Genomic DNA, 144,179 nt, shown 5'->3' with positions numbered 1-144,179 from the left:
CGATCAAGCCTGAAGAAACCAATCAGCTAGTTAAACTCCAGGCATGTGTGGATGACATAAAATCCTGGATGACCTGCAATTTCCTGATGTTAAACTCCGATAAAACGGAAGTTATTGTACTTGGGCCTAAACTCCTCCGAAGCTTGCTGTCTAAAGATATAGCGACTATTGATGGGATTGCCATCGCCTCAAATACTACTGTAAGAAACCTTGGAGTTATCTTTGATCAGGACCTGTCCTTTGACTCGCAAAATCAACAAACCACGAGGACAGCCTACTTTCACCTGATGCAGAAAAACTCGTCCATGCATTTGTTACCTCAAGGCTGGACTATTGTAATTCTTTATTATCAGGCTGCTCTAATAAATCTCTTAAATCTCTCCAGCTGGTCCAGAATGCTGCAGCTCGTGTTCTGACTAAAACCAGAAGAAGGGATTACATTTCTCCTGTATTAGCTTCTCTGCACTGGCTGCCAGTAAAATCCAGAATAGAATTTAAAATCCTTCTCCTCACTTACAAGGCTCTTAATGGACAGGCACCATCATATCTTAAAGAGCTCATTAAACCCTACTGTCCTCCTAGAGCACTACGCTCTCAGAATAAAGGGTTACTTGTAGTTCCTAAAGTCTCCAAAATTAGAACAGGGGCCAGAGCTTTCAGCCATCAAGCTCCTCTTCTGTGGAACCGTCTTCCGGTTCTGGTTCGTGAGGCAGACGCTGTTCCCACATTTAAGAGTAGGCTTAAAACCTTTCTCTTTGACACCGCTTATAGCTAGGGCTGGCTCAGGTTTGCCCTGAGCCAGCTCTTGGTTAAGCTGCTATAGGCCTAGACTGCTGGGGGATTATAGTGGCACACTGAGCCTCTCTCTCTCTCTCTCTCTCTCTCTCTCGCGCTCTCTCTGTGTATGTTCCCCCGGAGTCCCTGTGCTCTCTTGCCTAGCAGGTCTCCCTGGACCATGGTGGAACCTGATCCGGACTGCACCGATGTTGTGGTCTTGTTTGCCTCTTACCGCCAGTATTTTAAATTAAAGTAATTGACTAAAATCGGCATCTCTACTGTCACTAACTTGACTACTCCCGGGAGTCTGGCTATGCTTTCTGGTCCAGCAGAGTCCACTGAGGTCCTGACCGATGCAGACTGCTAACTGGCCTGATGCTGGAAACACCACATTGTAGCTCCACCTGCCCGCTGTGTGACTGCTCAACTACTCCTGCTTTCTGGTCTACGGCGACGTGGTTGGGATGGATCCATCTCGGCGTGGCTGTGCCTGCTGCCATGGACTACTACTGTTGATACTATTGCTTCTGTTAATACCACCACTACTGTTAATGCTACTATTACCATACTACCAACACCAAATGCAGTTGGAACCCAAGGGCCTGGGCTGCACGAGATTTCTGCCTAAAAGCCTATTAAGGCAGTTTTTTCTCGCCACTGTCGCTGTAACGCTTGCCCCTGTGTGATGTTGGGAATTTGAAATTGTGTTGACTCTTGAAATTTTGAGCGTATTCTAGTCCTGCTCAATGTGTTAAGTGTCCTGAGATGACTTCTGTTGTGATTTGACACTATAAATAAAATTGAATTGAATTGAATCTCTAGTTTCAAGTTGTCCTCAGCAGGGACATAAATTAGGGCGGGCTACCTTGTGATTGTTGTGTCACTTCCAAGGCCTCATTACCAATGCAGTTAGCTACTTGGATTACTTTAATATTTAGCTGTAAAGTTGACCTTGTATTTTGAAGCAAAATTTGCAGAAGCCAGGTGGATCCAGATCCAGTAGGGTTACTGTTCAGGGTGCCGCTCTGCTGCTTGTTTTCTTCAGATCCACCCACCAGTCCAAATAAGGTCACTTCCTTCACTGGTGGCAAAATTCCAAGATGGCGATGTCCAAAATTCTGAACTTGAGGCTTCAAAACTGTAGTCTACAAACCAATGGTTTGTAGACTACAAATGGTTTTTCCCATTCACTCAGCTCCACACACCCACCAGTCTTGTCAACCAGTGATATGGATTTGAATCAACCTTCCAAAAAAGTACCTTATTGTTCTCTTGATGTGGAGCCGTAGACTGTAGTATGACGTCTGCAGGCACATTTGGAGCAAAAAAAGTGTGACCTGGGGCCCTAGTTTCGTAGACCAGGCGTAGTCGGGGGGGAAGCGCACCTGCGCCACGCCAACGGGGTGTCCGCCTGGACATTGCAAGTTTTGTGCACCGCGCAGGCTAGCGCAAGCACTCCTCCCGTCACTCCTACCCCTGCAAGTGGGAAAGAGGGAGGAGAGAAGGTGTGAGTGGGAGACGAGGAGTGCGTATAGTCATAATAATAACAATGCCGATATTATATCACTATAGAAATTGTAGGCACATTTTAGGCATGTCTATCACAAAACAGGGTCAGGGCACACAGCAGTAGACATAATGGTGGCGAGAACCCGGTGCCTGCACGAGCCGGCAAGGCCATTCATCATCATCATCACCATCTTTTTCATCTGCGCTCCACAGCTGCACCGGATTCCCCGTCCAACACCAGAATGGCGGGACACTGGGACCTCGTGCCGCTCAGACCAGCTGCAGCCCCAACTCCGGTTCCAGTTGCGCGTTTCTCCATGGACACGGACAACAGGCTGCCGAGGCGCGAGACCAGGCACGAGCTGCTGTATTTTTTTTTTACGATTTTTTCAGGCATAGACGCATTTTATTAGCAGTGGATAGATATGAAAAACAGGAGAGAGAGAGGGAGATGTTTTGGTCTGAGAGGTCCAAGTTTCAGCTGTGTTAATTCAGTCAGGCTGAGTTTCCGTTACGCGTGCCATCCGCCTTTGATCTGACGTCAGATGTGACGTCATCCGTTAGCCTGCCTAGGCATTTTCCGCCCTTTTTTGCCCCTGCCATAGGCCCATGGGTACGGTCATGGGATAACACAGGTACACAGGCTTTGTGTATTTTATATGATATAATCATCTATTCTGGCTCCTGGCATCAACACTTAAACAATTTCCAAGCAGTCATGAACAAGGTCAGGCAAGAAGGACTCGTGGTGGTCACTCTTAAAGGCCCCAGCCCTCTGGTGAATGTCTCTCCCCTTTTCCCATTGTGGGTCCCCACAGTGTATTTTATTTTCATTCAGTTTGCAAATGGTTGTGTTTTTAAAATAAATCTGAGAAAAGCATTTTGCTGTTAAACCTATGAAGTAAAGTTAGAATTTTGTGGGAATTTAAATACAAAGATAAATCCTTGTTTCTTAAAACACAAAAAGGCTGATTTAATTTATTTTTGGACACCGGTCTGAATGGCTCTAATGAGTGGCAGACACATCTTGGAGGACGATGTCTCCTGCCTGCTAAGTTTTGCTTGTAGCTGAATCCACGGCAAGTGTGTTTGTCTCAGACTGAAGAATGTTTAAAGCCTTCACCACAGGCTCATCACAGTGCAGTACTCAGTCGGGGAGGCAATTTCATGGACTCAACCTGTAGAACATAAATCTTTTAACAGATTTCCTGCAGGAATAGGTGCGGCATGTGTAGTCAAGTATAGAAATGTGTTTTGACAATTTTATAAGTATGGAAAACAAAGATGTGCAAGGCATCTTCGGGCACTGTTGATCATTCGTGTCATTAGTTATTCATACTTTAGAACTCATCCTAAATAAATTGATGATTGTAATAAGATGTGGGGTTGGATAATTAATGCTATGTCTGTTTTTGATCACGTCAGGCTAATTTGAGCGAAGCTGCTTACTAAACTATGAAGACGTATTTTTAACAACCCACGTATTATTTAACTTACCTCTATCCTTTTGCAGGTTTGATGTCAAGTTTTTCTAAGCTGCTAGTTAGGTCTAATAACACAGCTGATAATAAAGCTGTAGCCTTTCTTGAACTTGAAGCTGAAGAGGTTCACTTAATTTCCTTCGAGTTTGACTTCAGCAGAATTTAACGTTTCACCTTCAGCTGGGTCTCCTCCACTGTTTATTTCTTTCCTTTCGTTTTTTTTTCGTTTTTTTTTACACAGATGTGATTTAAAATGTGGTGAAGTACAATACTTCAAACAAAACCTACTTATGTAAAAGTTAAATTACAGATTTTAAAAAATGACTCAATTAAAATAATGCATGATTGAATTAAGTGTATTACTTGTATAAATCAAGTGAAGCGAAGAACATGCTACTATTATTCCCACAGTAAAAAGACTATTTGCCATTTTTCTTTAGCAAGAAAGGTACATGTTGCTCTATTCTCCACACGTGTTCACTATTCATACTCCTGAAACTCAGGAAATTAAATGGAATGAAACTTTAACGATCGGTCTGCAGAAATTAATTGGAATAATCTTGTAGAAACAAAATAATTCATTTGAGAGATGAACCACTAAAATAGCTTTACAGGCAAATGCAGAATGATGTCTTATGTAGCTGTCTTTCAAATTGAACAGCGTTCATATTTTAATTATCTCTCGTTGGAAGTCTCACCAGCCTATAAAGGAGCCAGGAATGTTATCTAAGCAAAACACACTTTGTACAATGATGTAACTGAGAACAAGAGGTAGTCGTTCTCAGTGTAAAAAAAATGACATCCCTAGATATTTTAAATATTGCATTCTTCATATATTCCTCCACGTTTCAAGTAAGAGAGCATACATATGTGGGCGTTTTTAATGAAAGATCAGGAGGAAGAAAAAGAGGACGAGGGCCACAAAGAAGCTGTCAAACTCATAACTTTGCATCCCCAGTACATAGAGGCAGTTAATTAAGCACCTTAGCAGCTGCAGCTCGTGGCTTTTAATTAATCTGTCCTCATTACAGTGTCAGTTTATTTACATCTTTTCTCTTTCGATCTGTTTCTCTTGGTTTTTTCAGCGGTGTGTAGCCTTACTCCCTCGCTGTTCTCAGACAGCATTTTTTCCGCTACAATGTCCATGCTTTCATTCCTCATCCCACCGATTTAAACTGATTTCTCTCCCGTCACCTTGTCACCTTGAGTCTCATCTGACAGCTTTATGTGAGTTAGCCCACAAGTTACACTGTCACAGTTAATAAACTGAGTTATGGTTGGCCACCGGCAGCCTACATTTGTTTCCATGGAGATGTAAAATGGATCTGACATTTGATTGTCTGGAAGATACATAACACACATAAATGGAAGGAAGTAAACATTGTGTAGGGTTTGTTTCAATACAACTAAAACAAATTATGGTGTTAGTTTAACACCAAGAGTCTCTGTGAGGCTAAATCAGCTGTATTAACATATGTAGCATCAAGAATCAACTCTTAAACTAATGTTTTTTTCAATTGGAAGAAGTGGTTGTGCTCGGAACACTTTTTTCTTTTTTAGTTGGTACGACATTACACTCCAAAATGAAAGTTAGGTTGAGGAAACGGAACATTACAAAGCGGTCTCGTAATTGAAAGTAGTGTTCCCCCTCAAATTTAGATGTACAGGATTTCCTCTGTACCATTCAAATATATAAAATAAATTACACTATCAAACTTGACTTAAAGTTTTTGCAAAATATTCCTGATTAGCAAAAGCTGCACGACTCCATACAGAGCTCACTTTAACTCTTCAACATACATCATTTTAATCAGCATTCTTTTATTTATTTTTACCACAGAAGTGTGAGGAAGGTTTCTCTAAATCTGAAAATCCGATCAAAGTTTTGGTGGGTAACGGTTCCCACAATTCCACGTGGAACTAAAAATACAGGTAAAACACCTGTTAAAAGTCCATACAGAAAACTGTGCAGACCCTTCTACAGACTTTTCTTAAAGTGTACCAGAACATGACAACAAAATGTTGCCAGAATTAAAAGGATCACTTCAGTGTTCAGAATTTAGTCTGACCTCTTCATTTCCCTCCTCCTCTACCAGCACACTCCTCCAGCAAGAAGAATGTCCACTCTGCAGTTATGTGAGCCGATATGATTTTTATAGGTCCAATAACGCTGTGGCTTAATAAGTGTAATCTGTCCGCTAGCCCAAAGGTTAAAGTCCAGCAATATATCAGTGTCCCGCCGCCATATTACTGATCTGTAATTGCCTCGCTGGTGGCTTAATTGTTGAGGTGTACGTGGAGATCATTTGGAAATAATCCATCACTTACTACTGTAATAATGAGTTTCCAATGGTCAGCGGGCCTGCCTCGTTCCCCACACACCAGACCGCTGCGCTCTCTCGCGAGGCGCAGCAGAGAGGAGTCGTAAGACGTGTGAAGGGGATTTTAGGTTGTGGCTCACTGCACCTCTCTTAATCAAACCAATTTGAGCCCCTATGCTGCAATTTGTAAGTGCAAACCTGCATTGCATAGAAATCAGGACACACGGCCGTTGTTAATCCATGAAGCTGTACTTCATATCATTGCGAGACGAGGCTGAACTCTCTCTATTCTCGCTCCATTTTCTTGTCTCTTTGCTGTGAAGTGCCAAATAAAGCCTAAGTACTTCTGTCTGGAAAAGGGACAGCCACTTTAAGCATCCTGCCTTCAGGATGCAGCTTCGGATCATTTCTCAGACGCCGGCCCCAACCACCACTTTCTCTCTGGGCGCACACACACACCACTCCAGTTTGCAATTTTCATGTTTTAAATGTCAACCTGCAGTTGATTATACAGTCTGCTGTGACATTAAAGAAGCATCTCAAACTTAATTTAATGCACTAGGAGTGCAAAGGTTACAAGGTGCTGTTTTTCAAAGGCACTCATTACCATAACAGTCTGTGTCATCGAACAAGCCTGCCGTTGCCACGTGGCTCCAAGTATGACTCGGCATGTAATTTGGGCAGCTTGAGTTTGAAATTCTGTCATGTCGATTGATGAGTGGGAAAGCAAAACACTCTTTTCTTCTGCTAGAACTTCATAACGTGACAGTTAATGACGGATGGGACGTCGAGGGGAAAAACAGCATGAAAATCTTTGAGGCAGTTCATAGTATCTGCTGCCGTCACTGTGAAATATAGCTGTGAGACTGCATCTCTGAAACCTCTGCATCTGTGCGTTTACAATATGAAGTGAGAAAGTTGTCTGTCAGCTGACTGAAGCAATTTACATTTGCTGCTTTCCCCCTCCAGCTGAGAGGCAGACTGGTGAAATGTACGCTGTGATGACACATGTGGTTGGTTTTGTCTACAGGGATATATGATACCCCCCGTGTTTTCTTATGTAAAGACATGGTATTTTCTTTCACTGTCCAAGCAGCAAATATACATGTTTATTGTATTGTATTTGAACAAGCAATGCACAGCATCTGCTAAATCATGAACAAATCATTGTCAAGACAAATACAGTATGCCATTTATATTTATATTACCATTCTATATACTGTATATACGTCTGTGTGTGTGTGTGTGTGTGTGTGTGTGTGTGTGTGTGTGTGTGTGTGTGTGTGTGTGTGTGTGTTTGTCGTGGAACTAAACACTAATCTCTACTATGTTTTATGAAAACTAGGTGGTTTTACACATAGCCTACTGGCAGGGATGGGTGGACTTCTTCTCCGGCAACCTCTTGCTCAGCCAGTGTTGTGTCGTGGCCTCGTCCTTGGCAGTGCTCCGGATGGGAATGTTATTCAATTTCACCTCTCTGACTGCCCTTATCATGACATCTGGTGGAGTCAGGCCCTTCTTCGTCTTCCTTATAACGTTTCTGCCCATGTTTCTTTATAAAAAAAAAAGAGAGAGAGAAAGGAATAGTAATCTCATGCATGATTTTGCCAACAGAGAATGTGATGACCAACCTCAACTGGAATTTATTGCTAGCATCACGGCTAACAACCATCTAACAACTAGTTCGCTAGCTAACAACAATCGAAATAGCGTTCCGTTCACACTCGCACAGTCATCAACAGTATTTTCAGTCAAAACAGCGGGGGAGGGGCGATCCGAGTTGAGCAGGATGCAATCTGAGCTGAGCTGAGCGATCATGAGTGGACGGCGATAATGCTTTCAAAGACATATATTCTTACATTTTTCATGTACAGTCTATAAGTCTTTGTGTCACTTTATGTGTTACACTGCAAAAACAGCCCTTCTAGAAAGAAGTAAAATATTCTCATATTCAATCAAATTATCTTGTATCAAGCAAAAAAATCTGCCAATGGGGTAAGCTTTTTTTGCTTGACAAGCAATTCTTAAAATAAGCCCAAAATTCTTAGCTCCGAAAGACTAAAATGAGACTTTAAACTAGACAGAAAATCTTAAACTAATCAAAATTCTTCTAAAACAAGCAATGAAAAAAACACTAATTCAAGATTAAATTACTCAAAATTAGAATTTAAGTCTCTTTACTAATTTAAGAAATTACACCTTAATCTGGGATTGATAATGAGCATAAAAGTAGTTAAAATAAGACGTAATTTCTTAAAACAGCATAACAAATATAAAAGTGATGTCTTAAATCAAGATACTTGACTTGAAACTTTCTCAGTTAATTTTTTTTTTTTGGCTGGAGTGCCATGCAAGCCTTTTTTATTTTTATTATGAGAGAGACAGCGGGGAAGGGGAGATAGAGGGGGAAGACATGCGCGAAGGAGATTGCCGGGCCGGGAGTCGAACCACTGATCTCCTCCGTACATGGGGCGGCTGCCTTATCCACTGCGCCACCGGCTGAGCCTCCGTACATGGGGCGGCTGCGTTATCCACTGCGCCACCGACCGCCCCAGTTAATTTTTTTTATTAACTTTGCATTGCTCAATTCAACATCCAAAAAAAAAAGGGCACTTCTGCATTCCAGATCCATCATAATCAAACAGATTGAAAAGCCAGTTTTGATTTGAACCTCACTATCAAAATAATAATACATCAGTTATTGTAGCAGCATAGCAACTAAACATCATGTTGCAGCTGGTTTGCAGCATAATATCCCATATGGTTTTCAATCTCACCAAGCAACTGTCCTGTAATGAAAATGAAAATATTAATAATAAAAACCTTTGTCCTTGTTTCATGGCATTCTTGAATTGAGATGTTGTGCAAATGGTCTTACTCTTAAAATAAGGCAAATAATCTTGGTGCCCCGCTGGGTTTGATCGTAAAACATTTTTATACTCTTTTTCTGGTTCATTCTAGCTCAAAATTAGCTGGAATATCTTATCAAGAAAAAGTAAGGCATACTTTCTTAAAATGAGATATTTTTTCTAATGCAAAACTTGCTTGACAATATTAATATTCTTTTTGGACAAAAAATAAGACTCATTTTCTTGATACAAGGCTTTTTTTTACTTTCTTGAAATTCCATTTTTGCAGTGTAGTAAGTGGGAATAAAAATAATACAGTACAGGTCATTAACCCCCAGCCCACCTGCCCCAAACCATCCTCAAATAAAACCTGTATTGTTGAATGTTCTTCTTCTACAATATATCTTTATTTGGCCACTGTGTAATTTTTACACCACAGTTACGCTCTGGTCAAGCCACTCATCTCTCTCTACAATTTAACTGTCTCATTTCTCCACCAAAAAACTGCAGCTTTCACAGGAGTGATTTATATCTCCTCCTGTGTATTTTTCCTTCTTCTTCCTCCGACTTTTCTGGCAGGCTGAAATTGCTTTATTATTCCCCCAGAGTCTGTCAAATCCCCCAGCAGCTACAAACTCATCACCTATCACTGGCTCTTTGTCTGAGAGGAAATAAAGTGTCTGGATTTCCTGGGTGACAGATTTGTGTAATCGTCCTTCATCCAGGCTGGGGGAACAACTCAGTGGACACTAGGAGGAGGACGGAGGAGAAAAGGAAGGAGAGAAGAGCAATGTGAGATCGCTCTGCCTTTTAAAGTGAAAATTGAGTTTCTTTAAAGTGGCGCTCCTCATGTAGTGAAGGTCCAAGACCTTTTCTTATGAAACCTGTCACACACCGGGTCAGGTAGTGGCAAAATAAAGGGAGTCCACACATGAAATAAACAAAACTAATTTATTAGTAACTCATTTTTACTGGTTAAAGTAAACATAAATAATTATACTTAAACAAAAGAAATTATACTTAAGACCACAAGGCGGGTGGAAGACTGAGCCCAAAGCTCAGCCTAGAAGCAGCAAAGAGAATCTGAACACATGGCTACCCAGCCCTTAAATCTCTGGATCCCTATACCCCCACAGGTGTGGCCAATTGGCCTGACGCCCTGTCCCAATCTCCACCCACAACCAATAGGCAGAGAGAGGGGCAGGGCGTCACACCCCCCTCCTACAGAAAAGGGGCCCCACCACATTATCCCCCCCACTCCTCCCCATCTACCCCCGTCCTCCACTCAGCAACCTGGTTCCTAGGAGCACATTAAGAGTAGTGAGAAGGTAGACCTGGAAAAGAACAGAATAGACAAATCAGTGAGAACACCACCCAACTTTAAGGCAACCGAGAAAGGGCATCCGCTATCACATTTTCTGATCCCTTTATATGACGAATATCCAGATGGTACGGCTGTAAAAACAATGCCCACCGCATCAGCCGCTGATTTGGATTTTGAAGTGACCGCAGGAAAGTCAGTGGGTTGTGATCGGTATAAACAACCAACGGAGTTAGACCAGATCCCAAATAAACATCAAAATGCTGCAATGCCCATATTAATGCTAGTGCGTCCTTCTCGATCACCGAGTAATTGAGCTGGTACTTATTAAACTTCCTAGAGAAGAAGGCCACAGGTTTTTCAACCCCATGGTCTCCTGCCTGCATAAGTACAGCTCCTGCCCCCACGTTAGATGCATCCACCTGCAGGGAAAAAACCTCATTCAGCCGGGGGGCATCCAACACAGGTGCTGCACACAAAAGTGCCTTGACCTTTTCAAATGCCAAATTCTGACAAAAGCTTCGGTAGTATCCCACCATCCCTAAAAAGCGCATTAGCCCTTTCTTGGTGGTTGGAGGGGGATATCTTACTATTGTATCCACCTTATCCTGTAACATACGCACCTGGCCCTGACCGAACTCCTTACCCAAATAGGTGACTGTGGCCTTCGCAAATTCGCATTTTGCCAAATTAACAGTCAACCCTACCCAGACCAACTTGTCCAACAATGCGCTGAATATGTTCAGACCATGTATCACTGTATATTACCACGTCATCAAGGTACACTGCGCAGCCATCCAGCCCCGCCACAACCTGGTTCATGAGGCGCTGAAATGTTGCAGGCGCATTACGCAGGCCAAATGGCATAACAGTGTACTTGTACAGACCAGAAGGTGTAATAAATGCACAAATTTCCTTTGCCCGCTTAGACAGGGGAACCTGCCAATAACCTTTCAAAAGGTCAAACTTAGTCATATAAACGGCAGACCCCACCTGATCTATACAGTCTTCCATGCAGGGAAGAGGAAACACACACTGCATGAAAAGTGGGATTTTCGTCAGTTAGCGGCCCTGTAAATTGACGTGGAAGTTCAGGTTTACGACTGCAAACGGCAATTTGCAGGAAACACCGAAAACTGACGTAAATTGCCGGGAATTGACGTGGGCCTTGCTTGGCAGTTGTCCCCCCATGACCCCCCTCCCCGTAATCCTAGGTGAAGCTTTAACATGTAAATGAAAATGCTGTGAGCTATACAAATGCAAATCAGGGTAGCAGGGGGAGTTTTCCCCCAGGTGACATTTTTCTGAAAGGTGTTAACTTCATTTCATCTTCATTCAAAGATATAACTTAATTTCATCTTCATTCAAAGATACACAAAACAATTTGCTTCAACAATTACTTTTAATCAGGCTTTGCCACAAAGGTAAAATGTACATTCATGCAAACAACATCACAGTCTCCTAGAGCTCAACCACTGTGCATAGTGGCATGACTACAGTGACCCTTTCTGTGCTTAAATGCACAGTGGATGTGTTAACCACACATCTCCCAGCAATGCGCTCAACAGGCAGAAATGATGCTGGGTATGACGTGTCTGTTCCCTGCAAGCTCCAAACTGCTATTGGCTTTCCATAAAAATGTCTGTCCGGATGGGAATGAAGCCAGGAAACTTGCGCAGTAACATGTTTAAATGCAGTACCTTTTGACACAACATTAACAACTATAAACTGCTTTATAATGGCTGGTCGTAGTTCTGCTAGAGGGTCAAGGATGGGTTCATAGATCATAGATCTCGGCTGTGTTCGAAATGCCATACTAACGTCCTACTCGTACTTAATTGTGACGTAAATTTGAGTACGTAGTGCGTTCACATACAATAGTATGTGAATTTGTGCACGCGAGAAATGCCCGGATGTATACTGCATTGGCAAAGATTTCTGAGTACAGCGGACCTTGCTAAATCTACTCAAATTCCCAAAATGCATTGCGGCTCGTCTGACTTCACAAGTTTTGGATAATGGCGGACGACTGCGGTGATTCTGGCGAGGAGCCCGACACAAACCGCGTACACATGTAAGTATACTGTAACATGACTTTTACGTTTCCAGCTGACTTTTAAATCGTATTGATAATGAACGTTACTTTATTGTTGTTGGCATTGTACGTTAACGTTACGAATCGAAGGTCCTTCCAGCCGGCTAGCCTACTGACGCTAATTTACCATTTAGGGGTTAGCGAGCGCAAGCGAAGCGGAAAATGTGCCGTTTTTACCGACGTTAACTAATAATATAGTGCTTATGTTAAACCGTGGTTATATATTTACTAACGGTGATTAATAACGCCGTGCACCGTTGTTCGTTAAAGGGACTGATGCAGACACCGGGCGCCTCATTCAGTGGGGGGAACGAGGCGGAGACGTTCACGTTCACCGGCAGCAGGAATGCTGCTCTGAGAGGCTTCACTTAAGAAAATGTGGTTTAAATGTTATAATTCTTATATCCAGGACTGCTGGAGACTCTCAGGATGTCCCAGGACTGCTGGAGACTCTCAGGATGATTGCGGTAAGAATATGTTCGGTGACTGCTAGCTAAGCTAAAATTAGCAAAGCAAGCCCAAGCTAAAAGTAGCTTAAAAGCTAATAGTCCAAGCTAAAAGTAGCATAGTAGCCTTGTAAAAGAACAAGAGAGAGGAACCAGTGTAACGTTAAGTTGCTTTGTTAAGTGTACGTTGTTGGTCTTTTACAGGAAGCAGTACGCCGTCTTCACAACTCGGAGACGAATTGTAGGCGCTACGAACCGGAGCAAGGGTACGATTTAAAGAATATGCTTTCATTCTGCTGTATAAGGAAATAGATGCGTTAACAGTAGATACCGATCTTAACTGTTCATTTTGTTTTCACAGACGAACCTCGCCTCATAACGAAGCTGTGACCTCTTACTTGCTCGGAGCTTTGTCCGCAAGTCTATGACGCTGATAGTGACGCCATTGTGTGTAAGTAACTTTTACTGTTTTCTTCTTCCTTGTTTTAATTTTACAGTGACTTAAGTTTTCTTATTCATACCACTCATTTAATTGTTTTCCAGCTGCCTGTAAGACATACTATGAAACGGTACGCAGGAGCTTCAGACACACACAGCCTGATCTCGCATCGCAGGCGGAAGCTGTGAAGAGGTCAGCTCGGAGTCGTTCCAGGAGAAAGAGGGTAAGACTTATTAGATTTATTAGATCCGTTTTTGGTCAATGTGACCAAACCTACCTAAACCTATTTTTCAGGTGCATTAATAGATGTGTTGTGTCCATACGCAGCGCATCGCGCAGTACTGATTGTCTTTATTGATTGTTTTACAGCTGCTGGAAGCGAGACGGAGTGTGCTTGCTGGCGATGAGGCGGACCGTTGGAAGTGCGCCACCACAGACATCCCTCCTCACCCCTCCTACCCCTCCGCCCCCTTCCTTCCTTACTGCCGATGACTTTGCAACTTACTTTACCAAGAAAGTAAATGACATCAGCTCCTCATTCACGCCTATTCCCTCCCAGAAGACATCTCCCCCAACTCTCAACTCGGATGGTCTTACCAGCTTTAGCCCCATCACCTCTGAAGACGTTCACGCACTTGTTACATCTAACCGTGCCACCACCTGCTCCCTTGACCCGATTCCCTCCTCTCTTCTCCAGGACATCTCACACGACATCTTGCCATTCCTCACCACCCTGATCAACTCCTCCCTCACCTCAGGTGTCATTCCAGCGGATTTTAAGACCGCTATCGTGAAGCCTCTCCTGAAAAAACCCACCCTTGACGCTACTGACATCCAAAGCTACAGACCCGTATCTCTTCTTTCATTCCTCTCTAAAACCTTGGAACGTGCTGCCTACAACCAACTGTCATCCTATCTCTTGCGGAAGAACCTCCTAGACCCTAACCAATCAGGATTCAGGACTGCCCACTCCACTGAGACGGCCCTCCTCACTGTGACCGAGTCCCTGCGAGACGCCAAAACATCATCCAACTCCTCCGTTCTCATTCTCCTTGACCTATCTGCTGCATTCGACACAGTCAACCACCAAATTCTCCTCTCCACTCTGGCTGAACTTGGCATAACCGACTCTGCTCTCACCTGGTTTACATCATACCTGACAAACCGCACCTTTCAGGTCACATGGAATGGCTCTATGTCCAAACCCTGCTCTCCCTACACGGGTGTCCCTCAAGGCTCAGTATTAGGACCGCTTCTGTTCTCACTATACACCAGATCACTAGGTTCTGTTATCACATCGCATGGATTCTCCTACCATTGCTACGCTGATGACACCCAGCTGTTCCTCTCTTTTCCCCCGTCCTCTGACGCTCACATTGCAACTCGCATCTCGGACTGTCTGGCTGACATCTCTGTCTGGACAACTGCACATCACCTCAAGCTTAACCTGAATAAAACCGAACTCCTCTTCATCCCAGGGAAAGACTGCCCTCGCATGGACCTGTCGGTCACTGTTGAGGGCATCACAGTATTTCCTTCCTCAACTGCGAGGAACCTGGGTGTAATCCTCGATGACCAACTATCCTGCACCCCCAACATCACTGCTGTGGCCCGATCCTGCAGATTTGCCCTCTACAATATCCGCAGGATTCGGACCTTCCTCACAAAGGATGCAACGCAGCTCTTGGTCCAAGCACTGGTCATCTCCCGCCTTGACTACTGCAACTCTCTCCTGGCCGGACTCCCGGCCTATGCGATTAAACCATTGCAGCGTATCCAGAACGCTGCAGCACGCCTTATCTTCAATCTACCCAAATTCTCCCACGTGACCCCCCTCCTCCGTGACCTCCACTGGCTCCCTGTTGCAGCACGCATCCAATTCAAGACGATGACACTGGCCTTCAGGGCCATCAATGGAACGGCACCTGCCTACCTTCAAACACTGGTCAAACCTCATGCCCCGAAGCGAGCACTCCGCTCCTCTACTTCAGCTGGCCGGCTGGTACCACCATCGCTGAAATCAAACAAATGTCGCTCAGCAAAGTCCAGACTCTTCTCTGTTCTGGCGCCTCAGTGGTGGAACGAACTCCCGACCAATGTCAGGACAGCAGAGTCATTTGCCATCTTCCGAAAAAGGCTCAAGACTCACCTGTTCAGACTTCACCTCGACTCTACATAGCATGACCCACTAACACCCTCCCTCGGCCCCCCCCCCCGCAAAAAAAAAAAAAAAAACTCGGATCGTAGCACTGTTACTCTTGAAGTACTACTTTACTCAGATGAGGACCTAACACTTGTTCTATTTTTAGCTCTTACTGCATCGGCAATGATACGTCGTGGTTTCTTTGTTTCCTTCTTTTGACAAATGTACTTATTGTAAGTCGCTTTGGACAAAAGTGTCTGCTAAATGACCTAAATGTAAATGTCATAGCCAGGAGCTCACCGAGCTCTGTGCGACTCTACAGTCGCGATTAGAGAAGAATCCCAAGTACAGGGCCATGCACAGCAGGCGGCTGTAAAATTGACCAAATTTGGACAGAATGTCGCCAGTTCATTTGTGTGTTGTGTTGTCAATAAAGCTCTTTCTTTGAATACTTCCTCCTGGCAATTTTTCCTTTCCTCAATAAATTCATTCATATTTATATTTATAAATATATAAATAAATAAAAATAAATGTGTATATATATATGTATAAATATACATATATATATATATACATATATATATATATATACACATATATATGGATCCTAAGGACAAGCTACATGCTAGCAAATTAGCGCTGCGCGGAGTGCGCGCAAGAGCCATTGAGTGCACGCACAGAGGAGAGGGAGGTATGTATCACCTCGTCTAAGATCAGAGCAGAACATAATTCAGTATGGAAATGCGGTGGTGTTTTCCTTTAAACTATCATCATTTTCCTGCTCTGCAACCAACTCAGATCGTGACATAGACTTAAACTGATCAGGCAAAGTCACACAAACTTCAGCAGGTTCCAACTCTGACTTCTTGGTAGCAAGACTGTGCGTCACACGCAGTGGTCATGGCACGCGTCACAGCACAGACCGGATACACAACGGCAACATCTGATACACTGTCTGGTTGACCTTGACCAGGCACACTTTTAGTGAGTATATTGGGAGAAGGACCATCAGCCCACACCTGCACCCCAGCAAGACCGTTCCCCAGAATTATGTCCACCCCATCCACCGGCAACTCAGTGCGCACACCCATCTCAACATCTCCCTTCACCAAACCTGAGTCAAGACACAGCCTATGCACAGGTGCAGGGAACACCACCATCCCCATTCCTCTGACCAGCACAAAGTCTCCTGTGTCAGTCTCCGACGAGAAGGGTAAAACAGACTTGCACACAAATGAGTCCAATGAGCCGGTATCCCGCAGTATCTTTACTGGCACCTGTTCAACACTACCCGGCAAAGAGACCAAACCCTCAGAAATGAATGGTCCAAAATCCTCCATGCTCTTCTGCTGCCTGGCTTCAACCTGCTCCTCAACCACTACCGCTGGGCTGAGTGAACTGGCCAAAGCCGCTGGTCTTACTTGCGTACCGGAGAATTTATTTTTTGATTCGAGGACTGGACACTCACTCTTCCAATGCCCACTGCCTTTGCAGTAATTACACGTTCTACCTTCTGCCTGCCTTTCTCGCATGCCATGCTCACTCTTAGCATAAGAGTCTGATGCACCTTTTTGATGACCATAACTCTCTCTGCGCACATTATCTGAACTTAACGTATTGAAATTGCTTTTATGAATCAACACGTACTCATCGGCCACCACGGCCGCCTGACCAGGAGTACCTACTTTATTCTCTGTGAGGTAAGTAGCCACATTTTTAGGTACAGAGTTTTTAAACTGTTCTAATATTACCAGGTCGCACAGTTTCTCAAACGTGTCCACCTCAGACGCTGCACACCAACGACCAAAATGGGCAGTCAGATCTCGCACAAACTCCACATGAGACTGTTTATCTCCTCTTTTCCAACCACGGAACCGCTGCCGGTACGCCTCAGGCACCAACTCATATGCTTTAAGCACCGCAGACTTAACTCGCTTGTACACTTTACAATCAGCAGCACTCAAAGTTGAGTACGCCTCCTGGGCTCTACCGGTCAGGACGCATTGTAAAATTAATGCCTGATCACCCTCCGGCCATTTCCTAGACTCCGCTATTCGCTCAAATAATGAAAAGAATGAATCAGGGTCTTTTTCATTGAATTTCGGAAGCAAGCGCAAGTTATTGAATATATCAAAAGATGCCACTGGTGCACCAGACTGAAACACAGGGTTGTCACTATCCGCTGAACCTGGCAATATACCCTGTTGAATTAAGTTCAGCTTTTTATTCTGTAGCTCTAACCTAACCAACTCAGTTTTTTGCTTCATCTCTTCCAAAGCCAAGTCTTTTTGCTGTATTATATTCTGAAGTTGTACTTGTAGCTGAAATTCATGAGTTTGCTTTGACAACAAAAGTTCCTTTTGCTGTTCAAAACTCAAAACAGTACCTGCAGACGCCGAAGACTGAGTCCCCCCAACGGGTTGAATAATTCTCTGTTCCAGCAAACCTGCCATCAAACTTCCCTTAACAGACTCCTTTAACTTTTTATCCAATATCTCAATCTCATATTTCTCAGCAATTAGCAGTAACTGGTCTTTAGTACACTGATCCAGTAGTGCTACTGACGGTGAGTCAACAAATTTATCTACTGTAGATGCCATACCTGGACTACCTACACTCACTGACAAAATAGAATAGGAGAAAGAAAAAAACAAAAACAATATCAGCTGGAACCACTAACAAAGTCTGTGACAGCCAAACCAAAATGGTACCTCCCCAGCCCTGACTAACTAAGACATTAGCGACCCCATAACTACCTTAGCTCCATCCCTAGTCTTCGTGCCGCTACTGATGGGGGGTATTTATGCACTTTAGCCCACTGGGAAGAAAAAGGCAACTGTTACCAGCGACCCTCTCTTACACCGTGGATGTGCTCCCCATACAACCGCTCTACCCACTTTTGCAGCCACACTAAAATTCCCCAAGACCAGTCCCCCTATTGGAAACCAGTCTTCTTAGCCTCACAGGGGATTCATGGTTCCATACCACATTACAAGACTGTCCCCAATAACCAAACTCAAAGTTCCAACCTTTATTTTATTGATTACAACCAAAACATTAACCTTTAAGCAAAAAAACAAAACATAAGGACACAATGCTCTACTACTTCCAAACTCCACCGATCAAATCCCTCCTAAAAACTGAAATCCAAAAGACAACAGTCACATGTGGAACTCCCAACACTGGCAGCTACTGAATTGGCTTCAACAGGTGCTACCAATAAGCCAATCAATCCTTTGAAACCAAACAACTTACTAATGCAAAACTACAATTCCTAACAGGAACACAAAGCAAATGCCAGCACACAAACCATATTCAGACCAACCAGGCTGAATTTGACCAAATGACCCTTACCAAACTAAACAGACTTACACTTGTCTACAAAATTAACTTTAACAATCGGACGAGCCCCCATTTTGTCATTTTTGTCAGGTAGTGGCAAAATAAAGGGAGTCCACACATGAAATAAACAAAACTAATTTATTAGTAACTCATTTTTACTGGTTAAAGTAAACATAAATAATTATACTTAAACAAAAGAAATTATACTTAAGACCACAAGGCGGGTGGAAGACTGAGCCCAAAGCTCAGCCTAGAAGCAGCAAAGAGAATCTGAACACATGGCTACCCAGCCCTTAAATCTCTGGATCCCTATACCCCCACAGGTGTGGCCAATTGGCCTGACGCCCTGTCCCAATCTCCACCCACAACCAATAGGCAGAGAGAGGGGCAGGGCGTCACAAACCTGAGAAGGAAAAAGTCACTCTGAAAGTCCTTTGCCACAATCCAGTATGTTATTGTGGATTGAGAGACAAAAAAAGACTGCAGGATTCATACGGATGGTTCCGTCAGCAATTGTGGGTAATCTGGTTGCTTTAGATTCAGGCATTTTATACGACTCCTACCTCTTCCTGTGTGGAGAGCAGACAAGTACAGACACATATGTGTGACATTTATTTAAAGGAAGTACTAGGTGATGTTTTCATTTGTCTGTCAATTTGACATCTTTAAAGTGTAACTGAAACACCTTCTTTAGAGTCTCTATCTTCCATATGGTGATATATTTCCAGTGAAACAGGGCAGACAGGCGGGACATCACGTCACAAGGAATTTTATTTGATGGTTGAAAAGATTAGCTCACCACATTCTCTACCTCTGTGCCGCTAAAAGTTGCAAATTGATTGATGGATGGATGTTAAGTATCACCTCGACTAGCATGACCCCCTCCCCCCCCCAAAAAAAAAAAAAAAAAAAAACACCCTTACCTATAGCACTCTGATCGTAGCACTGTTGCTCTTGAACTACTAGTTTACTCAGATGAGGACCTAACACTTGTTCTACTTTTAGCTCTTACTTTATCGGCAATGATTCGTTGTGGTTTCCTTGTTTCCTTCTTTTGACAAATGTACTTATTGTAAGTCGCTTTGGACAAAAGCGTCTGCTAAATGACCTAAATGTAAATGTAAATGTAAATGTCATGATATTATTGTATCAAATATTGTTTTCTAGGAAGAAAAAAAATAGATAGGATTTTGATTATTTGTGTTTTTTCTGCATACATTGTTAATCAGTGCACGATAGACCTTTTTATTGTAAACAGCTTTGACACAGTGTGTCCTGAGGAGGTTAGAAGAGATGCTGCAACATCATTATAGCAGAACTGGAGAGAATTTATTCATTGAAAAATGAGCAAATAATGACACTGAAGACTTTTCTTGATGAAAACGATGTTTAGTCCGGAGCGGCTTCGGCAAGAGTTTGATTGGGCGATGGTTCATCCAATCCAATGTTTCTGTATAACAAACCATCTAGTGCGTTAAGTTGAGGAACGATAAAGATGGAAATCTGTTATCTTTAAAATAATAGGGAATTGGGATAGTTATTGAATGTTAGCGAGTGTCCGGTGGACAGAAAGAGAGAATGAGTGAGTGTGTATGATGGTGAGTAGTTTAGGGCCAATTTTTACAAATGATTTACCTTTGCGTCCTGTCCAGGGTGAACCCTGCCTTCGCCCAATGACAGCTGGGATCGGCTCCAGCCCCCCGCGACCCTGAATACAGGATAAGTGACAGACGATGGATGGATGGATAGATGGATGGATTTACCTTTGATTTTGGATCATGCCACCATCGCAACATATGCAGATGATTCTACAGTTTACACATCTGCACAGACTCCTGTAGAACTTAATCAAATCTTGAATAATGTATTAAAGTTAATAGTAGAATGGATCAGAGTCAATAGATTGGTTCGACAAAATGTATGGTTATTGGCTGAAAACATTTTTAATCTTTTAAAAAGATGCCAAATGTATGTCAAACAAGTTGCAGAAGTGAAGTTATTGGGAATCACTGTTGACAGCAAAATGTCCTGGAACAGCCATATTGATCAAATGTTGTTAAAAATGGGCAGGAGCATGGCTGCTATAAAGCACTGTAGGAAGTCAATGCCAAACTGGCATAAACAATTAGCCCAGGCATTGGTGCTTCATACAGTAAAATTCAGTTCATTGGTCCAACACAAGTGGGGGTGCGTAAGTAGGGTCTAAGAACAAATTTCTTATTAAGAATGGTGAAAGAGGCCCAATGCCTGAAGTAAAAAGCATTTCCACAGAGAAAATACAGTTTGTTTAATTGTGTAACATGAAATCCCTTCATGTTTTTAGCTCTAACTATTGCCATCACGGAAGCATTAATTACAGAACTCATGAAAATGAATAGATGTATCTAAAGCAGAGCTCACCTTTGACCCCAGTGATGAATGCAATTGTTGGTTATTCTTATTCTGAGTCTGAGGTTAAAGCCTGCAGTCTTTCATCAAGGCTTGCAGAAAACCGTGACGCTTTGAATGGCTGTAATCAACATGTCATCTATCTTATTCACATCATGAGGGAAAAGAAAAGAATTTTGTCTGACTGTTGAAAGACGAAGAGCATGAAAATGTCAGCCCTGGCCAACTTTTTCTCAGCGTGTTGACTGATCCTCAGTGACGCTGTGGCTGTAGGAAATAAATCATGTGATCCAAAAAGACATTACAGAGAAACTTAAGGCCCGGTGCATGCTTTCTCACAGTTGGGAAAATCTGCAGCCTTTAGCCAACAACAAAACATCAAAATGTCAAGAACCCATTTAAAATCACATCCCAAGGCATTTAAGTGTATGACGCATCCAGTGGAAAGAAATCCTTGTAAGCAAATTGAGGGATTGGCATCGATTTGCTCCCAAAGCTCAGAGATATTATCCATGCTTAAAAACACCAGCGTCTCTCACCTCCTCACTCATGTCTTTAACCATCGACAGCCTCTTTGCTGAACTCTCTATTCTCCCCTGGAGATTATACCGGCCTCATGTGTTGCAGCACTGCAGACAAATATGTGTTCCTGCAGGCCTGTCAGGATCTCTACACAATCACTACTGTTAATGGTGATCTGCCCAAGAACAAACACTTATGATCAATAACATATCGAGATCCATCATGTAGCAGAGAAAACTCCTGATTTCACAAAATAAACTCTAAAGATAAAGTAAAGTTAAACTTGTCTTGCTGCTTTCCTATTTCTTTTCTTGTTCATATTTTCATGCATGTTGTTTTGTCATGTAGTGTCCGTCTCAACTTTTAATAGCCAGCGAAGGTGAAGACCTATATTGTTTTAATTTCCATCAAGTGGCAAGTTAAAATACACACACGGCCTGTTGAACTTGCAAAAGCAAAGTAACTGCAATTATTTCAAAATCGTTAATGAGGTTAAAAAGATCATACATTTCATCATAAATACAAGGATGGACTAAAACCATTTAATTGGGTAATATAGTTCAAATCTATCACAAGGGTTGAAAAGTCATTTGTTATCTTGTTGACTTATTCTTCACTGTTTAATCTAAGATGTCAAAGTGGTTATCTGTGATCTACAAGATGGTCTGAATTGAAGATACTGGGCCCTAGTTTCGTAGACCAGGCGCAGTCAGCTTTCAGCGCACCTGCGCCGCGCCGACGGGGTGTGTCCGCCTGGACTTTGCAAGTTTCGTGCACCGCACAGGCTCACGCAGGCACACCTCCCGTCTCGCCCACCGGCGCAAGTGGGAAAGAGGGAGGAGAAGAAGGCGTGAGTGGCAGACGAGGAGGAGACGAGGCGTGGACTGGGATTAATACAGCCGATTCAGATCTTCACCAATCAAATGAGCTCCTCTCCTCTCCTTTAATGCGTTAGGGGAGGTTCAGTGCAAGATCCGTCACTTGACAGAAGCAGCTCCCACCACGCGCATCACGCGCTGTGCGCGCGTATCATAATAATAACAATGCCCATATTATAAAAAACAGGAGAGAGAGAGGGAGATGTTTTGGTCCGAGAGGCTGAGTTTCCGTTATGCGTGCCATCCGCCTTTGATCTGACGTCAGATGTGACGGGACAATCTATATAGATATAAATTCACGTGTTGATTCAATTAGTTGCATTAAATAGTGTTTGTTGTGATTATTTATTGCATTTAAATGTGCCTGGAACTGTGGAAACCTGCCTGTGAGGTCTCGGTGACGTGTGCGCACTGCGCGCAGTCAGCCAAACTTCCACTCTGCCAGCTGTGATTCGCCTTGAATGAATGGACTTTATTTACGCCTTGCGCCGAAAGTAGACCAGGTTGGAGCTGGCGAGCTTTCAGCGCAGTCTCGGCGAGGCTTGTTGCCACGAAACTTCCGCTACGCCAAGCTGAATCTGTGACGCCTCCCCCTGCTGCGCCGCCACACCCATCTTGGCGCAGGCGAAACCAAACTGCCAAACTGACGGTGCGCAAGGCTGCGCGGGTCGAAACTTGCATTGCGACGGCTCCGCCACCCTGCGCCGCCCTGCGCTGCGCCACGAAACTAGGGCCCACTGAGTTGGATCGTTACTGTCTCCACCAACAAACCAGGGTGAGTCTCATTGAGGTCAAACACTAAGCACATACAAAGGCAATCCAAAGATATGAATGGATGCAAATTCATACCAGGCGGTGTCAGACCTCTAATACAGGCCCGGGCCTTTATTTACTCAAGCGCATTGCGGCCTATAGCCTTTATTGGAAGGAAACCAGAATTAGAGACAGGCCTCTATTTCTATTTGAGCAAAACGGACTACCAGTAAAATGAATAAAAATTAGATTTTGTGTCTATTTGAACCTATAAAATACATTGAAAAAGTCTCCTCTTTGGCTCCGCAGCTGCCATATTACGGTAAACAACGTTAACCGCTTGCCAGTATTGCACGCTTGGTGGGCTGCCACTAGGAGGATGATTGACAGGCGCTCTCCTTCATACAATCATGCACACACTTCATGGTTGCATCTGATTGGACGATCGCTTTCACAGCTGTCCTGTCTGCTCCCGGATTTCAAACCGACCAACATGGCGGCTCGTTTGGAAACTTTCTCTTATTTTACGACAATAGTTCACCGAAATGTGTTTCTGAAAACATTTTATGCGAGGAATAAGCTATGCAGTTGCTGAATCTTTATCTTTATTTTAGATCGATTCAGTTTAAAGATTTTCGAGAGCTTGCAGGAGGCGGCGCCCCATAGACAATGAATGGGAAGTGTGGAAATAACGCTGCCTGTGTACCTTCAGCCAAAATCTCACACTGAACTAAGGTAAAAACTTGAGAGCCCTGCCATAGCTATGGCTTGGATACGTTAGCAAACATTGCGCCCCTGTGGTACTTGCATGTTACTACCACAAGCATAATGTTGAGGCCCCGGCCTCCATTAGAGACCGGCCTTTATTTACCTCCGCCGACAGCGAGACCGGCCAATGTTAGAGACCTGACCGGTAATAGGATACAGGCCAATATTAGAGGATTTACGGTAGTTCAGCTCGATCAAGAAATGACGTTGCTGCAGCTGTAACAAGAGAAAACAATTCTGCAATTTCAACATGACACATTCAAGCTGATACCATACTAATACATCTCAAATGAGCAAGGCCGTGTTTAGAAGAGTCCGTCCTGTGAAACTGTGCTGCTCTCGTCTTCCCCTTGGAGCTTCACGAGTGTCTGTTCCACCGACTCGCTTTAATCACACGGATGTGAGGCGCCAGTGAGCAGCAAGCGTGTTAATCCTCTCTGATTGTGAGCCCTCCGCCTCTCTCCACAACGACTCCGCCTCGCATCACACCAGCTCAATTAGCCGTGAAATATTCTCCCACACATGCCCTCTGATGACGCATTATTTGGAGAATGACTCTCTGGTTGTGCTGTTCAGCTGAGCATCAAGACAGGGGGGAGGCCACCTTTTTATTTTCGCCTTGCTTATTGTTTTCGTCTTTAATTAGGTTTGCCTCTCCTGCTGCAGAGCAGATTGGTGTGCCACCGGTCACGGTTGCCATGACAACATCTGGGCGAACCGCGGGTGGTGGAAAAGTTAGCTTTATATGGTATATATTGACCCCATTGGCCTATTTATACTGCCTAAGAGACTTCAATGGTTTGGGCTTCTCAACGACGTAAACACAGGGCCAAAGAAAGTTTCTGTAAAATGCAGCGGGATGTGATTTGAGTGGCATTTGAAGACATTTGAATTGATCCAGCTTTTTGTTATTCAGCGCCAGCATCACGATGCAATTGCAAAAACTCCAGCCTCATCTTTAATTCATGATTTACCACTTCACAAAAACAAATTCAGCTTCTCCAAAATAATCCAGTTCCACAAAAGACATGCGCGTGTGTTCATATATCGAATCTGCTTCCCTGTTGGAATGATGTTTCTAAAAGGGAAAAAGGGAGTGAAGTTGCGAACTGCTGTCAGGTGATAAAGCTTTGGCATCAAAGGGACCAAATAACGCCGGCGGCAATCAGGCAAGGAGCCCCTCTGGAGACTGTAGGTGGTTGTCTGCGCTGACACGAGGACTTCACAGCCGATTCGTTTCCCGGTTGTTCAGCCACTCGCCGGTCCTGCACAACGGGACCGCCGGGCGGGGCGGCTTTATCGCTGGAGCACACAACGACACCGACACAGACACCTCGCAGTGTTGAAACAACAGCTACACGCCGGCCGCCTCGTCCCGGGGACCAACAAAGGGCCATATCGTCATTTTGGGAATAGACAAAAACACACACACACACACAGTGCCTCAGACTCTCACTGCTGAACACAGTCTGCTCCTCACTGTGGTCTGTCTGGGCCTCAGCAAATACACAGACTGGGGATTATTTCATACTTAATGGAAATCAAATGTGTGAAAGGATGGTTAAAGGTTTTTTTTGTCTGTCTTCACAACACACACACACACGTATATATTAAAACAAACACAGAGAAACCACATTGTTTGGCAAACTTTAGTGAGGTGAAGGGTAAAACTTGAGGTGTTCCTGTCTCATTTCCAGCTAAACTTGCTGGAACACTCAGACTGTAAAGGAATGTATAGCGCTGGAGTCACTGTGGGAGATTTTTGGATCTTTTGGAGAGGAGAAAATCACTGTAAAATAAGTTTGAGTGAAAGACTGGGAAGGTTCATCCAAGTGGCAACCGCCACAGCTGAGTGTGGAAGCCAAATGTGGAAGTAACTGAAGGCTACACTGACGGGGGTTGACATTAAGCTTTTTCAGCCACTTGCCCTTTGGGTTAGTTGGTCCGAAAGACAAACGTACTTGTTCAAAATGGAAACTGTAGGCTGACTAAAAACCTTAATACAATCTACAGAGACTTGGACAATTATTATAATGTATGAATGTACAAAATATACAATCAATATTCTCTCAGCCAGTAGACTGCATGGATAAAAACAGTCGTTTGACTTCACTTATCATTGTAAAAAAAACACATTCAAATTTGACAGAAACAAAACCAATCCATAGACTGGATATGAGAAGTATCATCATCATGTTGTCACCCGTTTGTTTGTGGACTACTGTCCCTCTACTACCCCGCGGTGTGAGCGGTATAGGCCTACCTTTAGAATAAAAATGCTCACACGCTCTGCTGCAGGCCGAGTGTTGACTAGAAATATGTGCAGACGTGACTTGTCAGTAAAGTTTCAGTCATGTTCTCTGTGTTTTTCTCTATTGTGATGACTTGAGACGGCGCTCCTTTAACACCATCAAGCAATGCGTGTCATATTTCGACGTGATGACAAATGTACAAGAGGCAATCGGGCTGGAGAGTGCAAGCCGGCAGGGGGACAGACACCCTGTGGGGGGAATCGTGCCGAGGCACGGTACGGATCAAACGGTCCTGGTGTGAGCGCACCCTTCGGACTTATCTGTTGTATACCAGCTATGGGTTAACTGCTTGAAAGTACTATACTATACTGTTGCACTCTCTTCCAACGAATGTACTTATTGTAAGTTGCTTTGGATGAAAGCGTCTGCTGAATGCCCTAAATGTAAATGTTTCATTTACGACACCGAATGTGTCGATTAGCTGAACGAAACAAAAAGACGAGTCCTCACAGAGTTCAGGCTCCTCCCACTGCAGATTCGCACAAGACATAACTAATGTTATACAGTGTTTATCGGTGTGTATGTGTGACCACACTCCAGCAGAGAGAATAGCCTACAGAGTTAAAGCATATGATCAGTGTATGTTAGTCTGTTGAGTGACGAGTTAAAGTTGCAGCCCAGTTCAGGAATGATCAACAGCTCAGATGTTATGATGAAGGATTACACAATCAGAAACACTGTTTTTGATCTCCAGGGGAAATAGGTTTACAGCTACAAACCCCATTTTCAGAAAAGTTCAGAATTTTCCAAAACGCAATAAAAACAAAAGTCTTTGATGTGTTGATTCATTTGAACTACTATTAAGCAGGAAAAAAGTACAAAGTAAAGATTTTCAATAGATTTACTGACCAACTTAATTGTATTTTCTGGAAATGGGGTTTGTATATGACAGACATTTACTATGATTTATTTATTTTATTTTTATTGACAATATGCCAGAATTTGAGTGCCTTATAAGAATCATTGCCACAGACCAGTTCTTGAATGTTAATCATTTTATAATGTGTTATAAGAATTATTGACTAAGTCTGCTCTTTGGTGCGCGACAAGTAAAACAGCTGTTATAGGCAATAAAACCAAAACAAGAAGCTGAAAGACGCAGTAGAGAGCAATGTTGGGTGATAATTATCTGTGGGCTTTCCTATTCCCATTACTATTGATCCATTGTAAAAATAAATAAGTAAGTCCAGAGGATTATTATAATATAAAAAAGGACTAAATTGAATTGAATGAAATTGTGTTTTCAGTTGACAGTGTCTCTGCTGGAGTGGCTGCTGCTTCCCCATCTCATCTCACCTCAGCTCAACCCAGCATCTGTTCTGTTGCCCAAATTTGAATTTAGGGTGGGTGAAACAAATAGCAAGATGTGGCAGAAGGGAGCGCTGGAGATCAATCAAGAGCTGAGCAATTCAAAGCCAAAATTGGAAAGCAATCTCCGTTGGTCGAGCCAGATTTGGAGGAAGTAAAAAGCAGGCAACCCTGAAGGTCATATCTCTGTCGATACTGTTGAAATGACATCTGTTGCCAGAGATCTGGAACATATTACCCGTTATGCTTCAGGATATCAACTTGTTTCAGCCAGAGATTGGTTTCTGCTGTGCTTCCTGGCTATCAGGTCCATCTGATCCAAACTTTCAGCAAACTTCAGTTTGTCATGGAAGCCATCAAAGACCTCATCATTAAAACCAGGTTCTCGTTCCTGTGGAGCGATGTGAAAATATCACATTTATCTGTGCAGCGGGTAAAAATAATGCTGTTCTATGTGCAGTAATGAAATCCGATCGTTTGGCTTAAATCAGGAGCTCTAACTCTGGTCTAAGCTGCAGACGGAAAGGAGGCTGAGCATGCGGCTCTTTGTTTGCTTTGATGATCACATTTCTCCCAGATATAAATATGAATCTATCTCTGAAAGTTGAATTGAAAGTGAGCAGGAGCGTTTGAACTGTACAACCGGTCTCACTCTGCCACGCTAATAAGCTACTATTCAGCTTTGATGTGGAAGTGTGTCACCTCCTGAGGAGAGGAGCAGAGGGAGGGACAATCCCTCTCACCCCCCATTTTTTTTATCTCTTCCAGAGACAGATATTATCAGTGTATCTGTGAGATGCCATCAGAAGTGAAATATAGACAGGCGCACGCTGTTCTGTACATCAAATTATTAATCACCACGACGAGGAATCCTCATCAGTGCCCACATGAAAGTGGCAGCTCTGACTGTGGCTGAAGGAGCAAAGATATCCATAATTAATTGATTGCAGATATGCCACATGGGACAAGTAGCTTTCATGAAAAATTGCCAAGCCCATAGTGACGAACAATAAGAAGGAGGAGGAAAAGTCTTCATGGAAATTCATTTTTCATTCCCTCACAGTGTTCCTCTCATCTGACATCTCCGTCTGTCTGTGTGTCTGTCCGTCACCCTCTCCACCCCCCACCCCCACCTCCTCCCCCACCCCCCTCATTAACACACCTTTCAACTGCGACATATAGATGACATTTAAATATAAGTCACAGGCATTAATATTATAAACATGAGGGTTTTATGATGGCTCGGTAATGAGGTGTTATAAATCGCAGGGCCATGGTTCACAGCAGCAGCAGACACATAAACCGCAGAGAGCACTTTAACGAGGACGCAACGCGCTGTCGCTCCACTCTGCCGTCCCACAGAGACAACATCCAGATCCAGGACGATACTACAGTACGGAGTTATGGACCCACGTCACAGAACACACGTATGGATTCATATTCTGCATGACACCATGAAGGATGGGTAGATGGATGGATGGATGGATGGATGGATGGATGGATGGATGGATGGATGGATGGATGGATGGATGGATGATGAATCAATGGATGGATGGATGGATGGATGGATGGATGGGTGATGGATGGATGGATGGAGGGATGTATGGATGGATGAATGATGAATCAATGGATGGATGGATGGATGGATGGATGGATGGATGGATAAATGATGAATCAATGGATGGATGGATGGATGGATGGATGGATGAATGATGAATCAATGGATGGATGGATGGATTGATGGATGGATGGATGGATGAATGATGAATCAATGGATGGATGGATGGATGGATGGATGAATGATGAATCAATGGATGGATGGATGGGTGGATGGGTGATGGATGGATGGATGGATGGATGGATTGATGCATAGATGGATGAATTGATGGATGGGTGATGGATGGATGGGTCAGTGTTTCCGACACATTGACGCACCACCATAGTCTCAATAATCGGCCAAAATTATTTTATCAAGGCAAATGGACTTAACTAGCGGCTCTAATAATATGCCTAAACAGGAGGGCAGCAGCGCTTATTATAAGGGGAAATCCTCGTGGCTGGTTTGGCTCATCAACGTTCTGTTTTCGTTCTGAAAACAGAACGTGGCAAGGCGTCCCCCGCACCAACCCCCCCCCCCCCCCCCCCCCCTCAGCTGGCGAGTTTGACGGTGAGTGCGCGTGCCCCGTTCACATACGTCGCTACTCGCCCGTCGCCCCTCACTTTCTCGCTGAATTCTACTCCCTGGCAAAAAAAATTCACTGCCACCGGCTGGTAATGGCCAGGCTAGTTCAAGCGGCAACTCTGTGGAACTCTCTTTTGACGTCAACTGTCAATAATCTCTAGTCGACATTCTGATTGGTACTCGTTTGGTACTCGCTTCACTCGCATCGCAGAAAGTTATTTTATTTTAACATTTTTTTATTATTTTAACACTTGTCAACACTTGTTGACCTGATAGCCTAATACAAGCATTTATAAAAATTTTGCGAAACTTTTTCATACTCTTGCGTGAAACTTGCGTCACGGCATCAGCTGGGTAAACACGGAAGTGGCGTCTACGCTGCGGTAGCATAGCAGCCGAGGATAGAAGCTATCAGGCAAGTGTTCTTTTAAATAAACTCCTGATGTACTTACAAACTTTCAAATGCCTCGTTTTGTGAGTACAGACCCTATGTGTACTACTGCAGAAGTTTGGTAACATTCCATGCATTATTAGTGGGGTAATATATGAGATATACACTATGTACTATAGCGCTAGTACTAAGCCATTTGGCTGATAGCCCTATCTTGACCAATGCTGACCATCGCTAAAAATGCTTCTGAGGGGGTATTTGGCTGGATGTCATGGTGGAAATTACCTAGGGTGCATTTTACTCCGAACCATCACTTTAAACTCATCAACCCCATTTAGTATGTCAACATTTGTATATTTGTCATATTTTGGTTCTCAAAATTCACCAAATTGATGCATTAAAATGAAATTTATTAAAAAATTATCCTGGGGGGGCATGCCCCGGACCCCCCTTAGAGGATTGCGAGCCCCACCATAGTCTCCAAAAATCCTGTGGGAAACATTGGATGGATTATTCAATGGATGGATAAATCGATGGATGGATGAATCGATGGATGGGTGGATGGTTGGATGGATGCATGTTTGGGTGGGTGGCTGGATGGGTGATGGATGGACGGACGGACAGATGAATTGATGGATGTGTGGATGGATGGGTGGATGGATGGATGGATGGATGGATGGATGGACGGACGGACGGACGGACAGACAGATACACAGATAGAATTGATAGAAAGTTCCTGAACGGATAAGTGGTGTCACCGAGAATCGATGAGAAGAAAAACAACAGCAGTACAGTGCAGTTTGAATGATGCTTGTGCAGGAAAAGCCATTAAGCAACCAATCGATAGTGGAGGACAAGCAGCCTGAGTATTAAACTGATCATGACATCAAGCTAAAAGCAGACAAGGCCCCTGAAGACTTCCTTTTGGCAGCACTTTATTTCATCTGCAGCAGAGCCTTTTCATTAAGCATTGGACATAATAGATGATCCATTGATTCTCTCTCTCTCTCCTCCTCCTCCTCCTCCTCCTCCTCTGTCACTTTCCGCTGTCAAAAACCAGCTCGTTCCTAAACTCCATCTCAGAGTGACCGACAGCAAGCAATCACAAACATTCATCTTGATTAGAGTCCACTCGAAGCCACGGAACAATATCAGTTTTGTCTATTGGTGATGCCTCGCTCGGTCGGAGCTGGGCTCCGCTGCAGCTGTGGATTTCAGGTGGAGATTCAGTAACCAATGTGAGGCCACTGAGAGGTGAAGGAGAAGACGTGATGAAGTTTTGCCCTGAAGTTGTTTGAAGGTGATGACACCGCCCCACCTGACTTTCTACATTTCAGTTGAATCTCATGGCCCACCTGAGCTCTTTTTTTCTCAGTGTTAGCACTGCAGGGCAGAGCTGCAGTGTACGTTTACAGATCTGCATCTCAGTGTGTTACCTCAGTACAGCACACTTTACAGTTTACGGCAGTTGCTGAGTGAAGCCAGTCTTTCAAAAATAGACTTTACTTGTATATGCCAGGGGTTCTCACACGTTTTGGGGCCAGGGACCCCTTACAGGGAAGAACCCCCTCATCATCGTAACACAGATTAAGCACATTTCAACTGCTGCTGGAAGTATGAGTTCTTGGGCCCTAGTTTCGTAGACTAGGCACAGTCAGCGCGCAGCGCACCTGCGACACGCCGACGGGGTGTGTCCGCCTGGACTTTGCAAGTTTCGTGCACCGCGCAGGCTCGCGCAGGCACACCTCCCGTCTCGCCCACCCGCGTAAGTGGGAAAGAGGGAGGAGAAGAAGGCGTGAGTGGGAGACGAGGAGGAGACGAGGCGTGGACTGGGATTAATACAGCCGATTCAGATCTTCACCAATCAAATGAGCTCCTCTCCTCACCTTTAATGCGCCAGGCAAGGTTCAGTGCAAGTTTCGTCACTTGACAACCCAATGACAGAAGCAGCGCCGCGCTCCCACCACGCGCATCACGCGTATAGTCATAATAATTATAATGCTGATATTATATCACTATAGAAATTGTAGGCACATTTTGGGCATGTCTATCACAATACAGGGTCAGGGCGCACAGCAGTAGACATAATAGCAAGCCGGCCGGGCCATTCATCATCATCAACACCGTCTTCATCATCTGCGCTCCACAGCTGCACCAGATTCCCTATCCAACACCAGAATGGCGGGACACCGGGACCTCGTGTGCCGCTCAGACCAGCTGCAGCCCCAACTCCGGTTCCAGCTCGAGGCAAAGTTGCACTTCTCTCCACGGACAACAGGCTGCTGAGGTGCGAGACCTCAGACCAGGCACGAGCTGCTGTATTTTTTTTTTTAAGATTTTTTCAGGCATAGACGCATTTTATTAGCAGTGGATAGATATGAAAAACAGGAGAGAGAGAGGGAGATGTTTTGGTCCGAGAGGTCCAAGTTTCAGCTGTATTAATTCAGTCAGGCTGAGTTTCCGTTATGCGTGCCATCCGCCTTTGATCTGACGTCAGATGTGACAGGACAATCTAAATAGATATGCCTGTGAGGTCTTGGTGACGTGTGCGCACTGCGTGCCGGTGAGCCAAACTGCCACTCCGCCAGCTGTAATTCGCCTTGCGCAAAGAGTAGACCAGGTTGGAGCTGACGGGCTTTCGGCTGAGTCTCTGCGAGGCTTTTTGCCACGAAACGTCCGCTGCACCAAGCTGAATCTGTGACGCCTCCCCCTGCTGCGCTGCCACACCCATCTTGGCGCAGGCGATCCACCAAACTGCCAAACTGACCATGCACAAGGCTACGCCGGTCAAAACTTGCATTACGCCGGCTCCGCCACCCTGCGCCGCGCCACGAAACTAGGGCCCCTTGTGAGCTTGTGTGTGGCTTCCATGTGTATCAATCCATTGAGCAACCAAATGGGAAGCCTTCTGGGCTTTCTCTGAAGTTGTGTCCAGGTTCACCATCCGTGGTTTCTGACAGTGTATTCTAGGGCTGCACAAAAAATCGTTAAAAAATCGCAATCTCGATTCACACATACACGTGATCTCATTTCTACACACGGCGATTCTGAAGCATTTTATATCTCGAGCTGCATCACAAATGCTCCTATTTCCTTCCGGATTTTTTGAAGCGCCCCCAAACGCAGCACTGCCGCTGCCTCCTCCCTCAACCTATGGTAAAGCGTCTTTACAACACGTGATTCAGTGGAGGAAGCCGCCTGCAGTTGAGTGTTTGGAAAGAAGGTACGTGTCCACAGGCAGCGGTGTTTCTCCGCGTCCCATTCATTGCGCCGGGCTCGACTCGCTGCCTCGGGAACGCTCGCGAAAATCTTCTAAACTGAATGTTGTCGATCTAAAATAAAGACAGATTCGGCAACTGCATAGCTTATTTCTCGCTTAAAATGTTTTCAGAAACACCTTTCGGTGAACTATTTTCGTAAAATAAGAGAAAGTTTCCAAACGAGCCGCCATGTTGGTCTGCGTGAACTCCGGAGCAGATAGGACAGCTGTGAAAGCGATCGTCCAATCAGGTGCAGCCATGAAGTGTGCGCGTGATTGTATGAAGGAGAGCGCCTGTCAATCATCCTAGATCGACAACATTCAGTTTAGAAGATTTTGGCGACCGTTCGCGAGCGTTCCAGAGGCGGCGAGTCGAGCCCGGCTCCTCTGATTAGCATAAAGTAGATTCGACTTCAACTTTATGCAAATGAAGAGCGGCCAACTGATAAACACTGTACAACATGAGGGATTTCGTAAGATGATAAACACTCACAACAAACGGTACTAGATGCCCTCCCGGAACTACTTTTCAAACATTGCGCTCCCGAACATGTACAATAAGCAGCGGGCAGTGGTCGAGGCAGAATTGTGGGAAATTGATCATTTTCCCGCTACATCTGATTTATGGTCCAGTCGGACCATCGAGCCGTATTTGAGCCTGACGGTTCATTTTATAGCGCCTGATTCACTATCACCCGCATGTCAATTTTTTTTTTTTACTTTTGTAAAAATTACTTATCTTCCAATGATAGAACTACTACTATGCCTCTGCCAAAGCAACAAACGTTTTTTTGTTTTGTAAAAGTTCATCAGTGCAATAAACATTTTGTGGAAAAAAATCGTGCAAGAGAATCGTGATCTCAATTCTAAGCAAAAAAATCGTGATTCACATTTTTTCCAGAATCGTGCAGCCCTAGTGTATTCCTTGCTCTTTTGACTGAAAAATGATTTAGTTTTGCTCTTAAATTCCAGGTGCTTTGTAATATCAATATATATATGTGATATCGCTTTAGCTTGGCTGGCTTCATAGCTTTGTTCGCTAGCACCTGAAGACATGCATTTTGGTCTCCCATCGCGTTTTCAATTAAACCAAACTCCATATAATTGTCATCATACTTTCTCAATTTGGCTAGCTCGACTTCACTTGACAATGTGGACTGACTCAAATATTTCTCCATGGTCGCCAGCTAGCTAGCTGGCTAATAGGCCAGGGGTCCTTAGTAGTTATTAAAAGTGAAGCCAACGCTGAAGTGCCTTAGTCTTGCATTCTCTCTACTGGCCATAAGGGGGCTCCTCTAGTTGTAACAAGATTTCATGGAAGTCTCTGAGAAAATGGTTCTACTTCTCTCTTGATGTATTATCTCAGTAAACACTGTAAACATGAGTTTATGGTCTCCATCTCTAGTTTCAAGTCTTCTTCAATCCAGCATGATGTCAATTAGTACATTTTGATCCATTGAGAGACAAACAGACCTTTTGGTCTATTTTACTCTAAATGGACCATCATTTAGCAGGGTATGCTTGGGGCGGAGCTACCCTATGATTGGTGATCCAGATCCAGTAAGGTTGCTGTTTGGGTTTCCGCTCTGCTGCTTGTGTACATCAAATCCACCGCTCCTCCACAAATATGTTCTTATATGAAGTTTGGAGGGTTTCTTTTTACTCTATAGAATACAGTTTTATGATCCAGCATTTCATGATACTGCATCTTGATCCCTTTATACATTGAATATTGAACTTTAAATCAGGTGTGAATCACAGGTGCTGAACTACTTCTTGGCAAGATCAATGCCTCCATTAAACCTATCCATATATCCATTAAACTACAGAATGTCAGTCTTACACTTTGGTTTTGTACAGATTCTAGGAACAGGAACACATTTTCTCTACTAACGTTATTTTGAACTATCATTCCCACATTTGTGAATGAAAAACATCAGACTTTTGGGTTAGGGGAAATCACTGTGACAGGAAATTATTATTTTAATGCTGAGCAAAAAAAAAACATCACTTGGTTTTACACTCGGTACTACAAATTAAATTGTATTAAAATTAAAGGTGCTATTGACAACATTGATAACATACAGCCACTAGATGTCGCCCCCCTTCCATTGCATTCACTCACAACACAGTTGCTCGAAGTGCATGCGCCCTCAATGGGTTGCCAGTTTGTTGCAACTGTTGGGAATCTAACGGTTAATACACTGTGATAGGATATTGAAAAAAGACAAATAAATCTGATTGACGTTAGCTGTGACCCTGTTCACAAAAAGTTACAGCAACTCTGTTGTGTAACTGAGTGGAAGGAGGAATACACTGTCTAGCTAGTCGAGCTCATCAACATCTGGTGCCCCTAAAAATGGGCTAGATACACCTATGATCTTTCCAGATACTGGTTGGGAGATTTCTTACCTTTAGAGTGAACCAGGCTGTCTCTCCTTGTTTCCAGTTGCAAAGCTAACGGGCAGGTAGGTGTAGCTTCCATCTTTTCTCCTCCTTTTAACAAATTACTTCAAGTTTGATACTGACATGTTACTAATTGATTTAATTACTTCTATAATTGCCCCCCCCCCCCCCCCCCCCCAACAACTAAGAAAAGGGTAAATCCCACCTCAGATACAAAACACCAGACTGAGGAAGTATCTGGTGTTAAGCCAATAACAAGACAGCACGTTAATCCTGAATCCATGTGTGTGAATTGAGAACCACTGTGTATTAATATATCATGTAGATCAGAGGTTCCCAAAGTGGGGGTTGGGAGACACTGAGGGGGGGTCACGAGATGATTTTCATTACTTTGACTGAGATGTTCTTCTGGTAACATGGAAATGAAAGTATTGTGTCACAATTAAGTTTGCACATGACAGCAGCAATGTTCACTCATAAGTTCCGTCAAGATTAGTTTGACTGAGATGTTCTGCTTTTATCTGATAGTAAATTGTTCATGTAAAATCATATCATGGTTGTCAGACTGTTCTGTTCTTTTGTGTTGTCGTTATGCCGGTGTTTGGATACGCCTATTATTCTCATGTTTCAGTCACCTCCGGGGAGGTTGGGGGTCTCCATTCTCTGGCACCGTTCAGTCTGGTCTCATTTCCAGGTCATCATATACCAATGCTGTGTCACGTCTCTCTGCACTTGATACTGACACATACTCTTCATCGTCTGTAATTAACTTCAATACAAACCCATATAGATGCTCAGCAAAGATAAAAGTCAGGTGACCTACTATAAAGACCAACGCTGTCCACAGCAGTCATGAGAATCTTCATGACAATGTCCATGATGGTTTCCAAGATGATGTCCATGACAAACACAGGACTTTCACCCAGGAAACCACCGTTCAAGTTGCAAACGAGAACCGTTTTTTGTAATTATGATCTGTATGTCTGCATGTTTAATAAAACATAATCTACAAATTATGATCTATAAATGATGACAATCAATTTATACACTGAATTCTGTAACAGACAACACCACACTGTGTAATGACCCTGGGTCATTAACATACACCCAAATGTCAGGTATTAGATATTTAATTTTTATTTGACATACTAGTTACTAGTTTGTGTCTTCTCTGATAACATGGTGCATCATACTGTGTTCTTGATTGGAATACTTCATTGCTTCATGATGACCTTGCTGTTAATTATCATTTTTATGACAGGAAGAGCAACATAATGACCAAACATTTTCCTCCAGATTGCACCATTAATTTATGAATTAATGGTGCAATCTGGAGCAAAAGGTTTGGTGTTTAATTCACAACAGACACAACATATTTCTTTAAAAAAATCATCATATTCTAAGCAGTTACACAATCCACATCCATAAGTCATAGTGGTCGTGGCTATCCATGCAGTTAGAAATGCCATCTGTGGATGAGGTCTCGAAGACACGACAAGCACAAGAGTGAATATTGAACCATCAATACTCAACTTCATTCATTCTTTTTCATAAAGAAATGAAGGAATCCAGTTATTCCATCAGGTTGTAATGATGGATTAACACAGTGGGCCCTAGTTTCGTAGACCAGGCACCAGTCAGCTTTCAGCGCACCTGCGCCACGCCGACGGGGTGTGTCCGCCTGGACTTTGCAAGTTTCGTGCACCGCGCAGGCTCGCGCAGGCACACCTCCCGTCTCGCCCACCGGCGCAAGTGGGAAAGAGGGAGGAGAAGAAGGCGTGAGTGGGAGACGAGGAGGAGACGAGGCGTGGACTGGGATTAATACAACCGATTCAGATCTTCACCAATCAAATGAGCTCCTCTCCTCTCCTTTAATGCGTTAGGGGAGGTTCAGTGCAAGTTCCGTCACTTGACAACCTGATGACAGAAGCAGCGCCGCCGCTCCCACCACGCGCATCACGCGCTGTGCGCGCGTATCATAATAATAACAATGGCGATATTATAAAAAAACAGGAGAGAGAGAGGGAGATGTTTTGGTCCAAGAGGCTGAGTTTCCGTTATGCGTGCCATCCGCCTTTGATCTGACGTCAGATGTGACGGGACAATCTATATAGATATAAATTCACGTGTTGATTCAATTAGTTGCATTAAATAGTGTTTGTTGTGATTATTTATTGCATTTAAATGTGCCTGGAACTGTGGAAACCTGCCTGTGAGGTCTCGGTGACGTGTGCGCACTGCGCGCCGTCAGCCAAACTTCCACTCCGCCAGCTGTGATTCGCATTGAATGAATGGACTTTATTTACGCCTTGCGCCTTGCGCCGAGAGTAGACCAGGTTGGAGCTGGCGAGCTTTCAGCGCAGTCTCGGCGAGGCTTTTTGACACGAAACTTCCGCTACGCCAAGCTGAATCTGTGACGCCTCCCCCTGCTGCGCCGCCACACCCATCTTGGCGCAGGCGATCCACCAAACTGCCAAACTGACGGTGCGCAAGGCTGCGCGGGTCGAAACTTGCATTGCGCCGGCTCCGCCACCCTGCGCTGCGCCACGAAACTAGGGCCCAGTATGTCTACTTGTTTCTCATAAGACAAATTAAACCATAAAACAATGTTACTAAACAAACACAATTAGTGTCCTTATACCGTGAAATCACACAACTAAGTGAGGATGGAAATATCATAAACTATGAGGTTTTTGGGTTCATTCACGTCAATATTTACAGAAACATTTGCATGTAATAGCTGGTAGCTAATTGATCTTAAACAGTCGTAAATTAGAGGATATGTAATCCAATACTGCAACATGTATCAGTTCACAGTTGGCTGACATCAAGAGGTGGGAGGCAACAAAGTACAAATACTTTGTTACTGTACAGAAGTAGAATTTTCCATTTTCTGTACTTTACTTGAGTTTGCTTTATGTTTCTTACAATCTTTGACATTACCTCCATACATTTTAAGACAAATAGCTGTACTTCTACTTCTTACATTTTCAAAACAGGTTCATTATTTTATTTTTTTATGCATTTGAGGGGAATTATAAATTATTCTTTTTCATATTAATTTGTTGTGAGATTCAGCCTTGAAAAAAAAAACATGCCAGTAGAAATATTTTCAAAGTGAAATTTTTTACTTTGTACATTTCAGAGCCAGTAATTTTTCACTTTTACTTGAGTAAAGAAGTTTAATCAGTACTACTTTTACCAGATTCTATTTGAAGTATCTGTACTTCTACTTGAGTAAAGGATGTACTTTTGACACCCCTGGTGGCATCCATGAACGCTGTTAACTAACATGGTATAATATGGATGTCCTCACTAATGTTGCAAAAGTAATAGCATGAAAATACTATCACTTGATGTACTAATACTGTACTTGCATAATAATGAAGTAAAGATACTGCGTCCCATTTCGCTTGATCAGAAACACATGATTAAGAAAATGTCAGTATGCAAAAAGGAATCCAGAAACGAATCATTGGAAATGTTTACACTGTTTCTTTGCTCAGGTAAGTTTATCGTTATTCATCATACAGTTTTAACTCTGATTATTTACCACCTCTCTAATCTGCCTGCTGTTTTGTGTGCTTGAATCAGTCCTCCAAGTTCCCTTCTATGACTGCCTGATGATATTCTCCAAAGTGTAATCTTAACAAATAATTCAACAGGAGTCTCAGCTCTGCAGTCACAGCGATGCACATGACAACACTCCGGGGAAGATTATTTGGGCTGCTTCTGTCAACACCTGCAGTGTATATTTTATGATCCTGTAACTCTTTACTGATTGCCTCGATCAGACAGGTCGTAGGTGGTGTGTGTGTGTGTGTGTGTGTGTGTGTGTGTGTGTGTGTGTGTGTGTGTGTGTGTGTGTGTGTGTGCGTGCGTCCCTAACAGGCCAGCAGCCATTTCACCATGCATTACATGTGATGGATCAGCCTCACATTGCCACACACCTTAGAGCTACAGGTGTAAAAACATCACGTGTATGAAGAACGGAGCGTAGTGTGATCGTGTCGGCTTGATGTGATATGACGGGGGGAATAATAATGAAACGCAGCTGCTGTCTCACCACTGACCTGGTTTGATGCAGCACAACGGAGATGGAGATGTTACCCGCTGAAACGTGCTTCGTCTAATCCTATTTGTCAACAGCGTCGACGCACTAAGAGTTCAGGGTCACGGCGCCGAACAACGCGTTCAAACACACGGCGTTGTCAGCCATCGCCAGTCAGGATGGCGGCAGACGAGTAGGCGCAGACACGCGGGTCAGCGTGGATCCTGCTTTTGGACTCATCAGTTGCCGCAATGAAAAGAACGCTTTACTTCACTTTCTCGTGAGTTTATCACAACAGAGGCTTCAACATGAAAGAGCTGCACACTGGTGGCACGGCCAACGCAAATAATAAACATTACGCTTCCCTTATTGTTTGTGTTTGATGCAGCCTCCTTCTGTCAGCCTGGCTCCTGCCTCTTCTTCTGTGGTGGCTTTGATGCACGTTTAACGAGGTTACACCCAGACGTTCGCTGGCGTGTTTTTATCGATGCTTATGGGGCACGTTGGTAAAGCCTGCATGGATTTGGGTCCCGGCTCCTGGGGCGCCTGTTACACCCCGAAACAGAGTTTTAAACCCATCCCCACTGTTATCTTGGAGATGTGTGCAAATAAACACTCCACAGAATCTCTCTGCGATTGCCACAACAAATAGGTGCTAATCTGAGATAGAAGCCCATGTTTTTTTTTTCCCCCTTCACAGAGATAAATAAAAGCTTTGGCTCTCACTTTTTTTTTTGTTTGCGCCTGCTTCCACTGTCCAAGTTGATTACACTGAAGGAAAGAAAGACTCTTTTTGGGCAGACCCCCCCCCCCCCCCCCCCCGCCTTTAATGTGTTTTCCCTGGCCGAGACTGTGGCGCAGCTAACACACATGATAAGAGATGAGAGAGGAGAGAGGCTTTCCATGACCTTCCAAGCATTCAGCTCATTTGACTTTGATGTGTAAAGTAGAGCAGTGGATAGAGGAGCGGCTGTGCTTTAATTTTGGTCTAAATTACAAACTCAAATGAGTAGAGAGCTGAGTGAACAATGGCAAGGTGCAGGAAGCCTCGCACTGTTCCCGTGACACAACAGTGCCACCTACTGGTGTTTGTGTGTGTGTCTGTGTGTTGAGTAAAGACAAATTTCCATTTTTTCACAGTATTGACGGATGCTTGTGTGTAAGTCTTTGGACGCGTATGTAAATACTTTGAATAATAAAAAATGTGTGTCTGATATGGTTGTTCCACGAAAGTAAAATCAATACATTAGAGAAATAACTTCTACTCCTCCCTCGTTGGAAAGTGCAGAATCTGTGAATGTAGAAATAGTTTCCATTCAAGGTAAGCAAGCTTCTCCAGAGGGGGGATGTGAAAACAGCCTCGTCGTGTCCCACTGCTCATCCATTCTTCTTCACAGTGAAGAAAACATCAGGTTTGAGCAGAGAGCGACCTCCATCCTGATGATTCTCAGGAAATCTATTTTTGACACAATCTCCATTTAGAGTCCAACAGGAAGTGGGGGATGCTTTAGGGGCGGGCTTACCTGCTGATTGGCAGGTCACTACCATGCTACCAACACAGTTAGCTACTAAGAGGACTTTAACACTTAGCTGTTAAGTTGACCTTGAATTATGAAGCTAACTTTGTTAGCAGCTTCACACCAGAATCCACATGCTCTGCTGCTTGTGTTCATCAGATCCACCCGTCGGTCCTCCACAGTCCAAATATGGTCACTTCCTTCACTGGTTGCAAAAAGTCCAAGAAGGTGATGGGTAAAATGATGAACTCAAGGCTTTAAAACCGTAGTCCACAAACCAACGGGTGACATTACCATGGATACGTCCACTCCTTATACAGTCTATGGTCTGACCTCATTGCTGTAAGGAACAGAACAGACGCAATTGAAGTAACATTATCTTGAGTTCATGACTTAATTATTAATTCAGAAAACAAGCTTTGTTATCTGCAGATTTTTTTTTTACTAATTTTGAGATTAATTTTTTATTTGTTTGTTGCTGGAAAACAAATGCAATGAATAATTCCTGAAAATGATTGCACATTTGAGATTAAGACATCTCTGATACAGACACAAAATTGAGTGTTTTTACAGTATCAATGACAGTTTTCATAGTAAATCTCATTTCTGATTACTTGAGGTGCTAAAAAAACAAATTGACACCTGACAATGGTGCGTTCCCGAGTGACTCCATACATACTTAAGTGACTTCCAGTCAGAAAATAAATGAACATAGCTATGTTCCAGCAACAGGAGTTATTCATTTTATTTTATTCCATCCACCAAAATTCAAAGAATAAAGACATTCCTCTTACAATTTTGTGGTATTTTCTTTTAATTTCAGGATAATTTCTTTTAATTTTTCTTTCGTATATTCCCATTTTATCAACACGTTATATAATTGTTGTGAATATAATCAGTTTAATCTTAATTATATGTATTTTGCACTGTAAGCTCTATCTGGGCTGAATGCATTTATTTAGTATGCATAAATATCATGGTATGGTATGTCATAAAAAATGCCATAGCTAGACAACTGTCGACATACAAATATAATAATTTATCATGCCATAAAATGCCATAATAAAAAATATATTTGTTTATAGTGTGTCAAAAAAAAAAGAAAAAGGTATTGTGGAATGACATTTTATCAAAAAGGTTATCCTATAGTACGCTATATACAGTAAATGAGAAGAATGTATATAAATATAGTAATCTTATCTTGTGTGACACTCATATGCTGCCTCCCTAAATGGGCACTCAACATCAAAAGCCTGAGAACCCGTGTTGTAGTAGTTGTAGTTGTTGTAGTAGTAGTTGTTGTTGTTGTAGTAGTAGTTGTTGTAGTTTTAGTAGTAGTTATAGTAGTTGTAAGCACATGTGTGTGGGGATGTGTCGCAAATTATTATGCATGAGGAGTGTTTTATAGTGTAAAAACAGGATTATATAGTGTATAAACAGTATTTTACAGTGGATAAACCGTATTTTACAGTGTAAATATGTGTTTTATAGAGCAAAAACAGTATTTTACGGTGTAAAAACAGTATTTTACAGTGTAAAAAAATGTGTTTTATAGTGTAAAAACAGTATGTTGTGCAGTACTTCACTGCAGCAGCTACTAAGCACTTCTTAAATCTCCCTGAAGAGGACCTCAGCATAACAAGTCTGTCACTTAATGAGCTCCTCAGCTCACTAAAGACATCGTATATGGTGGTCCTCTTGCTGGGACCCGGTTCTACTGGGTCAGGGGTCAAACCCATCACGGGTCTTGCCTTCTTTATGGATGTATTCATCTTGTTTCTGTCTGACCTGTGGACTCTGTGTAGCACATACAGTAAAGCATGAAACTGGAGTGCATCTCGGTCCACAGAGCCCTTGCTGCTAAACGCCCAAAGACAACTCTTTCCAAACATTTCATCAGCGGAGAAGTGACAGCTATGGGCATAACAGCTTTTCTTGCTTTTTTCTGAGAGAAAGAGGGAAAATAAACTGCAGCACATCATTGAGTTGTTCTGCACACACTAAGGGGGTCGTGGCGAGACCTCATTCCAGACCAGGAGCCTTGTTTGCTCTGATCCTCCCCAGCTGGGAGCAGACCTCATCAGAGATGACTGTAAACAGGGGGGCTGGGGTCACTATCAGACCTCCTTAGGGAGATTATTGAGCGGGCTGATTCATGTTCAGTAGAGAAGTCACGTTCATCAAACCTGGCAACGAAGCAGAACCGAGCAGAGGTCGGGCCCCAGCCCACACACTGGTGTCACTGCTGAAGTTTCCCCTCAACGTTATCCTTCCTCCTCGTTTAACTCCTCATCCCCATGTTAAAGGCTACTTTGTTATTAATAGCAGCCTTGAGGTCTCTCGTTACCCAGCGGTTGTGATTTGGGAAACGTGATGGTTTTCAAGAGATAATCAAGTCAACACAGAAGTTAAGATACATCAGTCACACAATCAGCAATACTGTCCACATTAATATCCTCATCATGAAAGACTGCAGCTGCTCATCACATGCCTCATCTGACAGATTTGGTGGAGGAGGATGAGAGCGTGCAGCGGTCCACATCAGGGACTTCACTAAGATCTTTTTACTACTGTATACTACACAACAACCAGTGAAGAAGTCAATCTTCATTTACATTTACATTAAGGGCATTTAGCAGACCCTTTTGTCCAAAGTGACTTACAATAAGTACATTTGTCAAAAGAAAGAAACCACGATATATCATTGCCGATAAAGTAAGAGGTAAAAATAGAAACAAGTGTTAAGGTCCTCGCCTGAGTCATAGTAGCTGTTCAGCAAACATACCTTAAGAACAACAGTGCTATGATCAGAGTGCTATAGGCACATGGGGGGGTGTTAGTGGGTCATGCTGTGTAGAGTCGAGGTGAAGTCTGAACAGGTGAGTCTTGAGCCCTTTTCAGAAGATGGCAAATGACTCTGCTGTCCTGACATTGGTCGGGAGTTCGTTCCACCACTGAGGACCAGAACAGAGAAGAGTCTGGACTTTGCTGAGCGACATTTGTTTGATTTCAGCGATGGTGGTACCAGCCAGCCAGCTGAAGTAGAGGAGTGAAGTGCTCGCTTCGGGGCGTGAGGTTTGACCAGTGTTTGAAGGTAGATGGGTGGCGTTCCATTGGTGGCCTTGAAGGCCAATGCCATCGTCTTGTGTGTGATTCTGCTCAGTAATGTTTCTGTCATAAAGTATACAGTAGAATAAACCGACTGGTTTTAAATGTCACAGTGGAATATAAACTTTAATAACTATTTTTGTATGTATTTACTCTGTATTTATTCCAGCAAAATGAGGATATGAGTGTCTGTAAAAAAAAAAAAAAAAGAAGAAAAAAGATAAATAGGCTTTACAGAAATGCTTCTTTCTAAAGTATATTCTTTCTACAGACTATGATGCTATAATCCTAAAACTTTATGCTGTTATGAGATTATTCTAAAGATAAAGCCAAATTATTTGGGAAGAATTTAGGGTAGCTCAGCCCCTCTAAAACAGGCCTTAAGTCGTCATCGGTCCACATTAATGGTGGTGGGAGCGTGGGCCAGGCGTAAACAACCTTCCATAATATACCCGGAGCTCATGGTGGGACACGTGCATACAAACTACCAGGGCAATATGTTGGGGGATTCACGGCCAGTTCTTTTTATGCCTTGTTTGAAATACTAAACTTATTTTCATACACTATATAAAGTATAAATACAGTATTCTGACCTGGTGGTGTAGTGGTTAGCACCGTCACCTCACAGCAAAGTGGCCCAGCTCCCAAACATATAGTTTAGTATGTCACACACACACACACACACACACACACACACACACACACACACAGGTAATTTTTTTTTTCTTATGTTGAGACATTAACAGCTTTCTGATTTAATTACCCAGAATCCTTCTGTTCTGACTGGATGTGTTTGTGTTAGTGGAGCAAACAGATTGAATGCTAGAGGTTTGATGCGTTTGGTTGGTTGTTGTTGCTATTTTTTTATTTTTTTTGTGTGTGAACATCTCTGATGGGTGTATTCCAGAAAGCAGGTCTGAGTTTGTTAAACCTGGAATTCAGTCCAGATGTCACATTATTTCAACATGATGACTATTATATGTCATCATGTTTCAATAATGTGTCAGATTTATGAATTGCTTTTGAAAGTTTGAAAGCATGAAGAAGACACCAGATAGACAAAAAAATGCAGGAAAAAATAATGTTAAAATAAATAAATAAAACAGATAATAAAAAAATAAAAAAATGTTAAGTTAAATATAATAATAAAAGGGATATTTTCGTGCAGATGAGAAACGTGTCTCCCGTCCTGCAGCTTGTCTAATTTCAGCTCGTCTGACAGGAATCCTCCTTCGGTCTGCAGCGGTCTGAAGTCTCAACGTCTTCTTGAAACTGAAAGACAGAGACAAAGACAAGATTAGGTTACCAGTGTACCAGTAGATAGTCAATTGAAAAACAATACTTTAAATCTATTTGTGATCCATTGTATTCTCAGTCATTGTATCATATTATATTTGATTCTATATAACAGAGTATTGAATCTTGACTTTGCTGTGTTGACCATGCAGAACAAATGTTAACAGACAAAGACTTCAAATGTTAACAGACAAAGACTTCAGTAAATAAAGGTTTAACCTTTCTTTATGTTTAAACATAAACCATAAATGTGAGTCTGAGGTTTTGACACTAGATGGAGCCATTTGTTAAGAAATTCATCTAATTTTCAGTGAAATGTTTTTCACTATTTGATTTTTCTCCTTTGATCGTCTCTTATTTGAGAATATATGAGTTTTGTTTCATGATGCTTTTCAAGTTGCTGAGGAGTTTACTGATTAGCTCATAATCACCAGCTTTTATTAATTTGATAGTTATTTTCCCTTTTGTTTCGATATATATATATATATACTTTCTCTATGCGCTCCTCAACTTTACGTTTCATCTTGTTGTTGAATTATGAGAGCAAGAATAATCTGTTTATTATTATTATTGTTATTATTATTATTATTATTATTATTATTATTATTATTATTATTGATTAATCAGAAATGTATCAGAAATGTTGTTTTTCCATTTTTTTCCCAAGTAGAACAGAGAGCAAACATAAAATATATATGAGGTACAAATCAAAATGTACACAAAGGTGATATCCTGTAACTGTCTTTGTTGGTAACGTTGATTGTGTTTGAGGTGAGACCATGATGGTAAACTGGACAGCTCCCGGATCCCTGCTGGTTCAGGATCAGCACCACGGACAGCTCAGAGCTGGAAAAGGACAAGCAGCAGCCATGAGGTGGTCAGCATCCTGCTGAAGACTGACACCATACTAAGGAAGTAGTGACGAGACGAGATGACTGAGGACAGAGGAGACATACGCATGGAGGCTTTACTGAACAGGGCTACCGGTACAGGTTCTGAGGGCTACTGCACAAAACCTAGATAGCGGATTAGATCCCAGTCATCCTGGCTGATGTCAGGCATATTTTATGGCATCAGTTACTATGGAGATTTATCCTGTGGAGCTAGCCTGCCTCCAGACCAGGCTAAGATCTAGGATATATCAATCTTATCCCCTGTGTGTTAAATAACAGTTACCCCACTGCTCATGTTCCCACCCGGAGTCATTATTTAAACACTGTGCCCATCATTGTACATTCATTCAGCCTATATTCATACCATCCATCCATCATCAACCACTTATCCTGTTCACTGGGTGGGGTTACTTCAAAGGTAAATATTGTAGTATATTTTACTGTAGCCTACTACAGTTAGGCCTACTTACAGATTCAGATTATTAAACACCTAATAAATGATTATGTTTTATTATAGACTACCAGCCTTTAACGTAATAAACAAAGAAGCATATCATAATAAACAACCATAATACTGTATTTATCTTGGGTGGTGCAGGACTAATGGACGCGGTGTGTGTTGGACTGTCTTTGTTCTGCAGGTTCAGGGACCACCGGTGGTTCTGCAGACTCATTGTTCTCGTTCACACACAGAACAAGAGTCCAGTGTGGGGCTGGAGGCGGGGGAGGAGGAGGGAGAGCCACACGTTCACTGGACGCCTTTGTGCCCAGACACCTCCGGGCTCTGCGGCGGGGAGACGCAGCAAACCTCCCCGGACAGCAGGCGGAGAATCCAGGCTTCATCCGCCCCTGCGCCCCGCTGGAGGAGCGGAACGAGAGACGGATCCGGTTCGTGTGTGAGGAGGAGGAATGAGGAAAACTTGAAGAATAAAGGAGGAGTAAAAGGGGCGTCAACTGTGGAGAGAAAGAAGTCTGGATCTCCAGACGCATAATTGTATCAGACGGGACCGGGATCGATCTGATCCGCATCCAACCCGGAACAAATGGAGGCCAGGGAGGAGAGATCCACCGGGGATCTTTGTTCTCGGCTCGGCTCAACAGCTGCAGACATGTCGAACCCGATCAGCGCAGAAAACTGCTACAAACTGCTGACAAAAGCCAAGAGGGAGGGCGCGGAGGGCGTGAAGGACCGGGTCTACCGCTACATGAGCGACCACTACCTGGAGGTGCTCCGGACTCCCGGTGTGTACGGCCGGCTGACAGCCGTGGAGAGGGAGCACATCCTGGCCCGGAGGATGGAGGGGACCAAGGTGCTGGCGGTGGCCGAGATCAGCGAGGTGTGCGACCGCGGAGGGAGCCGAGAGAACAGCCGGCCGCAGAGCCCGCTGGAGGACCCCAACCCCCGGCGGGTGCTGATGCTGCACCCGGAGCGGCAGCAATGGGAGGCGCTGACCAGCCTGCCGGAGGAGATCCCGGCTAAAGGCACCGGGATGTGTACCATGTACAACTACCTGTTCGTGGCAGGGGGGATCGGCCGCGCCAAAGCGTCGGACCGGGTCTTCTGCTACAACCCGCTGACCGGCCTCTGGAGCCAGACCCGCCCGCTGAGCCAGCCCCGCTGCCAGCTCAGACTGGTGTCCATGGACGGACACCTGTACGCCATCGGGGGGGAGTGTCTGTTCACGGTGGAGCGCTACGACCCGCGGGCGGACCGATGGACTCTGGTAGCCCCGCTGCCCAAAGGCTCCTTCGCCGTTGCGCACGAGGCGACGTCCTGCGGCGGGGAGCTGTTCGTGTCCGGCGGCTCGCTCTTCTACCGGCTGCTGCGCTACGACTCCCGCCGGGACGAGTGGGAGGAGTGTCCGTTCAACGAGAGCCGGCGGCGGTCCACGGACATGGTGGCGCACCGCAGCCTCGTGTACCGCTTCGACGTGGACCGGGAGCGCGCGGGGGTGAGCGTGTTCAAGTACAACACGGTGGTGAAGGTGTGGCACGGCGGCGCGTCCTTCCCGCTCCACAACCCACTGCCGTTCCGCTGCGCGGTGCTCGGGGACCGGATCTACTGCGTCAACCGGAGCCAGACGCTGCAGTTCGAGGTTCGCGAGGAGCGGGAGGGCTTCCTGCCGGAGGTCCTGCCCTCCCCCGCACAAACCAGAGGAGCTCTGGTGCCCTTCGTCCTCTCTCTGAACCGGGACGACTGATGCGGTTCCTCCTCAGTCCTGGACCGGGACTTTAAAATTATACAGCTGTGCCTTTTTCTTTAACTTCTGATTTGACCAAAACTTCCACATCATGGTTCACTTGTTGCTGCATGAAACAGACATGTGACTGTAAACCTGGTAGACGTGAATGAATGTTTGAAGTGAGTTTTAAATGCAGTTTAGTTCAGAAGCTGAGATGTTCCACTCCTTATGTATCTGATTATCAGGACAACAGATCAACATCACACGGTTTAATATTTATCAGAACTGAATGGTAAAACATCTGCAGCTTCACAAAGCCTAATACAGTTCATCATAAAGTTTCGTCATTTCAACAACTGGAAGATGAATATTTTCAGAAAAGAATATAAAATAATAAACATAACAGGGTTCATTTTAATTCATAATTAAGTGCTCACTCCCGATGAAGATCACGACCGGAAGCTCCAGAACTACCTAGACAGTATAGTGAGTATACCAATACAGAATCAAGTGATCAGGCAAACCTTCTCAGCTGATTAACCTTTTTTTGGTCAAACTATTTCAAATTTGTTCTCAAACATTAAGAAAATAACTGATAATTCAACTAGAAAAACAGTCCAGACACATAAATGGCCAGAAAACTAGGGAAATTAATTTGTGATGATAAAACCTTTTACTTTAAGTTAATTTAGAACTAAAAATTCTTTAGACATGAAATGCTGAACTGCTGACTCTCATTAAGTTGCCTGTTTAAAGAAACATAATCAGCTCTTCCCAGCATGCATTGTAACAGAGTTTGTGGTTTTAACAAACAGACGATGGAAACCAAAATAAAAAATACTTTGAAGGAGTCATTCAGACTGCACAGATTAAACTTATTAAACTCAACCTTTGACTGATTATTTATTATGATGTATTATTCTTATCTTGATTATGATTATTATGATGATTAATATTATTATTATTATTATTATTATATTTCTGTATTATTTACGTCACATTGAAATGTTTTCCAGTGGTTTCGTTGCAGTTCTCAGGTTCTGTATTTTATTTTGGTCATTGAGAACAACGTCCAGTTTGTTCACTGCTGACTGTTAACACATGGACTTTATGGACCTTAAGATGGCAAACAGAGAGCTGACACACACACATACACACATACACACACACACACACACACACACACACACACACACACACACACACACACACACACACACAGTCTTTAAAAGCTGTAGAAATTTAAACCCCACCTGCCCGACCTTCCTCAAACATGTCAAACAAACACACTCAGAGTGACCTGGACATGACATCACCCTCTGAAGTGTGACATCACATCATCATCCCCATCAGTCTAACATACCTGCAACACAAAATAAACACCAGATCATCCTGATTTCTAATTACACCCAATTAAAATGAAGTATAACTCATCCTGAGTCTTATATCCTTCACAGTTCTTAACTTAAATGATGCAGATGTTCTTCTCTTAATGGCGTAGCTGCTTCATTTTTTAATGCATATTTCATTCAACTGTTAGTAAAGTGAGTCACAATGTTTCCTCTGTGATCATCACTATAAAACAAAAACACTTTATTATTCAAGTTTTCCAACAAAAACAGAGTCTGGACTAGAGTCTGAATCAGGATCTGGACCAGGGTCTGGTCCAGACCCAGAGTCAGACTCTTCAGAGATCCTCACAGTGTAAATCTTGAAATCAAGCAGCTGGACTCTAACAAGCACACGGTGACTAACTGACCAATGAGAATGCAGCATGAAGCAGAGAAAACATCTGTCAGATGATCAACAACTAGATCTTTGTTGCTGCCTGATAATCAATTAAATGATGCTTCCAACTGAAACAGGGAATTCAGAGTCTTTTATGGCCACAAAGTAATGATAAATAGAAGTTCACATTTCTGTTAAAACAGGATGTTACAATACAAGTACTGCAAAATGTACTTCAATCATAAGTATTCATTTGTCAGCTCTACTTTCATATTACTTGATTATTATTGATACATAAATATGTTGCAGTTGCTCAATTATAATTACTTTATATACTGCTGGTTAGTTCAATCAACAATAATATGTCATATTTAATCAAACTTAATATTAGTATTTGTTTATTTGGAGGATAAAATCCACACCAATTGAGGAAAATTATATCAATGTAAACTGTAATTTTGAGAAAGAATTTGAAAATATAGATTTTCTTTTTTGACAAGAAAACATTACAGAGAAGTTTCAAATAAATAAAAACGGTATATTTAAAGTTAGAAAAAGTTTTGTCTGCAATTAAATGCTGTAATATTTCAAGATTATGGTGTATTTTTTATATTTAAAAAAAGTTTGATTACTTCAAGAATTTATTTACAATTTTATAAAACATATTTGCAATATGCCACGAAAAAATTGAACAGGAAGTTCTCATATTTAGGCTTAAGTATTAATGTTACAAGATTAAGCATAAAGTTGTATTATTTTAAGAAAGAATGTTTAATTTATAAGGATAAACTTTTTAATATTTAATTGTAATTTTATGAGAATGTGCAACATTTTTTGTTTTGTTTGTGAGAAATAAACATAGAACTTAAAGATAAAATGGTAATTTTAACAACATTTTAATATTACAATTACGATCTTAGTTTTAAAACAAATGTGCAGAGTAAAGATTTTTAGAGTCATGAGTTTTTATATCATGAGAACAATCAAAAATATTCATGAGAAAGTTCTTATTTTAGAAAACAAATGCAATTAATGTTGCAAAAAATAATTTTATTACAAAAGTGCAATATTTTGTTATTTATGAGGAAAAAAAGAAAGTTTTGAAAAGTAATGAAAGTAATACGTTTTACAAAAAAGATGTAATATTTCAAGATTGTTATTTATCTCTAATATTTAGACAATTTAGTAACACATACATTTGTAATAATTGAAGATAAAGTCACAATTTTATGAAAGCATTTTATTATTTAAATTAAAAATTGATAATTTTACAACAGTGAGTTGTAATATTTTAAGATAAATATTAAGGTTGTGATATTTAAAAGGTAGTTTTGTGTGAAGAAGTTACTGTAATTCAAGATGTTTATGTTCATTCTCAGTCGTAGCAAAACTTTATTTTGTTAGTAAACTTAGAAGTACTTCTCGTATTATTGAAGTTCACAGTAAATAAACTGCAGTTGTTTCTGCTGTAGGGCTGCCACACTTCCTGTTACGACTGCTGACTCTGCAGTTTTTCACTACTGGAGGGCCCCTGAACACATCACACACACACACACACACACACACACACACACACACACACACACACACACACACACCAGGTCCTGCTGAGTGCATGTGTTCAATCTGAAGGTCAAACTGAGTTGATGAGTATAAAATTGGACATTAGATGTTTTCTCATCATGATGACATCTTTTTTTAAAATGTATTTTCCAAGTGCTATTGTGCATTTTAGTTATAATTTGTCTCATTGTCAATATTGGTTGGTTTACATCTCCGCAAATCACACAAACACAGGACTTTTACTCAGGGCCGGCGTTCATGTTCCCAGTGAAACAAAATGTAAATAATGACTTTACACTTATTAGCTAACATTTTGCTGCTTTATGTTGTATTACTTAATGATGATACACTTACTTAACTTTAAGTCCGCTAAGGGCACTTCTTAATATTTATGGTTGTTACTTTATTAGTTCAACACGAACCATGATGTATTTTTTTTACCTGAACTAAATTTGTAGGTTTCTAGCGTGCTACCAGGAGCAGGGTCATGTGGGAGAACTCCAAGACCAGTTGGACTGCTGGACTGGGGGGGGGGGGGGCTGCAGTAGTCCGGAGCATGGACCAGAACCTGTGAATGGACGTGTCCATGCCTCCAATCCTGTTCAAGACACAACAAAGTCAGAATTGTTTGCTAATCTGGATCTGGACCAAACTCAATGACATAAGGACAGAAACTACCTTCACAGTGAAAACTCACCTTTTTCTCTCTCTTACTCTCTGGATCACTTGATTTGATGGTTGAAAGTACTGTACCTGGGATAAAAAAAAGCCTTAATAAATGTAACTTAGCTGCAGAATTTGTGATTGAATCGAAAAACTTTACTGTGAACCGAGAGACTGATATAAAGCGATGTGATTGCTTTATTAAGACGGCGTTCATTCTCAGACTGAAGATGATGCTGATCAGGTTTCTAAGTGTTGGAACCTCAAGGTGTGTGTCTGAAAAAAACATGGATGCAAATGGAATTGTTTCTAAACATTGAGATCTCTTCTGTGTGAAAACAGCCAGGAGGTTCTCCTCTCCATCTGCCTGCAAGCCTGGTCACATTCAGTGACACTTACCTGTGAACTCCAGATTCCATCGTGATTGATCAACTGCAGTGGAAGTTTGCTTCTATTGAGCAGACCAACTGGGAATCTTTCTCTTTCTCCTGAGATGTCGACCTGAGCACAAGTCTCATCTCCCTCTCCTCTCTCCTGGGATTCTGACCGGACAAGCGGTCTTCCCCAAGCAGCCTCCTCCAAACAGCCAACAAGCTGGCTGTTGGAGCCTGTTTTAGCCTACAAGGAATGGCTAAAGTCCTAAATTCCTCCAACCACACAAAGAAATTTCAAGGACGGCAACTTTCCTTCACAGGAACCTGAAGACAGAAACCTTTCTTCAGAGGAACAACCAACCCTTCTTCAAGGACTGGTAACAATCTGGGAATAGCTTAGGACAGAAACTGAATGTGATGACGTTAATGTTTAAAGATGATTTCTGTTTGATGAATTGTTTAGTAAAGTGTGTAACCTTAGTTCAGTTGTTAGTGATTTAGAACAGACAGTTTGCACGCTCACTAATCCAACTTTCCTAACGGCACACAGATATTAAACTTATTATACACACAGAGGAATCTGGTCTCAGGGCAGGGCCAACCAGCCTCCCCCAGAGAACCCCTGCTCCACATGGCCGATCAACACCCACAGCTGCCATTTTGTAACCTACACACACACACACACACACACACACACACACACACACACACACACACACACACACACACACACACACACACACACACTCTTGTATAGTATTTAGTTAGATAGGCCACATAGATTTACTGTATGCTATTTGTTTATTGTTAATAAACCCTTTTTGAACATACTGCTGTTCTTATTAATGTATAATAATTAATTATATCAACCTCTTCTCTGCAAAGAATTCACAATTGCTTCAACTGTTTGTACTCATACGCTAATAGTTATTAATTATTGGCATTTGATTATAAACCCCTTTATATTGCGAGTCAAGGTTCAGTTATCTTTTCCCTGATTTCAGGGTGGTGCCCCATTTTTATTAATGATATTAATAATCATATTAATATCAATAATTTAATGATATTAATAATGATCTGTTAATAACAGAATCTGCTCCTGCCCCAATAGAAGAATTAAGAACTTTTTCTCCCTGCAGTCTGAATCAATCAATACAGCATGTCTCCTGCTGAGACGTTGATCAACTTTTACCTTCCTCTCTTAGTTGCAGCAACAAAGAACCATGGGAAGCTGTTACTAAACTGTGTTATTGCGTATTACAACGTGTTCAGCATCTCAGTGCTGTAACGAACATATTGAGACGTCAACTTAAAGCTGCAGTAACTGAGTTTGTTCTTGTCACTGGGAGGCAGAAGACTTCCCTCAGCTCTGGTTTGATTTCTACTGACTTCAGCTGCTAAATGTTTTACATCTTTCTTAAAGGCAGACCTCACCAGTGGAAACATGAATCTGTATTGAAAGTGGGTCATATATGTCGTCGAAATGTAAAATACTTTTAGAATTTGGTGCCTTCTTGACAGAGAAAAGGCAGACAGTGGCTTTTTGGTGCATGTGGATGGAAGACAACAACTCCCACAATGCACAAAACAGATTACTGGAAAAATGTATTTCCAACATAATGTGGGCACAGATTAAGTTTAATCCCAGAAAGTCCAGAACCATCTCCATCATCAAAGGACAGGTCGAAGACCAGAGAGTCCATCTCAACGAAACACATAGGAACGGTATCAGAGATGCCAGTCAAGAGCTTAGGGTGATAGTACAATTCAAGTCTCAAGGACACGGACCAGAATAAGCAACTGAAGGAAGAAACCTCAAGAGCCTACTTCCAGAGAGGTTGAAATGTTGGTGGCTGCAGTTTGGATTGCTTCCCTGGCCTCTGGCCAGCTATGAGGGTCCATCACCACAGTTAAGAAATTTGAGAGATAAACTAAACTCAACTGGGGTGTTCTAGAAGTAGAAGGAGTGTGGAGTGTTGGGGAACTAAAGTGAGTGTGGCATGTGGGAACTAAAAGCAGTGTGGGATATTCAGTCACTAAAATGAGTGTGGGACGTACAGGAATCAAAAGTGGTGGGGGGCATAGGAACTAAAAAGGATATGGGGCTTTCGGAAACTAAAATGAGTGTGGGGTGTTCAGGAAATAAAACTTTTTTATTTTTTGTAGAGGCCTATGTATGTTGTTTGTTTCTGTGGTTTTGGTTCTCACTGTTTTCCTTGGTATTTTGTATTTGTCGCTTGTAAATAGTATCCCATTCCTTGTTTGCATGAATAAAATATTTAAAAATGTATGAAAGAAGCTAAAATGAAAGTGGGGCATTCAGGAACTGAAAGGGGCGCGGGATATTGAAACTAAAATGAGCAGGGAGCATCAGGGAATTGAAATCAGTGTTCCAGAACTATAATGGGTATGGGGCATTAGGGAACCAAAATAAGTTTGGGGCGTTGAAAGACATTCAAAATAAAATAAATGGGGCCTTCAGGAACTAAAGTAAGAACGATTCCAGCTTTGTTTTGTTTTGTATTGCTGTAGCTTAAATATATATTTTTTTAATTTTAAACATACACTGAAAATGTTCTTTGTAATTGAAAATTATTTCCTTCAGATTATTGAAGAAAACAACTATGTGAGAGGACTTCCCCTTCCCTTTGTCCTGACAGAGAGCTGAGGAGTGAGCCCTCTTCATTGAACCAACTGGCTTTGTAGTTGCTGTCATCTGGTGTTGAGACAACAGAATTACATTAGTTTGTAAGTTATAAATGAAGAGGTGATTGCATTAACCATATATTTATTATGTAATGTACAACACACAGATCAGCCAAGACTTTCACTGTACAAATGAACAGTAAGTTAACATTCATCATTTTCAATTGGCTCAATTTTACACAAATAAAGACATATAACATAAATATTATAGGAAACAAAGTTTAAAGACAATAAAGAGCAACTTTAGAAAATAAAATTTGAACAGTTACTGGTGGTTCGCCACTGGAGGTCACAAGGAGTTTAACCTGACATTTTTAAATCTAAATGCAATCTTCAGACTCCTTCAGTAAAAACCTCTCAGCAGTTTTTTAATCCTGAAATCATCTGACTATATTTAAGCTGGAAATTTGCAGCTGATCAGAGCTGAAAAGGCTACATAGCTCAGCGCATGTGAATCCAAGACGTCCTTCTCAAAACTTTGTCCAGGAACCCAAAAGGAAAGCCGTTCATTTTTATTATCAGATATAGATAGATATTTTATTTTTAAGTCCCAGTCTGCAAAATGTGTTTGATCATATTCACTGAAGTCGACACTATGCTCCGATAGAACAACATAAATCAACCGTTTTTTGAAAAAAAGCGCGCCTCTATGTGCACGTAGAGCCTGTTGTTTGTTTTGCAAAAATCGACAGAGCCCAGATCATCCTGTCCAATGAGCACGCAGGACTGTGTTTGTGCACACACAGAGCCCCTCCCCCCTCGGGTCGTTCCACTATCACAGGGGGGAGGCGGAGGGAAGTAGCAACAAGCTTCCAATTCCTCGTTAAAAACCCAAACGAGGAGGTCCAAAACAACCAAGGAAAAGAAAACACCAGTGGAAAAGAAGGAAAAAAAGAAAGATGGCGACGGTGCCCGTGATAAAACCAGAGTCAACATCGGACCTGCGTTTCAAAGGTGGCGTGATCTAAGGGATATCAAAGGGCACAGAGTCGTGGGGGAGGAGCTCGGTGGTCGTGGGGGAGGAGCATGAGAGTTGTAAACATTCAAAATCTGACAGAGTGCCCTCCATCTGCCAGAATTGCCGACTGGGACTTTAAAGGTTCCTCTCTCCAAATGGAAGAAATGCTGAGTTCATAATTCCTATTTTTTTGGTTGAATTATGTTTTTACGCCAAACACAAATGCAAAAAATGTTGCAAAGCAAAGCAGCAATAGTGGTGATAATGGCCATGTTTGTTGACATAAGCAAATGTTAGCTATCACATACACTCTGAAATGTTGGAATCTACATGGAGATAAGCCCCTCCTCCTCTCTACCACATCTCACACCGCAGCTTCATTTTGACCGCCGGATCATTCGTTCGTTTGCGTTACTTGTGCAAGAAGCTCTTCTATTGCTGCCTAAATGCTGGAAACCCCAATTGCATCCTCTTAGCTTGTCTAGCTTCGTCTTTCAGATAGACCTAACAAAGCATGACTTCAGACTTTTTACTGATCACCATCATTATGTAGTTCTTTCAGCATCCTTTTGATCTAGTTATTGGTATGAAGTCACAGCTAAATAGACTAAATACATATTTTGGGTTCCTCCAGCTGTTGTAATCCGTTTGTGTAAACGTGTGTCTTGCTAGATCCAGTGAAATTCACCGAGCACCTCTGGATGATGTCATGAACTCAGACAGGAAGACGACACCTTGTTGGTGTCTACATGGAGATAAGCCCCGCCTTCTCTCTGTTGCGTCTGGTCTGAGTGACACACATTAACATGAAATTTCGCTATGCATTTCAAGTGAACATGGCATAAAGCTTCCACCAGGTGGGACTCAGAATGTGGACCATTATCTCTGCTGTCAATCTCCTGAACTCTGAGGGCCCTAGTTTCGTGGCGCAGCGAAGGGTGGTGCAGGGTGGCGGAGCTGGCGCAATGCAAGTTTCGACCAGCGCAGCCTTGCGCACGGTCAGTTTGGCAGTTTGGTGGATCGCCTGCGCCAAGATGGGTGTGGCAGCGCATCAGGGGGAGGCGTCACAGATTCAGCTTGGCGTAGCGGAAGTTTCGTGGCAAAAAGCCTCGCCGAGACTGTGCCGAGAGCCCGCCAGCTCCAACCTGGTCTACTCTTGGCGCAATGCGAATTACAGCTGGCGGAGTGGCAGTTTGGCTCACCGGCACGCAGTACGCACATGTCACCAAGATCTCACAGGCAGGTTTCCACAGTTCCAGGCACATTTAGATGCAATAAATAATCACAACAAACACTATTTAATGCAACTAATTGAATCAACACGTGAATTTATATCTATATAGATTGTCCCGTCACATCTGGCATCAGATCAAAGGCGGATGGCACGCATAACGGAAACTCAGCCTGACTGAATTAAAACAGCTGAAACTTGGACCTCTCAGACCAAAACATAAATTTCATCCTGGGAAAAGTTTGGCCGGCTGGTGCTGCTGCTGTCTTCTGTCCAGCGCCGCCGCTAGCCATTTTAGTGGCCTAAGCAGAATTCCTTTGTGATGCCCCCCCCCCCACCCCCGCCCAAAAAACAGTGATTTAGGGGCGTGCAGGTGGCGGAGTGGTTAGAGCGCATGCCATGTATGTTACACCTACGCATATGCTGCCGACCCCGGTTCAAATCTCGTCCAAAGGTATTTTGCTGCATGTCACACCTCCCTCTCTCTCTCTCCTGTTTTTCATATCTATCCACTGCTAATAAAATGCGTCTATGCCTGAAAAAATCTTTAAATCTTTAAAAAATACAGCAGCTCATGCCTGGTCTCGCGCCTCGGCAGCCTGTTGGAGAAACACGCAACTTTGCCACGAGCTGGAACTGGATTTGGGCCTGCAGCTGCTCTAAGCGGCATCCCGCCTGTCTGGTGTTGGACGGGGAATCCGGTGCAGCTGTGGAGCGCAGATGATGAAGACGGTGATGATGATGATGGATGGCCCAGCGGCTCGTGCAGGCACCGGGTTCTCGCCATCATTATGTCTACTGCTGACCCTGTTTTGTGATAGACATGCCTAAAATGTGCCTAAAATTTCTATAGTGATATAATATTGGCATTATAATTATTATGACTATGATGATTTTTCATAATATTTTTGGTGCCCTACGCACAGCGCGTGATGCGCGTGGTGGGAGGCGGCGCTGCTTCTGTCATTGGGTTGTCAAGTGACGAAACTTGCACTGCACCTCGCCTTGGCGCATTAAAGGTGAGGAGAGGAGCTCATTTGATTGGTGAAGATCTGAATGGGCTGTGTTAATCCCAGTCCACGCCTTCTCTCCTCCCTCTTTCCCACTTGCGCGGGTAGGAGTGACGGGAGGAGTGACGGGAGGAGTGACGGGAGGAGTGATGGGAGGAGTGATGGGAGGCGTGCCTGCGCCAGACTGCACCGTGCACGAAACTTGCAAAGTCCAGGTGGACACACCCCGTTGGCATGGCGCAGGTGCGCCGTGCTCCGACTGCACCTGGTGTACGAAACTAGGGCCCTGAGTGTCCAACAATCTGACAAAAACGTCTTCTTTAGCTGATGCCAATACAAAAACACTAAAAGCTTCACACTGAGACACAACACTTGAACAGCGTTTCCCACAAACCCATTATTTACCTATAATACGTTTTTAGGTTTTTAGACACACATAAGAGTGAACCTTGTCAATGCCACACTTGGCCCAGTGTTGGGCTTTACCACCGAACCACTTCCTTCTGTTTTGAATGCAGTAGATACGGTAGGAAAGGACAATGAAAGGTTGATATTAGTGGTTATTAATCACAAATGTGTTCAGTTTATATCTTTTTATGGTCTTTTTCCCAGCAAAGCAATATCAAGCCACATTTGATCACCTGGTTGATCACACAACCCCACTAAAGGATCATCAGCTGGTCTGACCAATATACTTTGCAAGTTTGACCAGGGCCAAAGAGTTGCAAGGTACAACCAGGTGGCCCTGAAATCAATTTGAAAAACAATTAGTATTCAATTCAGTGATTGTAAACTCTTTTAGTTTAAAGCAAAGGGCTCTTTGGTCCCAGGTTGTGTCTGTCGCTCAGCTGTGAGGAGTTTGTTGTTTTATTTCACAGTTTTTAGGTCCTGAAGAGGACAAGCTCTGCAGGATTTCACAATAAAAGAGATTAAAGAAAAGAAAGACAAATGTATCTTTATATAAATCTGAGGGGAAACACAACTTTGAAGCAATGCAAATGATTTACAGACTTGAGTCTGGCTTGGACCTCCAGAGTCTGGCAGGCCTCAAGCTCAGCTCACAGGATCTAAGGAGGAAGTTTCTGGTCCACAGCTGTCAGGTGTCCTCACATGGTGAAAGAAGAGCCATTTTCACTGGATCCGTCCACCGAGCGGCGGGTGGACACGTAGATCTCGGAGGTCACTCTGGAGAAGCGGCGTGGGTCGATGTACCTTTTCCCCAGGCACCACAGGTCCCGGACAACCCTCCTGAAATGATTCCTGAACTTCACCCCAATGAAGGCATACAGCACCGGGTTCAGGCAGCAGTGCAGGTAGGCGATGGTCTGCGTCACCGTCTTGGCCAACAGCAGGATGTCCGACTTTACGCACGACTGCAGCTCGAACATGTTGGCGGTTTCGTAGAGCAGCGTGATGTTGTAAGGCAGGTGGCAAACGATGAACACTGCCACCACGGCCAGCACCACCCGCACCGCCTTGTGCCGCTGGAAGTTTCTGGCTCTCAGCAGGGTGCCGATGATGGCGCTGTAGCAGAAGACCATGATGAGCAGTGGCAGGAAGAAGCCCACAGCTAGCTGGGTGCTGGGGACCGCCACTTTGGTCTTCCAGGCCGTGGTGTTGTCCATGAACCTGAACTCACAGACGTACTGTGGAGGCATTGAGGTCTGGTTCTGCTGGTCCTCCCCAATGTAGGCTTCCTTGCTGTGGGATGGCTCGTACCAGTTGTAGAAGTAGAAGGTGGGGACAGACAGCAGTAAGGCGGATGCCCAGACGATGGCGGAAATGAGGCGGCTGTATGGCAGTGAGCGCAGTCTGAAGCTGCGGCGGGCCTGGACGATGGCAAAGTAGCGGTCAGTGCTGATACAGGCGAGCAGCAGCATGCCGCTGTACAGGTTGACGCTGTAGGAGCCGCGCAGCAGTTTGCAGGCCAATGGCCCCATCGACCACGATGACAGCTCATTGTAGACGATAAGAGGCAGCGTCACCACAAAAAGCAGATCTGCGATGGCCACGTTCAGCAGATAGACGTCAGTCATGGACTTGGTCCTCTTGTAGAAGGCGTAGGTAACGATCACCAGGCTGTTTCCCACCAAGCCCAGGATGCAGATGATGGAGTGGACGTACGGGCCGACCACCAGCTCAACGCTGTGGTTCTTCTGGTGAGAGCAAGGTTCAATCAGGTCGTAGTCAAAATCTGTGTCGTTGTACTCAAAGTAGTTGTAATCTGATTGGTTGTAGTTGTAATCTGATTGGTTGGAGTCATGAATGTGTCCCATCTTCTTCTCCTAGAATCAGAACAGAGAGAGAACATCAAAATGTGCTTAGGCTCATTCAGTAGTTTGACACCAAACACAAGATTAAAGTTTACTGAAGATTTGCAGCAGTCAAACAGAATTTTTTTTTTTTTTTAAGATTTTTGAGGCATAGACGCCTGTATTAGCAATGGATAGATCGGAAATATAGGAGAGAGGGTGTGACATGCAGTAAAGGACCTCCGGCTGGGATTCAAACCGGGGTCGGCTGCATATGTACGTTCGTACATGGCTTGCGCTCTAACCACTCCACCACCTGCACACTGAAGCACACTGCACGTCCTTTTATATTTACCTACTTACTTAAGTAAACTGCTTAACCCCAAACTGCTTTTGTCGACTGACAACCAGGCAACAAGCGACTGCCCTCTACCAGTTATAACCAGGCTATTGTTATTGTATTTTGCTATTTACTGGAATCACTAGCCCCTTTTACGCCATTTTGTTGTGAGATTCTCCCTCTGGACGGCATTCCAGATGACCTCAGTGTGAACGGCCATCAGGGGATTTACAAAGCCCAGAACATCGATCTGAAGATAGAAAGTCAGTAGATTCTTGTACGAGGCCGCCATTGTCTGTATGCTGGCAACTTCACTTGTGCTTGAAGAGTCGCGTAAATGTGCACAACGAGCAAAAGAAACCCAACGCACTGTATTTAAATAGGTCACGCTACCGCCAACGCCGTTGTGTTACACGTCACTTTATCTGGTCCCACAATGGGTATTACTCTGGGAGATTGCAGTGGTCTGCTCTGAGAACCACTAGCCACTGAGCACAAGTGTTGCCTTCTTCTCCCATAAGTTTGTTTTTCTATCCCTGGGTTGGTCTGTTTTCATGCTATTAACCGGCCACTTGGAGTACACTTTGTATATATATATATATATATATATATATATATATATATATATAACTTTCTACAGCATTTAAGACAAAAGTGTCTTTACTTGTTTCTGAATTATTTATAATACTGGAAGTATACAAGGTCAAATGTGTTTATCAGAAACATCAGTGAAACACTTTCGAGAGTTCATTCAGCATGACGTAAAAACCCTAAAACAAAAGTGCATGAGACATTTAAATGATATGGAACTGGCACAAATGTCCCAGTGATGAGTTGCGGGGTTGCTTCTACTGATAAAACTGTTGCAGTTGTGGTTGAATGTGAGTGTACGTTTTCAGGTGTCTGAATCGTGAGAGGAAGTCGAAAGAACAGGAAACAGGTTAAACAGGTCAGTTGAGCGCTGAGTGACCCAATTTATATGTAATGTGTGGTTTCTTATCTCCGCAGAGGTTTCAAATCATATACCTTACATTACTCATGTAGCTCGGCTCCTTGCTGAGAATCACAGACATTTTCATGATTTCACATCAGCAGGAGGGAAAATGAATAATACTATCCAAAACATCTTTAGAAACTGTTTCAAAGTCTTTGGGTCCTTAAACGTTTGTGAAACACGTGAATCTTATTTTACTGACTTCAATATATTGAGGTTGAGATCTACAAACTCTTCCTCATATCACTTTGGTGATTCATCCGAGGATGAAGAGAATATTCACTTCTGTCAGTACACGTCATATATTTAACTTTCAAATTTGGTTTTAAATCCCTCTAACTTTATATATTATTCATGGTGAAAGTAAATGAACAACAGATAAATGTTACTTACTTCTCAAAGACTCAAACTAATTGTGTATATCTGCCACATATCTCACATTAACTGACAGCAAATTAAAATGATATATTGCCACATTTTTGTTTAGGTTTCAAAATTGAGAGTTAAATTAAATGACACAAACCAGTTCCTTACAAGAAAAAAAAGTTTTGTAACATTGGAATTGTTTCCAAAGTAATAGATTGGATTCTGCATCCTTACAGTAAATATTAAATAACAGCTGAACTACCAGCTGCTGACTTTAAAAACTGTGAATCTGCCCTTTAATGTTTTAGCCGGTTAGAGTCACATTTCTAAAACATGAGAAAAATGTATGTTTACTAACAGCTGACAGTTCCTCAAACGCCGACTTCTGCTGTCTGTAGCTCAAACTGGACAAGAGCAGCTCAGTTTGTCCCCTCTGACTTCCTGTATTTCAAATGTCAGCAACACTTCTTCTTCTTCTTCTTCTTCTTCAGGTTCTAGTTTTCATGTTCTAGACCAGGGACGTTTCCAGGCTTTCAGGACATTCTGGGCTTAACCGAGACCTCCGTAGGGGAGTTTGGGCGAATCCTTTCCCGGCAAAGAAATGTTGATGCTTTTTTATGCTATCTAGCACCGTATTATCATTTAAACGTACACATGTTGAAATATGAAGTGTGTACCACAAAAATAGTTTGTTATTTACAGTATAAACAAATATTTCACAACTGTTGTCACATTTATTCACGGGAGTTGGAGAAACTGTTATTAAATGTATTTATGTTAACAGTGGTTGAATGTAACTACGTACATTTACTCAATAACTTTACTTAAATACAACGTGTACTTGTGCACTTGTACTTGAGTACTTTCGTTTTAAGCTAGTTTATACTTCTAATCCATGCATCTCAGAGTAAATATTGTATTTTCTTTTTTACTGCTCTACATTTATCTATTCACTTTACAGATTCAGATGATTAAGACAAACTATAATCAACTGATAAATTATGATGTATTATTATTATAGATTAAACTACCAGCAGAGTACTTAAAATGAGCTCCAGCTTTACCAGCTGCAACATTAAGTGATGGACACATTGATACAATAAAATAATATATTATTCTGCATAGTGAGAACTTTTCCTTTTGGTTCTATAAGTACATTTTGATTATAATGCATTTGTACTTTCAAACGTAATATTTTGAATGCAGGATTTTTCCTTATAGGTGTCAAAAGTACAGACGTTCTATACTCAAGTAGAAGTACAGATACTTGTGTTTTAAAAAGATTAAAAGGTAAAAGCAGAACTACTGGTTCAACTTCTGTACTCAAGGAAATGTGAAAAGGTACAGGCTCTGAAATGTACTCAAGTTAAAAGGGAAAAGTATCACTTTGTAGGATGAAAATGTGCTCAAAGAAAAAGAAACCATAATTCCCCTCAAGTGTATTAAAACTAAAGTAATCAGCCTGTATGAAAATATAAGGAGTAGTAAATACAAATATTTGTTTGAAAATGTAGGGAGTAAAAGTAAAAGGTTCTCAGAAAAATAAATACCATACTCAAGTAGTAAAGTACAAGATACCTGAATATTAGCAATGCCATGAAGTAATCTCATGTTATGCAACACAATGAGGTTTATGAAATAAAATTAAATGGTACCTACATAATGAAGTCAAACTGTACACCTCTGTACACATTGACTGTGGTGGTGGAAGTAAGTCCTGCAGTCATAGTCTCCTACTTAAAGGAGTGTAAGAAGAGATTTAATTTAAGATGTCAATGTTGCAGAATGGAGCAACACACATCAACCAGTTCAAACCTCAGCGCTGTAGGTCTAGATTCACTGGATAAAGCAAGACACACATCTGCTGGTTTACTACAGCTGGATGAACCAGAATAAACTGTTTAGCTATTTAATAACCAGTTAAAAAGGATGCTGAAATAACTCCATAATGATGGTGATCAGTAACAAGTCTGAAGTCATGCTTTGTTAGGTTTGTCTGCAAGACGAAAAGCGAACTACATTGTTTTCTGAATGGAGTCTGGTTGATGGGTGCTAGGCTATGCTAACATTGTAGCTGCTCCATCAACACTCCATATTCGGGTTGCAGTCGAAAGTAAAAAAAAAATAGGTCCTAACTCCTTTTCCTAACGCCTTGTCCTTGACCTCGGTGTGAAACATCACGGGGTTAAGGAACGGTGAAGGAGAACTGATCAGGATTTATGAAAAGTCGACCGCGGTGCTCAGAGAATCCGACCGGACTTTCACTAAGCTATGTCATTATAATGCTGCTGATGATTGACAGCTGATGATCCTCACCGGTGATTGACGTGCGTCTGCGGTGGAGAAACTACAATATTGGACTACAAAAAACGCGTCTTCCACTTCTCCCCATGTTATTGGTGTTATTAACAGCTCGTTCACTGACCGGCTTCAGGTCCAGCAGCTCCAACTTCCTGTTTGACCGTTGGCTGTATTTAAATTTCATTTGTGGTTTTAGTTTCATTTCTGTCAATCATTTGTAACATCCATCCATCCATCCATCCATTTTCTACCGCTTATCCTGTATTCAGGGTCGCGCCCAATGACAGCTGGAGCCGATCCCAGCTGTCATTGGGCGAAGGCAGGGTACACCCTGGACAGGTCGCCAGTCTATCACAGGGCCAACATGTAGAGACAAACAACCATTCACGCTCACATTCACACCTACTGGCAATTTTAGAGTTATCAATCAACCTATCCCCATCCTGCATGTCTTTTGGACTGTGGGAGGAAGCCGGAGAACCCGGAGAGAACCCACGCTCACACGGGGAGAACATGCAAACTCCACACAGAAGGAACCCGGGCCGACCCGGGAATCGAACCCGGGACCCTCTTACTGTGAGGCGAGAGTGCTACCCACTACACCACCGTGCAGCCCCCATTTGTAACATGATTTAAATAAATAAAAAATATCATTCAATTATTATCACTGTTCACACGCATTTATCAACACACTTCTAATTACTATATGTCTGCTTGAAGATAATTGTTAAATATGCGAATAAGCATAGTTTGTTTTCATGAACAGCCGACGTGTGCGGCACGTTAAATGTTGCTCTCGCAAAGAATTGTGGGTCGGTGTAATCTCCTTTCCTTTGGTAAAGGAAGGTCCGTTGTATCCGATGCTAAAGGAGATCTGAAAGGATCATTGGAGCTCTTTTCCTTTGCATTTAGAGAATCCTAATGGCTAAGAAGAAGAAGAAGAAGAAGAAGAAAGTCTTCAAAAACCTGAAGCAAGTCCAACAATGCTTGCAAAGATTACCAGGACCTGGACCTGGATGAAAACAACACCTACACCACTACAGACTACAGAGAAATCAAAATGGTTCTGAAGAGACCACGTTTTTTGTGACGTGAAGCACTTTTCTTTAACAAGTGTTAAGACAACGAACGTGTGTTTTTGAGGAATACATTTTCTTTTTAAACTTCATAAATCACACAGAAGTTATGTTATGTGACAGATTACATCATCTGTTACTTGTTCAGGTTATATTTTTTTGTTTCCTGTCTGTCTGGTACAAATAAATAAATCATCTGAACTCTAAATGAGAAAAAAAGCTTCACAAGGAAAAAGAGAAATATGAGAAGTGGATGAGAGATGAAGGTTCAACTGCAAGAAGAGAAAGAAACAAAAGAAACTACAAATAAAAGGAAATAAAAAACTCACAGTGTTGAAGTCTCCCTCGTTGTTCATACAGGGATGATAATGATGATGATGATGATGGTGGTGGTGGTGATGATAGTGAGGAGGCTGCACAACATCAAACACACTGAAACACTGCTGGTAAAAGGGAAATGAGTGTGTCTCTCTTTCACCTACAGAGCTCTTTGTGTGTCAGCTCACAGTGACGATGTGTTCAGGTGCTGCTAATATAATAGGAGCAGAAATAAACACATGTGTGCGATGAAAACATCTGAGATTTTAAATTTTCTCTTTCAAGTAGTTTGTGGTTCGAAGTCTGTGAGAAACAATTTCAGTCTGACACAAACAGGAAGTGCTAAACGCTACTTCAGCAAACTTGTAATGGTCGCAGTACAACTGAAATGTAAATAAGAAGTTTGCTGAATGTCATATAACATTTTTATATCTATGTATTTTAATCATTTTAAAAATGTTAATGCATTTAAAAAAAGTATCTTTTACTAGAAATAAATATGTATAATTAATAAAAAAAATATACTTAAAATAAATTCTGGACATATAGGAAACTTTGTGAGAGAAACTTAGGAAAAGTGAGTGACATTGAGCTCATAACAACTCCTGTGTTTGAAGCCCATTGGAGGATTAATTAAAATAATAAACTAATTCTACATTATTTTGAAAATTAGATGTCTTTTGAACTTCCATTTTTACTCAAAACAGTACATATGTGGAATATTATAATAATATGGTGGAATTACAATTTAATTTTAAAGTTTACATTATCATTATAATAAAGTCCCTTTTGGGGTTCAATATATGTATAATATACAATTATAAATCATCATTAGTAATAATTTAGTTTTCCATAAAGACAAGTATAAAGATTCTCTTTTTATTTCACCTTTAATAATCAGTAAGTCTGTCGTTAATGGGTCACATTTCACTTTAACCTCTATATTAGTTCACATCATAGAAAAGGAACAGTTTGCTGTCATCATATGGCAGGTTCAAAAGAAAATGGCCATTTGTGGTTGGTTGTCATGGTAACTGAAAACACATAGTGGGGTCACACTCACTATTTTAGGGCTCATTATGTGTCCAGTATAAAGAGGTTGAAACTGCGATGAACAACTATTTTCTCATAGACCACTATACAATCACAATTTAGTCTGCAACCAGAGGAGTCGCCCCCTGATGGTCAGTAGAAAGAATGCACCATCCTTGGAGTTTGCTGCCTGATTCCACGTAACAAAGGGCTGTTGACAGCAAGGAACTTGCTTTAGAAGTCTAAAGTACTTCCACAGCAGAATGTTGCTTTGCTCCCCTGCTGGTGCCGACTGCCGTCTAAAGATTACTGTAAACGCTTAGCTCAGGGAGACTGCCACTTACAGTAAGTCAATTTACTTACTTCCTACAGAAGTGGCCCGCTGCAACGGCTGCTATGGCAACAGTACACATACAAATGTCAGCACCTCTGACCATGCTGTGACGTTGATTTGAATGGGAATGCCACTTGTTTTATTTCTATGCTTCACATGTGGTTAATGTGTCTGCTTTAACGGTGTCTAACTGATCTGTGATCAGCTCATGTCTGGACGTAGAGATGACTATTACTTAAAGAAAAAGGTGACATCAGAGATGATGAAAATTCTCAACATGAGTTTTGATGGGAGCTGAACATGGTTCAAACATCCTGCAATACTGAAAACAAAGTGAAACAGAGAAAGAATTCCGAGAACAAACTCTCAATACAAATCAATTTATTAGCTCAATGAAACTGTACAGACTTAAATATTGACGGTACAAAGAGGTGCATGATGGGAAGGTCAGGCCACCTCCTCCATGTAGTCAGCTCCATGACTCTGACTGAGCTGAGAGACACTCAGGTCCTGAGTGGTTTCATCAAACTGCAGAACAAACAGAAACATGGGATTTAACTCCACATTTAAAGAGACGGATGAGACCTGAACCAGGAGGCGTCCGATCACCTTGTCGCTGTTGTCCGGTCCCTCGATGGAAACTTCCTCGATCTCCTCACCTATACTGAGCTCACTCTTGGAAAGATCTGAACGATGACTGTAACGAACAAATCAACAAAATCAACTTTCAGTTTCAGACACTTGATTTCTGTCCACATCTATAATAATCTACCTGCAGAGAATTCATATTTCATCTCAAACTATTGTCAGAGTAAATGTAAAAACACATCAGTGTTACCTGTTAAAGTCATCGTCGTATTCAATCTCCTCATCTGTGAAACAAAGTTTACGAGTTTAACATTATTCAAGTTTTTAACAAATAAGTATCACCACACAGCGCCCAAAGTGAACACAAAGTCAACCGTATTCAGATTATCGAACTCCTTGCAGACGACACTCACTTTTATTACTTAAGAAATAAGTAAGCTGCATTTTTATAGTCGTGGTTTTATTAAATGGTTTCCCAGATGTTATTAAATCTTTCCACCTACAAGGACAGAAGCAATTTAATGCCTTATTTATTTAACATTTAAATATTGTCCAGTCCTTGATCATCTCAATGAGTAAAAAACTGCATTTGTATTTTGACCTAAATACTTCTTGGCTAAATAAAAAGAAAATCAGGTCATATTACATTTGAATTGTATTAAACAGTTGACTAATCTTCACTGTATAGCAGGTATGACTGTCTTTTGAATTACCACTACTCCAGTAGCACATAGGTGGAATATTATAATTATATGGTGGAATTACAATTGTATCTACACGTTTAAAATATTATTTTAATAATGTCTGCTGTGGGTTTCCACATGTGTCTACAATTAAATTCATTGTGATTCCTTCTGCAGGTTTAGACTGATCTTTAAGTTTTAAGGGAGGATAGAGGATAAGCCCCGCCCCTTCCTGTGTCGCCCATGAGACCTCATTTCAGAATAAGTACAAGGACAGAAGTTACTTTAATTTCTGGTTCAGACTCCAGGATGTACGATGGCCACTGCATCAGATCAGGTGATCATGCAACGTATTCTCATGAATTTTCGTATGGAAACGTACGAAAAGTTATGTACAATTTTTTCGTGTTTTATCCTACGAATATCAAAATGACCCCAGTGCGCATGGGTGATTCCCTGCAGTGAAAAATGGCTTCCATTCCTTTCATTCATAATGGAAAATGCAGCATAATGCAGCATTTTAAAGCTATTTCGGCATTAAAGTACATTTTGATGACATTCCTAGCGAAAAATATGCATTTTGTTCTCATATTAATCCTTCAGTGAACGCATATGATCTTTCGTTTGTTGGTTAGGGTTAGGGTAAAGGTTAAGGTTAGGGTCAGAGTAGGAGGAGCCTGGGATCGAACCGACCCTCTACCTCCTGAGCTAAACCCCACGGAGGTTATGGTCAGGTTTAGGTCTGATGGTCTCTAACTACCAGCATAAAGCGCATCGTGTTCTTGACCACGGCTCTGTGTAATACGTAGGAAATCATACGAAAATATCGTGCTTTACTTTTCGTACTTTTTAGTATGAAAGCTGAGTGAGAGCAGCCTGGATCATGAGTGTCATGAAGAGAGAGACATGTCCCCGACCAATCACGGCTGCTCGTCTTTCCTCATGTGTGTGATGTCATCCCTGCTCACTGGGTTGCTGAAGAGCTTCTGCTATTTCTCTCCAGCTTTTTTTTTTTTCTTTCTACACACTATCGTGATAGTTCCTCCAGGAAACATCAAAGAGGCAGAGCAGTTGTTGCCATGGTAACAGAAATGTTTCCTCCATTTCACAACACCATCGTTCCTCTTCCTCTTCGCCGTTGTGTACATTTCTGAAGGTAAACAGGTCGTTTTGACCGCTGTTGCAAAGAGGCAACGGTGGTGGATGAAGCTCACAGATCCAAAGAGTTAGAAGAATAGAGGAATTATGTTTAACACAGCAAAACACAATTCTTCTGTGGAAACAAATTAAAGTGGAGTTTCCAAATAATCTCGATTCCAAGTAAGGGAAATCCAAAATGATCCAAATTTACGGTCAAGCATTTACACTCACGCCCGTCTTCGGTGCAACACTGCCTCTGGTTTACAGACGGCTTGTTGTGTTAAAAAAAAAAATCGTGACATCATGGAATCTGAACCAGGTATAAGGCGTGAAACTGAAGAAGAGGCTTCTGGTTCCTTTAGCTGGACTGACTATTACTCGCCTTTAAAACAGCGCTAATCCACCAAATGAATCCATTGGTCGACACTCAGCAGTGACCAGCCTGAATACTGCACCATGTAAAACGTACCATATTCCTTCAAGGAGCTCCAGATGAAGAGATTCCTACCTAAATGTAGAGATCCAGTTTTATCATTCAAGACCTTTGAGTCTCTGAAGCCAGTCTCTCTGGAGCTGTCCCTGTCTTTAGGTCCTGCTCCTGAGAAACATTCAGACAAACATATCTCAATATCACTGATGTCATATTTCAAAAACAAATCAACACCACAAGGTATTAAAACAGAAAACACAGAGCGAGTATGGGGAATATTGAATGAGAGACAATAAAAAGTTAAAAGTTTAGCGCAGTATGCGCTCCAGAAGATTGACTCTTCAGGTTGTATACATTTGAGCTGCCCTACTGTTCATGATGTTGTTTGGTCTGATTGCGGTTTATAAACCTAATAAATGTTACAACCACAATCCTTTATAAAAGTATTTTAACTCAGGCACTTGTTTGCACTTTGTGGTAATTGCTCTCGTCTTTGTCTCTTTACTGTTTGTGTGGGGTTTTTTCTATTACTCATGGGTCCTGCGAAACACACTTTCATTACATAATGCTAATTTAACAAGTCTTGGATGTTCAGTTGGGAAATCTGATTAACAGACCAGTTTTTTTTACTTCTGCCTCTGGATCCAATCTCTTGAGAAAATGAGGGCTCCGTTTATAGAGTAAAGTAGATGCGTCACCCGTTCAACCAAAACAGGAAATGGTTAGCATTTTTGTTTTTCCCCGGCAGCTGTCCCAGTTACCAAAATGTAAGTTCTCCCGTTGCTGTCCCTGCAGAGAAGACGCTGGAACAACAAACGCAACTGTGGAAAACAAAATGCAGTGTCTTCCCTTAGTTTCAATGAACGGAGTTAGCACTAGCTCCAGAAGATGCTAAAAGTCGCCAGATGATGTCATGTGCAGATTTGGATATCGGTGACATCATCATGTATTATTTGCACAGACAGCAGGACACTCCAAACCACCAGAACATCATTACCTTCTAGCACCGTCAGTGATATTGGTGACAAGAGGTGCCTGCACAGAGCCCAAAGACGTTAACAGACAAAACCCACCCAGACACAGCCTGTTCACCCTGCTGCATTCTGGGAAGAGACACACAAGTATCAGCTGATGAACCACCAGACTTCAGAGCAGCAGAGAGACTCATACATTCATCCAACACCCTTCATACTATATATAGTTTGTTTTTATAGTGTGTATTTTTCTTATGTAGCAATAATGGGACTAATAATGAACCTTGAACCTCGGTTGTGTCGGTTGGAGGGCTGGGTATCGTTAGCAGAATGGATGTTGCCAACATGTCGACAGACCGTTTACATTCTCAACGGTTATTTCATGTTGACATGATCATATTTTAAATACAGCAGATAAAAGAGCTGTCGTCATTTGAAAAATATAATTGGTCTAATAATTAGACTGTGAGGTTTTCATTCACACAAAGTATCGAAATATTACAATGATATCGGTATCAACTCAATGTCTCGGTAAGGAACGTTTTCAAACGAGAGGGAGAGACCCACTGCTGTTGACTGTGATTACTCTGGGCAATATTTGGAATGAATTACAGTATAATATATTTCCACATGGTCTCAATAAGTCACTGAATTTTTCATTGGTAGCAGCTTCTGGGGAAAACAAAGTGATCCCATTGTCTTAGAGTCTGTGTCCAAATCTTTTTGGGCAGAAAAGCCTCAACAGAGCGCTGTGGAGTGTGATATCTCAGCGGTTCATCAAATAAACACCCTGAACAAGATCTTGATAACATAATACCACTCTAACCACTGTTCACCATCCGGAGGATGCTGCTTAATACTTTGTATGATGAACTCGTCACCTCAGTCTGACAGCTGTACAGTCAGAACAAGGGAGACGATGCGTCAGAAACGTGTAGGCTGATAAAAGTTTTACCAGCAACATTCAGTGTCCGCCCGTCCATCTGCTCCCACTAATGGACTCTTTGTTATGATGTTGTCTGTCTGATATAAAACCCACATTTTCTACAGTAATGTGAACTAACTTTTCTCCGAAAAGTGCACAGACTTAAGCACTCAAATGGGGCGCGCATGAAGCTGTGTGGCTCCATGTGACCGCTGTCTATGGTTGTACGTGGAATAGTGTTGAAGTCTGACCATTCCTGCTGCGGCTCTGCTCCGATACGCTGCTTGATCCTCCTCCTCCTGGTCTCTGGGCCTCTGACAGGGACCCTGCTGGACTCCCTCTGGCCCCGGGCGCCTCCGCCTTCCTGGGATGCAAACAGCACACTGTCAGCTGAGGATGGAGGAAGGCTCACTAACAAACACAGGAGCTACGGAGCCCACTCAAGGACATTTACTTTGCTTTAACTATGAATTCATTATTGATTACCTCTGCTCTGTAACACGCTGCTCTGCAGTTAACAGCCATGCACAAAAATGATTCCAACAAATACTGATGAATACTTTATGACCACAATCTCACAACAACCGCTGGTCAGTTTTATCACATACTTTATACAAATGCAAAAACTGTCTACAGACTAAATCCATGATTTAGGCGTCTCCATGGCAACACCTCCATTAATAATATTAAAGAAAAAATTATTGTGACTTGAACATAGAAAACTCAATATAGATGATCTATTACATCTACTTATCTGACTTCCATTTGGGGAATAATAATCTCTAAATGTTGGAACTACAGTTCAGTGTCTCCATGTAGTCAACTATTACTTGATTACTGGGATATCAACATGTCTTTCATGTCCCATGAGTCATGAACATGAGAAGAAGTGTTTAAAAGTATCTTTATCAGCAAAACTACAATATGACTTCCTGTAGTCTTTTCAGCTCACCTAAGCTCAGAGGTCTGACTGTGTTCAGAGAGACGTTCGTCTCGCTCCCCCTCTGTGTCAGCAGCCAGGACAGACAGGCTGACACCAGAGAGACAAGAGAGAGGGAGAAAAAGGAGGAAGACACAAAAGGGACAGAGATGATGAAAGGCAGAATCGTCCTCACGTTAAAAATATGTTCATACATTGTTAGAAAGTACTCATTTTCTAAATAAGTTCTTACTGTCGACGTTTCAATAATTCTTACTTTCCTAAATGTCCTCTCAATCTGAGAAAGTCCAAAACTATCAACGTCCTCACCTTCTATATAAAACGTCCTGATATTCTCTGTAAAGCAGGTGTGTCAAACTGATCCAGTAAAGGGCCGCTGTGGCTGCAGGTTTTCATTCCAACCAAGCAAGAACACACCTGACTCGACTTATTCACCTACCTGATTGGCCTTCACACCTTGATTGGTTGGATCAGGCGTGTTCTTGCTTGGTTGGAATGAAAACCTGCAGCCACAGCGGCCCTTTACTGGATCAGTTTGACACACCTGCTGTAAAACATCCTCACCCCATAATAAGTCCTCATATTTTCTATAAAACATCCTCACTTGATATAATACACTTTGCACCCTCGTGGTCTTCGTGTCAGACTGGTCCTCCCAGAGACAGAAGACGAGGACACACCAAGCAAGCTCATGCACAAAGTGTCTTGTTGAAGCTAAACTCAGAGTTGAGGTCGTGTAACATTCAGGAAAGCTTCGTCTAAACGCTCCAGCAGCCCGGAGGCGTTCCGTGGCGGTTCAGTTTGACCCAGTTCCTCCTCAGAGCTCATTAAAGTTTGATGGAGCCGACGGTGAAATGTAATCTGACTCGGTTACAGTCGTCCACCGAGACTTCACACTGATATGGACGCTTGCCTCCTCGCTCTGATCCCACAACATCAAACACAGTCATCACACAGTCAGCAGCGCGGCCACATCAAACATCGGCTGATGACATCACACATTACAGCGTTACAGCGAATTAATCAATAGGAACATGATGGAATTAACGGCAGTCACTTCTGAACTGTGTCACAGAGTTAAACACTGATGCATGCTGGGAAACAACAGCAGCCAAAAGAAAAATGTTTGTTGGTCAGTTTGGCGGCGCTCACATGATCAGAAACGGACGAAATGCTGTTAACTTTACCGGCACAGAAAACACCAGAGCGTCTGTCTGAACACGCGGGACGGTTTAACAAACTTTTATGTTTATTTGATGAATTATGTGTGAAAATGAAGATGGGATTTTCAGCTCAAACGACAGGAAATCCCCCTGGGGATTATTAAAGTACATCAAATCAAATAAAATCAATCAAATCAAATCGTTTTATGATCACAAAACTACTCTGGATGAACTCACATAGTGCTGCAAACAAATACCACTACTACTACTACTACTTCTACTTCTTCTACTACTTCTACTACTACCACTGAAGAGGTTCCTCAACGCAAGAAATAACTTGTTTATTGCAAAACTACAACATTTAATCCTGCGTCACATCCAGATGCAACATGACACTTTTAATTTGATCTGGAACAAATGACATCTATTTACATCTACTTATTTACTGATTACTGTGCAGATTTAGATTTTATATAAATGGTAACTTAATAGGATAATTAATTACTTGAATAATAATATATTATGCTTGATGTGTACTTGTCATTTTCATACTTCATACTCCAGCTGTCCTAGAGTATTTCATTTTGTAGTATTGCTACTTTTCCTGCGGTAAAGGATGTGAGTTTTACTATGAAACATATATATTCTCTGTGTTCTTTTGAAGAAATTATTCATAATAATTTGAAACAGTGTGAAAAGGTTCTTCAACTGTCAGTGTGAGCGCCCCCTAACTGCTGAGATCAGACACGGCGGACACAAAGACTCACTCGCTGAGGCTTCTGCCTCGCCTCATGGGGGACACAACCGGCCCAGAGAGACACTCCTCTCTTTGGGGGACGTCACTGCAGAGTCAGGAGAGGGGATGCATGGGTAGAGGAAGGCATGGAGGACAGGAGGAGACAAGAGGACAGGTAGGACAGGTACAGTCAGGAGGACAGGGAAGACAGGTAGGGAGGACAGGTAGAGACAGATGGACAAGGAGGACAGGTAAGGAGGACAGGTAGAGACAGATGGACAAGGAGGACAGGTAGAGACAGATGGACAGGAAGGACAGGTAGGGAGGACAGGTAGAGACAGATGGACAAGGAGGACAGGTAGGGAGGGCAGGTAGAGACAGATGGTCAGGCAGGACAGGTAGGGAGGACAGGTAGAGACAGATGGACAAGGAGGACAGGTAGGGAGGGCAGGTAGAGACAGATGGTCAGGCAGGACAGTTAAAAAGCACAGGTAGAGGAAGGCATGGAGGATAGGGAGAGAACACAGGACAGACAGGGAGGACAGGTGTAGAGGACAGGGAGCCAGGTAGGACATAAGGAGAAAAGAACAGGCTGTAGAATATAGATACAAGGGCATTTAAGAAGACAAAGACATGACAGCTTAAGGACAGTAAATAAAAGAGGGACAGGAACACCTAGATAGGTAAGACAACCTCAGGAGGACTGACTTAATTTGTTGGAGCCGAGATCCTAAGACTCATCATCACATATGTACTTCAAAATAAAAGCACTTGAATGCAAATTAAGTGACAGGCTTTTATTTTGAAACCAGAGGCCACATATTTACTGGACATGATTTTGAAGGGATTTTTAAATTTAGGGAAAAACACTACTCAAATTAATGGGAACACTGAATCATCACAGTATTAGTTCTACTTCAGGGACATCAATCTGTCCATTCAGAATCCAACTTATATGTACGCCAAGTACCATCACAGACTGTCCAGGAGCTCACTGATGCCCTGGTCCAGGTCTGGGAGGAGATCCCCCAGGACACCATCCACTGACTCATCCGGAACATTCCCAGACGTTCTGGAGTTCATACAGGCAGGTGGGGGCCAAATACGTTACTGAGTCACATGACGAGCTGCTGTGATCAAAATTCACGTGATTTGGATCAGCCTGTGATTTCAATTTTTACTTGTTTTTCCGGTGTGATTTAGATTCCAGCCCTCAGTGGCTTGATGATTTTAGTTTCCATTGATCATTGTTATATAATTGTGTTCTCAACAAATTATACAATGTACATCAGTAAAGATTTTCAACTTGAATAATTTGTTTATCAAGATCTGATGTGTGATTTAAGTGTTCCCTTCATTTTTTTGAGCAGTGCAGATGATCACTCGATGTGGACGACTCGGGGTCAGGATGAGAACAAGAAAAAGAAAAGAAAGAGAACGGGAAGAAAACTACAAACTACACAGGAAGACGATATGAAGGAGCAGATCTCTGAGCGTGAAGAGCCATTGTTCTTTTCATCCAAATCATTTGAAAAGGAGCTTAAAGGTGTGGAACCCTGGTGGGTAAGATGTAACTAATTCCTCATTTTTAGATCATTACATGACTCCCATTAAAGAAAACATCTTCATCAAAGTGTAGACATTAATTATGACAAAAAAACTAACATTTTAAAAACTAACATTAAAAATAAATAATCTAATGAGTGTAAAATATCGAATCGCATCAATCTCAAGATTTTCAATCCTACTAAATATGTGAACACAAGGTCCACTTCGCTGTTGCTGCTACATGAGAACCAGGAGGAATCTCACGTTGATGTTAACACTCTAAACACAAGCCAGTGGCTACATGAGGCTGTGTTCAAAGGCACTGGAGGGAGAGTAAAGTATGTTTAGGAAGGTTGATGGCTGGAATCAGTCTGAGTGGAGATACTTACTCTTTGGGACTGTTAGTCCGTTCTGGAGAAGTGGGACTTTAAGAGGCAGCAGGGAAAAAACAGACACAATATCTGTTTGTTTGTATCATCAGAACAAAAGTCACCTAAAAATTAACTCATCACTTTTTGTGAGACTATGTGTTGCACAAAGGACTAGAAAAGTAGTGTGATACCCTGCCATTCAAATCAGTCCGAAACCCCGTTTTATTAGTAGCGGGACTTTAAGTGTGGGACTTCACTCATTCATTTGTGGACGAGAGTTTTGAATCCTTGAGTTCGGCATTTTCGCCGTTTCCATCTTTTTTCACTTTCAATTTTTACTGATGAGTGATTATGAATGTATTTTTTTTGATCTCTTGGTAAATACTGACCCCTTGTGTCTTAAATGACCTCACGCTCACGCATTATTACCCAGAGTACATCTTAAAGCGGTGTGTAAACTGTTTCTCTAAAGTATGTATGTTGATACAGAGCAGTCTGGTCATACGACACGTGATCCAGGCTGATCCAATCACAGCCGTCTACAGTAAACTGAGGTCCGATGTTGGAACAAACGTTTCCTCAGGTATGACTAGTCAAAGGTGAAAGGTCAGGCATCCTCACCAGCCATAGGTCTTCTGTGGTTTGGGCAGCGGGTCATCAAAGAACGAATCCCCCTCGTCTGGATCGTCCTCCACCTCCAGGTCCAGGTCCAGACGCTCCCTCTCCAAGCCACAGGAGGGGGTCCTGTTGTCAGACGCCTGGCTGTGTCTGGAGCCTGGCTGATGGAAGTCTACTTTAGCCACAGGCGCCACTCCCTCCGAGTCCTAAATGAGGACACAAAGACATAATAGACCAACAGCTGCAACGATTATTCCGTCCACAGACAAATATCCTAAGTATCCCTTTAAAGTCAGTTGGGACTTTAAACTTATTAAGGACTTGATGAGGAGCTTCTGAGACTCAGACCTGATGAAGAGGAGAAAACAGCTTCACAACTACAGGAAACATCCTTTACTGCTCCAGTTAGTTCAAAGTTTAAACTCATCTCAGTTTCATGTGGAAGAGATTTTCCTTCCACAGTCAAATTATTTCTTTTCAGCGGAGCAGTGTTTGAAACTGAAATCATGTCTCACTCCCACTTAAACTGGCAATGAAGTCAGAGTGTTTCCGTTTTCTGATTTGAGTCCACAGATCTTCATCATGTATTCACACAAAGCTTCAGCTCTTGTGTTTAATATGTCATAGTAACGGTTTCTCTCTTATCCATGATATCCACCCGAGGTCTCGCCTAACATCGTCTGTGGAAGCGTTAACGTTTGTTTGACTTGTACTGTACGAGATCCAGTTAGAGTTATGTCTTTAAGTTCAGTAAATTGATTCAGCCCGCAGTTTTAATGCTACGAAAAGTGCAAGTACCAATGTTAGTTTCCCTTCAATCACACTTTATTTTATAATTAACACTTGAAATGATGAAGGTAGTTGCAAATCACAAGGTTATACAACATGTTTTGATGTGTCATCATGAGAATTATGTAAACGTATTATTTTCTTTTTATAAAATGAACCAAACCACTGAAAATGAGGAAGATATTGGCTACATAATAATGAGAATAACTATGAAACTAAATTTAAATCATACCCTCTAAACTACACAGAAAGCTGGTTTGCATTGAAATCAAATCAAACTATCACTAAGCTAGTATCATGACAATAGTTATTATGTTTTTCCATATAAATGGTAATATATAACAATATTAATTAAAATAGGCATTCTGTCTTTGCGGTAACAAAAGCTCGTTAAATCAGGTTTCATAAAAATATTGTATTTGTCCTTGTCTCACCTCATCTTGGACTGTGGCTTTATTTCAGGGGAATAGAACTAAAAATATTTTTTTAAATTGTAATCTGGAAAACATGCAGCAGAGGAGGTGAGGGCGCTTTTTCCGCCCCGAGCAGTGTCTGCAGGTCTCCAGTAACACTATTGCAGAAACTCAACCTGAAACAGTAAAAGTGAGGAGCATGTGTGTATTATGTGATCATATATGCATTCAGGTTGTTGATGTTGTTATGACTGGTTTGAAGACGAAGCCGTTACTGATATGAGTTGTGGATGTCAGAGTTAGTAAGCAGAGCATGAAGCTGATGATGAAAGCAGCTGCTGGTGTCTTTATGTCTTCATGCTGTTACCTTGGCTGCTGTCTGACTCTGTCCTCCTTTATATCTGGGGATCTGTTCACGACAGGAACACAACAACTATCAGCACACCTGACACTTTGACCCTTCAAATAAATATCAGCCGCTCCAGGAAGTCGTTAAGCAACAGTTAAAAACTAATGAACCAATCCTGTGTGAGCTTATCCTAAATAAGGTGTCAGCTGCCAGAGTGGACATATTGATAGTGTATAATAAGTAGTCATGGTGACGTCACCCGTTGGTTTGTGGACTACAGGTTTCAAGCCTCGAGTTCAACATTTTGGCGATTGCCATCTTGGAATTTTTGCACCCAGTAAAGGAAGTGACCATATTTGGACTGTTGAAGAGCGCACTTCAACATTGGCTTCACTTTTCAAAAGCGCAGGTTGCCGCTTGGTCGTGAGTTTTTCAACCATCAAATCAAATTCCTCCCAACGTTATGCCCCCGCCTGTCTATCCGGTTTCACTGGGAAATACGTCACCATGGAAGACAGGTACTCTTGAAATGACATTTCAGCTCGACTTTAACTTCCTTCCTGTAGTTTTAAAGAATGTCTCGGTATCTTGTTGTTCAGGACCTGCAGCAAACCGTCTTTTTCTCTCCGTCGTTCTGCCCACAAAGGCCTCATAACAATCAGACATAAAAAGGGCAAACATCACCCGGCTGCAAAACTTGAAGGACATATTTGTGTTGTTATACCAGCAGTCTGATGTCTTCAGTGAATCAGACCTCGAGATCATTTATGGTGCGATCAGCAGCTGCAAATCCATTCTTTATGAATTCAAACATTCAGCGGACCGTTTTTACTTCGTCAATAATCCAGTGTGGACTGTGTTTTTCTGAATCTGAATCGAGGCTTTAAAGATAAAAGGTGTAATACAGAAAGCTGATGACATCATTAATCATCTCCCTCTCACAGCCATTTAAAGTTTTGATATTATTTGATATCACCAGCTGGTGATTATAATCACTGCTGCACCGAAGCACTATGACCGGCAGAAGATGTTCTCCGGCTTTTATCAAAAACACGGCACGCCGACTACCAGGACAGTGTGCACGTTTACGCCGGGAAGGTTTTTTGGGGCAATTTGTAAATTCCTATTTTATCTAAAATATTCTGAATAAATGATCTTAATTAGATACACATTATAATGTGTCTAATAAAAGTGTGAAAGAAGTGATATTACTTCAAATACAATTCTAGGGAGTCATGTAGTTTAATGCATTTTTACTATTAATGTCTCAAGGATTTTGAAAAGGTCAATTCATTTTGAAATTTCAAAAACAGGAAGAGATGTATATTTGGTAAATAACATTTTGCAGAGGAATCAAGTTTACAAGATATTCTGTTGGATGTTGAATAACTAATATCGTGTTCTACAGATGCCTGTTGGAAACTTTGGAAGTTGGGGGGGTGGGGGATTAAAATGAATTTATTTCCTCCTTTTCACCAGTGAAACAGACGCATACTGGCGTTGAGTTGCTGTGTCCGACGCCATTCAGGCACACATATATACATACATATATACATATACATATACATATATGCAGACGTATAGGGGAGAGTTCATTAACACCAGCTGGCAACATAAAACTATACAAACACATCAAACGGCCCGGAATAGGAAACGGATCGTTCATCACCAGCTTTCCATAGTTTCCGTCACTATGGGAAGCCAATTGTACGGATATTAAAGAGTTGAATTTTTGATTTAGGGTCAAAAACATAAAACTAATACAGCTGACTGGATGTTTATAACTCAGTTGTTACCAGGGAATTATAATCAAATATGAAATTCAGGATTAGTTAACAGGTGGGTCTCGGATGTTGAGATTATTAAGTAAGACAAAAAGATTGAAAGACAAACTGAAAGACTTCATCACGGTATTTTTAGAGTGAAAAATACTTTAAAGAGAAAATCTGTACATATTAAACATATTTAACCGTGGGGAATGGAGGAACCCGTTTTAAAGAACCGGTGTCACAGGATTCTCATTCATTCATTCATCCATTCAGCAGCGGTGGCTGTGACACACAGCTTATACTGGCAGACCTCACCATGTGAAACCAAACATACCTTACTGACAAGTGGAGAGCTGATCTTCTCCTCAGGGAAGTGACCGACATCACAGTCCTGAACCACCTGCACAGAAACCACTTTAGATTAAACCTATTCATTTATGAACAACGCTAAAGAGTCAGCAGCCACACGGCGAACACAACAAATACATGCACCTTTTTAGTGTTTGTAAACAGCAATTATTTATTTTGTGGGCGGAGCCTAAACTGGTGTCAGAAAGTGACATCAAAATCACAAAGAATAAAGATCACCTGGATCTTCTCTGATTATTTGACTGGTTTTCCAGCAGAAGACGGGCTGTCTGACATTAATAAGCTAACAATGATCAATGAGCCGTACTCCAACTCAATGGACTTAGTTACAGTTCTTCTATATACGGTGGAAAAACCCAGTCACTTCCTCAGATATTGCTGGGAAAATCTTAAATGTACAGCTACATGTTTGTACCCACCATGCAAAAATATTAGCTTTCAATTCCTCATAGTTTCAGGGCTATTATTGTCCCATGATTTGACCATGTGGATAGGGGTTTAGGATCTTCTAATTTGTTCTTATATCTACTGACCAAATGAACACCTGTGGCTTCATATTTAAAAACATTTTTATGTACACGGACATTTTTAGAAATATTCACTTTTTTCATATTTAGGGGCTTATAAATCTGAAACGGAACTCTCTAGCAAAGGTTTGGGTTTAAATGTATTTTTTTAAGCTGAACTGTGGAAGCTAAATGTATCTGCCTCTGGGGAAGATGTTTAACCACTTCTTTAAATCAGGCCATGTGACGTGAACATCAAAATAGCGTGTCTGAAACTCACCACACTTCTGCACTGGGAGAAGAGTCGCTTGTAAAACCCCACAAAAACCTGGAAGTCTATCGCTGTGAAATAAAACACACAACAGACACAAAAGAATAAACAGCTGATATCTAACTGCTGCTATCGTTATGCTTTTATAATATGGACAAAAGTATGTGGTCACGTCAGCTCTTCCTAGAGGCCTTTTCCTTCCAGCAAAGTGAACTCTTAAAGCTGCAGCATACAGTGACTTTTATATTTACAGTGTTCCAACATGACAGGAAGCAGCATGTGGATCAGTCAGCGGTCCACAGGGAGATAGCATCCGTTTTAAATCTTACTTTTAGAGAAGGTTTTATCTGCAGCTCTGAGCTCATCATTGATGAACCTCTCCAACATGTTCCTGCACGGCACAAAATGACATTTACACGTTTTCATTAGTAATACTTGTTATACAGAGAATCACACGTCTTGACCTACTTCAATACAGTATATTCAGACAGGACACACTACGCCCAATCTCTGTGACGCCGAGCCTGGTGTGTGTGTGTGTGTGTGTGTGTGTGTGTGTGTGTGTGTGTGTGTGTGTGTGTGTGTGTGTGTGTGTGTGTGTGTGTGTGTGTGTATCCAGCTGTTATCCAGCATTGAGTCAATTAAGCAGAGTGCTTTTTACTTCATGTCACTTTGCTTCAAAATGAACCAGTTAGTTATGGTTAATGGGTGTCTGGCTAAAGTCTAAGGTACTAAAAAAGGAAAGATTTAATCATTTCCAAAATTCACAACGTTTTTATCTCAGGAAATATTCATATTTGTTGATGTTTAGTCTCTCAATATTAACATTTTCACTGAGTAAAAAAAAAACGATTTGCTCACAGAGAGGCAGCATTGACGACTCATATTCATAAAAATAAGTCTTTAATAAACCAAAATGGACTTACTTGTTTAATCCAATGTATCACTTCAATTTGAATTATGTTCTAGGGTTTCATTTTGTTAATTCACGAATATCCTGCCAAAATAATTGCATTTCACGATATTATCATCATATGCTCACTTGTCTCCTGAGAATGGAAATCCATCATTAACTTATTGTGAGTCTTTTTTATGGCGATCCACAATAAAATCCTGTATCGTCCCATCTCTACTACACTTCTACTGTCACAGAGACACCAAATCTGTCCACCTGAGTTTTAAGTAAATGTGTAGATGTAACCCATGTGTAGACACCAGAACTTGAGACTTGACAGTATTAAATATGAATAAAGGGCCTTCATAAACTACACAGTAACATCACATAGAGTGTCATCATCGGTTACAGTCTAACAGCGTGTTTCCTACTTGTTCAAACTGGGGAACAGATCTGTGAAGACGCTCTTCAGATCTTCTTTTACGACCGAGCCTCTCCCGTCCTGAGGGACGACAAAACAACCATCAGCTTCAACAAAGAGGGCTGTGATTGGCCAAAGACGGACGACATCACGCACAGGTGTTGCGGGCTCACCTTGTCGTAAAAGTCAAACTTCTTCCGAGCCAATGAGATCTGTTTCTGAGACGGTTCCTACGAGACAACAGAGACACGAAGCTAGATGTGAACGCATCGCCATCAACCTTTATTAACAACAGAAAGCAAACAGAAGGAAACAAACACAGCAGCAGAAACTGTATTTTCTATCATTTATATGCCCAAAACTTCAGATTTACTATAACTCTGCTATCTCCTCTTAAACTGCAGTGTCTGAATGTGTGGGATCACTGGTGTTTATTTTCATCACTCGCACTAGATGTGCCGGGGAGGAGGGGGAGCTCACCTCCACGTAGACACCAACAACATTTCATCCATCATGCCTGAAATAACCACAATTGTTGATTTGTACATGTTGTGAAGTCCCAGATACACCAGGAAACCACCAGGCTGTATTCCCTATATCTAGCTGGTTTACTACAGCTGGATGAACCCCAAATATACCATTTAGCTGTGATTTAATAGCAACAACCAGATGAAAAGAATGCTAAAATAACTCCGTAATGATGGTGATCAGTAAAAAGTGTTAAGTCATGCTTTGTTAGGTTGAAGTCAGGCTTTGTTGTAGGCAACCACAAGCTAACTACTTTTAAAATGCTTATTTATTGAATGTAGTCTGGTGTCTGGACTAATATGAGCTACAACAGTAGAGCTCTGGGCCACAGACACAGGAGACAACATGTTACCTCCATTTTCTGATTCAACGCCAGGACGACACGATGATGATCTCTGTACCGACTAGTTGAAATATGCAAATTAGGGTTCACCAGCTGGCAGGAATACATCTATTCGTGTCTTTTACTTTGTATGCAATCGTGTCATGTGAAGAAGTCGCTTTGCGTTTGATGTGAACACACTTTGATGACATGGCATTCAGCCTATTTTATTAATTTGTTGGAATCTCAATTTGAATGTCAAACTGTCCCGTTGAGACGAATCTGCTGCGTGACTTCAGTTCATCAGCATTTATCTGTCCTTAATAAATAAATACAAATATTTTCCACACATTTTAAAAACATAATTCTGACACTAACACGATTTTTGTTGGGTAAATGAAAAGGAGGTTGTTAAAAAATCTCTCTGAGAATGTGTTGGTAAATAAATATTTTCTATTAAAGAACGACAATAATATGAAATATCTTCAATTAGAAAGAAGATTGAAAAGTGTTACATATTGTGTCCTAATCCCTTTTTTTCCTCATACACATTTGGAGTAACCTTCACTAAATGGTTCAGAACATTTTGGACCGAGCTTGGAAAAAAAAAATAGAAAATGTATTTGATTTATGTTCCACAGACACACAGCTTTGCTACAAAACTCTATGGTCATCAAAGTAAATTATAAAAATAATTGCAATTAATTGCTTGCAGATAAAGTGTTTTTTTATACTACTGAATCTGAAAAGCTCCATGTGGTGCATTGCTGTTCTTCTCTAAAAATCTATTCTCTTTATTTGGTTAATTTCTTGCGGACATTAGTCTCGGCTTTACTATTTACTTACGTCTTAATATCCAGCCTAGTCTACTAAAATTACGTTCCCACACAACTAAACTGCATATTAAATTATCTTTGAAGGGAAACGTAATGATGAAGATATTATATATTTTTCTCCTATTAGTTAGATCAATTAAAATGTAAAAATTCAAATTAAGTTTTAGAATAAAAAATTTATGTAATTACTATTTATTCTGAGCTGGCACTGCTGCAGACAATAGCAGTACTGGTAGAAGTGGTTGTACTAACAGTAGTAGTATTAGTACTCTGTGCCTGAGTCTGAGAACGGTAGAAACCAGGACACAGTAAAATCAACAGGAAACCAAAGCTGCACCTCATACATGATTACTGTTAGACCTCCACCGCTGACCCAGATAAGTACACACACACACACACACACACACACACACACACACACACACACACACACAGACACACACACACACACGCGCACACACACACGCGCGCGCACACACACACACACACACACACACACACACACACACACACACACACACACACACACACACACACACACACACACACACACACACACACACACACACACACCTCACCTTGATGTTTCCATTTCTTTCACCCTGTTCACACAACAAGACGCCACAAACACAAAATGATAAAACACAGGATACCATTATTAGGCTCATTATTCATTCATCTCTGCTATGATTTGAGCAAAACACATTTGTGAAGAACTGTACTGGAGTAGAAGTAGAAAACGTAAATGTAGTGAGTTCAAAGCGACTTTGATGACAGCAGCCTGGTGGTCGTTAGAGGAACTGCAGCAGCATCATCAGTGAAATGTGAACGTTTCTCTCACCTCCGCCGGTTTGTGGCGTCCTCTCCTGACCAGCTCCAGCAGCAGAGGAGACTTCCTGTTGGCCTCAGACTCTGACAGACCCAGATCTCTGCAGACCATGTCACGACTGTCCAGACTGTTCAGCTGCAAGACAGACACCACAACAAGTTTTATTTAACTCTACAGGTTTACTTAGCATGTTTTATACTGTCAACTATGAGTCAGATAATCAATCATCAATATTATCATTATTATTTGATATTTGAATCGTGATGGTTTAAAGACGCTCAAATAGAATCAATTAAATGGGCATTATTGTGTCCACCGTATTTATCCTTATTACAAATATGTCCAGTAATCAATGGTGGGAGACAAAGGTTTTGATCCTGTTTGAATTGTGCCATGAATCACACATATGATGTTTGTCAATTTAAAAGATGATTTTACACATCAAAAGTCTAATTCAGTCATATAACTCTTGAAGTATCAGACTGCGAAAGTACATCATTGAAAAGCCTTTCCACCAACAGTGTGGTAAGTGTGTAAGTCTCTCTCTGTGTGTTGGGTACCAGGATGTAACGTTACTATAACAACAGGTCTCTGTGTGTTGGGTACCAGGATGTAACGTTACTATAACAACAGGTCTCTGTGTGTTGGGTACCAGGATGTAACGTTACTATAACAACAAGTCTCTCTGTGTGTTGGGTACCAGGATGTAACGTTACTATAACAACAAGTCTCTCTGTGTGTTGGGTACCAGGATGTAACGTTACTATAACAACAGGTCTCTCTGTGTGTTGGGCACCAGGATGTAACATTACTATAACAACAGGTCTCTCTGTGTGTTGGGTACCAGGATGTAATGTTACTATAACAACAGGTCTCTCTGTGTGTTGGGTACCAGGATGTAACGTTACTATAACAACAAGTCTCTCTGTGTGTTGGGTACCAGGATGTAACGTTACTATAACAACAAGTCTCTCTGTGTGTTGGGTACCAGGATGTAACGTTACTATAACAACAGGTCTCTGTGTGTTGGGTACCAGGATGTAACGTTACTATAACAACAGGTCTCTCTGTGTGTTGGGTACCAGTATGTAACGTTACTATAACAACAGGTCTCTCTGTGTGTTGGGTACCAGGATGTAACGTTACTATAACAACAGGTCTCTCTGTGTGTTGGGTACCAGGATGTAACGTTACTATAACAACAGGTCTCTCTGTGTGTTGGGTACCAGTATGTAACGTTACTATAACAACAGGTCTCTCTGTGTGTTGGGTACCAGGATGTAACGTTACTATAACAACAAGTCTCTCTGTGTGTTGGGTACCAGTATGTAACGTTACTATAACAACAGGTCTCTCTGTGTGTTGGGTACCAGGATGTAACGTTACTATAACAACAAGTCTCTCTGTGTGTTGGGTACCAGTATGTAACGTTACTATAACAACAGGTCTCTCTGTGTGTTGGGTACCAGGATGTAACGTTACTATAACAACAAGTCTCTCTGTGTGTTGGGTACCAGGATGTAACGTTACTATAACAACAGGTCTCTCTGTGTGTTGGGTACCAGGATGTAACGTTACTATAACAACAAGTCTCTCTGTGTGTTGGGTACCAGTATGTAACGTTACTATAACAACAGGTCTCTCTGTGTGTTGGGTCCCAGGATGTAACGTTACTATAACAACAGGTCTCTCTGTGTGTGTAAGTACCAGGATGTAATGTTACTCACACTAACAACAGGTCTCTCTGTCTTTCTCATACATACCGGTATTTATTCTGAAATAAAGTCCCATGGGGGACACAGGAAGGAGCAGGATTTAGCCTCTCCATTATAACTTCATATAGCTTTAATTTATATAAAAAACCTCAAAGATTTGAATTATGGATACTGAGTCATCGTCCTCCCTCTGTCACTCATGTTTTCCTTGCATCTTTATGTATGTCAGCTGTATGAACATATGCGTGTTACTGTTACATGTGTGTGAACAGGTGATAAAAAGATCATTATAATACACAACTTTAACAAGAATCTTGACGACGTTTGTCACAGAGATTAAGTGAAACCAAAAGCAACACGTGTGATCTGGAGTTAATGATCTGAAAGACCTGGTAACTTTAAGAATCAATAACTGCTGAGCGTCCTAAACGAATGAAGAGGAGGAAGCAGCAGACAGGCTGAAGGTTACAACAGACCACAGAGGCCAGAGTCAAACTGTGGTCCACGTCTCTGTGTCTTCAGACTCACCGAGTTGATCTCCGGCTGGAACACAGCGAGGCTAAAGTCCAGGTTAAAGACCTGCAGGAAGTCCATGATCAGACTGGCGACCAGGCGTCCTGCAGAGAGAGGACACTAAGTCAGGATCGCGACAGACAGCTGAACGCAACACCGTCACAGCTCACTGTTTAATGGAAGACTGCATACAGACAGAGAAACGAAGGCGACCACTGCAGCGAAGGTTGGGCGCAAACGCACACACGCGCGCATGCACACACACACGAACACGCACGCTCACACACACACACACACACGGATGTTTGTATGCGGCACTTCAGTTTGTGTTTTTTTTTCTGAAAACAATATGAACCAAAACTGACATCCCTACAATAAACTATATGCTTTTTAATCCAACAAAAGGTGAGTCCATCTTTCTCAGCTCAGCTGCATGTTACAGTACAAAGATGACCTCTGGTGGTGTCTGCTGCTCACTACAACACATTGCATCCAAACAACATCATAGAAAGCACAGCTTCTGTATTTATGACGGTATTGAAAGTCAGTATTGATAAATACCCTGGTATAACCTAATAGCTCCCAAGCCCAATATTCACATTTTATCTTTCTGATTTTTCTGGCAGTTTGGTTCTTATGTGCTCTTAATCTAGGTTAATATATTTCAACAGAAAATGCAGTTTGTTTCAGTTTATTTGTGTGAAGCAGCAGTTTTCTACAGCTACATTTGATTACAATCCTCTCTGAATGTTTCAAACTTTAACAAATATAATGATCCACTTGAATGCTGCTGGTTTGAAGGTTCACAGTTCCACCCCGTGGTGACAAACATGAACTACAACTCTCAACAAGTCCCACATCATAATAGCATACAGAGGGACATGTGACTGTTGTAGAAGAAAGAACAAACAGAACAAGTTTACAAAGACAATTCATAGATATAAACATTGGTTCTTGAAGCAGATAAACATAAGGAAGTGAATTACTGACTCACCGTCTTTGCTGTTGAGACATTTCTTGAGGTTTTCATTGATCAGAGGAGTTCTGTTCTGAGAGAAACAAATAAGAACGTTAACATGAGCTTCAGGGAAACATTGGGAGGGATTACAGGACTTGAAGTGAACGTTCACCTCCAGTTTGTCCTGCTCCTCCATCGCCAGGAACACTGCAGCCCTCATCTCAGCCTGCAGGAAGAAACAGAAGAACAAAATCACTATATTATAGCACAACAAACCCAACACACAACCACAACACAGGCGTGTTTATGTTTTGATACGATATTCTACTGCAGTAAAAGTACTGTAAATATCTGGTAGGTGTACAAGAAGCTGTTCATTATGTATTTCCTCTTTTTATTTAGTCATATCATTTCAATTATCTAAATCAATTCTCCAAGTTCCCTGGCAAAAGGTATGTGGAAAATGATAAACGCATAATATAAACTACATAAGTAAGATTCGTTTGTTGTGTCTTTTTCAGAAATGTCTGATTTTAAAACTGTAATGATGATTCATGAGAGGAATCAGTGGCAGAAAAAATACTCAGATGTTTGACTGCAGTAAAAGTAGTATTAAGTAGTAGTAATACTTAGATTTACAAGATGTATTCAGAATCTTACTCTTGTTAAAGTACAAACGTATATGGATCAAAATATACTACATACTACTACTTACTTGATGAACTGTCCAATACTAGCAGAAGTTTATTTTAGGGCTAACAGCTGATTCATTAGCATTCAAGCTAAAGGCAAGACATCCGGGTATTCACTCGCCGTTTAAAAATGTGACTTTACTGTGAACGTTTTACGTTTCCTTGTTAACTGTAACGTTACAATAAACACCTTGAACGAACCTCGCTGTGTGAAAGTTATTTTTTACTAAACGACTGCTAACCTTTGGGCTAAAGTTAGCATAGCTTAGCATTAGTAGCCAGTGGGCCCATTTAATGAATAAGCAACGGTGTTTAAATGAGTCTTTAGGACCTTCAGCTTGTTGAGGACTCCATTGTTCTCCAGGTTCTGGATCAGCAGGTCCCTCAGTTCGGTGTCGTCTTCTGTAGCTGACATGTTTTAGTTTCAGCTAACTGCTAAGTGTCAACAAAACAAACCACCCGGAAACGTCTTCGTCTACTGTATAATGTCGGTTTAGCAGCGGCATACCGCCCCCTGCTGGGTGGATTGTGGTCGGCATAGAAGTGGCGCTCGGAGAGAAAGTGGGAGAAACTGAGTTGCATGTTTGCCTGTAGTCAATTTCCAGATGTCTGCTAATACACTGGATTACACTCAGTTAAATAATGAAACATCATATTGACGAATATGTCTGTTTTATAGAAAAAAACGCACAATGATTTCAGGTGCAACTGTATTATCAGGGTCTGTTTTATTCTGTATGTGCTTTAGGCTATACACAAGTCGATGTGTAAATACAGAAGAGGATGACGCGAAGGGGAAACAAAACCACTATAAAAAGGAAACATGTCAAAAAAGACAAGAAAAACAAAATTGACAACAGAGAAGAAAATATGACCACAGAAGGAGAAAATCCACAGAAAATAAGAAGACAAACCAAAAAACACCAAAGAACAAAAAAAACACAAAGAGACAAAATCAAAAATAAATCACAACACACACACAAAAAAATGCATTGAATGATTTTTTCAGTATGTCTGGGGCCCATTGTCTCATAATCAGCAAAGAGTAAAAGCAACACATTTTGGGAGGAAGAGGAGGAGAAACAAGTGAAGAGAAAGTAGAGACTAGGAGGAGAATATATGAATAAGTGAAATGAGAAGGAGGGATAGGAGAACCAGGATGATGGGGGAAAGAACAAAGAGGAAGAGGAAGTAGAGAGGAGGAGGATAGAAAAAGATGAGAAAGGAGAATAAAGGACTAAAGGGGGAGGATGGATGTGAGGGGTGAAGAAGAGGGGGGTTCAGACGGAGGAGGGGGGCAGACAGACTGAGGAGGAGGAGGAGGAGGAGGAGGAGGAGGAGGAGGAGGAACAGGAAGAAGAGGAGGAAGGAGCATCAGCGATAGGACACACAGACACACGGACAGACTGTCGGTGGATCGCGGAGCCTCCATCCACCGACGCCTCTGAGCTGCTGCAGCCGGACACACGAGCAGCAGACCCGGCCGCACGCACGGAGCTATGGCCGCAGAAGAGAGCGGATCCACGGCCTGCACCGGCTCCAGCCTGCTGCAGCCGGTCAGCGAGTTCACCAACCTGCCGCTGGACCAGGTAAGATCCACCGGGACGTCGAGCCTCGGAGCTGCGGAGCTCCGGGGCGGAGACCGGCTGCAGGGTCTCACACACACCGCGTTAACAGCGACATGCGCGGCGACCAAAATAAAAAAAAAAAAAACGAGTGTGACGAATAAACCGAGCGGTTCAAAATGGATGGAGGCCTCGTTCACAGGCAGACAGCCGCTGGTGTGATGGTGAGGTGCGATGGCAGCTGGGTGGAGGTGACATGATGAAAGGACTGTTTGAATCCTGATCAGCTGGTTCATACTGAGGTCAGCTCCATTTCATCTGATTCATGAGGAGGAGGAGGAGGAGGAGGAGGGGGCTCCATACAGGCCCTCATAATAGTACAATATTTACAACACTGATGTATTCCTCTCTTAATAGAATCACTAAAGAATGTGATAACATATCATATATTAAATACATATTTTATTATACAAATTTACCTGAGAATGTCAATGCAATATAACATGATAGCCTACATTTATCTTATTAATAGGCTTTTTAATGCAACATCATTTGAGCATCTTGTAAAATAAAGTGCATTATTGGAGATGAAACCAGTGTTCTTCTAATTGTAATAAAATCAGTGTGTGTGACAGGACCCCCAGGTTTGTCTGGTGACCCTCAGGAAGGGCCCGGCCCCTCAGTTTGGGACCCGCAAGCTCCAAGTAAACGCAGGGCTTTTAAACTAAATGAAGTACTTTTACCTGAAAATAGTAAAAAAGAAAATAAATACTGCAGGTTATGTAATTGTGACTTCACATACTCTTGTAAAGTGTCACTTTGTAATAGTAGTTTTAGTCACTCATTTTGGAGCTGCATCTCAGAAAATTGGGACAAATGTTCAACTTTGTTTGTCAAAGTCAAATGTGTCTTTAAATGTCTCGTTTATTTATCTTAACCATTTAATCGATTATGGAAATAGTTATTTGATCGATGAGTTGACTAATGGCTGCAGCTCATTGTAATGTGCTGCTCATTTTGATTCCACGGAGGATTTAAGTACCAAAAGTACTCACGATGAATATTTTATTATTGTGTATATTATTATATTTTTGTATTGACACATTAATGTGTTCATGACTTTAAATGGTCACTTTGGTGACTTCATACTGTACTTTTTCGTCTATCACAATACATCATTATGTATTTATTTTTAATAATCTGTAAAGGAACTCAAGTAATTCTAATTCTATTGTGGGGTAGAAGTATGAAGTAGCAATAAAAGTACCTCCAAGGTGAACTTAATGTAATGTACTGTGTTCCAGCGGTGGGTCCTGGTTGTGGACCAGCTGTTGTCATCGGTCTCTGCTTCTAATTAACGTCTCGTCTGTTATTGACCTGTTTGAGGCTGCAGACGCAGGAGGAAACGCCAGCACTCGACTGTGATCGCTCAGTTTACACAGCGTTCATTATTAATGAGCAACACATCAACAAGCGTCGCCTGTTTCACCTGTTACAGCTGGATCAGATGTTACGCTACACACGCACCCCCTCTGTGTGTAGTTGTGTTGGCGGTCAGCGGTTAGCCAAACACAAAGCACAAGACAATGAAAGTGATCAATCTGCTTCTTCCACGTTGTCCCCGGCTGCAGAGCAGCAGCTGGGGGTCAGCGATGCAATCAGCTGTGTGATCACTAGTTGTCCCTCCGGTTCAGAGCAGTGAGTGAGGAGTCGGTGTGAAAGAGGAAATAAAGGGTGGGTAGAGTAGTGTGAGTCCTTGAGCATGCAGCCATAACTGGACACCAGGAATATGATGCAGTTTGATGTGGCGGAATGAGAGATTAACGATGGACAGACACAGAGACGCACACTCACTCTCTCACTCACAGACACCAGCAATGGCACAATTCTACTTGGAGATATAAATAATACTATTACTACTAATAATAATAATAATACTTTTTGAAGCTTTTGGATTACATGCAGTAGTTAACCTTTAGTGTGTATGGTAGGTGAACATTATGTTTAATCTTCCCCCTGATCTCTGACTGGCAGGTGAACTTAGTCTCTGGCTTTGCTTTGGAAGGTTCCTAACTGAAGAAGTGACCCGGAAGTAAACAAGTGGCCGCCATGATAAGAGCCGTTTAATTCTCTAAATGCAAAGGAAAGGAGCTCCAATGATCCTTTCAGAGCTCCTTTAGGATACAACGGACCTTCCTAAAGGAAAAGAGATTATGCCGACCCACAATTCCTTAAGAGAGCAACATTTAATTTAATTTTGTGTATTTAACAATGACTTTCATGAGGACATATAGTAATTGAAATTGTGTTACTAAATGTGTGTGGACAGTGATAATAATTGAATGGTATTTTTATTTATTTCAATCACGTTATAAATGTTTGAAAAACTAAAACCACAAATGGAAAGTAAATACAGCAAACGGTCAAACAGGAAGGAGGAGCTGCTGGACTGAAGCAGGTCGGAGAACCAGCTGTTTATAGAACCAACAACATGTGGAGAAGTGGACGATGTGCTGTTTGTAGTCCATTATTGTAGTTTCTCCAGGCAGTTCTCCCCTTAACTGTGTATGGCAGGAGAGCTTTGTAGTTTTATTAGTTAACGTACTATTGTGCCTTTTCCCCCTTCTCTCTGTCTGGCAGGTGAACTTCGTGGTGTGTCAGCTCTGTGCTTTGCTGTCGGCCTTCTGGTTTCGTCTCTTCCTTCATCCCAGAAAAACTAGTCCCTTCATCAGACATGTGGTGGCCACCTTACTGGGACTCTACTTCGCTCTCTTCTGCTTCGGCTGGTGAGGCGGAAAACTATATATTTGACTTAAAATAACAATCAGGCTGTTATTGTTACATTTATTGGTGAAATACATTTTGAGGTATTTTATGACGTACAGGGAGGAAGTATTCAGATCCTTAATTTCAGTAAAAGTTCTACTTACACACTGTAAAAATACTCTGTTACTTATGTATTTAAGTGTGATCAATAGAAAATAGTTCACTTTAATTCTTCAATGCATCAGTAGTTGTTGAGTACAATTTGAGGTACTACAACTTGTATTTCCAATCTGTACTACTTTCTACTTCATCTCCACTGCATCTTGTATGGAAGATTATTATTATTATTCTGAGTACTTTTACAATGATACTTTAAGTATTTTGATGATAATACTTTTGTACTTTTACTCAAGTAACTTCTGAATGCAGGACTTTTACTTGTAACGCCGTGGTATTACTACTTTTACGACAGTAAAAGAACTGAGTACTTGATCATGTAAATGTGATTTTTAATGAATGCAATCATTTCAGGAAAGTGTTGCTGCTGGACATCCATGTTTGTTTAACTTCCTGTATGTTTCAGGTACGCCCTTCACTTCCTGCTTCAGAGCGGCCTCACCTACGGCATCATGATCCTGACTGGAGTGGAACACATGCACAAGTGAGCGTCAGAGAGCCCTCGTCATCCCTGACTCATTGGGCCCTAGTTTCGTAGACCAGGCGCAGTCGGGGCACAGCGCACCTGCGCCACGCCGACGGGGTGTGTCCGCCTTTGCAAGTTTCGTGCAGCACGCGCGCAGTCTAGCGCAGGCACTCCTCCCGCCACTCCCACCCGTGCCATCCGCCTTTGATCTGACGTCAGATGTGACAGGACAATCTATATAGATATAAATTCACGTGTTGATTCAATTAGTTGCATTAAATAGTGCTTGTTGTGATTATTGCATGTAAATGTGCCTGGAACTGTGGAAACCTGCCTGTGAGGTCTTGGTGATGTGTGCGCACTGCCTGCCGGTGAGCCAAACTGCCACTCCGCCAGCTGTAATTTCGCCTTGCGCCGAGAGTAGACCAGGTTGGAGCTGGCAGGCTTTCGGCACAGTCTCGGCGAGGCTTTTTGCCACGAAACTTCCGCTGCGCCAAGCTGAATCTGTGACGCCTCCCCCTGCTGCGCCGCCACACCCATCTCGGCGCAGGCGATCCACCAAACTGCCAAACTGACCGTGCGCAAGGCTGCGCAGATCGAAACTGACCTGCACCACCCTGCGCTGCGCCACGAAACTAATGTCTTCATAGAAACACAGTTGGATGTTTGCAGGTTGAGGTTTAATGTTCAAGAAGAAGGAGAAGAAGAAGAACAAGTAAGCCAAATCCCAATGACCCTCCTCACGGACTCATGAACTTTGATGCACGTTCACGTTAAGTCCCTGAGGGTTCAACGTGAAACAAGCTTTCTACCACATCTCATGGTCTTCCTCAGGGGATGGAGCTGCTCAGTTGTCATGGAGATGGTTAAGAGATGGCATAAGTTCTGGTCTGTGACATTTGACCCCGTCCTCCACTGAGTCCTGGTCCGTGACCCTTTTCCCTGGTCCTCCACTGAGTTCTGGTTCACAACCTTTGACCCCGGTCCTCCACTGAGTCTTGGTCCATGAGCCACAGACTAGATGATGGTTTAATTCAGCCTCTTGTTCACAGTCCTCGTGTGTTCGTGGTGGTAGTGCACCCCCAGATGTTTCATGTGATGTCATAGGGATGTCATGATGATGTCATGGACCACTCAAGAAGAGGATGTCTTTAGTGTGTGAATACTGTCTCCACATTAATAGCTGAAGCTGCCCAGTAGAAACAGACTGAGCCGCTCCAGTGGAGCAGAGCAGGATCAGGGAGTTCAGTTCAGTGATCAAGCCAGCGACCTTCTGAGTTGTGTTGTGCTTGTAATGCATTTGCACCCTTTAGGGGGTGCTAAGAGAAGTCACTGCATGTTAACAGTGAATGAATTGAGATGTGTTGTTCTCTGTGGTTTTCAGGTACTGCCTCCTGGTGGCGCTCAGCTACCTGAGTCTGTGTCAGATCACCAGAGTGTACGTCTTTGACTACGGCATGTACTCGGCGGACTTCACAGGGTGAGACACACCTCATTCCCACCTGTCTGTCTCATTGTCCCCACTGTGTCCACCTCGCGTTCATCTGCTGCCCTTCTCTCCACAGCCCCATGATGGTGATCACACAGAAGATCACCAGCCTGGCGTTTGAAATCCACGACGGTGAGGCGATGACGTGATGGCGTGCAGGGTTGTTGGAAGGTTCCATCTGCAGCTTGTATTCATATCTTTGTGTTGTCCTCGTGCAGGAATGGCTCGGAAAGAGGAACACCTGACTCCGGGACAGAAGATTTTGGCTATCAGGTTTGTTTGTAGTTTCTAGCTACGGGGATACTTTTAGAATATAATATAGATTTCTTCTCCAGTGAAAGCAGGATCCTCTTCACTGGTAGCACCTCTCCCAGTGTAGAAACCAGTGTGGTAAGCAGCACCTTAATGGTTTTCCGTGTATTCAGGAGGATGCCCAGTTTGCTGGAGTACTTCAGCTACAACTGTAACTTTATGGGGATTCTGGCCGGACCCACCTGCTCCTACAATGACTACATCGGCTTCATCGAGGGACAGCCCTGTCGCCACAGAGACCAGGAGGCCGGCAGGAAGTCCAACCGCAACCTGAGGCAGAGCGAGCCTTCACCAAACGTAAGAAACATGAGCACAAATACTGTCAGAACCCAAACGTTGCCATCGTCACTATCTTTACCAAGTTGCACCGCGGGCCGCGTCCCAAATCAGCGGCCGCATCCTTCAGAGGGTCCATTTGAAGACGAGGCTGTCACCTTTCAAATGCAGCTCAGTAATGTGGTTCCAATGGGGTGCAAAGATTATGGGCGGGAACAACCGGTGACCCAAAGGGAAATCCTTTGTAGACCAGACTGTCTCATTTCAGAGATCATGAAGAATAACACAGAACTAGGGAAGAATGAGTCAGGAAGGAGCAGGAGAGAGCAGCTGTCTGTGGCCTCCACATGAACACCATTCCCTTGTTAGGGGTTGTCTTGCTTTCCTCACCTGTTTGCACCAAAGTAGCTGGAACTGCGTCACCATCACTTGTACCTGAACGGACACATTGTTCTCCCTGAAGCTTCACTGACTTGTTACACTGTGATAATTCAGTATTCCCTTTATTTTGAGTCCAGCTGTGGATGTTTCGCTTCATGCAGAAGAGCAGTTGTTTGTTTGTGGTTTCAGAAACTGTCCGGTTTATGTTGCAGATCTTTCTAAAACTTACGACAGCGTTTTAGGGCCACTGTAGGGGAAAAAACAGAATCGAGAGAGGTGGGCAATACTCAGAGAAAAAAGTTGCAGATTTGCTACTTTATTACGATGCTAACAACCGGCACATATTCTAGCTAAATTCCCATGTATGTATGCATTTATTTTGCTAATTAATGCATCACAACGTGTGACAATGCCTCGTTAAGGTCCTTAGGGTGACGGCTGTTGATGGTTATTGTTGGTTTTATTCATATGGGCCAAAATGTCATCTTATGGGTGTTATTGATCGGGTGGTTTGGCTTAGGTGCTAGCGGTAGCTTTCACTTGTCATTGAGGAAGTAAACAAGTGGCTTGACTGGATGTTTGCCATTGCTATGACAACAAGTGAAAGCTACCACCATCTTAGTCCAACCACCAGCAAATTTGCTACTTTATAAACTTGCAAATTTCCACTTTTTTTTCTGAGTATTGTCTCTCGGTTCTGTTTTTTTCACAGGGGCCAGTGTATGAAATACAAATGTTATGATCATGTATAAGAGAGCATATTTCCCATCCGTCAGTGTTTGAACCCGATCAGAGTTGTGTTTGGTCTCTGAGCAGGTTTCTGTTCTCAGAGCATTTAAAGCATTTGTTGTGAAACCGGAGCAGGTCCATTCATAATTCAGAGGAAGGATGCTGACAAAATGGCTCTCTGTTTGTGATACAACAAGATGCTTTCAGGAGCAGAAACAAAACCCGCTTTAACAAACAAACAAACAAACTCAAACTCGAATCTGTCTCGATGTGTGTCTCCTCAGATGGAGGTCGTCCGTAAAGTAGCCACCTCCTTCTTCTGCCTGCTGGTCTTTCTGTCGGTGTGTAAAGTTTTCCCTGTGGAGCGAAACATCGACGATGACTTCATCGCCACCATGCCGTTCTACGCCCAGGTGGTCTACCTGTACCTGTCCATGCTGACCACCAGACCCAAGTACTACTTTGTCTGGACACTTGGTGGGTCTTCTTTTCTTCTACTGTCTCTCTGTCTGTCTTCATTTTAACAGATGCACACAAATATTCTACTATTATATCAATATGACAATATTGTGAATTTGATTCATCTCAACATCATGTTCTGGTTGGATATTCTGAATTAGGCCTTATTCTAAATGTAGCCTTTTCAGATGAAGACCTTCTGCAGATACTGTTCAGGTTTATTTGGACATCTATACCCCACATTCACAATATGACTCTCAGTCTGGGTTAGCCTCTTTGTGTTGTTGTCTTGTCCTACATCCTGTTATTATCTCCTACGTCCTGTTATTGTCTCCTACGTCCTGTTATCATCTCCTACGTCCTGTTATCATCTTCTATGTCCTGTTATCATCTTCTACGTCCTGTTGTGTCTCCTACGTCCTGTTATGATCTCCTACGTCCTGTTATCATCTTCTACCTCCTGTTATTATCTTCTACATCCTGTTATTGTCTCCTACGTCCTGTTGTGTCTTCTACGTCCTGTTATTATCTTCTACATCCTGTTATCATCTCCTACTTCCTGTTATTGTCTCCTACATCCTGTTATCATCTCCTACGTCCTATTATCGTCTCCTACGTCCTGTTATTATCTTCTATGTCCTGTTATCGTCTCCTACGTCCTGTTATTATCTTCTACGTCCTGTTATCGTCTCCTACGTCCTGTTATTATCTTCTACGTCCTGTTATCGTCTCCTACGTCCTGTTATTATCTTCTACGTCCTGTTATTACCTTCTATGTCCTGATATCATCTCCTACATCCTGTTATTATCTCCTACGTCCTGTTATTACGTCCTGTTATTATCTTCTACGTCCTGTTATTCTCTTCCACCTCCTGTTACTGTTAATAATAACATGTTAAAAGAGAATATTCTGTCGTCTGGTCCAATCTGCGTTAGGGGTGGGAAAAAAAATCGATATTGCAATATATTGTTGTGCTCTCTGTCGCAATAAATTAATCGATACACTGACGGCAATTATCGATATTTTGGGTCTACGGGTTTTTTTAGACTCCCGTCGGTGCGTCGTTTACGGTTCTCCGGAGCGGATCCGCGGGGGCCGCCCGCTGCCCGGTCTGATTGCCTATTTACGGACAGGATTCCGAGCGTTTAGAGGCTCACGGACTCACGGGCAGCGCCGGCTCTCCGCCGGCGCTGCCCTCGTTTCCCCCGCTAGAGCAGCACCGGTTCAAAATTGAGCGTCATGCGCGAATGAAGCGAATAATCCAAAATTATCAAGCGGCGCGCGTCTCACGCGATTGTATTCGCGTTTATCGCGTCCGGTGTGAACGCCGCATAAGCGTGGCCGTGTGCTGGCCGGTGCTGTTGTGAGCTTCAAGCGCTTTTCACACAGCATTGAGGGCATGAGGACCCACTTTTCGGCCGGGCTCGATTGCCTATTTAGGGGCAGGATTCCGGGCGGCGCGTGTTTACCGTCCGCCGGAGGGCCCACATGTGTGGGTCCGCGGAGCCGTTTGCTGCCCAGTGTTGCTGTGAGCTCCAAGCGGTTTGAGGCCCGACTTCCCTGTACTGGATGGGTGAACATAACTCTGCACATAATTGGTTGCATACTGAAATGTGCCCAATATTTCATTTAATTCTGATGTTATTCTTATCTTGTTTAGCTATTGTTAAACTAAAACGGGCCCAAGTTTACATAAAACAAGTTGCTACTGACTTTTCAGTATCAGAAAGCACTGTCCTGGTTTACATAAGACATGTTATTAATGTTCATGCACTTTAATGTGTCCAGCTGGACAGTGTTTATTCATTCATTTACGAAGTTTTGGAATTTATTTTTTATGCATATTTTTTTTCTTTTTCAGTCACATATCGTGATATATCGTTGATGAAATTTCTTGCACTATATCGAATATCGCAGATATCGTGTATCGTGATATTATCGTTATCGTGGGCCAAATATCGTCACAGTATCGAATCGTGAGTTACCCGTATCGTCCCACCCCTAATCTGCGTTCCATATAACAATATCAACATATCCCACAAGTCATAATCATAAAATGGTCCATTCGGTATTTTCGGTATTTGGCTCCAAAGTTCCAAACAGAAAATTATGTTTACTGGAGGAAATGAACAGACTGACTTGAGAGACTGACTTTAAGCCAATGAGAGACAGAAGACACCTTAGAACTGCGAGAGACTTGATCATGTCTCTCGCAGTTCTAAGGTGTCTTCTGTCTCTCATTGGCTTAAATGTTCATAAATCTCAAACAGACAGACCTGTCTAACCTGTCCAACACTTCTTCATCTTCTAATCTCGTTTTACCTCAGCTGATGCCATCAACAACGCCGCCGGCTTCGGCTTCAATGGCTACGACATCGACGGCTCTCCTCGCTGGGACCTCATCTCCAACCTAAGGATCCTCAACATTGAGGTTAGGAATGTCAGGGGTCTGAACTGTCAAGGGTCAGAACTGTCAGGGGTCTGGACTGTCACAGGTTAGGACTTTCAGCGGTCTGGACTGTCAAGGGTCAGAACTGTCAGGGGTCTGGACTGTCACGGGTTAGGACTTTCAGCGGTCTGGAGTTTAAGGGGTCTAAACTGTAAGGGATCTGGGCTATCTGAGTTCTGGTTTGTCAGGGGTCAAAACTGTCAAGGGTCTGGGCTGTCAGGGGTCAGGACTGTAAAACCGTTGATTTTCTTAATCAAACCCCAATTTTCTCTGATCTGTTTCAGTTAGCCACCAGCTTCAAAGTTTTCCTCGACAACTGGAACATTCAGACAGCTCACTGGCTCAAAAGGTAGACACGTGATTTTGTTTTTATTGCGTTTCTATTGTTGTCTATTTATCTGCAGTGGGACAACAGCGCATCACACAGTAAACATAAGGAAATTACCTCTTATTATTATTTTCATGTTAAGTTTCCTGTTGACACTGAGTGAAACATGAAAACTTTTTTTTTTGTAAATTTGAAGATCTCACTAGAATTTAAATTCAAGTAGCCTACTGTGGGTTTGAAAAATGTGAACAGTGAGTTTCTTAACATTTTATTTTAACATGAATTCCAAAGCAACAGCTAGCTTTAGTTACGGTTTAAAGGGATAGTTCGGAATTTTGGACATAAGACCTATTTTCCAAGTGAGCCGGTGTGTTCGAGACGTCTGGAGACGTTTTCAAGAAATTTCATTCAGTTCTTCTAGTTGCCGAGTTCGCTTATGCTATGGCTAGCGCAAGTCAATGGTTCTTAGCTAGACAGGCATTAAAAACAGTCTTGCCCACTCCACAGTGCACCCGAGGCAAATCAATTAAAACACTAGACTGTCGATGTACATATCTGTGTTGATAGAATAATATTTGAAACAAAACTAACCTTGCATCGCATGAATCATCCATTTTTTGAGGAACTAGTTTCTCAGCAGCAGCGGAACTTTACTTTGCTCTGTTGGACTCAAAACTCTAAGACGCGCCGCCCCGAAATACTGCCCGTAAATAGGCAATCGAACCGGGCCAAACTGTCAGCATTTATACCCCCAAGGCTGTCTGAAAAGCCCTCGGAGCTCACTCAAACACCGGGCAGCCCACGGCCAGCGAAGCCACAATTACGCACCGGGAACCCGGACCACTGCTCCGTCCGGAGAACCGTAAACCCTCGGACGCGTTGCGGGGATTCCCTCCGGCAAATAGACACATGAACACCGACGAATAGTCGGGCCTCGTGCCGTCAGAGCTGGGTGAAAAGCCCTTGGACCGCAGACCAACACCGGGCAGCGGGCGGCTCCGCGAATCCACACATGCGGACTCTCCGTCGGACTCAAAACTCTAAGACGCCGCCCGAAATACTGCCCGTAAATAGGCAATCGAACCGGGACGAATTGTCGGGACTCATGCCCTCAGACCTGGGTGAAAAGCGATTAGACCTCACGCAAACACCAGGCAGCCCACGGCCATGCGAACCCACAATTACGCACCGCGAACCTGGACCTCTGCTCCGTCCGTAGACCCGTAAACCCTCGGAGGCGTTGCAGGGGATTCCCTCCTGGCACCACCAGTCTCCGTTTGTTCGGTCCCGGTTCTCAGCTCCAGTGGGGGCTACCTCGGTCTCCACAGACGCTCGTTCACGTTCTGCCCTTTGAGCATCCCTCTCGCGCAATTCTTCCTCTGTATATTCAGGCTCATACAGGTACGGTTGGGTTTGGGTGGAAAAAAACTCCTCATCAGAGTCTTCAAAAGTTTCAGTATATTCTCCAAAAGTGTCCATTTCTGTGAGATTGAAGAAACTAGCACTGCAGGCTACTCTGCGTCTGTAGCAATGACAGCAAGTAAACAAACTATTATAGAACCAGTAACTTATAATTGGTAGGTGATATCACTCCGCCGCTGCCATAGCCTACTAGGAAGTATGACACGCTGCTGCTGCTGCTGAGACATAAATCCTAAAAAATGCAAGGTTGGTTTTATTTCAAACATTCTATCAACACATATGTACATCGATAGTCTGCCGTTACAATGGATTTGCCTCGGGTGCACTGTGGAGTGGGCAAGACTGTTTTTAATGCCTGTCTAGCTAAGAAGCATTGACTTGCGCTAGCCATAGCATAAGCGAACTCGGCAACTAGAAGAACTGAATGAAATTTCTTGAAAACGTCTCCAGACGTCTCGAACACACCGGCTCACCTGGAAAATAGGTCTTATGTCCAAAATTCTGAACTATCCCTTTAATACCTGAAGACATACACACTGTGACCAAATTGCCTGAAATAAGAATGAGTTTTATCACTCACAGTCACAGAAGTCTCCAAACGTATTACACATAGGCTACCAGATTTGTGAATAACTATAAAGTGAAATACTTAATTGATTGGCTACCTGAAGGTGGTTGGTTCTCTGTAGACTGCTGCCATCTGCTCGTGGATCTGTAACAGGACACTCACGTCTACTGCACGTTGTCTGCTGCGTTACACTGTAAAAGCTGAAAATCCTTCAGGGATGTGTTACTGCATCTGACCCTTGACCTCTGGTTGACAGGGTGTGTTACGAGCGATGTCCCTACCACCCAACAGCAGCCACCTTCATCCTGTCAGCCATGTGGCATGGAGCCTATCCGGGCTACTACCTCACCTTCCTCACCGGCATCGTTATCACACTGGCTGCTAGAGCGGTGAGCTGTCCCTGCTAGCTGTCAGCTGCTAGCTTATGATCCTGCTGAGTTAATGTTAGCTGTTATTTTGTAACCACGCTTACTCCGCTGTTAGTTTATGATCCTGCTAACTAACTGTTAGCTGTACATTAATAATCCTGCATAGCTAGCTGGTGTCTTATTATCCTGCTGAGTTAATGTTAGCTGTTATCTTGTAACCACACTTACTCCGCTGTTAGTCTATGATCCTGCTAACTAACTGTTAACTGTACAGTAATAATCCTGCATACCTAGCTGGTGTCTTATTATCCTGCTCACTCAACTGTTAGCTAAACCGGCTAACTAATTATTTGATGATTAGTCCACTAACTTTCAACGTTTTATACTCTCAGGTTCGACACAACGTTCGGCCACACTTCCTGCAATCCCCCACACACAAACTGGTCTATGATGTCATCACGTGGGCAGCCACTCAGATTGCCATCTGCTACACAGTGGTGCCTTTTGTCCTGCTGTCCGTGGGTCCATCCATCAAGTTCTACAGGTCAGGAAGCCAGTCAGGTTTATCGCATGTTTAACTTTGTGTGAGTCAGGTTTAACGCATGTTTAACTTTGTGTCAGTCAGGTTTAACGCATGTTTTAGTAGTCAGGTTTAACTTTGTGTCAGTCAGGTTTAACGCATGTTTAACTTTGTGTCAGTCAGGTTTAACGCATGTTTTAATAATCAGGTTTAACTTTGTGTCAGTCAGGTTTAATGCATGTTTAACTTTGTGTCAGTCAGGTTTAACGCATGTTTTAGTAGTCAGGTTTAACTTTGTGTCAGTTATGCTTAACTCAGGTTTACTCTAAGCCAGTCAGGTTTAACGCAGGTTTAAACTATGTGTTATGCTTAACTCTAATCAGTCAGGTTTAACTTTAATCAGTCAGGTTAAACTATAAACGGTCAGGTTTAACTCAGGTTGAACCTTGTCTAAGTCAGGTTTAAATTTGTGTCAGTCAGGTTTAACTCAGGTTTAACTTTGACTAACTAAATGCATCACGACTGAAATGCCACTGCGGGAAGACACCACAGAAATACAGAGAGCTTTTTCAGGTGGCGATAGCCTTGATCAGGATTGTGTGAACTCACTTGGCTTCAATGTAATGGATATTAATTTGTAAAACTCCAGCAATCACATCAAAACCATTTTCAAATGTAAAACTGGCAATCACTCTCTTTAGCTTTTTGATGATGTCAAGTTGTAGCCATGAGAATCATTACTCCTCCCTCCTCCATGCAGGTCATGGTACTTCAGCCTCCATATCGGATGTGTTTTGGTTGCTGTGGCACTGCCAGTCAAACCAAGACATCTCCGCCTCAAAGACCAGCAGAAGAAGCTTCTCCAGGAGCCGATCCAGCACCACCTGGAGGCTACAGACAGCAACTACAGCCAGAAGGAAAAAAACACATGAGACAGAAGACAATGAACAATCGTGTACAACATTTTATTTCCATGAACATGTATAGAAAGGAGGAGGTGAACCATAGCAGACGGACCTTTCTCCTGTCTCGGGTACAGAAACACGATGGTCATGACAGGAAGTTAAAATACTGTATTATTTGGATTCACAGGACGATGCGTACGCAAACAGGCCCTACATTTTTGAAGGCCTGTGATGATGAAGTGTTTTCCCACAAAACTATGACGTTACAAGGAAGTTTGTCTGCCGGGATAGCATTTGGACTCCAACTTTTTTTTTAATCTGCAATGGCCACCGGAGTAGTGTTGAACTAGCTCAATTTTCTTTGAATGAACAAAGGGAGGAATACATTAAAGGGTGAATAGGAAACTGATGGAACAAATGAATGCAAGCAGGTTAAAGAAAAGTACAGTATATGATGAGCATGTGGATGACTAAATGAGAGAATGAATGAGCAGGCCAGTGAGTTAGTGCATTAAACAAGGAAATGAATGAAGCTTAAAATGAGCTTTTCTCCACCACATTCCTCCCAGACTCTCTGACTCATTGTGTTATAATCTATTAAACCACAACATCACAGTATTCATAGAAATATAGTTTGGAGAAAGTGCCAATGATTATTCCACTCAGTCGCCTTAGTTGTTTTGTCTTTTACAAGAAAATGAAAAGTGCTACTTTGCAGGATAAGTATTTACTCTCTGTTGATGTGTGAGTGGTGAGGCGGGCGTTGTGTTTACATTTGTAGGTGTCAAGTTTTTGTAAAGTTGTCATTTCCAAGACTTGTGTTTTGATGTAAGATGTGATGCAGCTTGAAGAAGACAAAAACTCACTACATTTTAGGAAAATTAACTCTGAAATTAAAATTCCATGATGTGAAGTGAAATACAGATTAGGTTCCTCTTAAATAAAAGAATGACATCAGCAGGATTTGAACCCAACATTTTCATCTGTTGGTTAATTGGAGGGGTTAGCTTGTTTGGTTTGGTTAATGTTTAGATTCAGCTAAAACAGTTCGGTTCAGGTTAAGTATTGGTTCAGTTTAACAGCTAATATATCTGGTTTAGTACAGGCAATGACTCAGTGCAGCCGCTAACACTGGTTTAACTAAAGGCTCAGGGCTTATCTGATGGTATAGTTTTCAAGCTAGTTCAGGTTAGCTAACTCTGTCAAGCTAAAACAGTTTACTTTGGGTTTGCTAATAATTCACTGAAGACATTATATCCTCTGAGTAAGCCAACTCTGTAAAAGCTAAAATTGTTTGGGATAAATTACTGGTTAAATGTAACAGACATAACCATTTAGATTCAGCTCGACGCAGTGAATCAGCTAAAACTGTTTGGTACAGCTAATAGTTCAGTTTACAGGCTAATTGATGTGTAAAAAAACTAACCGGATCCAAAGATGGCAATTAGTCCAGTCCAATAACAATTGCTTGCCTGATGCATACCCCAAAATAATGTCTAGCTCCCAGGTTTACTTTCAGGGAATGTGGCTCACTTTTTCCTGCTGGCTCATAGACTTTACTTTATGTCACAGATTTTTAAATTGCCTTTCTCAGCTATAGAAAACTTATAACCTAAATAGAAAGATTAGATTCATAATTGACCTTGTTTGCAGTTTGAAGTATCATGAGTTTTTCATAAGTCTCTTAATAATGGTGGTCTATGGGGGAAATCCTTTTTGGACCACTGGGGATTTTTTTTTTGCAGCAGCAGCAGCAGTGGCGACTGTTTTTTTTTCTTTTAGTATGCATCCATGCTGTCAACGGTTTGGTTTAGTTCAGCTAACAGCTTAGTAGGAAAAAGTCACTTCAAAAGAATTTCCTTTGCCTAATCGGCAGTTTGGCAGATAGAGGAGTTTGCTTCTCTTCAATCCTAAACTATTTAGTTCAGGCTAGCAAATGGTTCATTTCATCAGCTGTAACAGTTTGGTTCAGGTTAAGCTGAAAACTATTTGGTTAGTGTTTCAATGTGCAAACTAAAAAAGCTTGTTTGGGGTTAGCTAACAGCTCTGTAGAAGCTAAATCAGTTACTTTCAGTTTAGACGAAAACAGATGCAGGTTTGCTAACAGGACACAGTAGAAGCTAAACCATTTTTTCCCAGTTAGCTAATGGTTCAGTTTAGCTAAAAACAGTTGATGCAGGTTAGCTAACAGGACGGTGTAACGTTAAACCAGTTCCAGTTTGATAATGCTTCAGTTTAGCTACAAAAAGTTGATACAGATTAGCTAACAGTAAAAACTACATCCGCTTCCATTTAATTTTTTTATGTAATACATTGTGCCATCTTACACTGCAGCCCAGTGTATGTTCCTAATTCTATGATCCCTTCGACACCTCTTTTCTCAGTGACCTCCTTTTTTTTTCATCAGGGTTGAGTTGTGAGAGGAAAAAAATGGTATTTTGGATTGCTTTCCAACACTCACTGCTTTGTTTGTCTCCTTCGCAGAATCAGGAAAGCACATTTCTTAATTTTCCTGTATGTTATCCTTTTTCCACATTTTTAAAAAACATAGGACCTGGATGATGATTTGACATTGCTGATGAATATATGGCTATTGTTTAAGATGATTCACCAAAATTAATGTTCTCACAGGGAACCAGCCACCTATCTGTAGGTTTGATATGGACGACATGTTTGTTTTTTGTAAATTATGTGATTAAACCTTGGATTCTTTGACACTTAATGTTAAGTGTGTTCATCTTGATTAGTAACAGGAAGAGAAGGCCTAACCTTACGCATACCACTCTGCACTTTAAACCCTAATAAACTGACTCTGAACCAGGCTTCACTCTGCCAAACTGTTAATGAGTAATTATATTTATTACTCAAGCTGACTCATGTTTCTAGAATTTGTGGTTTAAGTTGACTCACGTTTTCCTGCTGAGCCACCAGCTCCATTCAAATAACGAGCATTTAGTACAACAGAGAACCATTATAAAACAACTGGGCAAATGGTTCAAAAATATTCAAAACTGCAATAATCCAAATTATTTTCTCTTATGTGTCTGTTTTTGGGTAGACTACTACTATTCGACTATGAAACATACAATGCCTTGAATAGAGACGTGGACACCTCAAGTTTTGCAGCTGACTAGATTCGTAGACTAATTGATGAGTTCCTTAAGTTCAATTAAAGTTTACACAATCAGACGTAATCAAGTAGTCAAGATAATTGAATTTGACACAATTCTTAAGCAGCATAAGAGCGACAATTCACTGATGATATGTAGGCCACTATGATTGACTAACCAATCAAATAAGTGTGACTTTGGGTGGAGTTGGATGACAGTGTCCATAGATTGTATGTATCATTGATGTATTCATGTATGTAATGTAATAAAATATTTTGATACAACCTTCTGAATCTTGGACACAATATATTAAGTACAAGGCTACAAATATTTGCATTTGTTCACTCCATAGAATAGAAAAAGTGTAATGACATTGCACTGTTTTCCATGATCATTTAACGAGTAAACAAGACTGAAACCGAGTATATGACTGGACCATGAGTGGTCAATGTGTTTAATTGCAGATTACATGACATGGGTAAGACGCAAATGAAGCAGTGCAAATGACTCTCTGATGCAAAACCAATCAGTGTTGAGATTCTTCTGTTGTCACTGAATCGGAGACAAAACATATCGTAGAGGTCTGTGGTCACCCAGAGCTCTATAGGGCTGGCATTTAGATTTGGAGCACCGCCCAGGTATGTAGGGTTAGAGAGCTCCTCACCTTTATGAGGACAGATGAGGGCAATTAGTGCCTCTTTGTCTGAGGCCTGGTAGCTGTGTGGCAGGACTGTGATCCGATTGATCCAGATAGATTTATGTGTAGCCCCATGCTGAAGAGGTGAAATATCCGGTTTTTGCCTCTTCCCTCTTTGAGCCAGCCATTTTAATGGTGCTGTTTAGATGCAGAACCCCATACTGAGCCAGATTTACAATATACAATTTACAATATACATTTAAATGTGGGGTATTTCATTTTAATGCCAGTTGTTCAGGATGGGGTCACTGTTTCAGCTTTCATTAGTACTGTTGTTATATAGTAAAGTTTTTGTCTTCCGCCTAAGGTTTTTTTCTTTTCTTCTCAGGTCCTCCATAGTCACTATCCCATTTTAAATAATAAAAAAACAAGCTCGAAAATGAGCATTTTGAAAGTTGTTTCCTTATTGTCTTGCAGTCAGAACAAACATTTATGTATTCTCTGTTGTACAATAACACCTTTAAAATAAGTCACATCATAGCACAGTCTACATATTGGTTAGATGAGTAAGTGAAGTAAAATACATAAAAAAAATATTCAGCGTGATATAGTAAAATATGGACCATGGAAGCTGTCAAAATCCAAAATAATAAATGTATAGATCAATTAATATGGCATTTAATGCACCAGACATAATACAATTGTTTCAGCTCTATTCTCTTTACAGAAGAATGTGTCAGATGTGGAAGCATCTAATCCAAAGAATATAAAGAAAATACAACATCAATAAATGTATAGGTATGTTTACAAATTTGAATACATTGAATTTTTAAATTGATTGGATACATTTTCAATACATAAATGAATGCCAAATAATATAAACATGAAAGGGACATTTAAATAGGGATGCAGTACAAAGGTAAGTAAATAAGGCAGTAAATTAAAACGGAAATATGATTGTATATGCTGCTATATCATAGTTCATCAATTGATTAATGCCTCCATTTATTTTTTAATATCGTTTTTAGTACATTTAATGGCATATTCATTTATTTATCATTATCACTCATTATTTTTTTATTTTGTCAGCTTCCGTCCTTCAAAGTAAAGCTGGTTGTGTTGTCCATTTGCTAACTTAAGTGTGGTCCCTGGGTATGCTCTTATTTTGATAGCTGTAATCGGAAATGCCGGTCTCATTTTGGCTCTCTTGACGCAGCGTCGGGCTGTGTTGGTTGTTTTACTGATCAAGATGGCTGCTGTTGTTCGGGATGGAGAATGAGCTCAGGCTGTCATCCGAACACAGGCCGAGGAAACGCAGACAGACCCGCCCTACAGCCGGAACCGAAACCCGCCTGGACTCGAACCCGGACCGCTTGAACCCAATTTAATTCTCTTCTGAAGGTAAGTACAGTTATTTTCCTTTCGTTATTACCGTCAGCATCATCCCCTGTCATCGATGAATATTTGATTGACAGTTGTCGCTGAATCGATCAGAAAAAAATGAGAATAACGTTAACCGTTTTATGTTGTGTTTGTGGCCATGAATAAACAGATGGTTTGATTATACACAGTTTCGTTTAATGGTCGTATTGTTCGTGTCTGAATGACTGCGGTCGCTAAATCAGTGGATCCGGTTCGACAGCATGAAGGTTATTCAGGTTACTGCAGTGTTATTACAACAGTTATTGGTCATAATAAACATTAACACTGTGTACATGTCAACTAATTCGATGTTCATATTTTGGTAATATGTCATTTGTAAACAGGCCAATGATATGGTTATTACATTAATTATTGATCCCAACAGACTTTGCTCTAGTGAACGTCACCATGTCTCTGTATTTGAATATCAATGAAAATAATCGCTCTCAAAAATCTTTAAAATTACTGGAGTGTTCCTATTATGTAAATATTATATAATTAAATGTAGTTATATTTAATAATGTTTAAAATTATAGAAGTGTTCCTATTATTTACATAAATATATAATTAAATAAAGTTACAATGAATAATGTTTAAAATAAGTGTTCCTATTATTTACATAAATATATAAATTGAATGTGATTATATTTAATTATCTTTAAAAATAACTGCAGGGTTATTTTAAAGATTGGAGTGTTTACATAAATATATACATTATATGGAGTTATATTTCTCATCTAAACTACCAAACAATAATTACCGTTAAAATGATAAAAATCACTTCAACATCATTTAAAATAAGTCAAACAAGGATCAGAAGCAGATATGCAGACTGAATGGGATAACATGTCAATATAGAGTATATTAATATACTAGGGTAGAATGTAGCTTCTTTCTCTGCTACTGACTGCATTTTACACAATTAAAACAACACACTACTGACTATAAAATAAGAACATTTATACATACATAATTATAATAATTAGTCATATTGTACGATTAATTAAATGGAAGAATAAACAATAGACATTAGTATATATAGAATGGACATATATACATATGTATGGATTAATTAATAAGTCTATGTATTGTAACAGCGCAATGTCATCTTAAACTGCTCCGTAATATTTGAATTCCTTATACTTTAAATGATATTATATCACAGTATCTGATAATAAAAGGCTATTCTCTTGAGTGAAGATGTCTGGAGTGGTAATAATGTAACAGACTGACCTGAGGCCTGCGTTATTTCACTGAACACTAATCAATAACCAATAATAAAGGTCTTTATCAGAATCACTGTACAGCTGCTCTCAGGACTCAAAAGCTCACAATGAGAAAAAAAGATCTAACAGTCCAAATATAAATAAATACATTTCTCGTTTTAAAAAAATAATTATTGTAATAATACAAAATATTAACAATGAATACAAGCAGTACTTAATTGACAAATGTGGCATAAATAGATACTTCTATTTTAATGTTTTTTTAAGTAATCTTTTGTATGATTTTATTTTCTATTAAATTTTCCTTTTTATCCATTTTAACGCACATTTGTTTATTTTTGTGTTTATTTTTTTACTAAACATTTTTAAAATTTGTTTATTCATTTTGAAGGCCTATGTATTTATTTATATTTTTCTTTATTTCTATATCATTTTCTTTATATTCTATGGATTAGATGTTTTCACATCAACAGACAAGTTCTTGAATAGAGCTGGAACTATTTTATTATTATTATTTTTAGAATAGTTAATGGCACATGAATTCATTCATCAATTTATTTCGTCATTGATTGATTGATGTTTAATTTTGGCAGCTTCAGTCCTCCATGTAATTGGACTTGGAAATAAAAGTCAGAAAATGGCAAAAGGCACCAGAATTCTCATGAAGACATAACGGTTTGGTTCAGTGACAACTAGTGAACAAATCTATAAAATCCAACATATCATATCTCTCTCCATCAATATTGACATGAATAAACGCCAGAAACAAATATCCAGCTTGTCTTACTCTCTACTTTAGCCTGCTGTTGGTTACATTTGTATTTTATGGCTCCATCTATTCTCTCTTATTTAAGAGTTTCTTAAATTGTATGCTATTAATTGGATACGTATCAGTTTAACATGCTGAGGTAGATACATCATTCAAATGGGAGGAGTGAATATACAGAGTAGATGTAAAATAAACCTGTCTTAATAATAATTGTTCTTAAATATGACCAAATGTTCACAAAGATGGACCTTTGGGAAGCTTTGGTGATAATGTTGCTGTGTGAGGAGACTGTTTCCATGACGACAGTAAAATGAGAGACCATGTCAGCAGCTCCTTCAACAGCAAGTTTATTGAAGTGCTATCAGCCGTCCAGCGATGTGCACGCTGTTCTAAGGTCAGTGTAGGGCTGTGACTTTAAAGTGTTAAAGATCAGACTTCAATCAGACTGTGTGGATCTGAAATGTCATAAATATTTATTTGCACATTTGTCATTTAAATGGTAATAAGCGAAGGAATAGGAATTTATTGTAAGTAAACTAAACTATATTTAGTCATGAGAAAATGGAGAAGCAGTTAAGGAAAATATCAAATGCATATCTTCACCGCATATAAAATGAAAATGCAATATCGTCATTAAAATCATGATCCGATAGACAACGATGCAACTGCATGTCTTCTACTCTTTACTTCAACTCTAACTATACATGTGATGAAATTACACTAAAACACAACATTTGTGACACAATTTATAAGATAAACGGAGGTGATCTCAGTCCTTTGGCCATGTTTGCTCTCTACATGTTCACTGTTTACTGAGAGTATTCATTCAACATTGACACAGAAATAAACACAATACATATTGATCAATATTCATATGACTGAAGATCTCCATGGTATACAGGCAGATCAATGCAAAACTATGAAGTTTGAATGCAATGTTTTGCGTGTTTTGATGCGAGTAGCGTTCAGGTGCATTAGAAAGCTCTGAATTTCTTTTTAACAGTGATACCAAGCATGTTATTGCTGAAGATTTTCCAGGATGTTTGAACACATCTTGCTCGTATATTTGTGAAGGATCAATTTATACGACTTCATCATTAAAATACTTCACACTACATTTTGATTCTGAAGATTCCACACCTGCAGCGTGTGATCCAGCTCAGACCAGCAGGACCATGAAGGACATGTCACTGTGTGTGTTTGTGTACTGACGCGTTGCCACACTGTCTCCTATCAGTAGTGGACCAGTAACAGACAGCAGACATGGACACCACCACGTCCATCAAGATGACCACTCTGGCCATCCAGAACCTGTTCAGCTACGTGGAGGAGGAGAACCTGGCTGCCCTCAAAGCTCACCTGGACCGCTTCAAGGAGGTGGACGGCCGCAGCGACGTATGTACACTTCAACATCTTGTTATTACACCTCTTAATGCATGCACAAATACACATGAATGAACAGCCATGCCGAAAGCCGCGCAACACTCCAACGTTGATTTACAATTAGAATGTAAACGCTCCAACTATCGTCTAAAAGCCTGTTTACTAATATGTTTGTTGCGTTTACTTGTTGACAGAATGGTCAGACTCCTCTCATGCTGGCGGCGGAGCAGGGCAGTCTCGAGATCATCCAGGAGCTCATCAGGAGAGGAGCCAACGTCAACCTGGACGACGTGGTGAGTGAATCAAACGCACTCCTGCCGCTGTGTGAAAATATGATTGCATTTTACTTTGATGATTCAGTATCTGTGTTTGCTCTTATAAACAATTTGCATAATTTATTTTAAAATACCTCTCAGCTCCCTCTCTGCTCTCTTCTCTGAAGTCCTTCACCTGGGATGCTGCGGTTGCTAGGAGACAGGCTTGTTTCCATGGTAACACCACATCTCTCTCTCTCTCTCTCTCTCTGTCAGGACTGCTGGTCGGCTCTGATCTGTGCAGCTAAAGAAGGTCATGTGGACGTGGTGAAGGAGCTGCTGGAGAACAGCGCCTACATTGAGCACAGAGACATGGTGCGACAACACACCAAACCGCTCATGGGACATGTAGTCAACAATAGCAGTGTCACATTTACCTTGGTTTACCATAAATGAAATGATCTGGGGTGTGGCCAGATATATACAGTAGTATGTCAAATGCATTCTGTCAAAAAATACCAGGATGTCCTGCTGGTTCTGGTCTCAGTCATCATTGATCAACATGCTTTTCTGGCTATTCTGACCCACAATCCTTCGAGCAAGAGGAAAAGTTAAAGGTGGCATTTTATGACCTTTGTCCCAGTTGCATACCACATTCAACAGTATGTCTTTTGTAAGGGCACCTCATAGAAACAAAGTAGGAGCAGGAGGGACATTCACATTCAAATCAACGTCGCAGGATGGCCAGAGCAGCTGCCATTTTTATGTGTACTGTTACCATAGCGACCTTTGTAGCAGGCCACTCCTGTATGAAGTAAACCAACATATGGCATGACACAGTGGAGTAGTAACGTTGAGAAGCAGAGAGAGACAGACTACAGGAGGAACATTTAACTACTTAATGTTTCAGTCAAACAACAGTGGCGTTGTCAGATGATTGACACCTTTGTTTGGCTCATTTTCTGTAACAAGTGCACATTAAAGGAGTGGAATAAGCAAGCTAGCTCACTAGCAGAAAGCTGGCTAGTGAGCTAGCTTGCTAATTGTTGTTGAATGACATTCGGGACAGAAAATGAGCTGAGCAGCAGGCTGGTGAACAGCAGCAGTGCTGGGTTTAATATAGATAGATAGATAGATAGATAGATAGATAGATAGATAGATAGATAGATAGATAGATAGATAGATAGATAGATAGATAGATATACTTTATTGATCCCAAGCTGGGAAATTAGAGTATGGGCCCTCCACCTCACTTTCTGCCACTCTGAAGAAGGACAAGATACCTAGCTAACTAGCTACTGCACTAACAAGTTAACTAGCCTCTTAGCTCACTAGCTGCTGCACTAACAAGTTAACTAGCCTCCTAGCTAACTAGCTGCTGCACTAACAAGTTAACTAGCCTCCTAGCTATCTAGCTGCTGCACTAACAAGTTAACTAGCCTCCTAGCTAACTAGCTGCTGCACTAACAAGTTAACTAGCCTCCTAGCTATCTAGCTGCTGCACTAACAAGTTAACTAGCCTCCTAGCTAACTAGCCAGCCATCCGAGCGCCAGAGGTTCCTGTTGAACTGTGACAACATGTTCACAGTTCAATGTCTCTACTACTTCTATGTACTACAAGTAAAGAGAACACTTTCTGATTTGGAACGCAGCAGATATTGTTACATGCAGACCTCACAATTGGGTCTCATTTACTCTGGTTTTAAACTAAATGATGAATTGTTTATTGAACATATTCAGTATTTAACAAGGAAAGGTTAAAAACCTTTCAATTGGTAGACAAACAGGAAGTGGATGTTGTATTTTCAAATAAAACAATATGAAACACTACTCTATAGACACAACGTTATAGTAAACGTATTCATTTGATCCTGTGTGTCAGGGTGGCTGGACGGCTCTGATGTGGGCGGCTTACAAAGGTCGTGTGGAGGTCACCGAGCTGCTGCTGGAGAACGGAGGAAACCCCAACACTACAGGACAGGTAACACCATATGGAAACTCAATACGATGTCTACGTTTATGAAGTTTACAATGTTAACGTACATGAGGAGGTCAGAATATTATAAACAAATCTGAATATAATGCAGTCCGGTACAAGAATAGTCAGCATACTAAAAACCTGAAGTAGAAGTCCAGCTTCATGTTGAAGTAATGTAGACCAAGCCCAACAGTTCAGGTGGGGCTTTTCATGTTCTGTAACTGTAGCATTAAACATGTGGGAATTAGCATGCTAGGTAGCTAACTAGTCTGTCTTTCCCTTTGTCCGTCTAACAGCAGTACAGTGTGTATCCGATCATCTGGGCCGCAGGTCGAGGACACGCTGACATCGTCAAAGTGCTGCTGCAGAACGGAGCCAAAGTCAACTGTTCTGACAAGGTGAAGATCCTCTGAAGCACCGCACAACATGATCTAACACACAGTCCAGAATCAACAATCAATACATTCCCTCTGTATGTGTGTGTGTGTGTGTGTGTGTGTGTGTGTGTGTGAGACAGTATGGGACCACTCCTCTGATCTGGGCGTCCAGGAAAGGACACTTTGACTGTGTGATGCACCTGCTGGAGAACGGAGCCGACGTCGACCAGGAGGGGGCGGTACGACCACAGCCTTCAACTACTACCAGAATTACTACTAATACTACTATACACTATTACACATTGCTACTACTACTACTACACAGAATTATCACTGAAGTATGAGTACTTTAAACTACTAATGCTGCAGTATCAGATCTATGTACGTGTGTGGTACTATAATGTAGTATCACTACTTTATAGTATATTTTATTAAGTGTCATTACGGTGTAGTACTGTACTTAAGTGTTAGTAATCCTGGTACTATACTGTGTATTACTGTTGTGCAGTAGTAGTACTGTGCACTGTACTGTGTAGTACTATACTGCAGTATTAGTACTGTGTATTACTGTACTGTGTAGTAATATACTGTAGTATCAATATGAATTCTACATTCTAGAGATGTGATAAATTACCATGTATGAATATACTGCAGTATCAGTACAGTGTAGTACTGTGCTGCAATATTAGTACTATAACTGCAGTAGTACTACCCATATGTTTCAAAGCCATAAATAAACATTGTAGTTACCTCTGATTGATAATAAAATTGATTGATAAACACCTTGTGTGTCTCAGACATCCAGACATGTTGGTACATTCGGTCTTAACTCTTATTAGTACTTTAATACTGTTGTTATTTCTTTACTCATAATATTGGTACCAACGTCTATAAATCATACTCACACTGATTCATACCACAGTGCTTTCTAGTTATTATTTATATTCTATTCTGATGATGTGTGTCGTCCTCAGAACTCCATGACGGCTCTGATCGTGGCGGTGAAGGGCGGCTACACCGAGGTGGTGAAGGAGTTGCTGAAGAGAAACCCCAACGTCAACATGACCGACAAAGACGGGAACACGGCGCTGATGATCGCCGCCAAGGAGGGCTACACGGAGATCGTCCAGGACCTGCTGGACGCCGGGACATACGTCAACATCCCAGACCGGGTGAGACCATGTAACAGAAATCTGTGTCAGCAGATGTGATGAAGTCCAGCTGTTTGAAGACATATATGACAACCTGTACAGTCTTACAGCCAGCAGGGGGCGGTGCCGCTCACAGAAACACTTCTAAAATGTAAAAGTGTTCACCAGAGATGTGCCACAATCAAACTTTCACCACACAACAGGAAATTATACACTGACACTAAACAGGCTCATCCTTCAAACGCTCAGGAATGGTGATGTACATGATTAATAACCAACTTTACTGGCGTGTGTGTGTGTGTGTGTGTGTGTATGTGTGTATGTGTGTGTGTGTGCGTGTGTGTGTGTGTGTGTGTGTTTCAGAGCGGGGACACAGTGCTGATCGGAGCAGTGAGGGGGGGTCATGTGGAGATTGTCAGAGCTCTGCTGCATAAATATGCCGATATCGACATTAGAGGACAGGTGAGAACATAAAACTAATGATAATAATAATAATGATAATAATAATAATAATAATAATCGTAATAATAAAAATAATCTTACTGAAAGTACTGGTAGTAATTGAAGTACACTTAAGTCGCTCTGATGTTTTTTCCAGGACAATAAAACGGCTCTGTACTGGGCTGTGGAGAAAGGAAACGCCACCATGGTGAGAGACATCCTGCAGTGTAACCCCGACACTGAGAACTGCACCAAGGTGAGACCTCAACACTCACCTCAACACTCACCTGAATAAGTATTAAGAAGCTTGCATGCAGTGTTCAGGGCCCAGAAGAGGGGGACTTTAGAAAACCACCAGAACATCCCTGGTACCGGCTACCAGCATCAGTGATATTGGTGACAAATGGTGGCTGCACAGAGCACAAAACCCTGCTGCATTCTGGGAAGAGATACACAGGGATTAGCTGATGAACCACCAGACATCATCCTGCACCCTTCACCAGATAATATAGTTTAGCTTTCTGTGTGTTTATATTGTTCTTATGCAGAAAACAGGCGACTACAAACTGAATTTGTTATGCAACCCTGTTATACACTGACAGTCAATTTAAACCTTGAACATCAATTCAGATTGTTTGCCAGATCTCACACATCAATGTTTTTGTCCTGAAACTAATACCATCACACACGTGTTACTGCTGATTATTGTTCAGACACGGGAACTCAGTGTGTCTCGTAGCATTTATTCATCTACCCACAATGCACTGCTACATTCACCCTGTAATGTTACTGCTGACTTCGTACTCACGCCATGCTCTCTCTCTCCCCTCGCTCACGTTGCGTGCTAACGTTGCGTGCTAACATCTGACAGATTCTCTCAGCAGACACACAGCTGACAACATGAAGTGATGTGATGGAGACTCACTAGACGTCTGTTAGCTTCATACTGCAGCTGCTGATAAATGATGATTTAACATGTTTGTGCATCAGGTTATGGTTGCAGCTGGTTATTAGGCTCCATGGTGAGAGGTTAACACCACGTCGCTGCAGTGGTGTCGGCGCCGTTGTGTTGCAGTAGTTTTATGAGTACAAGTACATGTGTACCCGGTATCGGTGCATCCCGAATAATTGCTTTTTTTGGGAGGTGAAACATTTTATTTTGCTTTCCTGGCATGCCTTTAACATAGTAGTGGAAACACTGATGAGAGAGATTATTAGCACTCAGGAACTGCTTGGATTAATCATATACCAACCCTTCAAGGACCTTCGTGTTTGGAAGCAGATGTTGTGACGTTGTTTCCTGTTTCCTGTCTCAGGACGGTGAGACGCCTCTGATCAAAGCCACCAAGATGAGGAACATAGAGATTGTGGAGCTGCTGCTGGATAAAGGAGCCAAAGTGTCAGCTGTTGACAAGGTGAGAACAGTAAAGACTCCATCAACATCAGAATTTAGCATCTATTAATATAACATAAAGCTTCAGAGGCGGTTTGACCTCCAGAATGAAAGCATTTTTATGTTAATCCATTTTCTTCTGAAGATTTTGTTTTTTTCTCTCTACATTTGGATGAAACGTCTTCCTGTTGGAAGGGATCAACAGTTTTACCTGTGCACTTCCTGTTTTCCCAGAAAGGAGACACGCCCCTCCACATCGCCATCCGTGGGCGGAGCCGCCGCCTGGCTGAGCTCCTCCTCAGGAACCCCAAAGATGGCCGCCTGCTGTACCGACCCAACAAGGGCGGGGAGACGCCGTACAACATTGACTGCAGCCACCAGAAGAGCATCCTCACACAGATCTTTGGAGCTCGTACGTTCTTCTCAAACATGAAAAACCAACGATAGAAATGTGTTTTTTTAAAAGCTGAATTTTGTTGGACGTGTGTCCCCTGCAGGTCACCTGTCCCCCACAGAGACCGACGGAGACATGTTGGGTTATGACCTGTACAGCTCTGCGCTGGCTGACATCCTGAGTGAACCCACCATGCAGCCCCCCATCTGTGTGGGACTGTACGCCCAGTGGGGCAGCGGCAAGTCCTTCCTGCTCAAGAAGCTGGAGGGTGTGTCCACACACATTTATACCTATACACATAATATACATCAAATATATGCCGACATAATACTATACTGTAAATACAGGTTAATGTTCCTCCTCCTCCTCCTCAGATGAGATGAAGACGTTTGCTGGCCAGCAGATCGAGCCCTTGTTTCAGTTCTCCTGGCTCGTCGTCATTCTGTCTCTGCTGCTCTGCGGCTCCGTCGCCGTCGTCCTCGGCTTCACCATCGACCCCAAACTGGCCATGGCCGTCTCCCTCAGCCTGCTGGCTCTGCTCTACCTCTTCTTCGGTCAGATATTCTCTCATTACTTTCCATTTCCTTCTTACTTCTCCTCCTCTACGTCTCAGAGAAAATATTGTCCTTTTTACTGCACTCCATTTATCTGACAGCTTTAGGTACTTTACAGATTCAGATTATTAACACAATATATTTATAGAGCAACCAACAAATGGATGTGTATTATTATTTGATTCCAACAGCATTATATAAAGTAATTAAATGCCTTATGGTAAATGGACTGTATTTATTTAGCGCTTTTCTAGTCCTTTTGACCACTGCCCATCAGGATCTAGCTAAGCACATTCCCACACCGATGACACAGCCTTCAGGGTTCACGATCTCGCCACACATGTGGACTGGAGGAGCCACGGATCGATCTGCTCATCTTTCTACTACTCCTTATATCTCCTCTTTTATATAGTATTTAGTATGATGAGTACTTTTTGTACTTTTGAGTATATTTTGATGTGAATATGTTCATGTTTACTTGAATTTTAGTATTTCTACACTGTGGTATGTATGAGTACTATTACTGCAATAAATGATCTGACTACTTCTACCTCTGAATACGACCTCTTATAACTGAGTGACGACTTTCTCTGTCCTCGTGGTGTTAAATAAAGTGTTTACTGCCTCCATTCAGTACTGGTTTGTGTTTTTTTCAGTGGTGGTGTACTTCGGTGGCCGTCGGGAAGGGGAGAGCTGGAACTGGGCGTGGCTGCTCAGCACCCGTCTGGCCCGTCACATCGGGTATCTGGAGCTGCTGCTGAGGCTGATGTTCGTGAACCCACCAGAGCTGCCGGAGCAGAGCACCAGAGCGCTGCCTGTCAGGTAACACCGATCACGCCTGGGAAGACAAGTTCAGAGGGGAAACAACACAACCGTCTCCTGTTTCCTCATTATCTCTAGAAATAAACATGATTACAACGTCATTTCTTCAGAAGATAAGACATGATACAGATCCATCACCAGTGGATGTGATGTCACGCTGATGTCATCATGTCTCCCCTGCAGGTTCCTGTTCACAGACTACAACCGCCTGTCGAGCGTCGGGGGAGAAACCTCGATGGCCGAGATGATCGCCACACTGTCCGACGCCTGCGAGAGAGAGTTCGGCTTCCTCGCCACACGCCTGTTCAGAGTGTTCAAGACTGAGGAGACGCAAGGTGACACACACACACACACACACACACACACGTACACACACACACACACACACACACACACACACACACACACACACACAGAGTAGCTAATCTCTACCTTTTTCTTCTCTGGTTGCGTCTCAGGTAAGAGGAAGTGGAAGAAGACATGCTGCATCCCGTCCTTCATCATCTTCGTGCTGGTGCTGGCCTGCCTGCTGACCGGCATGGCGCTGCTGGCCGTGTTTAAGGTGGACGGGGAGAACCACACGGTGAACGGCATGCTGATCTCCATCGGCAGCGTGGTGGGTCTGGCTCTGCTCCTGAACTGCAGGACCTGGTGGCAGGTCAGCGACTCGGTGCTTAACTCTCAGAGGAAGAGGCTCCACAGCGCTGCAAACAGGATGCACAAGCTGAAGAGCGAGGGCTTCATGAAGGTGAGGCTTTAAAGGACCAGGCTGCTGTTTTACTCAGGACCAGAAGTCACTCAGATTTTTTTGTATTTTTAATTCCAACGTGTCATTAGACATCCATAGAAACATCTGGTCTCCTCTTGAACTGCAGATCAGTTCCATACCCGATATGTTGTGATGCACCAAAGTCAGAATACATTGTTTGATGTATACGATGATACGTGGTATAACGGGTCGTCCTGCAGGTGCTGAAGACGGAGGTGGAGCTGATGGCGAAGATGGCAAAGACCATCGACGGCTTCACACAACATCAGACGAGGCTGGCGGTCGTCATTGACGGACTGGACTCCTGCGAACAGGACAAAGTTCTGCAGATGCTCGACACGGTGAGACAATGCACCTTTCATCTCCTCCTCCTCCTTCTGCTGCTGCTCCTCCTTCTTCTCTTTCTCATTCTTCTTCTCTTACTCTTCTTCGGCTCCTCCCCCTCCTTCCTCTCTTTCTTTTTCTCTTCTGCACTGCAAAAACAGCCCTTCTAGAAAGAAGTAAAATATTCTCATATTCAATCAAATTATCTTGTATCAAGCAAAAAAATCTGCCAATGGGGTAAGCTTTTTTTGCTTGACAAGCAATTCTTAAAATAAGCCCAAATTTCTTAGCTCCGAAAGACTAAAATGAGACTTTAAACTAGACAGAAAATCTTAAACTAATCCAAATTCTTCTAAAACAAGCAATGAAAAAAACACTAATTCAAGATTAAATTACTCAAAATTAGAATTTAAGTCTCTTTACTAATTTAAGAAATTACACCTTAATCTGGGATTGATAATGAGCATAAAAGTAGTTAAAATAAGACATAATTTCTTAAAACAGCATAACAAATATAAAAGTGATGTCTTAAATCAAGATACCACAACATTCTCAGTTTTTTTTTTTTTTTTTATGGCTGGAGTGCCATGCAACCTTTTTTTATTTTTATTATGAGAGAGACAGTGTGGAAAGGGGAGATAGAGGGGGACGACATGCACGAAGGAGATTGCCGGGCCGGGAGTCGAACCACTGATCTCCGCGTCGAGGCTGAGCCTCTGAACATGGGGCGGCTGCCTTATCCACTGCGCCACCGGCTGAGCCTCCGTACATGGGGCGGCTGCCTTATCCACTGCGCCACCGACCGCCCCAGTTAATTTTTTTTATTAACTTTGCAATACAATTGCTCAATTCAACATCCAAAAAAAAAAGGGCACTTCTGCATTCCAGATCCATCATAATCAAACAGATTGAAAAGCCAGTTTTGATTTGAACCTCACTATCAAAATAATAATACATCAGTTATTGTAGCAGCATAGCAACTAAACATCATGTTGCAGCTGGTTTGCAGCATAATATCCCATATGGTTTTCAATCTCACCAAGCAACTCTCCTGTAATGAAAATGAAAATATTAATAATAAAAACTTTTGTCCTTGTTTCATGGCATTCTTGAATTGAGATGTTGTGCAAATGGTCTTACTCTTAAAATAAGGCAAATAATCTTGGTGCCCCGCTGGGTTTGATCGTAAAACATTTTTATACTCTTTTTCTGGTTCATTCTAGCTCAAAATTAGCAGGAATATCTTATCAAGAAAAAGTAAGGCATACTTTCTTAAAATGAGATATTTTTTCTAATGCAAAACTTGCTTGACAAGATTAATATTCTTTTTGGACAAAAAATAAGACTTATTTTCTTGATACAAGGCTTTTTTTACTTTCTTGAAATTCCATTTTTGCAGTGTGCTTCTTTTCCTCCTCCTTCCTCTTCTTATCCTCCTTCTTTTCCTCCTTCCTCCTCTCCTTCTTGTTCATCTCCTCCTCCTCCTCCTCCTCCTCCTGAAGCTTTGAGGTTGTGACTATTTCCTGGAATCAGTTCAGCCCAATCGGCAGAGGATCAGAGTGTCTGTGTTGGTCCTGCAGGTTCGGGTCTTGTTCTCCAAAGGCCCCTTCATCTCCATCTTTGCCAGCGACCCTCACATCATCATCAAGGCCATCAACCAGAACCTGAACAGCGTCCTCAGAGACTCCAACATCAACGGACACGACTACATGAGGAACATCGTCCACCTGCCCGTCTTCCTCAACAGCAGAGGACTGTCGAGCGCCAGGAAGATGTGTGCTGCTGCGCCGGCCAACGGGGACGCCGCCAACACTGACGGTAGCCATGGCGATATAGAATAACTTTTCCACTGGGAGCATGTGACATGGTTGTTTTGTTACAGTACCAATAATAGTAGTGATCTTATATTAAAATAGTTAATAATGTAACAACTAAAGAGCCCATTTGACTTCAGAGTGAGTACTTTTACTCAAAACAATAACACAATATCTGTCCTTCTCTTTTTCTGTCTGTCTGTCTGTCGGTCTGTCTGTCTGTCTGTGTGTGTGTGTGTTTGTTTGTCTTCCTGTCTGTCCATCTCTCTTTGCCCCTCTTCCTGTCTGTCCATCTCTCTTTGCCCCTCTTCCTGTCTGTCCATCTCTCTTTGCTCCTCTTCCTGTCTGTCTATCTCTCTTTGCCCCTCTTCCTGTCTGCCCATCTCTCTTTGCTCCTCTTCCTGTCTGTCCATCTCTCTTTGCCCCTCTTCCTGTCTGTCCATCTCTCTTTGCTCGTCTTCCTGTCTGTCCATCTCTCTTTGCTCGTCTTCCTGTCTGTCCATCTCTCTTTGCTCGTCTTCCTGTCTGTCCATCTCTCTTTGCTCGTCTTCCTGTCTGTCCATCTCTCTCTGCTCGTCTTCCTGTCTGTCCATCTCTCTTTGCTCGTCTTCCTGTCTGTCCATCTCTCTCTGCTCGTCTTCCTGTCTGTCCATCTCTATTTGCTCGTCTTCCTGTCTGTCCATCTCTCTGTCTGTCTACAGGTTGGCATGAGGAGTTGGACAGGAAACTGTCTCAGCACAGTTTGGGAGAATTAACCAAGTTTGGCAGCAAGACGACACTGAACCGCAGGGTGAGTGTGTAGGACTCACCAGTCCCAGTCAGTTACATGTATTATTATTGTATTAATGTGCACGTTTAGATGACATATTGACATATGCTGTCATAGCTGTTGCTTTTTTTTACATTCAAAGATTCCTTTGCAGTTGTCCAATGACGCTTTGAACTTTGAAATGCTTTGGGATGGATGGATGTTAACCAGCCTGTGTGATCATGTGACCTGTGTGTTTAGGACACGTACCGCCGGCGGCAGGTGCAGCGCTCGGTGACTCGCCAGATGTCCTTCGACCTGACGAAGCTGATGGTGACGGAGGATTGGTTCAGTGACATCAGCCCGCAGACGATGAGGAGGCTGCTCAACATCGTTTCCGTCACAGGTGATCGGTCAATATCAGACATTATTAAACAGATCAACAGAATGGATGTTACAGTGACTTCAGACCTTCAGACTGGCTGTTGTATAATTATATATGTAAATAATATACTAAGGGATTTCTGTTTTTCTGTTTTCTTCGATGAGTGACGTCATCCAATCCCAAGCCAGATGCAAACATAACATGTGTGTTCTTGCTATGCAGGTCGCCTGCTGAGAGCCAATCAGATCACCTTTAACTGGGACCGCCTGGCGTCATGGATCAACCTGACGGAGCAATGGCCCTACAGGACGTCCTGGCTCATCCTGTACCTGGAGGAGACCGACGGAGTCCCTGACCAGGCCACACTCAAGACCATCTACGAGAGGTCAGAGGTCACACTCGTTATTGCCGGTTTTACATTCTTCACCTGATTTTGTGATGAAAAGTGCTTCCTTTCATGTGAAGTGAGATCATTAAACAAAGAAAAAGCCTTCCTGTCATTGGATGTAAGATAATGGGAGTGAGATAACTGGACTACAGATACGATTCAACTGGATGATCCTGAAACAAGTCATGTGACCTTACTGAGTAGATGAACAGTCCAGCAGCAGTCACACATCACCGTTTCTTCTGCTTCTGCTCTCAGAGTGTCGAAGAACATCCCAACCACCAAAGACGTGGAGCCTCTGCTAGAGATCGACGGAGACGTTCGGAGCTTCGAGGTCTTTCTGTCCTCACGGACGCCTGTCCTCACGGCCAGAGACATCCGGACTTTCCTGCCCTGCACCGTCAACCTGGACCCCAAACTGAGGGAGATCATAGCAGGTAATACCACTACTACTGAGACTACTACTACAACTACTACTGATACTACTGCTCCACACTGAGGGAGGTCATTATGTCATTATGTCTCTCTGACACAGATGTTTTCTCTCTCATACAGAATTCCTCTCTCTCTCTCTCTCTCTCTCTCTCTCTCTCTCTCTCTCTCTCTCTCTCTCTCTCTCTCTCTCTCTCTCTCCTAATCCACATGTTCTCTCTCTGACACAGATGTTTTCCCTGTCTTTGATCCATGTGTTCTCTCTCTCTCTCTCTCGCTCCGATCCAGATGTTTCATTTTTTCTCTCTGATCCAGATGTTTTCTCTCTCTCTCTGATCCTGATGTTTTCTGTCTCTCTCTCCGATCCAGATGTTTTCTCTCTCATCCAGATGTTTTCTCTCTCTCTGATCCTGATGTGTTATCTCTCTGATCTAGATGTTTTCTCTCTCTCTGATCCTGATGTGTTCTCTCTCTGATCCAGATGTTTTCCCTCTCTCTCTCTGATCCTGATGCATTCTCTCTCTCTGATCCAGATGTTCTCTCTCTCTCTCTGATCCTGATGGATTATCTCTCTCACTCTGGTCCAGATGTTTTCTCTCGCTCTCTCTGATCCAGATGTTTTCCCTCTCTCTCTGATCCAGATGTTTTCTCTCTCTCTGATCCTGATGTGTTCTCTCTCTGATCCAGATGTTCGTGCTGCTCGGGAGCAGATGAATATGGGCGGGGTCACGTATCCTCCCATCCCCCTGCAGGAGGCCCAGCCCCGCCCCACATCGATGTACAGTCAGGTGTCGTCGGCGTGTTCTCCCTCCGCCTCTTTCAGCGGGCCCTTCAACCAGCCAGGGGGGGGCGTGGTGTCCCCGCAGCCTCACAGCAGCTACTACAGCGGCATGGCCGGACCACAGCACCCCTTCTACAACAGGGTGAGTCCAGGCTCCACCTGCCTCATCATTCACATGGACAGGTATCTTTTATATGGTCCCTGACTCCCCAGCCAGTCACCTGATTGGCTGTGATGTCACAGCAGATTTCCCACTTCACCTTCTGTCATTTGTGTTCATTTTATGCTTCAGTTTTAATTTATTTAGTGAATCTCTGCTGTCATTAGTGTTGCTGCTGTCATTTACAAACAGCTGGATCTTGATTTCAATAATACATACTAGTACGACGGGTAATGTAGGGCTGTGTGAAAAGAATGCCACACTCCATTTGGCAATGATTTGCCTGACGTCTCTGGGTGGCTTTCGGAGTTTTACCTCACCGTGACCTCGTCATGGACTTAGTACTTTGCCATTTGAACGGGGTCCCTGCTCATTTGCTTTCGGGTGTGACTGTTCCTCCGTGTCATCACCATTCATATGGATACACTTGTTGATGATTTAATTGTTTACTGGAACACAAAATTCTTCATAGATGGAGATCACCATTTGCTAGGGGAGCATGACCCTGTATGGGTTTATGGTCTGATAGTGTGTTCACAACAAAACTCAGTGACACAACGCCATTGAAACGAATAGGCAAAATTCATGTCATTGATGTAACACATTTGGCATTAGTCCTCTCAGCTGGTTTAATTCCGCTGCAGCCAAGATGGCTTTTATTTAAAGTAAGATTGAAGGAAGTCCACTATTAAAAAGTGAATTTCAACAAATGTACGATGTTTCCAAAGTCAATTAGTAATCAGGTTAAATTATTCTTATTTTCCTAATGTCAGCAATGATTCACTGTTTGATTCGACTGTTTTTTAATTTGCCTCCTTCTTGTTGATTAAAGTCAAATCATCTCCTTCAACATTATTTGGGTTTTCTGCCCCCCACCCCTTCCCTCCAGCCATATTTCCCCCATCACCTTTACCAGCTGCCACGGCCACTCATGGCCTCCACCTACCCATCATACCTCCATCCACGTCCACCACCCAAACACTCCTTCAGTCGGGACGTCACAGCTGCACCTGTGAGTACAACCAACACCTGGAACCTGAATTCATTAATACCACTCATGTTCTCAAAGGAAAAGTGTGTCATTTAAAACAAAGACAAGAGTACATGATTTAGTGACATCTAGTGGTGAGGCTGCATACTACAACCAATTGAATACTCCCTCCAAGACTGAGGTAACGTGACGTGCAAACTTACTTTAAAAATGGTGAGAACAACTGATCACATTTAATAATGGTTTCAGATAAACCAGGTCTTCCAAATCTGGCATTTTAACTAATAATCATATAATTTTGGCTCAAATAATGAGCTACAAAAAAACCTTTGACTCAGTATCTCATTGTACACCCCCAGTGTATTTTTTTTTATTATTATTTGATTATTATTTATTATTTTGTCTATTTTTTCATTGCATTTATTTCCCATCATAAATGAACTCTCATACATTTGTTCCTCAACATCACCTGCTTTTAGTTTCCATGTTTTCTTCTTCTGCTGTTGATGACGCTGGACTCCACCTGTCCTCTCTTCTTCTGTGGTGTGTGGGGCTGTGTAGGTTTTGGAAACTTTGAATGTACAAGTTGATTTTTTTCCTGTTTGTTCTTCTTCTACTGATGCTCTGAAACCGAAATCAGTCGGATACAATATCGTCAGAAAACATTTCCACTTTTCTGTCAGTCATCTGTGTTTTCCAGGTGTTTCATTCCTCACCTGTCTGTCTGTCTGTCTGTCTGTCTGTCTGTCTGTCTGTCTGTCTGTCTGTTTGCAGTATAAGGTTTCATCTTTAAAAAGGAAGCAGGTATTGAACTCGCCCTGACTCCTAACTTCCTTCCCTCTTTGCCTGTTTAGACTAACTCCCTCTACCTACTACAACTCCCAGCATGCACCTTGCCTGGACTAGCTTGTAGCCCCAGTAGAGTAGTTGTTGACATGTTTGCTGTGCCCTCCTACATCTGTTAACTGTTGTTACTTTGTCCTCAGTTGTATTTGACGGTATTAAAACAGTACCTTCCTTCGAGAAATATAAACAGATTTGACTTTTTGGGGCGGCCGGAGGTGCAGTGGTTAGGTCAGCCGCCCTATTTACAGAGGCTCAACGTCCGACGCGGTGGTCCTGGGTTCGACTCCCGCCCGGGACACATTTCCCGCATGTCTTCTCCCTCTCTCTCCCTGTTTCCACACTGTCTGAAACATGGATAAAAAGGCTTCAATGGCGCTCTAGACAAATACTAATAATAAAAAAAACAACATATTTTACTTTTTTGAGTGCCATTATAACAAAGCTCATTTCTTCTCATTATCTCGAGATAAAAAAGCTATGAAATTATAATATGTCATATAGGGAGAGCCATCTTGATCTTGACTGCAATAGCTGGAACTATCTGGAGGAAGCATTGATGAAAGCATCAGAGTGTATTTGACACTTTAACACAGGCAGCGATGCATCGTGTCTTTCAATATTCACAGGCGAGTGTTAAATAATACTGCTGAGATTAGGACCTTCATCAGTAACCAGATAAGAGGACCAGGTCGTCTTCATGGTTACCCAACGATGCACAATTAGCTGGACCGCATGTTACTGGAGATCTGGTGTACGAGGTTCAGTCAGGTCTTGATCCACAGGGCTTACAGCGACGGAGAGGCACCAGACTTCAGAGAAGATGTTATCTTGGCCCCGGACCAAATGATGTGACATATGGACTCTTATGATTAACTGACCCCAGAAAACCATTTATCAGTGCCTTACTGTTGAGTTAGTTGCTGTCATCAATAACTCTTATTTTCCAGTTCTTTTTTTTTTTGTGTGTGTGTTTTTGTTCTGGAAGCCTCTCCGTCTCCCTGTTTTACAGAAAACAGTCTTAAAGTGATATCATACCATGTTCATTTTTTAATGAATAGATTTTTGCATTTTAACATTATTCATCAATATGAAAACAAATGTTAAGTCGCGTGTTCTGTCATCTATTATTGTATTAGTTTGACTGACATTTTAACATTCCTTTCATACAACTCTCTTAGAAAAAAATTATAAATAGTCAGACGTTTCCAGATTTACATGCCAAATACTGATGAAAGCATTATTAACAGAGTCTTCCAATAATAATAACAAACCTCAGTTTCATCAGGTCATTAAACATCTCACACTCACGACTTCATTTCCTGAAGAAGCCATGAAAGCAGAAGAAAAGAACTTCAGTGTGAAATAAAAATGATTGATTAGCTTTAGCTTGAATCAACCGTTAGATTGCTGTGTGACACTTCCTGTTTTAACACCAACGTGTTGTTTAACAATAAGTCTCCTTGTGTGTCGAATAGAAACTGATCACTGACGTGTGTTCACTGTGACTTCCTGTGTGTTGTAGTTTTTTAAACATTTAACTGTAGTTCCCTGGGACTCAAACCTGCGTGTTTGCGTACAGGGTCCGGCCTCTGTGGTGTCGGCCGCTCCGTCCGTCCTCCTCAGCTCCATGGCGACCGAGGCCGTCTGTGAGCGCGTGCGGCTGATTGAAGGCATCGACCAGAGCATGATGGGACACTACAGCGCCACCATCAGGAAGGTGAGTGTCGTCCGTGTGCTCAGCAGGTCTGTGTGAGGAAGGAAACGGTTCAATGAGACCAAATGTCTTTTTGTTTTAGGCCAACGTTAACGGCAGAGTCCTGTCTCAGTGTAACATCGACGAGCTGAAGAAGGAGATGAGCATGAACTTCGGAGACTGGCAGCTGTTCAGAGCCACGGTGAGTCTGCGATGTTCCTGGCTGAGTGGAATGCCAAGATAAGAGCTGGATGAATCCTCTAAATGAGGTGGAAAGGTGCTTCAATGCTTCCTTTCTTATCTGTTTGAGCAGAAACACTGAACCGACCTTTACCAAATGAAGCGATAATGCCACCCCGCAATTCCTTGTGCAACATTTAAAGCAACGCACCATTCGGCCGTTCAGGAAAACAAGCTATATGCAGCTGTGACATATTTAACAAATATTTTCATATAGTCAAATACTATGGGAATAATGTTGGGGAAAAATGGATATGGTGCATCAGATCGCTCCGTAACAATTGATAACTTAATTTATCATAGAAAGTCTTGTGACTTGAAGCCGACATTCATTTGAAAATGAAAATTAGGTAATATTTGTGACCTGGCTGTCCACATTTAAGACAAGATCATATATATTTGTCCCATGGGGGACATTTACAGTGCCCCAGCTGTTTTTTTTTAACCTTTATTTAACCAGGTAAAAGCCCATTGAGATCGAAGATCTCTTTCACAAGGGTGACCTGGCCAAGAAGGCAACAGCACAAGTCAGAACCAGCATACAAAGACATACAAGTAGCAAGACACAAGATTAAATACACATCCATTGTCCAAATGATTTAAATTCAAGGTCCTTCAAGATCATATCAAAGTCCTTCTGGAAGGAGGTCCAGGCAAAGGGTGCAGCATATTTAAAACCCTATTTAAACCATATTTAAAGCTGTAAGTGGGATAGATAGTTCAATCAGAGAAGTGCCAGTTTAAAAAGTAATGCGTTAATAAATAATAAACAAGTAACAAAGTCAAATATAAATATGTAGAATTCACGTCATTACACATTGGTTATATTGATACTGTACAAGAGAGATCATCCGTGTTGGTCTGTTGATGATGAAGTGTGACAGCAGCAGGAAGGAGGAGCTGCTGGAAGTCTCCTTCAACACCAGCTCTTTATACAACCTGCATGACATCACACAAGAAGTGTAAGATGAGCTGTCATCAGCTGTCAGTCATCCATGGTGTCATTAATGGGACCATGGATGCAGTCGGTTTCTCTGAGCGCCGCGGCCATCTTTTCCTCATGAATTCTCTTTCTTGACCTCATAACGGTTTTGCTGAAGGTCAAGGAAACAATGTTAGGATTGGGAGTAATTCTTGATCTTCTGGACCTCAGGTGCCGACAGATTCCTTGTTAGGGGCTGATCAAACCCAGACGCCTTGCTAGAAATGTGTCACCTGTAAAACTTAATAGAAAACCATTGTTTTCCTCCGATACAGCTCGTCTGGTGGGATTTGTTGAAATATGTTGAATTAGTCAAATAACATAATATCCCATAACATTTTCCCAAAGCTGACATCTTCAAATGTTTAAATGACTTTAGTAATCTCTGGCATTTCTCGAGCGTTCACTTGCATCGTGTGGTCTTCTTCTTTAGAAACCTTTAACCTTGAACATGTTTGAAGTATTTACTAAAAGTACAGCTGTTACAATAGATACAGACGTGCATATTCAGACCCTCCAGATGTGTCAGGAGTCAACTCATCTGTCTCCTGCAGGTTCTGGACATGCGTCACATAGAGAGTCAGGTGCTGCACGAGGAAACGGCCAGTGAGCAAGGCAGCGTGGTGGGCTGTCACACCGAGGTGGGCCGGCGAGCGGCGGCTCCGCCACACGCCGGCACGGACGTGTCTCCGATGTACAGCTTCAACCTGAGCTTCGAGGAGCTGAGCACCGTGGGACTGGAGGACCCTCAGAGACATGGACAGATGCCCTGGATGGTAAGCTAGAATAAAACAAATTATATATACATATACATCCATATCTATATATTTCGTCTCTGAAAGTCTTCTTCTGTGGTGTCTGTGTTCAGGGTGCCGCTCACCGCACCTCCAGCATGACCAGCCTGAACTCCCAGGAGTCCTCCAACGACATTGGCAGGCTGACGGACAAGCAGCAGGACGAGTACCGCACCGCCTACCAGGAGTACATCGCCCAGATGGCTCAGGTGGAGATGGGCGGCAACGGAGGAGGAGAGAGGCCCATCCAACCGCAGCCGGGTCAGTTCATGACATCATCATCAGAAGACAAGAGCAAAGACGGCGGCGAGCAGGACGGACGCAAGTCCTTCAACAAGAGGAGCGGTGGCAAACCGGCGGCGGACAACACCGACTTCGCCTCCAATGGCGATGCGCTGGACCCCATCACAGAGGAGGACGAGAAGGGGGAACACGGGTCCTCCAAGTCCCTGCTGACCCGCAAGACCTCGGCCGAGAGAGTGGGGCTGTTCCAGGGCGCCGCCGACCTGAAGCTGAAGGCCGGCGGTGGGCTGCGCTACCAGAAGCTGACGAGTGATGACGAGGAGTCTGAGGAGTCCGATAACGCTCCTCTGCTTAAAGACGGCAAGAAGGTGGTCGACCCCAAACTTCCCGGCGGCTCCCTGGCACTGAAGGGGAAGGACTACCTGTCAGACGCCATGTTGGACAAGAAGGACTCGTCGGACTCCGGCGTGCGGTCCAATGAGAGTTCACCCAACCACTCACTGCAGGACGAGGAGGCGGACCTGTCCCAGCTGGAGAGGGCCAACCTGATAGAGCTGGACGAGGAGACCCTGGCCAGGAAGCGAGGCCTTCCCAGCAGCCTCAGCGGCCTCCAGGACCCGGCCGTGGCCCGCATGTCCATCTGCTCCGAGGACCAGTGCAGCCTGCTGGCCAGCAGCCCGGAGGAGAGCTGGCCCTCATCCAAGTCTTTCAACCTGAACCGCACGCCGAGCAACGTGACGCTCAACAACAACGCCAACGCCCAGCAGGGCAACCGGCCTCACCCGCCTGCAGAGGACTCCACCTCCTCCAACCCATCCTCCTCCTCCAGCGATGTCATCATCTCCCTGAGCTCCGCCTCCTCCACCGCCACCAGGCCGGGCCCGAACAACGAGAACGTCCGAGTGGTTCACCTGAAGAGGGGCCTGAAACCTGGAGACCCGCCGGAGATCTGTGCCGTGTCTTCCGACACCGTCACCTTCGGCGAGGAGCGGGAGAGCATCCTGTGACCACATCATGACCTCATCGTGACCTCATCGTGACCTTGTTGTGACCCGTGAACATTAAGAGAGCACTGAGCGTCCACCAGGAGCCACAGCAACCTTCTGAACCAATCAGGAGCTTTACATTTAAATCCCAACTCGTCTGAAACGGGTAGGCCTGATATCGTTTCACAAATGCTGATGCTGTAACAAAACCAGTAGGATTCTTCATTGGATACGCATCATGCGTGATAGAAGACCCCCCCCCCCCCAAGTTAGCACTGTTAGCTGCTAGTGACCAGCTCAGACATCTCCGTCTGCAGACAGTGTTCTAGCCGTAGTGGGCCGATCACACGTAGCATTAAAACCAAGTCGTTTAGAATCTCTCTTACTTCCATTGATCAATTAAAGTTAACGCGTCCCAATACGAAGCCCTGGAAACCCGCTTCTGATGAGGCATGAAACAGTTTGACGAGTCGTTGTGTCAGCTGATTGTCGGCTGCTGGTGGATTCGTGGTTTTGGTGTGTTCTTGTAGTTCAGTGCTTGTTTGCTGCATGATCTCAGCTGTCAGTAGAAGACGTTGCATGTTGTTGTTGTTGTGATCTCTGACGAGAATAAACTAAACAAGTTGCCGTGACACTAAAAATGAAATGACAGGAGATAAAATGATGAAACATTCGTGCTTCTATTAAAAGGAATCGTTTCTGAGCAGCATTTCTGTTCACAGACACTGATTTTCAACGACCGGCTGTAAAATGATTTCAAAACATGATTCAGTGAGATGTGTTTATGCTGCTATATTTAATTCGGATTGGCCCTGATGTCAATAAGCAATATTTGTATTGACTTTGAGTGAATATTAATGTTCATCATGAATCTCATCATAATGTTATTCTAACTTTTGAAAAGGAAAACTAAATAAATGAAAAATGCTAAATTAAAATTCAGTTAATCACTAATAATCAGTATTATTTTTATTATTATTAATAATAATAATAATAATAATAATAATATTAACTTGTATCAGTTTACAGTGTTTTATTTCAACTGTGAGCTAAAAGAACTAATCAGTGATCAATGATACTGAAGGAGGCTTTTATTCTGAAGTTTGATCCGATGAAAGAAAACTTTAAGAATCCATTAATGGTTCGTCCTTTTTTGATCTGACACTTTAGTAAATCATATATTTTGGCAAGACGTGTTTTCAATTAAACCATCAAAACATTGATAATTAGTTGATTTGATAGATAATTTATGAAGCTTCAGATGACTTATTGCCTCTTTAAATAATATGAAATATTAAATGTCTAAGATGATAAATGAAACGTATCGTTCGGGCGCCTCAAGTTCAACAAGTAACTGATCAGAACGATTCAGATTACTGATCACTAATCTTTAAGCTCAGCATCAGATCTCAGATCTGTTTCGATGTTGTGAAGCTGCATGTTGATGTTTTCAGTGTCGTTGTCTCAGTGCTCTTCGTCATCTCCGTCATCTTCATCGTCTTCATCGACTTCATCGTCTGAACTATTTCATCTGTTGTCAACTCAAACTAATTAAATCTGGATGTTGAACGCTGATTCTTTCTGATTCTTTTATCGTTCCTGTTTAAATATTCTGCTGTTACGTATTCACAACTTTTACTGAAGTAAAAGTAGTGTTATCATAGTACTCACAATACTACTTTAAGGAACTTGTACTTTACTTTATTTCTGAGGGAAATATTGTGGTTTTTACTTTTAAGAATACACGTAAACATGATGAGATTATAAAATATGAATCATTATAATAAAACTACAAACAGAAAGTTGCAACATAATATTATATGAGAGTGCGATGGGTTATTAGGGAGGAAAAATGTAATTAGAAAAAGCTCCAGAATAAGAGTGTAAGGAGACCTTGGACTTAAAAATAAAGCAAACGGGAAGTCGTCGGATTATTTACACTGAAGTGTCAAAGTTTATTTTTATTAATAAGTCATTAGATGTCATGTTTGTGTACCAACTTGTATTTATTGATAATAGAAAACTTAAAGGGACTTAGGGCAGGATTTGTGAAAAAATAAACATTCACTTTAAGTCTTTTAATGCTAATGGGTGATGAAGCGTTCAAAACCAAAAAGAATGAGACCACACACATATCTCCCCATTGCCTTGAACAGGCTGTGTGCTGCATGATGTACTGCAATTCGTGGTCCGAATTTCCCGCGCAGTCCGGCGGACGTGACGTCAAATGACGCTGAATGCGCGTACTCGACGGCTTGGAGACCAGAAGAAGACAAGCGCGGTGGACTCAAGTACTGTATGTGTAGTAATGGACTCTGCTTCGGCCGGAAAACGACCCACCACCACACAAAGTCCACTAAAAAGTAATACCAAGAAGAAAACGAAGGTTTTATCAGCGGCAATTCGTCATCCTAAAGTTACACTAAAATAAACACTTGTTTACTTACTTCGTGGCTTGACATGATGCGGTTCGCAGATGTATGCTACCAACGTAGTTCCGCGGAGGCATGTGCGGAGGGCTTGTAGTAAACAGTCACGTGAACAGCGAGTAAATAAATAACCGTGTCACAGCATCAGCTGCACTGAAGAGTTCGTGCGCGCTACCGCGCCGGCTTGGCAGATGGCTGCAGTTACCCTAACGGCCGTCGTGTCACTGTTGAGTCTTATTTCTTGATCCTGCCCTAAGTCCCTTTAACAGGTTATTTCAGTGTTTTCGGAGGAAGTACAACAATATAAATTAACAGCTGAACAGAAACTAAATAGTTAAAACTTTAAGCCAAAACAAGAAACAGCCCTTTTCTTTTCCCAATAAACATTCTCGAAGCAAAGAGAAGTGCTTTGTTTTCAGCATAAGATTCTTTTCAGTCTTAATAACATCTACGCCGATTAAACATAAACAGAGAAAACTCATATTGATTCACACATATTTTGCCACCAGTTGGATTTGTCAAAGTAAAAGATCCAAGCAGCTACATTTCTTCTGACTTTCACACTGAGTGGACAAAGCTGTGAATGTTTCCTCTCTGGATCTTTAAAGATAGAGAGGAAACTAAAACGCTAGAGCTAAAACGTATTTAATGGATAAGACATCATCTTGCAAAAATGATGAACTACCAAAATAAAGTTTCCTTGCTCTTAGTTGAGTGTTTTTTTATTTTGATAATCAGCAGGAAGTGCTTTGAAAGAGACAGGAAGTTAAAGCAGCTCTAAAGTTTCAGTTTAAAGTGATTGAAACCAAACCAGACTTAATATAAAAACGTGAGTTTTAGCAGCCAGTTTAAACGCAGCTGATGATTCTGTGTGCGTCGATCTCCCGTCATCAGATAAGGAAAAAACCAACATCATCGCATCCTGCTGCATTCAGTCCCAGTGAGACCAAAGAAAGACGTCTAGATTGGACAGAATTTTCTTTGGAGTCTCTGGAGTCTCTTCTGTTTAAACGCTCATCGCTGAAATGCAGTCAGAGGCAGAATTTACCGGAACAAATCGATGGCCTGACGAGTTCCCCGAGCTGCAAAGATAACTCTCAAGGTTTCCCATCAGCCTCCTGTTTCCTGCAAACGCAGAAGTGTTAATCATATTTAGTGACAGAAATAAAAAACAGGAGCAGGCTTTTAATGTGGCGGGACAACACAATCACATTTGTCATATTATGTAGAGTTGCAGCGATTAGTTAATCAAAAGAAAAATAAATAGCAATAATAATATATACATATAATAATAATGAATGTATTGAATGAACCATCTTTCAAACAAAAATAGTAAATATTGTCTATTATTGACCAGATGATAATAATGATAGTATTATTATTATTTAATAATAATAATAACAATAATAATAATGGTAATAATAATAATAATAATAATAATAATAATAATAATAATAATAATAATAATGGTAATAATAATAATAATAATAATAATAATAATAATAATAATAATAATAAACATATACATTTGTTACTACTTTAGATTTAACTTTTTTTTTTACTAAAATTCTTTTAGTAGATTTTAAGTCTTTTATTTAGATCTGGTTCAGGATCAGCAATTCCAGGATTTAGGTCTGTTCTCAGTCCACTAATAATTGATTAGTTGATTTAATGATCAGTAAAACTGAGTTTCTCCACAAAGAGTCACACAAACGAACCACTTTAATTCTACCAGAGATATGTTTAATGTTTATAGGAAATAAATCATTCTGCAGGAAAAAAACGACTAATGGACTAAAAACTGAGGCAAAATCCACGGATTAGCCACTAATCGACCAGGTAACGTAGTTTTGATGTCTGGATGTCTGAAGTGATCTGGATCGAGAATCTGTGGAAGCACTCCTGCTTGATATAATTAAATCTGACAGAAAGCGGATCAACACCTGGTTAATAACAGGGTCCCCTACCTGGCAGGTGCCGGTCCCGGGGCTCTGTGCGCTGTCTGGCCGGTCACAGTGCAGCGGTTCTCCGCCGTCCGCGTCCGGGCAGGAGGCGTCGAGCTCGGTCTGCAGGTCCAGGATGTAGTCGATAACGTGCTGCAGAATCTCCACCCTGCTGGCGGCCCGGCCGGGCTGAAGACCGGGTACCAGCCGCCGCAGCAGACCGTAACACAGCTCCATGTCCTGCAGCAGGAGCACCGGGACCTGCGGCTCCTCCTCCGCCGGGCTCTTGTTCCGGGCGCAGCGGAGGCTCCGGCGGCTCGGGCTCAGTGCACCGCTGCTCCTCCTCCTCGTCCCCGCAGACCGCCCCGGGATCCCGGCTCTCATGCCTGCTGCTGGACGGGGACCATGAGAGAACCTGCTGGACCAGCTGCAGGATCCTGACCCAGAGGGACGCGGAGAGAGCAGCTGAATCTGCAGGAATATCGTTCAAATATCAACTAAACGTCCCCAAATCCCAACAGCGAGCCGACCGGGACTCCGCAATTTATAGAACCGCTGGACTCGGAGCTGGACGCTCATTGGCTCTCCCTGCAGTTCGTCATCTCGTCAAGCGAGCTGATTGGCTCGTGAACAGCTCACCTGTGACCTGTCATGTTGGTCTTTTATTTTTCCATCAGAAACTTCAAATGATGTTAAAGTTCAGCTAATGAACAAAACCAACTCTGTGTGTCTGTATCTCTCTGCAGAGCATTTTATATAAAGACAAATCTATTAAGAGTCAAAGAGAGGACAGGGAAAGAAAAAAGGAAGTAAATATGTAAAAAAAAAAAAGAGAGAGAGAGAGAGAGAGAGAGAGAGAGAGAGAGAGAGAGAGAGAGAGAGAGAGAGAGAGAGAGAGAGAATGACAAAGAAGAAAAGAAAATAGTGAACCAAGAAACAAGTGACATTAAACAGCTGGAGGACCTTTACCTTTAAACAACATGATATATTATGAAACAGTGCAGGTCAGAGGTCGTCCTCCTCCTGCCTTCATCATCTCTTGTTCTGGATGTGAACCCATGCATCTCATCACTGATTTGAATGAATGCTGATGGAACACTAAAGAGAAAGTTGTGAAGACCCTAGAACGGTGCAAACAACAGCAGCAATGGAAACAATAGGTCCTCCACAGTATGAAGAGTCCTCCAGCTGTAATGAATCAACCGTCACTGTCCAATCAGACATCACTTGGACAGTCACATGTACAGCTCCAGCCTGGTTTTATAATGAACATTTCATGTCCCTCTGACTTGGTCAGTCCACATCCGGTCTGCTGGGTCTGGACGTCCTCGTCTCATCACTCAGACAACAGAAACAACAGTCTCTGTCTCTTGCCACACAGAGCTACAGAAACCCAGGAACATGTGGTTTAGGGTCCAGTATCAAACAGGACCAGGTTCTCCAGGTAGCGGTTTTAACTTGCGCATATAACTTCAAATTACTGATATTTTAGTCTTGCATGTAATGTGATATCATATAAATGTATATCTAGTAGGTGTTTTGTTTAAAAATAAAGCTGACAACTGACTTCTGGGGGTGTCAGTGGGAGTTGGACCCTGAACTCTCGCAGTGTTAGTGCCTTGCTTCAGCAGCCGGCAGTGCGTCTGTTCAGCTGTATCTCCTCAGGAAGAAGAAGCAGGTGAGGAAAAAGAAAAGTGGAAGAAAAAGAACAAGTAGAGAAAGAAGAAGTGGAAAAGCAAGAAGTAGAAGATGATGATGAGGAAGAAGAAAAGGAAGAAGAAGAAGAAGAAGAAGAAGAAGAAGAAGAAGAAGAAGAAGAAGAAGAAGAAGAAGAAGAAGAAGAAGAAGAAGAAGAACTAGAAGAGGAAGACGAAGAATATTATATTATAACTTAAACCTTTTTAAAGTAACAAAATACATTTAAATCTTCCCCGCTGCTAAGAAAGTCTCTGTTTAAAGAAGGCAGCCTGTTCAGGAATGAGGTCTCCTGTGTGCAGACAGAGAGCTTTAAAGCTGCTGGTAAATCACTTTAATGTGTCAGTAATAAGCAGGTGAAATGAGCGACTGTCTAGACACATTCATTTGTTGTTTTACAATCGGAGCCATTAGAGTAACAATCGTGTAGCAGCAAAAGTGCTTAGCTTAGCATAAAGACTAGAAACAGGTGGAAACAGGTAGCCAATTTCACAAAAACACCCTTTAACACACCTTCAAATAATGTTTGTTTAGTCTGTACATGTCTCCCCACAGGTTTAATGGGAAAAAAAACATTTGCGTTTCCCCTCCGTGATCCAGATCTGCTTGAAAATTTAATGGGATCTTCATTGGCCCGTGCTGCACCCTTCCACCAAATCTGGTAGTTTTTCTGTAATCTTGCTGACAATCAAACAATCTGAACCGAGACCATCATAATCAACTTGATTACCTCCTGAGTGGACCAGGTCCTGACATGGGATACATTTACATTTACATTTATATTTATATTTAAGGCATTTAGCAGACGCTTTTGTCCAAAGCGACTTACAATAAGTACATTTGTCAAAAGAAAGAAACAACAACATATCTTTGCCAATAAAGTAAGAGGTAAAAAATAGAACAAGAGTTAGATCCTCGTCTGAGTAAAGTAGTAGCTGTTCAGCAAACATACCTTAAGAACAATAACTATGATCAAAGTGCTATAGGTAAGAACATAGAAGTGCTTTTTTTGGGGGGGGTTGTTAGTGGGTCATGCTATGCAGAGTCGAGGTGAAGGCTGAACAGGTGAGTCTTGAGCCTTTTTCGGAAGATGGCAAATGACTCAGCTGTCCTGACATTGGTCGGGAGTTCATTCCACCACTGAGGACCAGAACAGAGAAGAGTCTGGACTTTGCTGAGCGACATTTGTTTGATTTCAGCGATGGTGGTACCAGCCGGCCAGCTGAAGTAGAGGAGCGAAGTGCTCACTTCGGGGCATGAGGTTTGACCAGTGTTTGAAGGTAGATGGGTGCCGTTCCATTGATGGCCCTAGAGGCCAGTGTCATCGTCTTAAATTGGATGCGTGCTGCAACAGGGAGCCAGTGGAGGTCACGGAGGAGGGGGGTCACATGGGAGAATTTGGGTAGAGAGAAGATAAGGCGTGCTGCAGCGTTCTGGATACGCTGCAATGGTTTAATCGCAGAGGCCGGGAGTCCGGCCAGGAGAGAGTTGCAGTAGTCAAGGCGGGAGATGACCAGTGCTTGGACCAGGAGTTGCGTTGCATCCTTTGTGAGGAAGGTCCGAATCCTGCGGATATTGTAGAGGGCAAATCTGCAGGATCGGGTCACAGCAGTGATGTTGGAGGTGCAGGATAGTTGGTCATAGAGGATTACATGCAGGTTCCTCGCAGTTGACGACGGCAATACTGTGATGCCCTCGACAGTGACCAACAGGTCCATGCGAGGGCAGTCTTTCCCTGGGATGAAGAGGAGTTCGGTTTTATTCAGGTTAAGCTTGAGGTGATGTGCAGTTGTCCAGACAGAGATGTCAGCCAGACAGTCAGAGATGCGAGTTGGGTTGGTGTCGGAGGTTGTGGGAAAAGAGAGGAACAGCTGGGTGACATCTGCGTAGCAATGGTAGGAGAGAGATGAGTTGTAGGCAGTGCTGCAGGAATCTATATTAAGTTCCCTTACTATCATAAATCAATGGACCTTAAAATAGTGTTACCTCTACCACTCCTGATGGAGCAGTTTGTGAGCCCCTGATAAGGTGTCCTTAGGCTTTTCCCAAGGGAGGGGCAATTCATAGAGCCTTTTTGAATCCATTACAAATGGGAGCCCCTTCTGGAGCAGAGCTACCTGGTGGTGACTTGGTCAGGTGGTGGAGGAGGCTGCTGGACAGACCTGACAAAGCCAAACGTGTAGCGAGGGTGAACTGGGAACATCTGGTGGAGACCCCTGTTCACAAGGTCTTCAACTCACACTTCTGGTTTCATTTTCATCTGCAGGAATCTATTTCAACCTTTTATTGGACAAATGCTGCTGCAGGTATGAATAGTGTTGATGCAGGATTTTCAAAGCCAATTATTTGCATTTCACCAAAGCATTAAACCCCCAACCTCCCTGAGAAATGCTCCTCGACTTCTCTTGACTTGTTCCTTCGAAGCACCTTTATTTTAAATGCATTTTAAATGAGAATGTCCAGACTCACAGCAGCAGAAACAGCCGTCTCTCATCAGAGGACGGAGGAAGAAGGTTCAGGCTGCTGATGGGGACTGAAGGACAAATTAATTCTCCTCAAACAGGCTTTCAGGAGGTAACAAGGTCAATCAACAAGCATGTCTGTTCAACATGACTAATGTTGAAACAAATACACAAGGAACTCATATGTCAAACTTTTGTACATGTTTATTTATTGTTTCTTCTTCTTATTGAGGGAATTTAAAGAATAAAACTATATGGCCCTCTATGAAGAGGTGCGGAACTATAAGACACAAAACCGGTAGAAAACAAAGGTACAAACATAAACTGGGTGTCGGTTGTTGGAGCAGCTGGACTCCTGCATGAACTCTTTCTGAACATCCGCATGACAAACTACAGAAGGCTGTTGTTCTGCCAGCAGACTCAGAGACAATGTGTGTGTGAATAACAGTAAAACTCCTCTGTGGCTTCATGGATTTGAATATGCGAGCCAGCGGCGGCTGCAGGCCACGCTTTGCATGTTGCAGCAGCTGTTGGAGGATCAGAGCGACGCTGCCACCTGATGAGCTGCCGGCAGACGCTGATCGGAGATAAGATGCAAAGTCTGAGGGTTCATCATCGTCTTAATGCAGCTGAACAAATGTCACAGCTGCTGTGCCTCCGGACACACCGCACATCAAAACTGCAGTCAAATGAGATATTCACAAAGTCCTCATATTCACATGTTCAACTGTTTTGTGCTCAAGTATAAGTAGGTTCAGTTATTGATAGATCATTATTCATATCAACATTTTTATTTATAGGATTTCAAATATATACTGGGCACCACCCAGGGAAACCACACCTTGCAATCAGTCTCAATAATAAAGGGTTATACTCAAATGCTATGAATCAATAACTATTTGAATATGAGTACAAACAGTTGAAGGAGTGAATCCCAGCACTGACCTTCACAACCAGCTGTTATCCCAATACAAAGGCAAGACCAACACAGGTCAGTTAAGATAAAATAACGTATAAAATCCAGTCATAATGATCACAATCAATAACACTGCAATTAATGAATGGCGAGTGAACTTGGGCAGTTAATATCAACAAATACTAATATCAACAGACTTGGCAGCCTGTGGCCAACATTTTACGGAGTACACTGCGAGTGCAAGCACATTTGTAAAGTCTACACTAGAGAAGCCATCCTCTGCCCAGACAAATGCCTTCCACCCTAAGTCGCGACCTGGTCCTCCCGGGGGGAGGAAGCAGAGGAAACAGCTGTGTGAGCATGAACGTTTCTACATTCAGTGCCATCCAGACAGTAAAGTACACTTTGCAGTCCAGGAAACAGAGTGCAGTAGAGATGTTGGGCCGAGATGACGTTAAGTTTGGGGAAGTAGACTGGAGGCTGTGCAGCAACATCAATTCGGTAGGAACAAGAGACAAAGCCGACAAACAAAGTAGCTCGGAGTCGGAGAGAGGAGGAAGGAGTTTGACTGCCAACCATCTGCAAGTGCTG

General features: G+C 42.3%; 6 protein-coding genes and 1 long non-coding RNA gene across 18 annotated transcripts; 4 read left to right on the top strand and 3 right to left on the bottom strand.

The window, feature by feature from the left end:
- The first annotated feature begins 47,407 nt into the window (after positions 1–47,407).
- LOC311026907 (kelch repeat and BTB domain-containing protein 11-like) lies at positions 47,408–49,826 on the top strand. Its single transcript, XM_084030629.1, has one exon. The coding sequence runs from the start codon at positions 47,799–47,801 to the stop codon at positions 48,954–48,956; it is 1,158 nt and encodes a 385-aa protein (XP_083886755.1). The 5' UTR covers positions 47,408–47,798; the 3' UTR covers positions 48,957–49,826.
- Positions 49,827–56,037: 6,211 nt separating this feature from the next.
- On the bottom strand, positions 56,038–67,037 carry ccr6a (chemokine (C-C motif) receptor 6a). The gene is given in 3 exon segments (XM_084031085.1): positions 56,038–60,312; positions 60,314–61,456; positions 66,830–67,037. Coding segments are annotated over 3 exon segments (1,215 nt in total). The 5' UTR covers positions 66,857–67,037; the 3' UTR covers positions 56,038–60,267.
- A 1,511-nt stretch (positions 67,038–68,548) lies between these two features.
- On the bottom strand, positions 68,549–90,943 carry cep43 (centrosomal protein 43). Of its 9 annotated transcripts, XM_084031068.1 has the most exons (21): positions 90,807–90,943; positions 89,956–90,009; positions 89,820–89,874; positions 88,841–88,929; positions 86,610–86,732; positions 86,347–86,370; positions 84,256–84,312; positions 84,093–84,163; positions 83,096–83,157; positions 82,776–82,837; positions 81,955–82,020; positions 79,870–79,911; positions 78,304–78,506; positions 77,701–77,736; positions 75,795–75,869; positions 73,877–73,954; positions 73,176–73,288; positions 71,104–71,193; positions 69,023–69,056; positions 68,794–68,881; positions 68,549–68,712 (listed from the first exon to the last, which is right to left on the bottom strand). In XM_084031068.1, the coding sequence occupies exons 1-21, from the start codon at positions 90,888–90,890 to the stop codon at positions 68,632–68,634; spliced, it is 1,587 nt and encodes a 528-aa protein (XP_083887194.1). In that variant the 5' UTR covers positions 90,891–90,943; the 3' UTR covers positions 68,549–68,631. The 9 variants fall into 9 exon arrangements, with proteins under 9 accessions (XP_083887194.1, XP_083887199.1, XP_083887196.1 ...); XM_084031073.1 differs by lacking the exon at positions 75,795–75,869; XM_084031070.1 differs by lacking the exon at positions 77,701–77,736.
- Positions 75,947–76,940, top strand: LOC311027215. The gene is made up of 2 exons (XR_014598578.1): positions 75,947–75,987; positions 76,055–76,940. It is a non-coding gene; the product is annotated as an uncharacterized lncRNA (long non-coding RNA).
- Positions 90,944–91,849: 906 nt separating the features above from the next.
- Positions 91,850–107,256, top strand: mboat2b (membrane bound O-acyltransferase domain containing 2b). The gene is made up of 13 exons (XM_084030423.1): positions 91,850–92,064; positions 94,681–94,826; positions 95,390–95,467; positions 96,834–96,929; positions 97,015–97,070; positions 97,157–97,211; positions 97,364–97,547; positions 98,921–99,113; positions 101,424–101,527; positions 101,830–101,894; positions 104,120–104,252; positions 104,624–104,775; positions 105,512–107,256. The coding sequence occupies exons 1-13, from the start codon at positions 91,975–91,977 to the stop codon at positions 105,681–105,683; spliced, it is 1,524 nt and encodes a 507-aa protein (XP_083886549.1). The 5' UTR covers positions 91,850–91,974; the 3' UTR covers positions 105,684–107,256.
- Positions 107,257–110,648: 3,392 nt separating this feature from the next.
- On the top strand, positions 110,649–135,849 carry kidins220b (kinase D-interacting substrate 220b). 4 transcript variants are annotated; one of them, XM_084031032.1, is made up of 30 exons: positions 110,649–110,804; positions 114,058–114,215; positions 114,398–114,496; positions 114,734–114,832; positions 116,340–116,438; positions 116,732–116,833; positions 116,953–117,051; positions 117,787–117,984; positions 118,327–118,425; positions 118,562–118,660; positions 119,721–119,819; positions 120,032–120,209; positions 120,295–120,459; positions 120,566–120,745; positions 121,402–121,567; positions 121,751–121,902; positions 122,026–122,315; positions 122,537–122,677; positions 124,241–124,478; positions 125,176–125,264; positions 125,484–125,628; positions 125,830–125,992; positions 126,254–126,432; positions 127,115–127,350; positions 128,258–128,380; positions 129,134–129,163; positions 130,785–130,922; positions 131,002–131,100; positions 132,675–132,896; positions 132,989–135,849. In XM_084031032.1, the coding sequence occupies exons 2-30, from the start codon at positions 114,084–114,086 to the stop codon at positions 134,162–134,164; spliced, it is 5,235 nt and encodes a 1,744-aa protein (XP_083887158.1). In that variant the 5' UTR covers positions 110,649–110,804; positions 114,058–114,083; the 3' UTR covers positions 134,165–135,849. The 4 variants fall into 4 exon arrangements, with proteins under 4 accessions (XP_083887158.1, XP_083887159.1, XP_083887160.1 ...); XM_084031033.1 differs by lacking the exon at positions 129,134–129,163 and having other exon boundaries at positions 110,650–110,804; positions 132,989–135,848; XM_084031034.1 differs by lacking the exon at positions 128,258–128,380 and having other exon boundaries at positions 110,650–110,804; positions 132,989–135,845.
- A 223-nt stretch (positions 135,850–136,072) lies between these two features.
- Positions 136,073–139,063, bottom strand: id2b (inhibitor of DNA binding 2b). Its single transcript, XM_084031115.1, has 2 exons — positions 138,540–139,063; positions 136,073–137,697 (listed from the first exon to the last, which is right to left on the bottom strand). Exons 1-2 carry the CDS (start codon positions 138,897–138,899, stop codon positions 137,683–137,685), a joined length of 375 nt encoding a protein of 124 aa, XP_083887241.1. The 5' UTR covers positions 138,900–139,063; the 3' UTR covers positions 136,073–137,682.
- Between the last annotated feature and the right edge of the window lie 5,116 nt (positions 139,064–144,179).

This window comes from Eutrigla gurnardus (genome assembly GCF_963514095.1).
Source record: "Eutrigla gurnardus genome assembly, chromosome: 16".
Classification (NCBI taxonomy): Eukaryota; Metazoa; Chordata; class Actinopteri; order Perciformes; family Triglidae; genus Eutrigla; species Eutrigla gurnardus.
The sequence above is the reverse complement of the archived record's forward strand: the minus strand, read 5'-3'. Positions and strand labels throughout refer to the sequence as shown.

What these genes read in the sequence shown, in the direction of transcription:
- cep43 (XM_084031068.1), bottom strand. Translation starts at nt 90,890, where the DNA reads ATGTCAGCTACAGAAGACGACACCGAACTGAGGGACCTGCTGATCCAG. An exon ending in AAAGAAATGGAAACATCAAG is followed by an intron (nt 84,313 to 86,346) that starts GTGAGGTGTGTG and finishes GTTGTCTCGTAG; the next exon opens with GAACCGTCTCAGAAACAGAT. An exon ending in AGAGTCAGACAGCAGCCAAG is followed by an intron (nt 78,507 to 79,869) that starts GTAACAGCATGA and finishes GTCCTCATTTAG; the next exon opens with GACTCGGAGGGAGTGGCGCC.
- id2b (XM_084031115.1), bottom strand. Translation starts at nt 138,899, where the DNA reads ATGAGAGCCGGGATCCCGGGGCGGTCTGCGGGGACGAGGAGGAGGAGC.
- mboat2b (XM_084030423.1), top strand. Translation starts at nt 91,975, where the DNA reads ATGGCCGCAGAAGAGAGCGGATCCACGGCCTGCACCGGCTCCAGCCTG. An exon ending in GCTCTCTTCTGCTTCGGCTG is followed by an intron (nt 94,827 to 95,389) that starts GTGAGGCGGAAA and finishes TGTATGTTTCAG; the next exon opens with GTACGCCCTTCACTTCCTGC. An exon ending in AGAGCGAGCCTTCACCAAAC is followed by an intron (nt 97,548 to 98,920) that starts GTAAGAAACATG and finishes GTGTCTCCTCAG; the next exon opens with ATGGAGGTCGTCCGTAAAGT.
- LOC311026907 (XM_084030629.1), top strand. Translation starts at nt 47,799, where the DNA reads ATGGAGGCCAGGGAGGAGAGATCCACCGGGGATCTTTGTTCTCGGCTC.
- kidins220b (XM_084031032.1), top strand. Translation starts at nt 114,084, where the DNA reads ATGGACACCACCACGTCCATCAAGATGACCACTCTGGCCATCCAGAAC. An exon ending in CAAGACTGAGGAGACGCAAG is followed by an intron (nt 121,903 to 122,025) that starts GTGACACACACA and finishes GTTGCGTCTCAG; the next exon opens with GTAAGAGGAAGTGGAAGAAG. An exon ending in CTCAAGACCATCTACGAGAG is followed by an intron (nt 125,993 to 126,253) that starts GTCAGAGGTCAC and finishes TTCTGCTCTCAG; the next exon opens with AGTGTCGAAGAACATCCCAA.